We start from the raw sequence: 144,179 nt of genomic DNA, 5'->3' as shown, positions 1-144,179 counted from the left end.
AAGGATTTAGTTTGTTTTCGTGGAAATTACTGATGATTTTGTATTGGTGTTAACTGAGATGAGTAGGAGTTGAGTTAAGATTGGTTATAGCTAATTCTCCCTTGCCGGGACGTATATACTTTCACTGTTGAATTCCCTTGCCGGGATAGTGTAGTTTATTGTTGATCCCTTGCCGGGACTCGTGGTACGGTTGAGTTTAAGGTATATAAATATATTGGATCGGGTTGCACGCTGCAACAATGATATATATATATATATATATATTGGATCAGGTTGCACGCCGCAACAACGTTATATATTGGATCGGGTTGCACGCCGCAACAACGTTATATATATTGGATCAGGTTTCACTCCGCAACAATGTTATATATATTGGATCGGGTTACATGCCGCAACAATGTTATATATATTGGATCGGGTTGCACGCCACAATAATTTTATATATATTGGATCGGGTTGCGCGCCGCAATAGTGTTATTATTACTTGTTGTATATTTTGATTTGTTTCTCTCATGTTTCTCTTTATTTCTGCTAGATTTGATGTGTCCCCCCGAAGCATGTACCCCTCCCATTTAAACTGATTTTACCTGTTTATTTTCCGTTGTATATTATATAATTTTACAAGTTTTATCTAGAATCTGGTCCTAGCCTCGTCACTACCTCGCCGGGGTTAGGCCAGGCACTTACCAGCACATGGGGTCGGTTGTGCTGATTCTGCACTCTGCACTCTGTGCAGATATCGGAGCAGCACCGGGACAGTAGCACTTGGGGAGCCAACCTTCAATCCACAGAGATCCCGAGGTAGTCCTGCAGGCGTCTGCAGGCCCGACGTATCTTCTATCTACTAATATGTTCTGTTTTCATTGTATCCGAGATAGATTGTATTTCTTTTCTTCAGACATCTGTATGTAGTATTCATAGACAGTCTGTGAATATTGTGACACCGGTTTCTGGGTAGAGACGCATGTTGGCATTTCCATATTTATTTTGGGCATTATATTAGTCTAAGTCTTCCGCTTAATTTCATCTTCCGCTATTATTTCCTCATCCACCGCTCAGCAGCCCGAGCCCCCAGCAGCAGCTCCCATGAAGGGCAGAGGGTAAGGTCGTGCTAGAAGCCAAGGTAGGGGAAGAGCTTAGCCCCGAGCAGCAGCACCAGTGGCAGAGCCTCAAGTTGATTTTGACGAGGAGGTTCCGGGCCCAGCAGTTCCGGTGGGCCCAGCTCAGGTCCTAGAGGGATTTATTGCTACCCCGGTTCTTCAGGATGCTCTGGTCTAACTAGTGGGCCTCATGGAGAGTGTCACCCGGGCATGCTTGCTTCCCATAGCACCAACCGTCTCTCAGGCTGGAGGAGGATCCCAGACTCCTGCTACTCGCACTCTGGAGCAGGTAGCTCCTCAGATTCAGACTCCAGCGGTTCAGCCAGTCGGAGAAGTTCAGCCGGGTGTGGTAGCTCAGACCGGTGATGGAGCAACTATATCTGGTGATGCTTTGTGGAGGCTGGACAGGTTCACCAATCTCTTCACTACTACTTTTAGCGGTGCATCAACTAAGGATCCCCAGGATTATCTAGACAATTGTTATGAGGTTCTTAGGAACATGGGGATTGTTGAGACCAATGGGGTCGATTTTGCTACATTTCGCTTGTCTGGATCCGCCAAGACTTGGTGGAGAGATTATTGCTTGGCTAGACCAGCCGGAAGCTAGCCTTGACTTGGGAGCAGTTTGCACGGCTATTTCTGGAAAAGTTCTCCCCATTACTCAGAGAGAGGCCTATCAGAGACAGCTTAAGCGTCTTCAGCAGGGTTCCATAACTATTACCCAGTATGACACTAGATTCATTAACTTGGCTCGCCATGCTCTTATCATACTTCCTACCAAGAGAGAAAGAGGGTGAGGAGGTTTATTGACGGTCTTATTCAGCCGATTCGTTTTCAAATGGATAGGGAGGTTGGGAGTGAGATTACTTTTTAGGAGGCGACCAATGTGGCCCGTAGAGTTGAGATGGTCCTATCAGAGAGATGTGGTAATGGGTCAGACAAGAGGCTTTGTCATTCAGGTAGATTCAGTGGTGCCTCGTTTGGAGGCAGAGATTCGTATGGTAGAGGCCATCCTCCTAGGCCCTTTCAGTCAGCCCTTCAGGTTTCTCACGGTGCTTCAGGTAGCCGTGGTCCGTAGATGCAGTATTCTGATCAGCAGTCCTACAGTGCATCACCATCTCCTATCAGTGTACCACCGCTTTAGAGTTTTCAGGGTGGTCCTTCAGGTCACCAGGGTCAGTCCCAGTTTCCTCAGCCACAACACTCAGGTGAATGCTATGAGTGTGGTGAGTATGGTCATATCAGGAGGGATTGTCCGAGATTGGTGGGTACTCAGTCGCAGCAGCAGGGTCCCCATACTATAGTTCAGGCACCAGGTGTTCCACAGCCCGCCCAGCCAGCTAGAGGTTGGGGGTAGAGGTGCTAGAGGTGGAGGTAGAGGATTTAGAGGTGGAGCTTAGACCACTAGAGGTGGAGGCCAGCCAGCTGCAGGACATCCTAGAGATATAGTCCAGGGTGGTGGGCCCCAGCCCTAATGTTATGCTCTTCCAGCCAGGCCCGAGGCTGAGGCTTCAGATGCGGTTATCATAGGTATTGTTCTAGTTTGTGATAAAGATGCTTCAGTGTTATTTGATCCAGGGTCTGCATACTCGTATGTGTCATCTTATTTTGCACCGTACCTGGTCATGCCTAGTGATTCATTGAGTGTTCCCGTTTATGTGTCTACACCGGTGGGTGATTCTATTGTGGTAGATCGAGTCCATCACTCTTGTGTAGTTGAGATTTGGGGTCTTGAGACTCGAGTAGATTTGTTGCTTCTGGACATGGTCGATTTCGATGTTATATTGGGATGGACTGGTTATCACCTTACCATGCTATCTTGGACTGTCATGCCAAGACTGTGACCTTAGCTTTACCGGGTTTGCCTCGTCTAGAGTGGAGAGGGACTCCTGGTCATTCTACCCGTAGTATTATCTCTTATGTGAAGGCTCGGCGCATGGTCGAGAAGGGGTGTTTGGCCTATTTGGCATATGTACTTGATTTTTGTGCTGAGGTTCCTTCTATTGATTTTATGCCCGTTGTTCGTGAGTTTCCTGAAGTATTCCCTTTCAGACCTACCGGGTATGCCACCTGATAGGGATATTGACTTTTGTATTGATTTGGCTCCGGCCACTCAACCCATTTCTATCCTGCCGTATCGTATGGCCCCGCCTGAGTTGAAAGAGTTAAAGGAGCAGTTGCAAGACTTGCTTGAGAAGGGTTTCATTAGACCCAGTGTTTCGTCTTGGGGTGCGCCAGTGTTGTTCGTTAAGAAGAAGGATGGGTCGATGAGAATGTGTATTGATTACCGGCAGTTGAACAAAGTTACGATCAAGAATAAGTATCCATTGTCGAGGATTGATGATTTTTTCGATCAGCTTCAGGGTGCCAAGGTATTTTCAAAGATTTACTTAAGATCTGGCTACCATCAGTTGAAGATTAGGGCATCCGATGTCCCTAAGACAGCTTTCCGCACTCGGTACGGGCATTATGAGTTCTTGGTGATGTCATTCGGGTTGATAAATATCCCAGCAGCTTTTATGGATTTGATGAACCGAGTGTTCAGGCCTTATTTGGATTCGTTCGTGATAGTCTTCATTGATGATATTTTGATATATTCCCGCATCCGGGAGGAGCACCAACAACATCTCAGAGTGGTTCTTCAGACTCTGAGAGATAGTCAGTTATATGCTAAGTTCTCGAAGTGTGAGTTCTGGTTGGGTTCAGTTGCATTCCTGGGTCATGCTGTATCAGCAGAGGGTATTCAGGTTGATCCGAATAAGATTGAGGCAGTCAAGAACTGGCCTAAACCAATATCAGCTATAGAGATTCGGAGTTTCTTGGGATTGGCAGACTACTATCGTCGGTTCATGGAGGGGTTCTCATCTATCGCAGCCCTGATGACCAGGTTGACCCAGAAGGGTTCCCAGTTCAGATGGTCGGACGAGTATGAGGCGAGCTTTCAGAAGCTCAAGACAACTCTGACTACAGCACCGGTGTTGGTTTTGCCTATAGGTTCAGGGCCTTATACAGTTTATTGTGATGCATCTCGTATTGGTCTTGGTGCAGTGTCGATGCAGGATGGCAAGGTCATTGCCTATGCTTTGAGACAGTTGAAGATTCATGAGAAGAACTATCCGGTTCATGATTTAGAGTTGGCAGCCATTGTTCACGCATTGAAGATTTGGAGGCATTATCTATATGGTGTGGCATGTGAGGTATTCACGGATCACAAGAGCCTTCAGTATTTGTTCAAGCAAAAGGAGTTGAATTTGAGGTAGATGAAGTGGTTGGAGTTGCTGAAAGATTATAATATTGCTATCTTATATCATCCGGGAAAGGTCAATGTGGTGGCCAATGCTTTGAGTAGGAAGTCAGCCAGTATGGGCAGTCTAGCTTATATTCCGGTCGGCGAGAAACCACTTGCTTTGGATGTTCAGGCCTTGGCCAATCAGTTCATGAGGTTGGATGTTTCTGAGCCTAGTCGGGTGTTAGCTTGTACGGTCGCTCGTTCTTCATTATTGAAGCGTATCCGAGATCGACAGTATGATGATCCCCATTTGTGTGTCCTTAGAGACATGGTGCAGCGCGGAGGTGCCAAGCAGGTTACCTTAGATGATGATGGAGTCTTGAGATTGCAGGGTCGAGTTTGTGTGCCCAATGTGGATGGGCTTCGGGAGTTGATTTTAGAGGAGGCCCATAGCTCCCGGTACTCTATTCATCCGGGCGCCGCGAAGATGTATCAGGATTTGCGGCATCATTATTGGTGGCGGAGAATGAAGAAGGATATCGTTGCATATGTGGCTTGGTGTTTGAATTTTCAACTGGTTAAGTACGAGCATCAGAGGCCTGGTGGTTTATTTCAGAGGATTGAGCTTCCCGAGTGGAAGTGGGAGCAGATCACTATGGATTTCGTTGTTGGACTCCCACAGACTCGGAGGAAGTTTGATGCGATATGGGTCATTGTTGATAGGCTGACCAAGTCAGCGCATTTCATTCCTGTGGCGGTCCCAAATTCATCCGAGAGGTTAGCTGAGATCTACATCCGGGAGATTGTTCGTCTTCATGGTGTGCCCGTGTCTATCATTTCGGATCGAGGTACGCAGTTTACCTCCCGTTTTTGGAGAGCAATTCAGCGAGAGTAGGGCACACAAGTTGAATTGAGCATAACATTTCATCCTCAGACAGACGGGGAGTCCGAGCGGACTATTCAGATTTTGGAGGATATGCTCTGAGCTTGTGTCATTGACTTTGGAGGCTTGTGGGATCAGTTTTTGCCTTTAGTAGAGTTTGTCTACAACAACAGCTACCAGTCGAGTATCCAGATGACTCCTTATGAGGCTTTATATGGTAGGCAGTGTCGGTCTCCGGTTGGATGGTTTGAGCCGGGAGAGGCTCGGTTGTTGGGTACAGATCTGGTTCAAGAGGCCTTGGACAAGGTCAGGATTATTCAGGATAGGCTTCGTACTGCTTAGTCCAGGCAAAAGAGTTATGCCGACCGTAAGGTCCAAGATGTGGCTTTCATAGTCGGTGAGCGGTATTGCTTCGAGTGTCGCCTATGAAGGGTGTGATGAGATTTGGGAGGAAGGGCAAGCTTAGCTCTAGGTTCATTGGTCCGTTTGAGATTCTTGATTGAGTGGGAGAGGTGGCTTATATACTTGCATTGCCGCCGAGCTTATCAGTTGTGCATCCAGTGTTTCATGTGTCCATGCTCTGGAAATATCATGGCGATCCATCCCACGTGTTAGATTTCAGCACTGTCCAGTTGGACAAGGACTCGTCTTATGAGGAGAAGCCGGTAGCTATTCTAGACCAGCAGGTTTGTCAGTTGAGATCGAAGAGTTTTCCTTCTGTTCGTGTTCAGTGGAGAGGTCAACCTCCGGAGGCATCGGCCTGGGAGTTCGAGTCCGATATGCAGAGCCGTTATCCCCATCTTTTCCCCGACTCAGGTACTTCCTTCTTATGTCCGTTCGAGGACGAACGGTTGTTTTAGAGGTGGAGAATGTGATGACCCAAAAGGCCATCACTTGCTCTTAAATTGAATTCTGTGTTCTGAGGCCTTGAAAATCTCATTTAGCATCACCTCGATTTGCGTGCACAGTCCGGGCGCGTTGCCGGAAAGCCTAAGTATGAAAATCTGTGAAAAATGATAAGTTTTAATTATAAAATGAGCCACTTTGACTTCGGCCAACATTTTGGGTAAACGGACCCGGACCCGTGATTTGACGGTCCCGAAGGGTTCGTAGGAAAATATGGGACTTGGGCGTATGCCCGGAATCAAATTCCAAGGTCCCAAGCCCGAGAAATGAATTTTTAAAGAAAATTATTTTCTGAAATTGTTTAAAGGAATTTGAAATGAAATTGGATTAGAACATGATGGTATCGGGCCCGTATTTTGGTTTCGGCACCCGATACAGGTCTTATATATGATTTAAGATAATTCTGTGGAATTTGGTGAAAAACGGATGTCATTTGACGTGATTCGGACTTAAATTGCAAAAATTGATGTTGTAAGAGTTTGATAAAAATTCTTTGATTTTAGGATTAATTCATTTTTATTGAGGTTATTTTGGCGATTTGATCGCACAGATAAGTTCGTATGATGTCATTGAGTTAGTACGTATGTTTGGTTAGGAGCCCCAAGGGCTCGGGTGTGTTTCGGAAGGTTTTGGAATTAAGAAAAGTTGCAGGTTTTCAGCTGTTGGTTTTTTGATATGCCCTTCTTCGCGTTCACGGGAGGACCCTCGCGAACACGATGTATTAATTTTTGCTGAAGGAAATTCCTTCTACGCGAACGCGTAACCTAGGTCGCAAACGCAAAGCCTTGGTGGTCCTTCCCTTCGCGAACGCGGTCCTGGCCATGCAAACGCGAAGGCTAATTGAGCCTGGGCAGGGGTGGGACATTTGACCTATGCGAATGCGATCCTTTGCACGCGAACGTGAGGCTCGGGGAGTTTCTTCTCCGCGAAGGCCTAGCAGGCCTAACCCATCGCGAACGCGAGTGACCTGTTGCGAACGCGATGAATATTTTTGCCCAGTTATTTTAAAAGACCAGAAACAGTAGCATTACAGGATTTTCACAAAAACTCATAACTTCTTCATCTAAACACCAAATTGGGCAATTTCTGAAAGAGGATTTCACCACAAATTCATAAGTATGTAATCCTAGACTCGTTTTCTTCAATGTCCATTAACACCCATTAGATATCTAGGCTTAAATCATGTGATTAAGGGCAGAAAACTAGGGATTTGGGTAGAGTTAGGGCTTTTTGATTATTTGGGAATTTGACCTCGTTTTGGGGTAGGATTTCAAAACAAATTATATATTCGGGCTCATGGGTGAATGGGTGATCGGGTTTTGGTCTGAACCTCGTGTTTTGACCAAGCGAGCCCGGGGTCGATTTTTGAATTTTTGGAAAGAATGATTAGAAAGCTATAATTAAGTATTGGAATTGGATTGTTTAGCATTTATTGATGTTATTAAGTCGAGATGTATAGATACAATTGATTTGGAGCCGAATTCAAAAGGAAAGGCGGTGTTTGAGGCGTGAGTTGGCCGTGGAAGTTCGAGGTAAGTGTTTGGTCTAACCTAGCTTGAGGAATTAGGAGTTGTGTCTTATTTGCTATTTGCTTCTTGTTGAGTACGACGTATAGGCATGGTGATGAATATCTATACGTTGGTGTTGAGCAAGACCGTGAGTCTTAAATTGATATTTGTTGTGTTCTTAAAAGTTTCTACGGATGCTTAATTGGTGATTCCCGATATTGAGCAAGGATTTAGTTTGTTTTCATGGAAATTACTAATTATTTAGTATTGGTGTTGACTGAGATGGGTAGGAGTTGAGTTAAGATTGGTTATAGCTGATTCTCCCTTGCCGGGATGTATATACTTTCACTATTGAATTTCCTTGCGGGGATAGTATAGTTTATTGTTGATCCTTTACCGGGACTCGTGGTACGGTTGAGTTTAAGGTATATAAATATATTGGATCGGGTTGCACGCCGCAACAATGATATATATTGGATCGGGTTGCACGCCGCAATAACATTATATATATTGGATCGGGTTGCACGTCGCAACAACGTTATATATATTGGATCGGGTTGCACGCCGCAACAACGTTACATATATTGGATCGGGTTGCACGCCGCAACAATATTATATAAATTGGATCGGGTTGCACGCCGCATCAATATTATATATATTGGATATGGTTGCGCGCCACAACAATGTTATATATATTGGGTCGGGTTACACGCCGCAACAATGTTATATATATTGGATCGGGTTGCACGCCGCAACAATTTTATATATATTGGATCGGGTTGCGCGCCGCAACAATGTTATTATTACTTGTTGTAGATTTTGAGTTGTTTCTCTCATATTTCTCTTTATTTCTGCTGGATTTGATGTGTCCCCCCAGAAGCATGCACCCCTCCCATTTAAACTGCTTTTACCTGTTTATTTTCCGTTGTATATTATATTGCATAGGTTTTATCTGGAGTCTGGTCCTAGCCTCGTCACTACCTCGTCGGGGTTAGGCCAGACACTTACCAGCACATGGGGTCGGTTGTGCTGATGCTACACTCTGTACTCTGTGCAGATATCGGAGCAGCACCGAGACAGTAGCACTTGGGGAGCCAGCCTTCAGTCCGCAGAGATCCCGAGGTAGTCCTGCAGGCGTCCACAGGCTCGGCGTCTCTTCTATCTACTTATCTGTTCTGTTTCATTGTATCCGAGACAGACTGTATTTCTTTTCTTCAGACATCTGTATGTAGTATTCATAGACAGTCCGTGAATATTGTGACAACGGTTTTTGGGTAGAGACGCATGTTGACATTTCCATATTTATTTTGGGCATTATATTAATCTAAGTCTTCCTCTTAATTTCATCTTCCGCTATTATTTAAATATTGATCAACTGTTATTACAAGTTGTTAAAAAGGATTAAAACGAAAGAGTCAAAATTTTTAAATTTTATGGCTTGCCTAGCTTCTACGAGTAGGCGCCATTACGACTCTCGAAGGTGAAAAATTCGGGTCGTGACATTTTTGCTCTTTTTCATTTTCGGCGTATAATGTAAATACATAAAAACAACAAACAGTTGCAAGGGCAAATCAAGAGTTGCAACAGATGGCTTTACGATGGGTTCTTAAATAATTGAAGCCAATTAATGTCAGGTCCTAGAATGCGGTTGAAAGTGGACGATTAATTCTTCGGCTCATTTATATATTTTCGATCTCCATAAAGAAGCTTCGTCTCCTCTCTTTGCCTGCGTATTCAGAATACAGTATTCTGTCCATTATTTTTCATTTTTTTTTAAATTTTTTTTTGCAATGCAATTTCAACCTTTTTACTAAAATCAAAGTTATTTTTCAGTAATATAATAGGTTCATGACACGATGTTAAATCTGTGGCCAAAGGTCGAGCACCACCAAGTATTACTGTATCATCATCATCAAGTTATTGTTTGCATTAGTTTATTTTTAAAATTCATGTTTTTGTTTTAAATTGATATTTTTTTTCTGTTTTAAGCAATTTAAAATGTTTAGCGTATGCGTGCAGTCAATTCGTCATCTTTTTCTTTGTCTTCTGTTTATGAATTATGTTTATTCTCTTAATTATGTTTTTCCTTTCCAGGTTATCATTTTTGCCTTGCTTAAATGACAAAATATGCTTTGTGAACTTGAATTGCTTTTGAGAATAACAACGAGATTGAAGAACTCAGATTTTGGTAAAATAATGGTAAACCCACCTTCTCGTAATCATGTTATTTCTTATGTGTTCATTTGATCTTTGTGCTGTAAACCACAGCAACCCGTAGGTATTTATTCTTAATTTATTAATATATTAAACAATGAAAATTTGTACAAGGCACGAACACTATATGCATCACAGTGATTTAATTCACTTTTTTAATCCAAATTATTTATGAACTGAAATACTTTTTTCCTGCGACTTTTGATACTTTTAACATTAAAAAGACTCTCGAAACTGCTCTAATGTTTGATACAAGATTAGAAAAAAATCATAAAGATACATATTTGAAAATTTGAGTCTATCGCAGAATTAATATTGGTTGTCGAATACTGTACTGTGGCAATATTTAGTATTTGAGTTCTGTTTAATTTTTCCCTCTGTGAATACTTGCTCTCTTTTATTTGTTTGTTCTACTTTTCATTGTTTTTTTGCAAAAGCAGAACATACATATCGTTTTTAAAAGTACCTTGTACAAAATACATATCCTTTTTGAAACATACATATCGTTTTTAAAAGTACCTTGTACAAAATACATATCCTTTTTGAAACATACATATTCGTTGTAAAATTTTGCAAGATGATTTCAGTTTACATCCTTCATTTATATAACTACTGTACCAATTTTTCGTATTATTGTTTGAAAAGTATCAGTTGATCAGAACGTATAAAGGGCTTGCGGGGTGAACCACATTCTATTGTACTACTAACACTAGCTGTACTAAAGTAGTCAGAGGCGGATCCAGGATTTTGGCAGGATGGGTGCACTATTAAGAAGTGATGAATCCAGAATATAAATTTTACGGGTTCAACGACGTCTACTTCTTGAAAAAAAGGAAAAAACAACAAAATTGACGTAAGATTTGAACTCACAACCTCATTTAGAGAAGCACACTCAATAACCATCACATCATATAATACTTTGAGCATGGGTGCACACACATATATTTAAATATTTTTTGAAAAAATATAACATTACTATACACGATTTAGGGCGGAGAGCATAGGTTCACGTGCCCCGTAGAACCCCCTAGATACGCCCCTGAGAGTAGTTTAGTAGCGCCCTTTGAATCGTGATCTCATTGTTTAAAATAATCTAATTTGTTAATTTGAATTTTTGGGTTTAATCTTAAAGCTAGCTCGGTTGAGAAAAAAAAATTTAAACCTTGATTTTACGTTTGATTTTAGGAACTCGAGTATTAGAGCTAATGAAGATGAATGAATTGTATGCAAACAAATTTTAATCTGAATAAATTCATCTTGGTTACAAGTTGAATTCATAATTTGAAGGGGTAGTTTGAATTTATGTTCACTGTATAATTTAATAAAGAATATAAATTTAATTGATGTGATGGTGTTTGAATTCGAGAGTGAAACAAGTAGAATGAGTTTTCTTTTTCCGTGATTATTTCATATTTTTTTTAAAGATTTTGAATTGTGACTTATAATACCTTATATAATTTCCAAGTATGTAAATTTTATTCTAAAAAACTTAAAGATTTTATGCCTGAATTCTTGATTGAGTTAGGAAATTGACTCTCGAAAATTCTAACACAAAATTAATAAAGATGAAGTATAAAATATAACAAGATAGTTTGCCTTGAATATAGAACAATTACCTCCATTTATCAAAGACTAAATGGTCCAAAAACAATCTACGATTAAAGGGTTATAGTAATAATGTGTGTGTGTGTGTGTGTGTGTGTGTGTGTGTGTGTGTGTGTGTGTGTGTGTGTGTGTGTGTGTGTGTGTGTGTGTGTGTGTGTGTGTGTGTGTGTGTGTGTGTGTGTGTGTGTGTGTGTGTGTGTGTGTGTGTGTGTGTGTGTGTGTGTGTGTGTGTGTGTGTGTGTGTGTGTGTGTGTGTGTGTGTGTGTGTGTGTGTGTGTGTGTGTGTGTGTGTGTGTGTGTGTGTGTGTGTGTGTGTGTGTGTGTGTGTGTGTGTGTGTGTGTGTGTGTGTGTGTGTGTAGTAACATATAAAGAACAACAGCTAAAATAATAACAAACTCAGCTTAACACAACAGGAGGAAAACTACACATGCTTTTTAGATATAACAGTCAAGGCATCAACTTCGATAGAATTCACTTAGACAGGTAATTAACAAGATAAAACTATAATATCAAACTCTAAACATCAAGTGGAGATATCAAATATCAATTAACATGAGGAATAAAACAACTTTATGCTAGCATGCCAGTCATACATACCAAATCAACCAAGAATCACAGTTTAAATATCAAATATACAGAATCTCAGCACGTTAAAAGTAGCTAGCACACGATGCCCCTCGTTCGTAGTCTCAACACTCTCACGTTGCCTAGAAAGATGCCCATGGATCATCGCACACGAACATATACACACTCTTAGCACTATACGAGTGCCTGGCATAATTCCCTTACCCAACACGTAATGTGTGCATGCACTCTAGAGGTCTAGAGACCATGGTTTATCACCTGACTATGAAGGGGCGGATTTTAGCCTAAACGCTGATCATATCAAAGTCAACGATCATCATAACACAATCCAATCAATACCACTCAGCCCAATAGGGGGCCTGGCGCAGGAGTCGCCTCAATATCAATATCACTCAATCCAATAGGGGGCTTGACTGTCACGACCCGGAATTTCCATCCTCGGGAGTCGTGATGGCACCTAGTTATAGAAGCTAGGCAAGCCATGAACTTAGAAATCATTAACTCCTTTATTTTAAAACTTCTTACCAATTACATTAACAAGGAAATAAACAGTTAAACAACAGCGAAATACGAGATTTAAGCGGAAGTCTTAAATAAATATTATTTCGAAAGTCAATACATGCCTCTACCCAGAACCTGGTGTCACAACATCCACGGACTACTAAGAGTACTAAATACAACCGTTTGAAAGAAATATAATACTATTTGTCTTGAATGCTCGAGATAATAGAATATATACTAAGATAGAGGAGACGCCGGGCCTGCGGATGCCTGCAAGGCTACCTCGGTGTCTCGGTGGACTGAAGGCTGGCTCCCGAGCTACTGCTGCTGATCAAGAGCCGCTTCGGTATCTGCATAAAGTGCAGAGTGTAGTATCAGCACAACCGACCCATGTGCTGGTAAGTGTCTGGCCTAACCCCGACGAGGTAGTGGCGAGGCTAGGACCAGACTCCAGATAAACTTGTGCAGTTATATAATATACAGCAGAAATATAAACAGGTAATAACAGTTTTATAGGGAGGGGGGAACATGCTTCGGGGAAACATATCAATTCTATCAGAAATTTAATATAGTATGAAAGAACACTCGATGTCTACAATCAATACGATAACAATACTGTTGCATCGTGCAACCCGATCTAATATAATATCTGTTGCGGCGTGCAACCTGATCCACATATATAACTATTGCGGCGTGCAACCCGATCCAATATAATATCTGTTGCGGCGTGCAACCCGATCCACATATATAACTGTTGCGGCGTGCAACCCGATCCAATATAATATCTGTTGCGGCGTGCAACCCGATCCAATATAATATCTGTTGCGGCGTGCAACCCGATCCACATATATAACTGTTGCGGCATGCAACCCGATCCAATATAATATCTTTTGATGTTGCGGCACGCACCCCGTTCCAAATATATAGTCAACAATAAGTATAATTAACCGTCCCAGCAAGGGATTAATAATAGGCTACACTATCCTGGCAAGGGAACTCAATAGTACAAGTATATACGTCTCAGCAAGGGAGAAACATCCATAACTAAGCTATAACTCAACTAATTTCAACATCTAACTACCTCAACTATAACTAAACTTGTTACAACACCTAACTACCCAGCTATAACCAAATTTGTTACAACACCTAACACGAAGAATCATCAACCTAAACGTCCATAATATCAATTAAGAACACAATGCAAGGGAACCTCAACTCAACTATAGCCTGATAAGGGTAACATAATGGTCTCTTCTCTTTCTCACTTTTACTTCACAATTCACTTCACAACTCGAGCCAATGCTCTAGAGTTTCGATTATCACTTATACTTTCACAATTCATTACACAATTGGAGCCCTCGCTCCTCAATGTTCATAGGTCACAACTTTTTCCACAACTTTACACAACAAATAGAAATCATAACCAAGGCATGAATAATACAACGAGATCATGAAAATCACAAGATAAGAGTCACAGTCATGCTTGACACCAACGCATAGATACTCGTCACCATGACTATACGTCGTACTCAACAAGAAACAAATAGAAAATAGGACACAACTCCTAATCCCTCAAGCTAGGGTTAAACCAAACACTTACCTCGATGCCTCGAACACAACTCAAACTTCAATTATAGCTTTACTCCTTGATTCCACCGCCAATTCGCTCGTATCTAGTCACAAATTACTTAATTACATCAATAAACGCTAAATGAATCAACCATAATGCATGAAAATGAGTTTTCTAAAGTTTTACCCAAAAAGTGAAAATCTCCCCCGGGCCCACATGGTCAAAACCCGAGGTTCGAATCAAAAGCCGATTATCCATTCCCCCACGAATCCAAATATATAATTTGTTTTGAAATCAGACCTCAAATTGAGGTCCAAATCCCCAATTTTAGAAAAACCTAGGTTCTACCCAAAATACCCAATTTCCCCCATAAAAATCTTTGATTTGAAGTTGAAACCATGTTAAAAGATGTTAAGGAGTGAGGAAAGTGAGTTAGAAATCACTTACCAATATTTTGGAGAAGAACGGTTGTTTGAAAAATCGCCTCTTATGTTTTTGGGGTTTTGAAAAGTGAAAAATAACTTAAATTTCAGTTCATTTATACCCCTCTCAGACCCCCTATGTGGACCGCATCAAATGGATCGCGGCCGCACAGGCCTCCGTGAATACCTGTAGTTCAGCACCCTGTGCGAACCACACAAAGGCGACTGCGGCCACACCGCCTCCACCGTGTTCCACACAAAGGCGACCGCGGCCGCGCTGGCCCCTCCGCGGTCGCACGCAATTTCTCACGGACCGCATCAGAGGGTTCAGAGATCTGCAACTTCTTGAACCTGTAACATCTGACTTTCTAAGCCTAAGGCATCCCGGAACCTACTCGAAACTCACCCGAGCCCTCGGGGCTCCTAACCAAACATACGTACTAACTCAACAACATCATACGAACTTATCCGTGTGATCAAATCACCAAAATAACCTCAATAACAATGGATCGAACCGCAAAATCAAGAACTTTTTCTCAAACTTCATCAAGTATCAAATTTAGCAATTTAGGTACGAATCAAGTCAAACGACGTCCGTTTTCAACCAAGCTTTATAGAAATGACTTAAACCATATATAAGACCTATACCGGGCGCCAGAACTAAAATACGGCCCCGATACTATCATGTTCTAATGAACTTTCATTTCAAACTTCTTTAAACAATTTCAGAAAATAATTTTTCTTTAAAAATTCATTTCTCGGGCTTGGGACCTCGGAATTCGATTTCGGGAATACGCCCAAGTCCCATATTTTTCTACGGACCCTCTGAAACCGTCAAATCATGAGTTCGGGTCCGTTTACCCAAACATTGACCGAAGTAAATTTAGCTCATTCTATAATCAAAACTTATCGTTTTTAATAGTTAATCATATTTAAGCTTTCCGGCTACGCGATCGGACTGCACACGCAAATTGAGGTAACTCTAAATGAGGTTTTCAAGGCCTCGGAACACGGAGTTTCGTTTTAAAACAAGTAATGACCTTTTGGGTCATCACATTGACGCATGTGTCACCTCAATATCAATATCAATACGGTTCTATGGCCCTAACTCAGTCATTAATCTGTTCAAATCTCAATATGCCAATATCCCATAGTGTCAAAATCAGTATACCCCTTGGTATGACAACGTGCCACAAATCTACTCAAAATCATATCACACAAGTAAGGATGCTAATAACATGTGAGATAACATGTAAGAAGTATACAAAGATGGTGATATAACATGCAGATGTAATATCATGACCGAAAGGTATGACTACCACTAAGATAAATAGCTCTGCATAGTAAAAACAACTCTATCATACCTCAACAAATAAGCAAATAGCCTAGACATCATTCCTAGCACGAATAATAGCCCACATAGTCATACAAATGGAGAAAACAGATATCAAATAAGCATGATAGCAAAATAAGGTATAATAGTGGGCTAAGAACTACTCGGATCATGAATAACTACGGTGCACATATATACTGCGAACAACTAAGTTTTGACCACACCGAATTCCATACTATTTTAGTATAAATATTTTTTTAGGTCTAATCTTAATATTTTAAAATTTTATCTTACTCTTAATATATATATATATATATATATATATATGGGGTATCTTTTAGTTAGAATTGTAATAAGTAAACTATTATATCTTCTTTGTATAATTTAAACTATAGTGTAAATATTGGATTTTTTTATTTATATAGTTTCTTTATGTCTAAAAGTAAGTCGGTTAATATATTTATATATAAATGGGTTACAAAAAGTTTTTTTTTTTAAAAAAAAAACCTAACTAACGAAAACATAAAACTCAATGCACACACACGACGATACACATTCCCCCACTCCCAAATGGGGGGAACAAAACTGCCAATATGTTGGCTTATAAAAAAAGAAAAGAGAGGAAGTCTTGGATGGAGAAGGGAGAACGAACAAAAAGAAGAAAAAGGAAAAGAAGGGAAAGAGTAACAACGAAAAAAAGAAACAGACGGAGGTAGAGAACAAAAAAAAAACAAAAGAGAAAAATTGTGCAAGTAAAAAAGGAGAGTTTAAAGACGGAGTTCGAGATTTCATTCGCGGTTTCGAGTTCAAGATTTTAGAAAAGTTACCGTTGCTAGTTTTGGAAATCAGTAGATTGTGGTTGTGATTTTATTGTAAAAAGCTTCACAAAAAGGTAATATTCGAATTTTCATCATATACATGAAAGATAGTTTTGTTGGTTTGATTAATTTTGGTTTCATCATTTTATTTAATTTATGTATCTTTGAGTTGTTTGGAATTTTTTTTTCGAACTAGAGTGAACTGAATATTTGTTTGGGTGTCAGTTCAAGTTAAATTTGATTACCAAACTTTTACTCACGGCCTAAAATAATATTTCCATTGATAGTTAAGTTTAGATCTTTTAGGAATCCATGTTAAATTGACTTAAGATACAAATACTTTTGTTCAAAGGAAGATAGGATCATGAAATTTGTCTGATTTCTAAAAACTGAATATTCGGATTTTAGGAGTTCTTTGTCAAGATGTGTTAATTACATAAAAGATAATAAAAGAAAACGTCAAAGTAATACCAAATTTTAGTTTAATAGAGAAAGCATCTTATCAAAATTTGAATTTGATTGATTAAATGAATTTCAATTTCTGTAAGTACCGAAACTCATATCACTAATATTATTGGTAGTGTTGGCATCGATCTTGGGATGTCCACCTTTAGATAATTTAGTTTGATTCAATCAAAGGTTCCTGTTTAGTGGGTGTTCTATTAGAGCTCATATTTTTCTACTAATTCAAATGAAAATCTATTTTAGTGTGAGATGCTTCAAGTTAGTGTCTATTTCATATTGGATGACTTAAATTTTCGGGTCGACCAATTTAAGTATTGTGGCCTACGTAAAAATAAGTTTAAAGCTAGCTCGTCTTTCATAATAGATCAAAGATTCTCATATTTTAATACTCGGGTTACATGTTATTGTTCATCAAATTAATTTCAAGATGTAGAATATTGGTAATTTGTTAAGTTGTAAATAATTTTAAGGTTGATTAAGCTGTGAATAGTTATTTAAATGATACACTTCCACAATAATTCTATATCCATAAATCATGACCTCCACACAACCTCAACTACTTTAGGAAAATAACTCTAAATACAATGGAAAAACTTTAAATATGCTTTTAATATTAGCCCATGTGTTCATACCCGAACCTTGGATTGATACGCTTAAATAATAAAAGGATCATGTGCGCATTCCAGCGTCTCGATGCTTTTAAATTTAAAATAATTATGTTTTAACCATGTGTACATTCTCGTACCTTGGTTTAATATCCAACTTCAAAGAAGAGTACCTTGTGTGCGTACCACACCTAGGTGAACACATTAAAAAAAATATAATAATTAATTAAGCGGTCCATAATCAATAAAATATAAGAATAGCTAAAAAAATGATTTAATCCTTACATTAGTCAATAAAGCGATCGTGCTAGAACCACGGGACTCAAGGAGTGCCTTACACCTTCCCCTAGGTTAACAGAATTCCTTACTCAGTCTTCTGTTTTTGTAGACCATGAATAAGGAGTCAAATCTTCCTTTTGATAAGGGATTCAATAAAAGGTAACTTGGAACACCAAAACTCAATTCCAAGTGGCGACTCTAAATAATAAATAATCCCTTTTCAAAAATATCATTTCAATTGGAAAAACCCTTCTAACTCAACCTTGTAATAGGGTTGCGTGGCAAAAAAGAGGTGTGACAGCTCTGGCGACTCTACTGAGGAATAATTAATAAGAATTCGAGCTTTGTATATTGATTCTTGTTTGGCTTTTATCATATTTTGGATATTATGTGTTGGAAGCCTAATGTGCTATTTGTCGCTTATTTACTGCTTTAATACTTATTTGAACTGTGATATAAACTGTATTCTCTCTCGCACCTCTCTGAGTCTTCTGATAGGTAGTTATGTTGTGTTTGCCTACCAGCATCACAAAATTACTGTCTTAAGATAAAGCCAGTTAGCTTGCCAGCTTCTGGTGAAGGATTTAGTCACACATGTTTAAGCGGGAGAGCCGTTAGCTAGCCAGTGCTGTTCTACTACTATTGACGCTCCTCGGCTCGAGTTGTCCACCCGGGTAAGCCAGGTATAGATACCATCTCCTTTAGGATTTGAAAACTTAGAAGAACAAGCCACAAGCAATGAATATCCTTAGTAGGTACGCTTTATTTGCATCATGTGCATTGGACTTAGTGGGACTCGGCACAGGGGCAGGGCCCGTCTAGGACATGTACAAATTTTTCAGACCAACATGTTCATTTTTCTGTGCTAAATGTAACATTATTTGGTAGGCTTAACTGAAATGTTGACCGGCTTTAGGATAGAGTGATTGAACAGACAAGAGAGAAAGAGAAAATTTCCTCCAAGTTTTCATAAAATACCCTTTTTTTAAATAAAATTTTGAAGGGTTTTGGTGTGTAAAATTACAATTTTCAAAATAGTTTTTTTTAAAGTTATTTTAACCGAACTACGCGGGTTTGATTCTCACCGAATGTGAGATACGTAGGCAACCTTCATCGAGTCTGGCCCCCAATTTTTAAAAATCAAAAAATATTCTCCTTTAGTTCCTTTTTTAGAAGTCTTTCTTTAAGACGTCAAATTCAAAAATTCAAATAATATTTTTCACCTTTCTTTAGAAATCTTTCTCCCAAAAAATTAAAATTCAAAAAAATCAAAGTCCAAAAAATATTTCTTTCTTTCGAAAATTACCAAAATATGAAAATCCAAAAATATTTTCTTTCTTGTTTAGAAGTCTTTCTTTCAAAATTTAAATAAAAAAAATATAGAGAATTCAAAGTTCAAAAATATGTTCCTTGTTAGGAGCTTTTACGATTAGATTTTTTTTTTAAAAAAAAAAAAAAAAAAAGAGTTAGTTTATTCATTTTATTTTTGATCTTCCCGAACTATGGAAGATCTAATTCATGTCTCCACATGATACGTAAGAAACCTACATCAGGTTCGATGGAATCATTTTGAAAAAAAAAAGAAAAAAAAGAGAGAATAAAGTGGTAAAAAAAGAAAAGATAAAAAAAGAAGAAAGAGCGTTTATTCTAACATGCTTGTTGTTTTGAAATAAAAGCTAGTTAAAGGTGGTCGGTCTGTTGGTTTGCAATGGCGAGTCACGCAAACAATCCAAGATTCCTCGGAGTAAAAGCATCTTCTCAACAAATAAAACAAGCACCACTGTTGTTGATCCAAGGTTACGAAAAGGCAAGTAGGCAAGTTGACGGTGAAAAATAAAAAATGAAGGCAAATGTGGGGTTGACTTTACCAGATTTGAGCAATAGGACATGGCCTGCTCGAGATTATTGGATGATGGGGAATTTGATCCAGCATTGAAAACCATAGTAGCCATTGCCGCAGCAGAAGAGAAACAAAAACAATGGGCGCCAACCCAGAAACTTTCCCTATCAGATGGGAGTCTCGGTAGCCGATCTTGCTATCTTTTCTGCCTTTCGAGTTATTTCAGTGTGTTATCCGAATGTTTTTACTTTACTGTCTTACATTTTGATGTAAACCCTTCTATTTTTTTTTAAATTATTCAAATAAATGAAATCAATATTTCATCATCCATGAATGTCTCTTTTCTTAATCTTGTCACCTTCCTTATTCTCTTTTCAGTTCTGTAAATGTAGATTTTAATAACATGACACGCTTGCGGACTTCATGCCCAAATCCTAAAACACTGATAGATTTCGAAATAATGAACCAAGAAGCATAATGTGTTAAAGATAAAGCTTGTAATAAAATAAACAAAGAATTGAAACGAAAATGAGATTCCCTCTCTTCGGATCATTGTTGATGTTGAGATCGCTGATGAAGATTAAGTCAAGACCCGATTGAAACATTGTCTTTGATTGATGGAAAGCGATTGGCCGGAGGCTACCATGGGCAGTTGTACAACAAAGAATGGCCCATGCTTACAACAAAAAGTATATCCCAAGAAATTTGAAGTGGGGCAACTCGTCCTGAGACATATTCTCCGCACCATGAAGAAGCTAAGGAAAAATTTGCTCCAAATTGTAAAAGTCCATATATCAAGAGTATTGCCAAACGGAGCGTTGAATTTGGGAGACATCGAAGGAAATGTCCCCGAGACAACAGTGAACGCAGATGCAGTCAAAAGTTATAATAATTAACTCATTACTTGGTGTTAACATTCTCTGATTGGCATGACAGAGTCTTGCTACTCAAACACCATTAATCCTTTTGCAAACCCTTTGAGTCGGTTCCCTCTCTTTGATTACCCTCTTTGAAGTATGGAAGTTATTATTAAAAAATGACAAAGAAAAGAAAGAAAAAGAAAAAAAATAAAAAAAAAGCAAAAGAAAACAAAAAAAACAAAAGAAAATCAAAAACAGAGTTTCTTGAACTACGTTCGACTTGATTCCAAAAGGATACGTAGGCAGCCTCTCTCTGAGGTTCAGTCACACCAAAATAAAAATCCAAATTCACCAAAAAATGAAACTGGGGCAGATATTATAATGTTTCGGCAATGGTTTTGCCTAAAAGGTTCCAAATTGTAATTCAGTCCAAATTCTTTTTACCCAAATCTTTTTCTAGTCCTTCCGATTAATCAGCGAGAATTTTTAAAGAATTAGAGGATACAATCATTTGGATCTGATACAATCAAAATGAGCGAGCCTTATTGGTAAAAACCCTCCCGGGCAACGTAAGGCGATGGTAAGTAAAGAAATTGAAATGAGAGAGTCTTATTAGTGAAAACTCTCAAAGAACACTAAAAGGCGACGATGAGAAGAGAAACGAGAGAGGTTAGCTGGTGAAAACCCGCAAAGGGCTCCACTAATCGAAAAAAGGATCCTCACGACCATTCGACATCAATAGAACCCTGGCAAGTTTTCTTGGTTTGAAAGCATGAGTTGTGATGAATTTCTGAGAGTTGGACGGTTTACACAGATCAGGCATTCAGTCCAAGAGGCATTTCATGTTTATTGAAGTCTGCATGTACTCCAGATAAGTCCTTCTTTCCTTTCCCCGAAAGGGATACCTCTCGTCTAAGTTCATTTGTCCATTTCATTGTTTGTTTTTCTTTGAATCCCTTTGTAACGACCTGACCTGTCGTTTTGAGCTTTTGCACTTCGCTCGCCAGTTCTCGGGCATGACTTGCCCCGTGTGATGTATTATGACTTATGTAAATCTTTGGTTTTGATTTTCAGGGGAATCGAAACGAATTTGGAAGAACAGTTCTCAATTTGAAGCTTAAAATTTGAAAGGTTTGACCAAGTTTTGGCTTGTTAGTAGATGACCTCGGATTGGAATTTTTATGATTTGACGTTATGTGATTTTGAACTTAGGAGCGTGATCGAAATGCATTTTGGAACTTCGTGGAAGGTTTAGGCTTGAATTGGCGAAATTGAGATTTTGACATTTTCCAGTTGATAGGTGAGATTTTGATATAGGGGTCGGAATGGAATTCTGAAAGTTGCAGTAGCTCTGTTGTATCATTTTTGACATGTGTACAAAATTTCAGGTCATTCGGACGAGGTTTAGTAGACTTTTTGATCGAAAGCGGAATTTGGAAGTTCTTGGAATTCTTAGGCTTGAATCCGATGCGATTTTAGTGTTTTGATGTTGTTTTGAGTGTTCCGAAGGTTGGAACAAGTTAGAATGAGGTTATGAGTGTAGACACCTGATTTTTGACCCTCCCCGAGAATTTTCACATTTTTAGCGTGAATATGTGAAATTGGGTCTAATATAGCCATTTTAGCTATTTTACTTTATTTCATTGCAAAAAGAAAAAATCACAAAAATACATATATAAATTTTAGTTTATGTATTTCTCATAAACTTGAAAAAAATACAAAAATTGTACTTTATTTTGGTACTTTATATAAATTCGAAAATTACAAAAAATATAATTCTATTAATGTTTTGTAGTCATTTTAATTTTGGAAAAATACAAAAAATATTACTTTATATTTTGTCTTTATTAAAAAACGAAAATTACAAAAAAAAATAGTTTTATTAATATTTTGTAGCTATTTTAAATCTTGAAAAAATATTTAAAAAAAAGATATAGTTTTGTTTAAATACTAGTCTTATTTTTGGTAGTTATTTTGCTTGCATAGGACTAGTTAAGCAACGTCGTGTCCTTAATCGGGTCCGAGAAAAAGAATAATATTCGGGTTCAAACTTACCTGCTTTTAGGCCTAATTTTCGGACCTAGCCCATAATAAACCGAGTCCATGACACATGGGGAACCCCACCACGCGTGGGGGACACAAGTCTCGAACCCCACCACGCGTGGGGCTCATTTTTCTGGGCAAAACCATTACAAAAGACACGGACAAAATTTTTGAGGGGGGACTTTGAAAATTTTGAAACGGACAGGATTTTGGAAAAATTGAAAACAGGACTTTTGGGAAAAATTTGAAAATGGGTACTGTTCACGCTTCTTCTTCCTAAAGAAGAAGAAGCAAAAAACCCTAGCAACTGAAAACCACCACTCCCTCGGATCCAAACGACCCCTTCCTGCTTCATCTTCATCGCGGCGACCAACCAGCCCCTCTCTCCGTCGACCTACTGTCACAACCAAACAGGCCCGTCACCTTCCCCCAACACCACGACCAACAGCAACAACCTAACCTCCCGTCAAACCCCCTCCTCCTCACGCCCGAAACCGCCCAAACCACCACCAAAACCAACGAAAAACCCTAGCAAACAGGAAACCCACCATCGTTCCACCTTCAAACCGCCCCGGACTGCTCCCTCTCCGCCTCACGATCACCACCGTCAACAAACCACCATTGTTACCCATCCAACAACGCCCCAGCTGACCCAACTCCATCGTCGTCGCTGTCCGTCGACCCTACGTCCAAACGCCATAACCAGCACCAACTCCATCGTCTTCCTCACGACAAAAATATCACCACCACTGCTGCCCGCTACCCAGCCTACCACCTCCAATCTCCATCGCGACCACTCACAGAACCCAACCCCAGCCCGTCAGCTTCCCCGCCATTGCAGCCTCATCACCTTGCGTCAACAACCCACCACCAGTCGACCCTCCTCCTGTCTGAACTCCCGTCGTCACTGTACAAACGACCCTCCATAGCCGCGTCGACCACAACCCCAAGCAGCCCTGCGGCTATTTCCCCTATCCTCACGCCACTAGCTGAACCGGAGTTCATGGAGGTGAGCTGCTCGACCTTGTGTTGAAGTCGAGTTCCAATCCAAAGTCCAAAAGTTGAGTCGAGGTCCGGTACGTCGAGGTGTTTGTCCGAGGTTTCGTCGTTGTTCCTCGTCCAGTGAGGTCCGGCTTGAGTTCCGTCGGGGTCGTGTTTGTCGTCCTGAGTTTGCCGAGGTTCAAAGGTTAGTAAACCTCAAGTATTAGATAAGGAAATGTTACGTTAAATGTTCGAAGATGCAAAAATAGAAATTGGTATGATAATTTTCTGCTTACGTTTTCATCGTATGCATTTTTGCTCATTTTGCGTTATGTGATTCTTGGTTATTTGATGTCATTTAATTAAGTTTGACTAGTTGTTCTATGACACAAGTTTGACGTTAATTTGTTCGGGGTCCTTTGCTTAGTTCATTCGGACAAAATTAGCATTAGTACTTGTTGTTACTACTTCCGAAACACTCGCTCACTAAACTCATTTTATTAATTTTTTGACAAGTTGAGATTTTAGTTGTAAAGAAGCCGTAAGGTTTAGTATTGTTAAAGGTGTAAAAATGACATCCTTTTAAAATAAAAATAATAATAATAAAAAGAAAAACGAGACAAGCTTCGCCAAAAAATAAAAATGTACAGATTGCGGAGCCCTCACAAAAATATATGCATTAAATACTTACCCCAAAATAATAATGCGCTAGTTGCTTCAGGCGCGCCTTTAATAATTTAATTTTCCTAAACTCGGGTGCACATTTATGTGACCCAAATATAAATCTCAACGGAATCGAAATGTGTCTCTAATCACGGGTATATTGATTATGGCGTGGCCCGAGATGCATTTCCATGACGTTGTAAATTCCTTTTAATAATAAATGAGACGAGCCTCGACAAACAAAAATGTAGAAGCTGCGGGGCCCTCTAAATGTATATATATTAAAAATACTTAGAATCCGGGACATGCCGTTTAGCAAATTTTACGGCCTTTCCCAAAATAACAATACGTTAGTTGCTTTAGGCGCGTCTTAATAATTTATTTTTCTTAATTCGGGTGCACATTTATGTGACCCAAATCTAAATCTCAACGGAGTCGAGATATGTCAATAACCACGGGTGCATTGATGTAACCTGGTTCGAGATATATTTTCACGACGTTGCAATTCTCGTAAAAAATAATAATAAAAGCGGTCAAGAGTTTAAAACTTGCACATAGGTTTAACATGTACAAAATCAGATAATCAAGCCAAATATAACAGTTGAGCGACCGTGCTAGAACCACGGAACTCGGGAATGCCTAACACCTTCTCCCGGGTTAACAGAATTCCTTATCCGGATTTCTGGTACGCAGACTGTAATATAGAGTCATTCTTTTCCTCGATTCGGGATTAAAATTGGTGACTTGGGACACCCTAAATCTCCCAGGTGGCGACTCTGAAATAAATAAACAAATCCCGTTTCGATTGTCCTTTAATTGGAAAAACTCCCCTGCGCCCTCGCGGGTGCGGAAAAAGGAGGTGTGACAGCTCTGGTGACTCTGCTGGGGATTTTAGACCCAGAACCACTGGTTCAGGGTTAGAAATTCGAGCTTAGATAAATTGTTATATTTGGTTTTATCTGATTTTTACATGTTTGAGCCTATTGTGCTAAATGCTGCTTTTGCCGCTTTGATACTATTTGGACTGTATATATAAACTGTGCCGAAACCCCTCTCTTCTCTCTCTTGAGGAGTGCACGCTGGTCGTGGCTTCTTTCTGTTAGTGTCATATACAAAAATAGAACGAGGATTCGGAGGAGTTGCAAAATCGGATAGCCTTTTGGTTACCGGTACACAGCTCCCATCCTCGGCTCGAGTTGTCTGCTCGGGTAAGCCAGGTTTAGAACAAATACCCAGGTTATGAACTTAGTATAACAAAGCCACATGCCGGATCCCTAGTAGGAACGTTTATTTGCATCATGTGCATTTGACTTAGGGGACTCAACACAGGGGTTGAGTCCGTCTAGGACAAGCAGCCTGAAAATAATAGACCATCTTTGACATCCTATGTGCTACATGTTGTATTTATTCAAGGGTGAATGGGTCATTTGGCGGACCAATGATATTTGCAGACAAATGACACTCCTTATCATGCTGATCACGTTAAATAAGAAAGTTGCACGATTTTTTTAGATAAGCATGCTATTATATTAAAAAGCATATGGGGAACATTTGTGGAATCCAAGAAGCCTTGGTATTCCACATGTCCCCCACGCTTCATTTTTTTGGGAAAAACCACATGGGGAACATTTGTGGAATCCAAGAAGTCTTGGAATTCCCTATGTCCCCCATGCTTCACATGTTGGGAAAAGCGCATGGGGAACAGTTGCAGAATCCAAGATGTCTTGGAAATCCTTACGTTTCCCATGCCACATTTTTGAACAATAATAATACAAAAAAATACATATATATAAAACAAAATCGTGAAAAAGAGGAGAAAATAACAGTGTAGAGATATAACTACTTATTTTTAGAAAAAAAATCAATGTCCGAGTAGTATCGAAACTCTGCCGAAATTTTGAGAAAATGAAAAAAAATGTCTTATTAGTTTATTATATTAAAAGCAAAGGAAAAATAGATAAAGTCATCATTATTCTGTCTTGTTTTTTTTTTCCAAAAAATATAGAAAAGAAAATAGTTTGTTGTGCCATTAAATGAAAATGAAAAAGAGTCTGTTTTTTTTAAAAAATGTTTTTTTATCTTATTTTGTTTGTCTATGAAAATGCCAAATAAAAATAAAAAGAGTCGGGCGTTGAACGTGATTTTATTATCTGTTCCAAAATAAATATATATATAATCCAAAAAAAATTCAAAATTAAAAAAAAAAATCCGAAAATATTTTGATTCTTCTTTAAAAAATTCAAATTTCAAAAAAAAATTATTTTTTTAAGCATTTCTTTGATTAAAGGTAAAAATTCCAAAAAAAAAAACATTTTCTTTCTCAAAAAGAAGGAATGTTTTAGGTTTTACGTTAGTTAGTTTGTTTGTTATGAATGAAAAATAATACTTTGTTTGTTTGCTATATAAAAAAAAGGGAAAAAGAATAGAAAATGGAGAAGGGTCTTCTCAAAAATAGTTTATTGGCCCGAACTACGCGGGTTTGATTCTCACCGGGTGTGAGATACGTAGGCAACCCTCATCGGGTCCAACCCCCCATTTTGCTAAAAGCCAAAGACAAATAAATAAATAAATAAAAACATGTCATAAATAAGTCGGGTGATGTCCAACCCCACCTTTTGCTAAAAAAGCCAAAAAAAAATAATAAAAAAAAATGTCAAGATTTTTAATTTTGTCATAAATAAGTCGGGTTCCTTTTTTTTTTTTTTTAAAAAAAGCAAAATATATATGTCAAATTTCTAAGAAGTCGGGTGACGCTGTTTTATCAAGACATAGCCGAATGTTCCCGAAGGGACGCCGGAAGGCTGACTTTGCATAAATAGCCACTTTTGGGTCATATTTAAGATTTGGTCCAGTTGACCCACACAGCCTTAAAAATCTTCGTCCCCGAGACGTTGAAAGGCCGTGTTTGCAATATTGAGTTTTTTAAATTTGAAAAACGATAAAAAGAGTCATAAATAAGTCAGGTGATGTTGTTATGTCATAAATAGCCGAATGTTCCCGAAAGGGACGCCGGAAGGCTGACTTTGCATAAATAGCCACCTTTGGATCATTTTGAGATATTGACCCACACAGCCTTAAAAATCTTCGTCCCCAAGGCGCTGAAGGGCCATGTTTGCAATACCAGGTTTTTATTATAATTTGAAAAGAAAAAAAAACAAAGAGTCGGCGGTCAGGTGAACACCGTTTGAATATTTGTCATAATAAGCCGAGCCAGCTTCGGCCGCGTCTTAAACCGTTCTTGCCGAAATAGCCTTAGAGTATCTTTCAATTGTCAAAAGGTTATTTTCGTAAAAGAATGGACGAGTTTGTAAAGTGTCATAAAATAATCCTCCCCGGCCTCAAAATTCATGTGAGAATTGGAAGGGGCCACATTTGCAAAAATAACCATTTGGTTAAAATTAGCAAACGGAGGAAGAAAGTTGGCCATTTGTTTTGAAGTTTATAAATCTTTTGAAAATTGTGAAAAATGGAAATTGTGAAAAAATGTTTATTATTGTTTATCTTTTATTGGTCCGAACTACGCAAGGTCTGATTCATGCGGGGTCATGATACGTAGGAAATCTCCATAAGATTCGACCGCCAGTAATAAAAAAAAAAGAAAATACAAAATAGAATAAAATACAGGGGTTCCCAAAGTACTTCAAAGGGGCAAATAAGCAAGCCGGGATGACGCATGTTGTTTGAAGCAAAGCATGTTAGAAACGGTTAACTGCCTAGGGGCATTGCATCCTCAATGTGTTGTTATCAAATCTGTTAAACTCTAAACGCTAACAAGTTTGTTGTTTTCCGAATCTCAAACAGTTAGTTGTTAAAGAATTCTGGCAACACACCCTTACCAAACTAGATCCAAAGGACCGATAACAACAAGCATGACTACTTCAGAGAATAGTACCGAGGAAGAAAGGCCGATGAGCCAGTTGTTAAAGGAAGCGATGGGAAAGATAGAAAGGATGGGACTAGAGATGAATGCAATGCAGCTAGCTCTAGCCAAAGCACAAAAGAGCCCTGAGCCATTGGGGCACATGCCGGAATACCCTCACTCCGGCCCTTCAACAAGCCTCCCAAATCCCCGTTACCATCAAGAAAGAAGCCCTCATGATTCCCAGGCTCCACCACCCCATCAACCTCTCCCCACACCCGATATTCCCACTTTTGTGGGACCCACATCAGCCCCCTTGCACAGAACGACCAGTGAGCCATTGTTTCAGGCTCACGATATGCAATACTATCCCCCTGAGCCTACATTCCATGCCCCCGAACCACATGCTTACAATCCACACTTGGAGGTACCGGCAGAGATCGAAAAGCCGGTTAAAGCCCCTGAACAGGATGAGGTGTTGAGAAAGTTCAAAAGCCTGGAGCAGTCCTTCAGGAACCTGCACGGTTTGGGCAACCAGGTCAGCGTAGCATACAAAGATCTATGCCCTTTCCCAGACATCCAACTCCCGGCTAAGTTTGATTTATATGAAGGGCACGGTGATCCCATGGCACATTTGCGGGGATTCTGTAGCAAAATGAGAGGGGCAGGCGGCAAGGATGAGCTGCTAATAGCTTATTTCGGCCAGAGTCTGAGCGGATCTGCACTAGAATAGTATACCAGGCAGGATTCCAGTAGGTGGTATACTTGGGATGATCTGGCGCAGGCTTTCGCAGGTCATTTCCAGTACAATCTCGAGATAGTCCCTGACCGTCTCACATTGCTGAGGACTGGAAAGAAGCCTGGGGAAAGTTTTCGTGAGTTTGGTTTCCGCTGGAGAGAACAAGCGGCCAGAGTTGATCCTCCCATGAAAGAGGGAGAAATGGTGGACTACTTCTTGCAAACACTTGATCCAACTTACTTTGGTCACTTGGTGACAACGGTTGGGAAATCCTTCAATGAAGTGGTATAGATAGGGGTCATGATAGAGGAGGGCCTAAGGTCTGACAAAATCCTAAATTACTCAGCGCTCAAGGCAACGACCCAAGCTATTCAGAGCGGCGCGGGAGGTGTGCTCGAGGTCGCATCAGTCGAAGCAGGTACTGGGTCCAAATTCAGAGGTCCTTCCCCTCACTACCAGCCCAGGCCCAGTCATACAAATTATCCACACACTCCATACAACCTTCCACAACCCTACTACCCACCATCAGAGCCACTCTTTTCAGACCATCATGCCCAAGCCTGCCCCCGAGCTCCACATAATCCGTCTCAGTATTATCCTTCGAACAAGGTCCGGTCGCAGGGTCAACCATCAGGTCATCCCCGCTGGCGAGAGCCAGCACCACGTAATGCATTCTTGCCTTCACAACGTTTTCAAGCACCCAACGACCCTAGAAAACAGGGGCATGGGGGAAAACAAAGGCAAGGAAATAATTTCACGCCAATTGGGGAGTCCTACGCAAGTTTGTTTGAAAAGCTAAAGCTTTCAGGACTGATTGAGCCGCTCCTTGGCTATACTCCAGATCCATATGCAAAAGGGTTCAATCCTGCTGTACGATGCATGTACCACTCTAATGTCCAAGGACATAGCATTGAAGACTGTCGTTCTTTGAAAAGGGAAATCGAAAGAATGATTCAGGAAGGGGCAATTGTGATCAACGACAGTGACAGGGAGCAGGCGAATCATCTTGAGAACTTGTTGATTGATGTTGATAATACTGAAGTTGGGGATGGTCTTGGCAATGTTGATATAGAGCTCAATGGCTAAAATGTCATGCTTTGCAGTTGGAAGATACTCCATTTTGGGTCAGCCGGAGATGCCGTGCTTGGATAGTTGGAAAGACACTCCATTTTGGGTCAACCGGAGAGGATCTTTGATGGTCTATTTTGTTGTTATTTCCATTGTTCGGATTATTAGGATTGTAATTCGGATTTGTTTTGTGTCAATATCTTTCCGCTTATCTTTCCGTTTTGTCATAGCGATTTGTTTAAGTTTTGTCCAAGTTGTTTAGGATTTTATTCCGGTTTGCTTTGTTTTTAAAAACCATTTGTTCAGTCCAATGCAAAAAAATTCAGTCTTTGATTATTCCCAGTCATCTTTCTGTTTAGTCATTGTATCATTTTTATTCAACGCCGATTCTAGTGGCATGACATGCGCGCATAGTTTGGGACTAGCATTTAAAGTTAATCACAAAACCCCGAAAAGGTGATCAGACCATTTAAAGGAAATAAGAACGGTTTGAGATTATTCAGAGCCCGAGTCATGTGGAACTGGGGCAAGTGAAACACAAAGAAAAACCGTTAAAAGCAAGATTCGCCAAATTGGCACGAGGGCCGTTCAAGATAATGAGAATGAGAGTGTCGACCAACGGTGCTTTAGAAGTGACAAATGAACAAATAGATGTTGGATATAATTGTCAAGTCTAGCACCATCAGAAGAGGCTACAAATTTAAATTGTGTTGTTTGCACTTGGCATGTTTTGAAGACTGGAATGACGAAGGCATTTTTTTCAGCTACCTAAATACTTTATCCTTCGTTACCCCTTTTGAGCCTTATTTATTTTCTTTCATACCCCTCGTTCGGAATTAGTAGCAATGAATAGAATACGCAAGCATGGCAGGTAAGAGAAAAGAAAGAAAAGAAAACAACAAAACGGCAAAAAAAAAGAATAAAAGAAAAAAGAGAGAAAGAAAAGAAAAATGACAAAAAGAAAGGAGAAATGAGAAAAGAAAAAGGGAAAGAAAAATGATAATGAAAAAAAAAAGTCAGAAGAAAATAGAGGAATTGGGAACTACGTTTGACCTGATTCCTCAAAGAGGATACGTAGGCGCTTCACGGCTCGGTCATAGTTTTGAAAAATGAAAAGGAATCAATTAAAATATCCCCAAGCAAGAAACTGGGGCAAATGTTGCGTTTGTTGTAAATAAATCTAATTCCGAAGGTTGTAACTAATAACCCAAAATTAATGTATTTTTTGAGCCTTTTATACCCTTTCTTTCTAGCCTATCCAAAACCCACATTACGGTCCAAAGAAAGACCTTCTGATCAGTCTTCAAAAAGATGCCAAGTCAGACAAATGAAGAGTCTTACCGGCGAACATAACATTCTGTTCCGCAGCAGAAAGGACTCTAATCTCCCACAGAAAGAGTCATACCGGCAACACTCCAAATCCCCCAGCTGGAGAGAGATATAAAACGAGAGAGTCTTATTGGTGAAAACCTTCACAGGCACCATATGGCGATGAAAGCTGAGAGAAGAACCAAAAATGAGAGAGACTTGATAGTGAAAACCCTTCGGGCACTACAAGTCGAATAAGATTAAGATGGGGAATCGCCAATTGAAGATCTTGAAAGATGATTGACGGTAAAGGATAGGCCACATACGCATGTCATGACCATTAGAGTCGGTATCTGCATTGGATAGGTTTTTATTTATAGTTTCTTTTGTTAAAGAGTCATTTTTCCTTTGTCTTTTCATTCTGTTCCCTTTTATCTTTTCCTTCCATAGAAAAATTCCCCAATAGAGTCTGTCTGGTCAGAACAAGTATGAAATGACTTCGAATATGCCATCAACTTTTCAAGATGAGATCTGAATAGTACATCCAAATGGTATAGTCAGCAAGGAACAAGCGCGAGGCCAGTGTCAATAAAGATATCCCCAGCAAAAGGGAATTGACAAAAGGATTGACGAGCGTCAAGAGGGATATCCTTGCCAAAACCAAGGTTATAAACCTCAAAGACAAGGCCCGTGAACAAAGCAAGGAGAGCAGTGAGCATGATTTGGCGAAATCCATACTAGACTAAAAGGTCGGGGAAATGCCAGTTTCCAAGCTATGCCACAAAAGAAGAGGGATATCCCCCAGCAGGAAGGGATTATCCCCAGCACATAATATCATCCCCAACACGTCGTGGAATACAGCGCAATGAAGGAGAAAGGGAAAGTCATCCCAATAGGAGTATCACAACCAACCACCATGTTTTAAACTAACAATTTTGTTTGATTTGAAACAGGTAAAGGAAATGGCATTGATGCAGAAACGCATGCCACAAGGGATATTATCAAACTGGGGCAGAAAATTTTCCTTCCATTTAGAAAATTTTATGGAAGTCAAGTACCCCCAGCTGATAACATTTTACCCCCCAACAGGTAAGTAAATAATCCCCACCAAGTTTTCCAGGTAAGACATTTTCAAGTCTTAAGGATATTTTGGGTTCATCCGCCCTCGAATAGGATATTTTGGGTTCATCCGCCCTCGAATAGGATATTTTGGGTTCATCCACCCTCGAATAGGATATTTTGGGTTCATCCGCCCTCGAATAGGATATTTTGGGTTCATCCGCCCTCGAATAGGATATTTTGGGTTCATCCGCCCTCGAATAGGATATTTTGGGTTCATCCGCCCTCGAATAGGATATTTTGGGTTCATCCGCCCTCGAATAGGATATTTCGGGTTCATCCGCCCTCAAACAGGATATGTCAGGTTCATCCGCCCTCAAATAGGATAGTTTGGGTTCATCCGCCCTCAAATAGGATGTTATTTTCAAAATTATTGATGAAGACAAGCGCCCACCTGAATAACGAGAGGAATACATTTCTGTCTTTTCATTTCTGTTCTAGGTCACCCACCAGTATAATGCGGGAATACACTTGTGTCTGTTCATTTCATATTCTAGGTCACCCACCAGTATAATGCGGGAATACACTTGTGTCTGTTCATTTCATATTCTAGGTCACCCACCAGTATAATGCGGGCATATCATTTTTCATATCTTTACCACCAGGCGCCCACCTGAATAACGAGAGGAATACTTTTATGTCTTTACCAGGCGCCCACCTGTATAACAAGGGAATACATCCCACGTCTTTACCCATAGGAGATGCATTTCCTCCTAAGTTTGTTTTAGTTTTACCCATAGGAGATGCATTTCCTCCTAAGTTTGTTTTAGTTTTACCCATAGGAGATGCATTTCCTCCTAAGTTTGTTTGTTTTACCCATAGGAGATGTATTTCCTCCTAAAGTTCATTTTACCCAATAGGAGACGCACTTCCTAAGCTTATTTCACCCAATAGGAGACGCACTTCCTAAGTTCAGTTGTACCAACAGGAGACGCACATCCTAAGTTCAGTTTTACCAATAGGAGACGCACTTCCTAAATCCATTGTACCAATAGGAGACGCACTTCCTAAAAATTTCACCAATAGGAGACGCACTTCCTAAGTCCAGTTTTACCATAGGAGACGCACATCCTAAGAATAGTTCACCAATAGGAGACGCACTTCCTAAGTTCAGTTTTTACCATAGGAGACGCACTTCCTAAGTTCAGTTTTACCAAGAGGAGACGCACATCCTAAGTAAGATTCACCAGTAGGAGACGCACTTCCTAAGAAGTTTCACCAATAGGAGACGCACTTCCTAAGAATAGTTGTACCAATAGGAGACGCACGTCCTAAGCAAGTTTTACCAGTAGGAGACGCACTTCCTAAGCAAGTTTTACCAGTAGGAGACACACTTCCTAAGATAAGCTTCACCAAGAGGAGACGCACTTCCTAAGATAAGTTTCACCCAGAGGAGACGCACTTCCTAAGCAAGTTTCACCAAGAGGAGACGCACTTCCTAAGTAAGTTTCACCAAGAGGAGGCGCACTTCCTAAGATAGGTTTCACCAGTAGGAGACACACTTCCTAAGTTAATTTCACCAGTAGGAGACACACTTCCTAAGTTAATTTCACCAATAGGAGACGCACATCCTAAATTAAATTTCACCAGTAGGAGACGCACTTCCTAAGTTAATTTCACCAATAGGAGACGCACATCCTAAATTAAGTTTCACCAATAGGAGACGCACTTCCTAAGTCAATTTCACCAATAGGAGACGCACATCCTAAGAATAGTTTCACCAATAGGAGACGCACTTCCTAAGGAGACGCACTTCCTAAGTTTATTTCACCAATAGGAGACGCACTTCCTAAGATAGGTTTCACCAGTAGGAGACGCACTTCCTAAGTTAATTTCACCAGTAAGAGACGCACATCCTAAATTAAGTTTCACCAATAGGAGACGCACATCCTAAGTTCAGTTTTACCATAGGAGACGCACTTCCTAAGAATAGTTCACCAATAGGAGACGCACTTCCTAAAAGTTCAGTTTTATCATAGGAGACGCACTTCCTAAAGTTCAGTTTTACCATAGGAGACGCACATCCTAAGAATAGTTCACCAATAGGAGACGCACTTCCTAAAGTTCAGTTTTACCATATGAGACGCACTTCCTAAAGTTTAGTTTTGCCCATAGGAGACGCACTTCCTAAGTTTACTTTTACCCCATAGGAGACGCACTTCCTAAATTAAGATTTCACGCATAGGAGACGCACTTCCTAAATTATTTTCATTCATAGGAGACGCACTTCCTAGTTCAAAATCATTAAGGTTTCACCCATAGGAGACGCACTTCCTAAGACTATTCTACCCCATAGGAGACGCACTTCCTAAATTAAGATTTCACGCATAGGAGACGCACTTCCTAAATTATTCATAGGAGACGCACTTCCTAGTTCAAAATCATTAAGGTTTTACCCATAAGAGACGCACTTCCTAAGACTATTTTACCCCTAGGAGACGTACTTCCTAAGTTTAATTTCATGCACAAGAAACGCACTTCATGAGTTAAGTTTTCATCATTATGAGACACACTTCCTAGTCTGGTTCGCTCAGGTTATAATTTTGCTTTAGGAGACGCACTTCCTAGTTTGGCTTTTTCAGGTTATACTTTATTTCAGGAGACGCACTTCTGGAATTGATATTTCACCCTTAGGAGATGCACTTCCTAGTTTGATTCATTTTAAGTTCAACTATAGGAGACACAATTCCTAGTCCAGTTTTTGAAGTTTACTCGTAGGAGACGCACTTCCTAATCAAGGTCTTTCAAGTTCATAGGAGACGCACTTCCTAGTTCTAGTCACTGAAGTTTTCACCCTTAGGAGATGCACTTCCTAATTTTAGCTCATTCCGACTCAACCATATAAGAAACACTTTCTAGTTTGAGTCATTGAGGTTTTAGCAGACACATTTGCTAGCAAGAGTTTTGGTTTTGGTTTTACTCGTAGGAGATGCACATCCTAGCCTAGTCTTTAGTTCACTCTCATCATTGCATCAGTAGGGTAAGTGAGTTACAGTTTTGCTAACGGCTCACAAATCTTCCCAGTACAAACTGGGTTAGGAAATTTTGTTTGTTTTGTTTGTTTTGGTTGTCAAGGACCCGCTTGTAGAACGGAGTTGGTGGTATGTCGAAGATCGAAGAAGTCCGGAGTCCGCCTGTAGAACAGCGGAACATTTTTCAAGATCAAGCAGTGACCCACTGGAAAGCAGAAGGTTACAACAGAAATCCCCAGCATTCAATCCAAGTTAGAAATAGTAGAAGCTCGCCCCAAGAATGCAAGTCAACAGTCTGGGATGATCAACAGAAGCTGGTCACAGAAACAAAAACAAGAAGAAAAAAAGAGAAAAAAGAAAAAGAAAAGAACCCAAATTACGGAAGTGGAGAACAAATGTGGTCTGCTCAAGAACTAGCACCTACAACTAGCAAGTCAGGGTTCAAATCCAAAGTCTGTATGAAGCACCATTCAAGACTCAAGACCAAGTTTCAGAAGACTTAAAGATAGGAATCCTTGTAACTAGTAGCTGATAGGCTTAGTTAGTCTTTTCAGTTTTCATTTTTGTTGTAATGACAGGACCGCGGACCGGAACCTCAACGGAACGGCACCTCGATCGGCTCTTCACCTCGGTACACTTCACCATCTCTCTCATTCCCGAACTACACGTGGCCTGATTCCTGTATAACCAAGGATATGTAGGCAGCTCAGATACCAGGGCTCAGTCACATTCCCTCCCTTTCCTTAGTGTAGTCCGTCCAAGTAATGGTCGGGTCAAAAACATGTCTAGTCGTTCTTTGTTAGAAAACTCTTCGTGTTTCCAGTCAAAGAGGGGCAGCTGTAGACACCTGATTTTTGACCCTCCCCGAGAATTTTCACATTTTTAGCGTGAATATGTGAAATTGGGTCTAATATAGCCATTTTAGTTATTTTACTTTATTTCGTTGCAAAAAGAAAAAATCACAAAAATACATATATAAATTTTAGTTTATGTATTTCTCATAAACTTGAAAAAAATACAAAAATTGTACTTTATTTTGGTACTTTATATAAATTCGAAAATTACAAAAAATATAATTCTATTAATGTTTTGTAGTCATTTTAATTTTGGAAAAATACAAAAAATATTACTTTATATTTTGTCTTTATTAAAAAACGAAAATTACAAAAAAAAATAGTTTTATTAATATTTTGTAGCTATTTTAAATCTTGAAAAAATATTTAAAAAAAAGATATAGTTTTGTTTAAATACTAGTCTTATTTTTGGTAGTTATTTTGCTTGCATAGGACTAGTTAAGCAATGTCGTGTCCTTAATCGGGTCCGAGAAAAAGAATAATATTCGGGTTCAAACTTACCCGCTTTTAGGCCTAATTTTCGGACCTAGACCATAATAAACCGAGTCAATGACACATGGGGAACCCCACCACGCGTGGGGGACACAAGTCTCGAACCCCACCACGCGTGGGGCTCATTTTTCTGGGCAAAACCATTACAAAAGACACGGACAAAATTTTTGAGGGGGGACTTTGAAAATTTTGAAACGGACAGGATTTTGGAAAAATTGAAAACAGGACTTTTGGGAAAAATTTGAAAACGGGTACTGTTCACGCTTCTTCTTCCTAAAGAAGAAGAAGCAAAAAACCCTAGCAACTGAAAACCACCACTCCCTCGGATCCAAACGATGGATTCCGGGTCGGGCCGTTTAGCGAATTTCACGGCCCTACCCCAAAATAATAATGCGCTAGTTGCTTCAGGCGCGCCTTTAATAATTTAATTTTCCTAAACTCGGGTGCACATTTATGTGACCCAAATCTAAATCTCAACGGAATCGAAATGTGTCTCTAATCACGGGTATATTGATTATGGCGTGGCCCGAGATGCATTTCCATAACGTTGTAAATTCCTTTTAATAATAAATGAGACGAGCCTCGACAAACAAAAATGTAGAAGCTGCGGGGCCCTCTAAATGTATATATATTAAAAATACTTAGAATCCGGGACATGCCGTTTAGCAAATTTTACGGCCTTTCCCAAAATAACAATACGTTAGTTGCTTTAGGCGCGTCTTAATAATTTATTTTTCTTAATTCGGGTGCACATTTATGTGACCCAAATCTAAATCTCAACGGAGTCGAGATATGTCAATAACCACGGGTGCATTGATGTAACCTGGTTCGAGATATATTTTCACGACGTTGCAATTCTCGTAAAAAATAATAATAAAAGCGGTCAAGAGTTTAAAACTTGCACATAGGTTTAACATGTACAAAATCAGATAATCAAGCCAAATAAAAGAAAAAAGAAAAGAAAAGAAAAGAAAAGAAAATAATAGGTAAATGGAAAAGAGGAATTGGGAACTACGTTTGACCTGATTCCTCAAAGAGGATACGTAGGCGCTTCACGGCTCGGTCATAGGGCACATAATGTGCATAATGTGCATAGTGTAACATAGTATAACAAAAATAAAAAAATCCCCAAGCAAGAAACTGGGGTAAGAGTTGCGCTTGTTGTAAGCAAATATGGTTCTGAAGGTTGTAATTTTGAACCCCAAATTTATTTTTGAGCCTTTAAATACCCTTTCTTTCTAGCCTATCCAAAACTCACATTACGGTCCAAAAAAAGACCTTCTGATCAGTCTTCAAAAGATGCCAAGTCAGACAAATGAGAGTCTTACCGGTGAATATAACATTCTGTTCCACAGCAGAAAGGACTCTAATTCCCAGCAGAAAGAGTCATATCGGCAACACTCCAAATCCCCAGCTGTAAAGTGATACAATTGAGAGAGTCTTATCGGTGAAAATCTTCACGGACACCATAAGACGATGAAATCAGAGAGAGAGAGAGAGAGAAGGAGGGGATTTTAAGAACAAAGAAAGAACAAAAAAAAGAGAGAACAAAGAATACACAAGAAAAAGAGAGAGAATACAGAAGAAAATTTTAAGAGAGAGGAAATTCCGAAAAATACTAAGACTTCAGAAAATAAAAAGAAAAACATTCTGGAAATTCAAAAGAAGAATAGTATCGGTATATTAGCATAGTGACCGATGTGAAGAAAGTGAAGAAAGACTGCCGCTGGGGAAAGGCAGTGCTAGTTGAGATACCTCGTTCCAACAAGTGCATAACGGGTCATAAAGCTGGTTTCCTTTATGTATATACTTACCCATACACCCTGAGTCCGATCGATTCTTCTAACCCTTCTCCCTTAGAGATAGATCCAGTTATTCTTGATTTCTGTGACAAGTTCCAAGTGATGCTTAGTCAAATCTATATGTCTTTCTAGAGGATAGTTTAAATGCTCCACCACTTCTCTGATGGGGTCGAAGGTGAGACCTTTACCCTCGACCATCTGATCAGATTGTATAGCCCTCGATTTTATCGAGGTTTGATTAAGCTTCATCACCGATCCAAAAAATCATTTTTCTCGAGCACTGATGAGGACAAGGATCGAGGATGGATCACTAGGTTCGTCCGAGTGAGGACCTCAGACATCATCCCGGCCGGAAGGATGCCATTCCCGGAGAAGTGGAATACATAATGTAAGTACTTTTCCTTCGAACATGCTCTGTGGCCTTCTTACCTCTCTTCCAAAAAATGATTTCCTCTTGGTTTTTACAGCTACCACTTGGTACCCGAAAGCGGTTCAGGATCTGCCAGGATGGATCAAGCGGATGGATACTTCGTTCCCGTATCTTATTCGGTCTTGGTCCGACCTAACCAAAACATGGTGGGTTGCCAAGAACCATGGTAGGATTCCTCTTGCTGCTTTCACTATGTTTTTGCATTTCTTTCCCATATCCTTTATGCTGAGAGACTTCGGTCATTATGCTTGCATAGGCCTTCGCGACAGAGTGCGGATGAGACCACCCCTTGATGGTGATGATGGGGCCCCGAAGCCTGATAAAGGCAAGAAGGGGAAGAAAAGTTCGGCCACTGAATCCCCCCGGGCGAAGAAAGCTAAACCCAGTAGATCTCGATCCGAAGCTGAGGTCTCGTCTTAAGCCTCTAGAATGGGCTCCGATGACGAGGACGATGATGGAGATGACTCCCCTTTGATACAAAGGAGAAAGTCGGGCTGAATTGGCTCGAGCCCGTGCCTTGTAAGGCCTCGATGAGGGTGCGGGCACGGCCCTCAAGCCTTCATCTGATTGCGGTGTAACCTCCGCAAGGGAGGCTATTGCTGAAGGTTTCAGAGGGTCTGGGCCTGAAGCTTTTCGGGGGCAGGAGTTTCCCCTTGGCAACATCGATTCCCTGGGTGGCCTTAATTTGGGCCCTCAATTCTCCTCCGGGGAGTTAAGGGATTCTTAGGATCTGAATGTTGTTGACGCGGGGGTTCCTTTCAAGGGGGGAGGAGCGCTTGGCAATAATCTAGATGATATTGACGATGTTAGTGAGGACATCGATCTTGATGCCTCCAGTGCCATCAATGCATCGGAGAGATTCCAGCGGCAGGTGATAGCTATTTATGTTTATTTCCTTAGTCTTCAAGCATTGCTCCTTGTTTGTCTAACACTTCTATTTTGCCGTAGTCTAAGGAGATGTATGACCATGCCCTCTCTAGGGTCCGAGAGGATCTTTTATGCAGTGAAAAGGAGCTCGAGAAGCTTACCTCGGGACTGCGGGAGTCGGAGGCCTCTTCTGCACGAAAAGAGAAGGAGTTGGGCGAACTTCGGATGAATTTGGAGGGGTTGCTCAGAGAAAAGGCTGGCCTTGTGGAGCAGGTAATTCGTTATTTGTAAACCCGTTGATTATTCCCATAATTCAAGGTTTGCAGACTTAATTTTTCTTTTGTAGATCGGGTAGAAGAATGAGGAGGTCCTCGAGCTGAGGAAGCAAAACGAGGCAGTGACCAAGTCCGAGGTCGAAGGGAAAGTTGCAACTTATCTGAAGGATGCCGCTATAGCAAATTAGATAGCCCGAAATATATCGGAGAAAGCCAACCAAAAACTGATTTAGGTTGTCTCTCATGCTAGTGCAAAGGCGAAGAGGCAAGCCTTAGAGGAAGCTAGTGCCAAAGGTGTCGATCTCTCTACTGAGGTTGAGAAGGCCCGAGAATCGGAGGAAAACTGGGAGTTCTTAGTTGCATTGGATAAAGGTCCCGGAGATGGTTCAGAGGGTAGTGGCGATGAAGAATAAGCATGTGTCGTCTTTGCTTTTCTTCTTTCTTTTTGTGTATGTACTCCCGAGGAAACGAGTCTTGTAAAGACGCCCTATGTAAACATATTTTTTGGCAATGCAAGAGAATCCTTCTGCTTCAAGTTTTTTCATTTTTTTATACTCCGTCGTTCTTGTAGAGTTAGCCTTCAAATTTCGATGTTAGATATTTGGAGCTCGTGTTTGGAGTAGTCGGGGCTTCCGAGATCGGATTCTTTCTCGAAATTAGGTCGACAGCTCCTTTAGGGTCGATGCTTATAATAGCAAAAAAAACCTTTGAGGTCTCGATACCTCCCGAACTTCGCTCGACAACAACATTCATGTGACCTAATAGTGGGTCCCCCGGGGTGGTCCTGCTGGCACATTTCCCAAAAAAGGCGATGCTATCATGGCCAAAATTAATTGGTCTTCTAGGTAGGTGAGAAGTTGTTGCCTGCCTTTATATATTCACTCATTTATTTCTCAAATGGAGATCCTGCTACTCAGAGTAACTATTTCTTCCATAGAACTTTGTTCATTGTGCTAGTTCTCGCGCCGTCTCGACTCAAAGCCTTGGCCCAAACCTTCATCCTCCTCTTCCTGTTTTACCGTAGCCATAGATGCTACATCGACATTCGCCCATCAAAGAGAGGGGAGTTCTGCCTCTATTCCTCGTTCGGTCAGTGGTACACCGCCGATACCCAGTGAACGAGCCTCAAGGTGCTTTGTTTCGAGGAGAGACTTTATGTTGGAGAGACCTCCCAACGTTCAAGGGCATCGGGAGCATGTATCGAGGTTCATCTCCTCAATAAGGGTGGAACACCTCGAGATTATTAGAAAAGATTGTGGATGGGGAGAAGGAATGGTACTAGAGGTACCTTCCCCAGAGGAGAATATCATGACCCATGTCGAGGGGTTTTTGAGCATATATACATATCCTTTTACTTTGGGTCCTCCTAACAAGGTTGTGCTTGAGTTCTGTAAGAGATATCAGGTTACCCTAGCTTAGGCTCACCCATCCCTCTAGAAGATAGTGCTGATGATAAGGTACTTTGTACATAAGGATGGGCTTGAATTCACCCACATCCATCTCGTTAGGTTATATCAGCCGCTGCATTATCAGGGTTTGATTACCCTGCAGCATCGATCCACTTGGCCCCTTGCCATTAACGACAAAAAGGATGAGGACCAGGGTGGATGAGCTGGTTCGTTCAAGCACGGACAGTCGACATTATCCCTGGAGAGTTCTTGCCATTTCCTGAGAAATGGAACTTCACACGTAAGTGGCGTACATGTATTTTTATCGCTTTATCCATAGCGGGGGCGGACTCCATAAAGGCATCTGTCTATTTTATTCTTTATAGAGATTCCTTGGTTGCCGAATTAGATCCTTGATCTGGCTGAATGGTCCCCCAAGCTGGAGGCTTGTTCGACCTTTGATAAGCACAGGTGGCGAGACCTGTCTAAAGGGAGATGGGAGGCAAAACATCATGGTAGGCGTTTAGTGGCTTGTTTCCTCAGAAAGGTACCTTTTTTAGCGCACTAACTCTGTCACCGCAGGTGTTGGAGCTTTTTCCGAAATGAGATTATGCCCCCTGGAGGAGGAGGAGAGACTGCCGACCACGGGGTCGAGGGTTGACAATAAACGGAAAGAGTCTCCAAAGTGCGAGGATGCTCACGGTGGGGCGAGTCCATTTCTGAGGTTTATAAGAGGCGATTTGGCCGATCTTCTGACTTCGGAGGCTTTTATTTCTAAAAGTTCATTTGTCATTCCTATTAAAGGTATTTCGAGGAGCGAGAGTCATGCGGCGCCTTCCTCTTTTTCTACCAAGGGTGCTTCGGGGGATGCTGGGCCATCGGACATTGGCTCGGCCTTTGGTGAGGCTCAGTGCCTTGGCTTTATGGTAAGTTTCGATAGCCGATATATGCCTATCTCGGTTTTGCGCCCTTCCTTTCTTATTGAATTTCTCTTTGCAGGCCTTTGACAAGCTTAAGTCTGAGCTGCTTCACCATGAGGCCAGGCTACGAAAAGCTTTGGATATGGAGATATACCTTAAGCTCCTTTGTGAGAGAAAGGAAGATGAGCCGGTATACCTGCAGTGTGAGGCGGATAGAAGTCAGAACTATGAAAGCCGTCTCGAAAGATAGGTAACTTGTATTTCAAGTTGATGTATGGCCCCATTTCATTTTCGGAGATTAATACTTCGATATTTCAGTTGGAGAGCAAAACGGAGGAGCTGGAACGTATTTGGGGCAAAGTCAACCGGGCTAAACGTGAGCTTAACGAGTTGAAGGCTCAAGTAGATGTCCAAGTTGCAGCCAAGGAGGATGCTTTGGCTAAGGCTTCTGCCCTCAAGGTGCAAATCCGGAACGCTCATGCAAATGATTCTGTCTGAGCGAATATGATCACAAGGCTCGAGTCCGAGATTTTGAAGGAGAAGGCTGAGGTGGTGAATACCCAAGCTGAGGCCGTAATAAGTCACACTAGGGCAGACCAGAAAGTGGCGGCCTATTTTAAGGGCGCTGCCTACTCTAGAGCTGAGCTGAGGGAAGCTCTCAATCGTGAGAACAATAGTAAAGATTACGTGAAGTGTAAATCTTGGAGGGAGACCCTCGAGGAAATTCATGCTAGAGGCTTCCTCTCGAAAGAGATCGAGCAAGACAAGGCGGATGAACACGATGCTAAATTCCTTCTATCCGATGCCGAGGATAGCGAGGATGAGGCCGACGAGCCATAGTCCCCAAGGGGGATGTAGATTTCCTTTTCTGATTCTGTACATAGTACTTTCGAAGTATGTTGTAAATGGAGCTTGTATTTTTTCTCGTGTATGTATAATGAGGGAAACCTCGCGGTTTTGTTTCTCCTACATTTCTTTTCACCTTGACTTTAGCCAGGCGAACTGGTCTTTGAGCTGAGTGGAATCCTTAGATTTACGGTATGGCCTTGAGGCTCATTGGGCTGGCCCGTAGGCTCTTACGCGCTTTTGCTCTTAGGCATATTTAGTCAACTGTTTTGGGTTCAGTCTCCAAATCAGGTTACGACTTGAGCTCATTCGACCCTCAAGTTTTTGAATTTAAAGCTGGCGAGAGTGGATCTTGCGCTTTTGGTCGATGCGACCTTTTAGTGTATGCGGGTTGGAGACAATGGCTCTTACGCTTTTGGTCGATACCTTTTAGTGTATGTGGGCTAGTGACAATGGCTCTTACGCCTTTGCCCTTAGGCATATTTAATTAACTATTTTGGGTTCAGTCTCCGAATCGGGTTATGACTCAAGCTCATTCGACCCTCAAGTTTTTAAATTGCAAGCTGGCCCTTTGGCTCTTATGCGTTGGATGGGTACGACCTTTTATATATGTGGGCTAGCGACAGTGACTCTTACGCCTTGGGTCGACGTGACCTTTTATGTAGGCTTTATTTTTCCCTCGATAAGGATTTTTTGAAATAATATTTGTCTGACTCTGCGACAGCTTAATAAAAAACCTCGATTATGAGTCGTTATATGGCGAGGATCGAGCACCTCGGGAGGTTTGGCTCGGAGGCTGAGTATCTCAAAGCTGGTGTTTAGGAGCTGACATGGCCGAAGCTCTTTTGCCTATATCTAGGGTAGCCTGTTTAACCAGTTCTTTCCGAAGTATATTCGGAGTAATTGAAGGCATGTGATTTATAGCGATAGTCGGGGGTCCCCAAGTCGCGTTAGTTTGGCTGGTAGAACCTTGTGACCAGAGTCATTTGTGTTTGGCTGGAGCCTTTAAGTCCCGAGTGAAGTAGGTTTGGCATCTATATTGAGGGTATGCCTTTTTAAGGGTCTTACAATTTCGATATATAGCCGAAACTTTGAGATCGGGTTTATGCCTTTAGTAAGGTCTTACAAGTTTTTCATGCCTTTGAGGTCTTATAGTTTTGGATACTTGGTATAAGTATTGTTCCTGCCTTGCTTGAGGTCTTACAGATGTTGTTGTTGCCTTACGTAAGTCTTACGAGATCGAGGCTACCCGCATATGGTCTTATGGCCTCGAATTTTGATAAGTCGATGGCAGTCCCTAAGTCGTCTAGGGTTTCGTGACTTGGGACCATTACTTGTAAACTTGGTATTGCCTCATTGAGGGCTTACAATTTCGGAATTTCCGACTCGGAGGTCATTTGAGTCTCTGACGCCAATCCCTGAGTGTTCGGGCCGTCTTTTTGCTCTAGAGCTGTTATGTGATCTTGTTGTTACCTCACTGAGGGCTTACGAGCTCGAGGCTCTGACCCTGGGGACGCATTATTGTGAGTTGTTGATGCCAATCCCCGAGTGTTCGGGTCGTTTTTTTGGCTCTGGAGCCGTTTTTTGCAAAAGATGTCGAGCTTTCTTGATACGGAAATGCTTTTGTGAAGTATTATTTGATTACTTGGTGTAAGTATACATATCTTTGCTATTTAAGGGATTAGTTGTTCTACACGGACACGGTTCTTTCGACCGTTTGGCCCGGTACATTATCTTCCTATCGAGACCCCACTCGATGTGTCTTGGCTTTCTTCGAGTAGGTGACCTTCCGGGGTGATGTCCCCCAGTATTCAAGGTTGATTGCAAAGGAATCCTTGAATACTTGTTGAGTCTCCCTTTGGTAGCATATAGATGTTGCCTCGTTAAAAACCTTGCTGGTAAAACCCTTTTCGGGATAAAAACTCGATCTAAGGAAAAGGGTGCAACGGATGCTTTAAAACCTTAAGGTCTTCGAGTTGGGTCACCATTTCTGTTGTCTCATTCGAGCACCTACACAAAGGTGGGTACAAGATGTAATATATAAAGGGAGATGGTTGTACCTTAGTGGTGATGATGCTTTGAACCTCGGTAGGCCTTTAGCTATCTGCTCGAAGGGCGCTGTACGGCCCTTTATTTGTTCATTCGGGAACAGCCGAGAATATGCCTTGTGAATTCCGTGTTGATTTCGTTGAGGGTTCGAGGGGTGGGCATAGTTTGGGCGAGCAGTCCCAGCTGCTTTGTTGCCTTTAACCTGATAATATTGGCTGAGCTACCTGTACCCACAAGCATAGGTTTAATTTGAAATGTATCCATAAGAAAAGAAGTTACCAGTGCGTCGTTACGGGGCTGAGATAGAGCATCGAGTTTGCCTCTTCCTAGTGAGGGATGTTTTCGTTCTCCTGACCATGGGTTCCTACAGGGCATTGATACCTTAAAAGATAGTGTGGGTGACATATTGTGGCTCATTTGCTCCGTTCTTTTTGGTCGCCTATCTTTCCCCGAAACTGTCTTCTGGCTCGATCGCTGAGGAATTCTCGGAGGTGACCTTTGTTAAGTAGTCGGGTTACCTCTTCCCGGAGTTGTCGGCAATCTTCGGTCCTGTGACCGTACATGTTGTAAAATTCACACACTAAGTTATGGTTCCTTTGTGAAGGATCTGATTGTACGAGCCTTGGCCATCTGGCGTCTCTGATTTTACTGATGGCGAACACGATGTCCGATACATCGACGTTGAAGTTGTATTCTGACAAGCGAGATGCCTTCGTCGGCCCTGTGTACCTATCGAAGCTAGCTCTATTGATGAGTCCCCGAGAATTCTGGCCTCAGTCCATACTTCGATCGTTGCAGGGTATGTTGCACCTTGGGGCGTTCCTCTTGTTGTCGGTGTACGGCTGGTACCTTTCTTTGTTTGGCTTTGGCTCATTCGCCAAATGCTTGTTGGGTATACCGAGCCTGAGGGAGCTCCTAGTTGGTCGTCCTCGGCCTTGATTTTCAATTGATATTAATTGTGAAAGTTTGACCAAGTCACGACGGGATATTCGACCAGGTTCTGCTTCATTTGCTTCGAAGCCACTGAGCTTCGCTCATTCAGATCTTGAGTGAAGGCCTGTACAGCCCAGTCGTCGGAGACTGGTGGTAGCTCCATCCATTCCATTTGAAAGCGAGATACGAACTCTCGCAACATTTCATTCTCCCTCTTCTTGATCTTGAAGACGTCAGATTTCCTTGTTGCTACTTTGATGGCACCGGCATGTGCCTTTATGAAAGAATCTACCAGCATGGCAAATGAGTCTACGGAGTTAGGAGCTAGGTTGTGATACCACATCATGGCCCGCTTCGAGAGTGTTTCCCCGAACTTTTTAGTAAGACAGACTCGATCTCGTCATCCTTTATGTTGTTGCCCTTCATTGTGTAAGTGTAACAAGTAACGTGCCCATTGGGGTCTGAGGTCCCGTTGTATTTTGGGAGGTCTGGCATTCTGAACTTCTTTGGAATGGGTTTCGGAGCCGCTTACTTTGGGAACGGCCTTTGTATGAACTTCCTCGAATCTACACTTTCCAAGATTAGAGGTGCGCCCAGAATTTGGTTGACCTTGGAGTTGTAGGTCTCGACCTTCTTGTCGTTGACTTCTATCTTCTTCTCACCCGATTCGAACCTCTTTGTGAGGTCCTCGAGTATCTTTACGATGGCGGGGTCAACTACCGACCCATTATTGCTTGACCTGTCCGGTACCTGCTCGATCAGGGGAGCCGTCCCCGGAGCAACCGCTGGGAGTTTTCTGATGACTTTATAGCTGAGCAATTGCTAGTTGTTGTTCTTGCAACATTTCAAAAATAACGTGAAGGCTAACCTCCCATTCTTCCCTAGCCGGGGTTTCCTGAGCTTCTTGTCGGTCTCCTTGGTGCACGCTCCTATTAGTATGGGAGCTTACATCGACGTGTTAAGCATTGCGTGAGACCGCGTCCACGGAGATCGTTTCTGGCGCGTTCTCAGGGTTTCGTGGTGGTACGCCAGCACCTGGAACATCTACGCCATTTTCTCTGTGGTTCTCCAGATTGTTGTTTACTGAGTCGGACATTTTGACCTGAACCAAAGGTCTTGGGCAAGAAGAAGTGTGAAATACAACTTGTGTTATGTAGTTAAACCAGCAAGAAAATAATCACTATTATTTTTAGCCCCGCGGTGGGCGCCAAACTGTTTACCGTGAAAATTGTAATAACAATTAAATTTGATTTAGTGGTTTTAAAAATATGTGATCTATTTTTATGCTAGTTATTAGGCAGTAGATGTTGTGTGAGAGACTAAGAAACGAAATAAGAACTTAAGAACGAGGTGTTGATCAAGCCGAATCGTTGTCTATCGGGGCCTCGAGCTCGCCTATTCGAGGGCCTCGGGATTGAGTATGAAGCTTGGTTGGGAGCTATCGAAGGCAGTCGATGGTGGATAACTATTATAAATAAATCAAAGGAGGCATTTTATGGCCAATAATAAGCAATAAATGAAGAACAATAGATAAAACACAATAAATATGAGCAATAAATGAAGTAATAAGATCAAGAGAATATGTTAGAGAGTAGAGAGAATGTTCTTGTATATTTAGTATGGAGTAACATAACCTTACAAAATGGCAAGGATCCCCTTTATATAGGAGGGGAAATCTCAACATAGTACAAATACATTAATTACAAAGATATGGGCTGGTACAGCCATTTAATGCCTTGATTCGCTTTTCCGACTAGTCCACTAGACATGGCCAGCTAGATGTATGTACCTTGGGTACTTCACCTTGATCTGCCAAGACCGTTAACTCCATTGCTTCGAGGCCGGTCATTACTCATATTGTCTCGAGGTGGAGCCATCGAGAATTTTCGGAGTCGATTACTGGAAACCCTCGAGATGCCATGAAATCGAGCCGTCGATTTCCACCGTATACATTATCTATATTCCAATTATTTATTTATCAAATTACTAGATTCTAAGTCCGAGAAAAGCTAACACAATAATCATGTACCGAAATAAGTGATTAATCAAGTATGTATTACTCAAAGAAGGTTGATCAGTTTAATATGTGAACTATTAATAAGGAAGTTACTAGGCTTTGAAAGTGACTAATCGTATTTTGAATACATTACAATTTATAATACGCCAATTTTGGTTATTTAATTAAGGGTAAAAATATACTAGCTAGAATGAGGACTTGATAACATAATTTGTTAGCAAATCAATCTTAAAGATCCTCAAGTCTAAGTGATGACCTAACCTCTTACTTAGTTATAGATTAAAGGAATTCGTCGATAGGCATGCAAGGTTATATTTTAAGCTAAGCATGAAACACTAAAATAAATACTCATAACGGATAATGACAAGGCTAATCATAGAGGAATGAAGAAGATATACAATATATGAAGTAAAATCAAACCACCCTTTGAAATTCCAAATTTGTACCGATATATCAATGTTTATAGAAAACAAGGAAATACAGCGAGCCCAATCTGAATGGCCTGTATCGAATCTCCCTAATGGAGTCTCTCCAGCGAAGCTTCCAATATATAGAGATTGTGATGACCCGGCCGGTCATCTTTTATATTGCAGCCTTATTCCCCTATTTATTACTTATTCTATATTCATTAATGATTAAGTGACTTGCCGTGGTGGTTGATTTGGTTCCAGGGATGTATTGGAATGAACTGGGACACTTATCCCCAAGATTGAAAGCTTACGTTGAAAGAGCTAATTGTATGTTGACTTATGAGTAAACGGTTCCAAAATGGAGTTTTGATAGTTCCGATAGCTCTGTATGGTGATTTTATATTAGGAGTATGTCCGGTTATTTATTTGGAGGCATGTAGGTCATTTTGGCTTAAATGGGCAAAAGTTAGAAAGTTGAAGCTTTAGAAGGTTGAGAAGTTTGATAGAGAGTTGACTTTGTTGATACCGAGCTCGGATTTTGATTCTAAGAACTAGAGTAGGTCCGCTATGTCATTTATAACTTGTGTGCAAAAATGAGGTCAATTAAAGTTGGTTTGATAGGTTTTGGCAAAAATGGGGTCAAAAATGAGGTCAATTAAAAGTTGGGAATCTATTAGTTTCAATAGGTTTGAATTAGGGTGCGATTCATGTTAGTTATTATTGTTGTTTGATGTGATTTGAAGCTTCGAATAAGTTTTTATGATATTTTAGGATGTGTTGGTATGTTTAGACGGGGGTCTTGGGGGCCTCGGGTGAATTACGGAAGGCTAACAGATCAAAAGTTGGACTTAATGCATTGCAGAAGAAATTGAGGTTCTGGTGCAACCGCTCCTGCAGTGGGATTGACCGCAGATGCGGCGCCGTAGGTACTGATGGAGTGTCGCATGTGTAGAAGGTCCTGGCTTGGGGATTATCGCAGAAGCAATCTGGTTTCCATAGAAGCGGAGCCGCTTCTAAGGTGGTTATTCCGCAAAAGCGGAGGTTGGTGTGATTGGCAGGAACTGCAGATGCAGATTATTCCTGCAGGTGCGGGCACGTAGAAGCGCTTGGTCGACCATAGAAGCGGGATTTTTTCCGCAAAAGCGGCAGGTTGTTGCTTTAAGTTGTCTCCGCATAAGTGAGACATTTTTCGCAAAAATGGAACTATAGGTGTAGTAATTTAGCCGTAGAAGCGAAAGTGCTGGACAGAGATTAAGATCGAAGGTTTGAGTTCTTTTCTCATTTTGGGGATTTTGGAGTGCGGACTAGGGAGATTTTCGGAGAGGTTTTCGCCTAGATTGAAGAGGCAAGTAATTTTTAATCACTTTTGTCCATGAATTTTGAATACCCATTGATTATCTCACCAATTTCTCATGAATCTAAGTTAGAATTTGGGGATTTTGGCCCATGTATTGGAGAGTAAGATTTGGGGATTCGAGGGTCAATTTGTGGTCAGAATTGGATAGTTTTGGTATGGTTAGACCCGTTATTGAATGGGTGTTCGGAATTTGTGAATTTTGTCGGGTTCTAAGGCATGGGCCTGGGGGTTGACTTTTTTATTTTGGTTAAAGATATTAGCTTTATCATTTAGAATAATTTCCTATAGCTTTAATCGATAGTATTACGTTATTTTGGATAGATTTGAGCCCCCCGGAGATTGATACACCCATGAAGGGCTTGCTAGCGGAGTGATTTGATTTGCTTGAGGTAAATATCTTATCTAAACTTGGTTGAGGCACTAGTTTCTTGAATTATTGTGATAGCTACATGTTATTGGGTGCACACATGTTTGGGGTTTGAGCCCATGTGTTGACACCAAGGGTATTTATCCATGTGCGGTTTGTTCTTAGGCTATGAAAGCTTAGAATTGACTAAACGTTAAGCTATGATGCTTCGCACTTTCACAACATTGTTGTGAATTATTTGAGCCATGTTTGAGGCTACAAAGAGTTTTAATCCCTGAATGAACTTGATAAATGCTATTCTGTGACAAAATTGCCAATTTGAGCTAAGATATCATACTTTGCACATGCCTACACTTCAGCTTGTCATTTATACCAGCTAGGAGCATGGGATTTGTCATTCATTCACTACATATGTGTATACATATTTATTTGTATTTTGCATTTCATCTTTACTTGCAATTTTCGTGATTATTAGTCTGATTTAATTGCATATCATCTCTACATGCCGAATATTGACTAAGCAGAGTATTTGAGAAATAATACACACACACACACAGATATTTCTTCCTATGCTTCATGACTTGGTTTCATTATTGTTCTGTACTTGTTAAAAGATGAACTTCTCAGGTGATAGCTAGAATCACTTATTAATTAGTTCTTCTTTTACCTCGTCGAGGTTAATTAAGATACTTATTGAGTACATTGGGTCAGTTGTACTCACACTACACTCTTGCACTTAATTGTGCAAATCCAGGTATGGGGACCAGTTACCAGCAGTTGGCTTGCTTATTGGACTATCTTTGAGAGGCGAGGTAGAGCTACGTCCTTGGTCGCAGTTTAACTTGTCTTTTCCTTACATACTGTTGTTACGGTTCAGATAGTATTAATATTATTCAGTTTCAAACTTGTATTCACTTGTAGAGATCATGACTCTGTATTTACCGATTTCTGGGATTTACTTGTATTAGTTGTATTAGATTTTATTGAAATTTTAGACTTATGCTAATTTTTATAAGTTCTGTTGCTTTGTTTCCTTTATTATTATATTTTGGCTTGGCTAGCTAGTGTGTTAGGTGCCATCACGACGGGTTGGGATTTTGGGTCATGAAAAGTTGGTATTAGAGCCCTAGGTTCATAGGTGTTGCGAGTCATGAGCAGGTTTAGTAGAGTCTTGTGGATCAGTACGGAGACGTCTGTACTTATCTTTGAAAGGCTCATTAGGAAACTTCAGTTTCTTATACCTATGTTGTGCGGATTTGTTAATTTCGGAAACTAAACTTCTATTATTCTATTCTCCCACGGACGGTAAGGACACATGCAACTGGATCAAGCGGAAAGCCACTAGTACGACCAACTAGGGCCGCGAGAGGCCAGTGTTGCGGTAGAGGTCGAGGTGCAGCTCGTACTGTAGCTAGAGCAACACTTGTGCAGCCACCAGTTTCCCCGTTCAGGAGCAGATAGTAGATATAATTGAGCCGGTGTGACCAGCTTAGGCACCAGTTGTAACCATTGTGATTCCAGACCTTCAAGAAACTTTGGCCCAGATATTGACTGTATGTACGAGTCTGGCTTAGGCAATCTCAGTTCCGGTTGCACCAGCCACTTCTCAGGCCGAGGGAGGTGCATAGACTCCCAAAGCTTGTACTCTAGAGCAGATGGCTCAGGGATTTCAAACACTGGGGGTACTACTTGCCTAGCCGGTTGAAACTTCTCGGGCCCAGGTTGGTCCACCTATGAGTGCCGAGGAGTAGAAGAGTCTAGAGCGGTTTGGGAGGCCCAGGCCTCCAGAGTTCAGTGGGGCTGAGTCACTGGATGCTTAGGATTTCTTAGATAGGTGCCAGCGGATCCTTCGCATGGCGCGTATTTTGGAGACCAATGGAGTCTAATTTACTACTTTTCAGCTGTTGGGGTAGCCTTCTGATGGTGGGAGGCCTGTGAGTTGAGCAGGCCAGCCGGCACTGCACCACTTACATGGCATGAGTTCTCAGTTCTCTTCTTAGAGATGTTTTTTCCATAGACTCGCAGGGAGGAGTTACGTAGGCAGTTTGAACAGCTACACTAGGAGGGCATATCAGTCACCCAGTATGAGATGAGGTTTTCAGAGTTGGCCCAACATGCGATATGGTTGGTTCCCACTGAGAGGGAAAGGATTAGGAGGTTCATTGATTGCCTCAACTATGGACTACGTTTCATCATGACTCGAGATATTGCATCGGGTGCGAGGTTTGACGAGGTGGTTGATATTGCTAGACGCCTAGAGTAGGTTTATAGTCAGGAGCTTGAGAAAAAGGACGCCAAGAGGTCTCATGGTTCAGGTGGTTTCAACGGTGCTTCATCTGGAGGACAGTCCCATCACTGCGGGGGTCGTCCTTATAGGCCCCCTCAAATGACTCGTCCGATTCATCATGGTGCAGCAGTTAGCTATGGTTCCTACAGTGCTTGTCCGGGTCAGGAATCATTCAGTGTGTTTCAAGCACAGAGTTCTTACCATGCTTCATCTTCCCAGGTTTCTACAAGTAGTTCTTCAAGTAATCAGGCTCAATAGCCCGTCATGATGGGTTGCTATAACTGCAGAGACTTGAGTCATCTCAAGATAGATTTCCCCAGGCTATTGGGTAGGGTTCCACAAGAAAGATCTCAGCTTACAATTCCGGCACCAACAACTACACCACCCGCATAGCCAACTCGAGGTAGGACCCGGTCAACTCAAGGATCCCTTGAGGGGGAGGTCGATCAAGTAGTGGTCAGGCTCGGTGCTATGCGTTTCCTGCCAAGCCAGAGGAAATTGCTTCAAATGCAATGATCACAAGTATTGTTTTAATGTTCCATCGAGATGCTTCCATATTATTTGATCCTAGTTCCATTTATTCATATGTGTCATCATACTTTGCTCTTTATTGGGTATGCCTCGTGATTCCTTAGTTACGCCAGTTCATGTATATATTCCAATAGGTGATTTATTATTGTGGATCATGTATATCGGTTGTGTGTGGTGACTATTGGAGGATTGGATATGAGACTTGATTTCTTGCGTCTTAGTATGGTTGATTTTGACCTGATTCTAGGCATGGATTGGTTGTCATCGTGTCATGCTATTCTAGATTGTCATGCTAAGACTGTGACATTGGCAATGCCGAGTTTGCCTAGGATAAAGTGGAGAGGTTCTTTGGACTATGCTCCTAATAGAGTGATTTCATATCTGAAGGCCCAATGGATGGTTGGGAAGGGTATTTTGGCATATTTGGCTTTCCTGGGGGATGTTGGTGCTGATACTCCTCCTACTAAGTTTGTTTCAGTAGTGAAGGACTTCCCAGTTGTGTTTCGTGCAGACCTTCCGGGCATGCCACCCAATAGGGACATTGACTTTGGTATTGACTTGGTGCCGAGCACTCGAACCATCTCTATTCCATCTTATTGTATGGCACCAGCAGAGTACAAAGAATTGAAAGAACAACTTTATAAGCTACTTGATAAGGGATTTATCAGTCCTAGTGTATCACCTTGGGGTGCACCAGTTCTTTTTTGAAGAAGAAGGATGGTACCAAATGGATATGCATTGATTACTAGCAGTTGAACAAAGTTACAATCAAATATCCCTTACCTCGCATTGGTGGCTTATTTGACTAGCTTCAGGGAGCTAGAGTGTTTTCAAAGATTGATCTGACATCCGCGTATCACCAATTGAAGATTCGGGATTTTGATGTCTAGAAGACGACATTCAGGACCTGTTATGGTCACTAAGAGTTTTGTGTGATATAATCTAGGATGACTAATGCCCCCATCATCATTTATGCACCTGATGAACAGTGTATTCCAGCCTTATCTTGTTATAATATTCATTGATTATATACTGATGTACTCACGCAGCCAGGAGGAGCATGCGTAATATCTGAGGTTTGCACTACATACGTTGAAGGAGAAGAAGCTTTATGCCAAATTCTCTAAGTGTGAGTTTTGGATTGATTCATTGGCGTTCTTGGGGAACGTGGTGTCTAGTGAGGGGATAAAGGTAGATCCAAAAAAGATTGAGGTAGTTCAGAGTTGGCCCAGACCATCTTCAGCTACTAAGATTCGGAACTTCCCTGGCTTGGCTGGATATTATCGTCGATTTGTGGAGGGTTTCTAAAATATTGCTGCACCTTTGTCTAGATTGACCTAGAAAAGTGCCCCATTTAAGTGTTCTGATGAGTGTGAGTAGAGCTTTCTGAAGCTCAAGACTGCCTTGACCACGTCTCAAGTTCTAGTTTTACCTTCAATATCGTGTTCATATACGGTGTATTTTGATGCTTCTCGAATTAGTATTGCATGTGTCTTGATGCAGGAGGGTAGATTGATTTCTATACTTCATGCCAGTTGAAGCCCCATGAGAAGAACTACCCCGTTCATGATTTAGAGTTGGCAGCCATTGTTCATGCATTGAAGATCTGGAGGCATTATCTCTATGATGTGTCTTGTGAGGTATTTATAGATCATTGGAGTCTGTAGCACTTGTTTAAGAAAAATGATCTAAATTTGAGGTTGTGGAGATAGTTAGAGCTATAAAAGGACTATGATATCACTATTATCATCCCAAGAAGGCCAATATGGTGGCCGATGCCTTGAGTAGAAAGGCCATGAGCATGGGTAGCCTTGCATATATTCCAGTTGATGAGAGACATATATCATTAGATGTTCAAGCTTTAGCCAATAGGTTCATGAGTTTTACACCCCATATTTTCCTACGTAAAAGTGTGTCGTAAGCAAACTAATGTAAGACCAAAAATAAGATCATCTTTTTTTTGAGTTAAGGTTATATTCTATTGATACTCAAAAAACATGTACAGTTGAGTCCAAGGAGCAGCTTTGACAGGCTACTCCCAATATACATCACAATCTGCTACTATCAATTTTGTATCTATCCATCCTACACTATATTTTCAATACAGACACTTATTTAAAACCAACTATAGCAAGGATTCCTACTTTTAATTCTACTTATCTATGGGATCAAATTCAACTGCTGCAATGCTTCTTTCCACTTGACTATGTTCTTCCCTCTGATGTGTATGTCCAGTACTATCTCTTTGTAGATTTGGAGATCATCAAATTTAGCTTGTTCAAATCTGATTCTGTTTCTCTCCCTCCAAATCAATACAACAGTCGTGGCAAACACACAGCTAGTAATTGCATTTCTTCCTCTTCTGCTCTTGGCTTTCTTGTATGCCCATTCCAACTATGTTTCCAATCTCCAATACTCCTATTATATCCCAACCATGAACATAGTCTGGACCACAGTTGCTTTGTGACGGTGCACTCAAAGAACAAGTGACTAAAGGATTCTAGGCTATGTCCACAAAATGCACAGGCTGCAGGAATTTGGATACCAATCTTCAACAGTCTTTCCACTGTAGCTAGTTGTCACGACCCGAATTCCCCACCATCGGGAGTCGTGATGGCGCCTACTGTCGGAGCTAGGCAAGCCAACCTTATCATACCTTTTCAACTAATTTTCAACAAGATAATAATAAAAACAATAAATTCAAGCGGAAGCCTTAATTTAATATTAAATGAACGAAAATGCAGAAAAATTAACATCATCCTCTACCCAAGATTTAGTGTCACAATACTCATGGACTATTATAAGATACTACAAATAAGAGTTTGAAAGAAAATACATAAGGAGTCTGCTTCGATACAATGAAGACAAACAGAAATGAAATAGATGAGACTCAGGGCTCACGCACACCAGCGAACTACCTGGGAGTCTCTAGACTGAAGGCACGCTCCCAATCTACTGCTACTGCGGTCCGTAAGCTACTCCCGAATTTGTGCACAAAAAGGGCACAGAAGTGTAGCATCAGCATAACCGACCCCATGTGCTGGTAAGTGCCTGGCCTAACCCCGGCGAGGTATTGACGAGGCTAGACCGGACCTACCTCAATTAACCTGTACAGATATATGTGCAACGACGGAAAGATATACAGAATTTAAACAGATAATAGGGAGGTGGCATATTGTGGGGTGTAACAATTTAGATATAAGACCAACGAACAGAGAGATGGAAAATGAATAATTAACATCTATGAAAGAGAGCAAGTGAATCAACAACTGCATGGCACCAACCTTCGTGCTTTTACTCTCAATTCCTACCAAAACTGTCAAATATAGTGCATGCCATCAGCCTTCATGCTCTTCCTCACATAACTCTCACATCAAGGCACGGAATGACCCTTCATGCTCAAATAATTAGAGACATGGCACGGAAAGACCCTTCGTGCATAATTATCAAAACATGGCACGGAAAGACCCTTCGTGCATAATTATCAAAACATAGCACGGAAAGACCCTTCGTGCATAATAGCTCTTCCTCACCCAATCATTAGTCACAACCAATCGGGGAAGGGAATATACAACTAGATTAAACATCCTGGCAAGGGAATAATACCACACTTCCTTCTTCAACTCATCTGTTTCTCAACTATCACCTCATAATTATTTTAGCAAGTAATTAGCTCAACTGTTTCACGTCTTTCGAATTTAAAAGCAACTACGACTCACAGTCATGCTAGACTCCGGTGCATAGATAACCGTCACCATGCCTATACACCGTACTCCACAGTTAACACGTAGCAAATAACATCCAAATCCTAATCCCTCAAGCCAAAGTTAGAACAAACACTTACCTCGAATGCTCCAAACTCAACTCACGCTTCTAGTATAGCTTTACCTCTTGATTCCACCACCAATCCGCTCGAATCTAGTCATAAGTTACTTAATCACATTACTAATTACTAAATAAATCACTCCCCATGCATGAAAATAAATTTTACAAGGTTATTCCCAAAATGGTCAAAAACACACCCGGACCCACGTGGTCGAAACTCGAGGTTCAGACCAAAACCCGGTTACCCATTCTCCCACGAGTCCAAATATATGATTTGTTTTGAAATCGGACCTCAAATTGAGGTCCAACTCCTCAATTTGTAGAAAACCTAGGTTCTACCCAAAACAGCCAATTTCACCCCTGAAAATCTTTGATTTGAAGTTGAAATTATGTTAAAAGATGTTATGGAATAAAGAAATTAAGTTAGAAATCACTTACCAATAGTTTTGGAGAAGAAAAGTTGTTTGGAAAATCGCCTCTTAGGTTTTGGGTTTTTGAAAAGTGAAAAATGACTGAGATTTTCCGAACTTGTATACCTTTCTGAGGACCTGGCGCGGACCGCACAAAAATGTGTTGCGGCTGCGCCGAGTGGGAGAAAAATTAGGGCTTCTCTGAACCCTTCCAGCGCGGACCGCACTGTTTTGGTGCGCGGCCGCGCTGGTTAACCTGAAACCCTAGCCCTCAGACTCAGCCACGCGGACCGCACAGAAAGGCATCGCGGCCGCGCGGCTCCAGCGCGGACCGCGCGGAAATGACCGCGGCCGCGCTGGTGTCTGCAACACCTGAACCTGCATTTTCTTAAGTCCAAGACCTCCCGTGCCCCATTCAAAACTCACCCGAGCCCTCGGGGCTCCAAACCAAACATGCACACAACCTTAAAAACATCTTACGGACTTACTCGTGCGATCAATTCGCCAAAATAACATCATATACATAGGATCAAGCCTCACACACATGATTTTCTTTCAACTTTAATAAAAACTCAAATTCCCCATTTTAAGTCCGAAACACGTCATATGACGTCCGTTTTTAGCCAAACTTTATAGATAGTGCTCAATACATATTTAAGACTCGTACCGGGCGTCGGAACAAAAATATGAGCCCGATACCACAGTTTTCTGATCAATTTTCTTCTTCATTTTCTTTAATTAATTTCAGAAAACAATTCCACACAAAAATTCATTTCTCGGGCTTGGGACCTCGGAATTTAATTCCGGGCACACGCCCAAGTGCCATATTTTTCTACGGACCCTCCGGGACCGTCGAATTATAGGTCCGGGTCCATTTACCCAAAATGTTGACCAAAGTCAATTTTATGCGTATTAAATATCAAAATTCATCAAATTTCTCGCAAAATTCGCATATTTTAACATAAAAGCTTTCCGGCTTCGCGCCCGGACTGCGCACGCAATATCGAGGCAACTAAAAGCGAGGTTTTCAAGGCCTCGGAAGCACAGAACAAGGAAGAATTACGGTGATGACCTTTTGGGTCGCACACTAGTCTCTGATGTGCTGCAAGCCATAGGGTGAATCTGTATCTTGGATGTATATTTGTTTGTAGCATCAAACTTTTCCATTCAGCTCAGGGGTATGGTTGTATCAGTTTCAAGTACATCTGCTTAATTTGGAACTTTGTATCAGTGCTCATTGTCTTTAGTCTACTATGAATGTTTCCCTAAAGTTACTGGTGCTCCATAATCAAACTTCTACCTTCTAGTATCTTTCTCACCACCGAAGATGCAGACTTAGGTATGGCCATTGTTTCCAGATTCATGTTCTTTATATAAAAACTATGCACCCATATTATCCATAAGCAGTTCTTCTTTCTTTTTATATCCCACAAATGTTTAATTATTGCTGCTTTGTTCCGCAGTTTTATGTCTAGTATATTGAGTCCTCTAGTAGCTATTGGCCTGCACACCTTTTCCCATGCCACTAGTGCTTTCTTAGAGATAGTAGTACTACCAGTCCATAGGAAAGTTCTGCATTATGCCTCAATTACTTTCATAACCTTCTTTGGAAGAACAAAAATCTGTGCCCAATAGGTTTGAATGCCTTGATCAATTGACATAAAATGAGATCATCTTTGAAAGTATATAAAATAAGTTAATCATGCTACCTTATAGATTACAAATATTTAAGATCATGAACAAAAACTACAAAGAGGGTTGAAAGGTTCAGAAGCTAAAGGAATTGAAGAAAATAATGCTTCATCGAAAGTCAACAAGTTGGGAATGTTATAACCCGTACATTTGGGGTGAGACTAGGGTTATTAACATGATAATATGTTTATATTATAATTTATTTTAGTCTTATGATAGTCATGTGTTATTTTTGGAGGTTAAACGAGTTGTGGAACAAAAGTCGGTGAAAGTCATCACAAGTTGGGTTCAAAAGTTTTACTAAAATTTGGGTCAAATATCACTGCGATTCTCTCCCAATATCTTTAGAGTTACGGGGTGATCCACCCATCAAATTAAAGATCTATGAGTCAAAGTTCTAAATCATTAAAGTATTTGTAGATAAGATATAGTGGTAGAGAGGTATATACCTTTTTGCGAGACTGCGCAGACTGCTAGGTGACAAGTAGGTGTGTCACCTACTTGCTTAAATGAGAGGACTAAATATGTCCAAAAGGGGGCTATTTTAGGTAGGCCAAAGAGCCCTTTTAAGGGATTATCTCCTGCAAATATAACACTCATTATATAGCAAAATAAACAAATATAAGCCCATGCAAACGTTCTCCCAAAAATTGAACACAAACCCTAATTGATTTTCTCTTTTTTTTCAAGTTCTAGTTGGAGGAAAACCTAGGGTTTGAAGAACCAAGATAGGAGTTGAGATATTTAACAAATATGGTAAGTTTACTGCTTTATTTCATCCATTTTTTCTACTAGAAATGTATAGAAAGTTGTTCAATATTTGTAAGAACTCACGGGACGGTGATCGAAAGTCGTGAGTTTGAGTTATTCAACTTGTACTGGACTATTTTGTGTAGCTTTTGCATTATGTATTTTGCTACTGTTTTAGGGAGTTTTGGAGGATAAAGGGTGTGGAGAGATACCACATAAATGCACAGTGGTGGGATGGTCGTTCATTGTCACATTTTCGGGCCGTTTGACACTACTACGGTAGTCATTTTGTGTATGAAAAGATTGGGGTGTGTTGGGCTGTTTTGTAGTATTTTGTGGTGTATATAAGGTTGGAAAATAATGCATATATGTTATTATTGTTGTATTTTTGTGTTGCTGGTATAATCTCGAATTAGGAGGAAGTAAGGATTATAGGGGAGATGCTGCCCGTTTTATTATAAAATAAGCTTGTCATTCGTTATGCGATAGTTTTACCTTTCGTAGCTTAATGATAGTATTATTATCGTTGTTGTAAATTAAGGTGCAAATAAACGAGTTCAACGTGGTTATTGGAAAGATTGTGATAAGGTATATTAAGGCTAAACTTTTCCTTCATTTTGGCATGATCACGTAACTACATGCATTTGATAACGAGACATAAAGAGAAGTTCGTATTCCTGAACATATGTACATTATCCTAGTCTCATAAGTTATAGTATTCTCCCTTAGTGGGACTTTATACTTAGTTTAGTATTGTCTTCTCTCAGCTAAGAGAGTATAGAGTCTATATATATACAATATTACAGTATTTCGCCACCATCGAGCTTTAATCGGGGGGCAGTCCCCTATTAGGTAATCTTTGATTAGATCGTAAGTTATATATTGAGCCTACTGTGGTTGAGCACCTATGAGCAAGCCTACTACGGTTGAGGAGTTACACATACTGAGTCATATAAGGTCGGACATCTATTTTACTTACTATATTGAGAGAGTTGAGTTAGTATCAGTAGGTAAGTATATCTCTCCATAATCTTTGACTCCTAGTTACTTTTAGTTATTATATTATCAGTTCAGTTTCTGCTTTCAGTTATTTTATTGCCTTACATAATCGATACATTATTTCGTACTAACGTCCCTTTCCTATGGATACTACATTTCATGCATGTAGGTTCGAATAGACAGACTGGTAAACCTCCTCCATAGGTGTTGTCCGTGTTCAGCTTGATCGGTAAGCTCCACGTCCATCAAAGTTGCAGGGTCTAGGGTTTTGAGTACATGTTATGCATATATTTATATATATTATGGGTAGGTCGGGACCCTGTTTCGACCATAGTATATCCATCAGTAGAGGCTTGTAGACATATCCTGTCAGTCAGTGCAGTATGTTGGGCTTGTAGGCCTTGTATGTATATTTTTGTTGGTTTGTCAGTTGTAGTAGTACGCTCGGTCAAGTAAGGCTCCCTGTGCCGATCTCGCCTCCCCCAAGGTTTGAAGCATGACAAACATGGTATCGGAGTAGTTATGTCCTAGGGAGTCTACAAGTCGTGTCTAGTAGATTCATTTTTATAAATGTGTTGTGCACCACATTATTTAAGTAGGGAACTACAGGATGTTTAGGAGTTAGTTACACTTCTTTAAAATCTAAATCGTGTTGTAGAACTGAGTTATAGGAAATTTGAGTTAAACTTACGCACTGTTGTTTGTATACAGAGATGATGGTGACTAGGAAGACTATGGCTAGTCAGAGGAGAGATATACTAGCGGGTGAGGGGACCAGTAGGGTACCCTCAGTAGATGGGGCCCAGTTTGAGGCCCAGGGCGAAACCCCTACTCGGCCATTACCGGCTCCTCCACCACCTGAGGAGATTCCTAGGGATACCGCACATACATTTCCCTCTCCACTTCCAAAAGATCGGTATTTGGGGAGTGTTATACATTTGTTGACACGGTTGGTAGCTACCCAGCAACAGGCTAGGGCATCGGCTAGTGCAGGATCTTATGAGGGGTCTGGGATTTCAAGGGTCCGAGAGTTTATTGCTTTGAGTCCCCTAGAGTTCATGGGGACAGATCAGAGGGAGGACCCGTAGGATTTCATAGATTAGCTTCATAGGATATTTCAAGTTATGCATACGACAGAGAAAGAGGCAGTTGAGCTAGTAGATTTTCGACTCTGAGATATAGTCATCCTTTTGTATGAGGGATGGGAGGTCCAGGGGACGTGATGCAGCTCCAGCTATTTGGGAGAATTTTTCAGATGCCTTTCTTGACTTGTACTTATCGCGAGATATCTGACAAGCTCGAGTCGATCAGTTTCTAGCCTTGAAGCAGGGCAATATGAGCGTTCGATAGTATAGTCTCTATTTTGACTCATTGGCCAGATATGCTCCATCCATAGTTGCTACTATGCGGGACAGAATCCACATGTTTTATAGAAGGGATGGCCCCAAAGTTGACCGAGGCATATGACACCGTTGCATTGTAGGATAGAGGGATATCTCCCGGATTCAGGCATTTAGCTAGAATATATAAGGGGGCAGGCGTCAACAGCAGGGTACAGAGAAGAATAAGCAAGTGCAGTGTAAGAGGATGAGATTTGCCAGGTCTTAGGAGCAGTCTCAGGGTAGTTATAGGCCCCAGTACTTAGTACGGCCACTTAGGCCTCCACCACATCAGTTAAAAGGTTACAGGCATGACTGTTATACTCAGTGAGGACCAGATGAGAGCTCACGTGCATCTAGTTTACAGCGATAGCGAGGTTCAGGGAAGACTTGGTCATTTCTGCCATGGTGTGACATCTAAGGTAGAGGACATTTGGACCAATGTTGAGCAGGTTCCAGCGCTTGTTATACATGTGGGCATCCGGGACATATGATGCAAGATTTCCCAAATAGAGATTTTAAGGGTATGGCACAACCAACGCATATGTGTTTCTAGATGAGCTTCCAGCTATTCCTCCAGAGCGAAAGATTGATTTTAGCATCTATTTGCTTCCGAGAACTTAACCAATATCCATCCATCTGTATAGAATGGCACCTTTCGAATTGAAGGAGTTGAAGGAACATTTATAAAATTTGTTGAAGAAAGGTTTCATCTGACCTCACCTTGGGGTGCAACAGTACTATTTGTGTGGAAGAAAGACATCTCACTGAGGATGTGTATCGATTATAGGCAACTGAACAAAGTAACTAATACGAATAAGTATCCACTTCCAAGGATCAATGACTTGTTTGATTAGATGTAGGGGGCTAGATGCTTTTCAAAAATAGATTTGAGGTCGGAGTACCACTAGGTCAAAGATTGGGAGAAAGATATTATAAAAATAGCCTTCAAGACCAGATATGGCCACTTCAAGTTACTTGTCATGTCCTTCGGGTTGACAAATGCACCTGCCGTATTTATGGACTTGATGAATAGCGTATTCCGGCCTTTTTTAGATTTGTTCGTGATAGTATTTATTGATGATATTCTAGTTTATTCACGTTCAGAGGAGGGGCATGCAGACCACCTGCGAGTGATACTTCAAACCCTCCGTGATCGTAAGTTGTATGCTAAGTTTTCTAGCCGTGAGTTCTGGTTAAAGTTTGTAGTATTCTTAGGGAATATTGCATCCGATGAAGATATAAAGGTAGACACTCAGAAGATTGAGGTCGTGAAATCCTGGCCTAGACCTACCACTCCGACAGAGGTTCGTAGGTTTCTAGGCTTAGCAGGCTACTACCAGAGGTTCATAGAGGGTTTTTCTTCCCTTTCAGCACTATTGATGACGCTGACTCAGAAAGCAGCTAAGTTTTAGTGGACAGAGGCTTGCGAGCAGAGTTTCCAAGAGCTTAAGAACAGGTTAACCTCAGCGCCAGTTCTAACACTTCCGGAGGGTCCAAAGGGTTATGTTGTGTATTGTGATGCCTCAGGTGTCAGCTTAGGATGTGTCCTGATGCATTATGGTAAGGTAATTGTGTATGCTTCAAGGCAGTTGAGGAAGCACAATAGGAATTATCCGACCCACGACCTCGAGTTAGGAGCGGTTGTCCATGCACTTAAGATATAACAACATTATTTATATGGGGTTCATGTGGATGTATTTATAGATCATAAAATCTTGCAATATATCTTCAAGCAAAACGAATTGAATTTGCGACAGAGGCGATGGCTAGAGTTATTGAAAGATTACGATGCTAACATTCTCTACCATCCAGGGAAAGATAATGTTGTAGCTGATGCCTAAAGTCGTCCATCTATGTGTAGCTTAGCACATGTAGAGGCTGAGAAAAGAGAATTAGCTAGAGACCTTCATCAATTGGCTTGTTTGGGGGTTCGGTTAGTAGATTCTGACAATGGTGGAGTTGTACTCCAAAACACAACAAATTCATCTCTCATAGCTGAAGTAAAGGAAAGGCAGTACGAGGACCCAGAGTTGGTCGAGTTGAGAGAGCGAGTTCCAAAGAAAAAGCAGTCGTTGTTAGGGCTCAAGAAAGATTGGGTTCTCAGATACATAGGTCGTCTGTGAATCCCGAATGTAGTAGCACTGCGAGACGGGATTATGTCAGAGGCACATTATTCGTGGTACTCCATTCATCCTGGTTCGATGAAAATGTATCATGACATTAAGGATGTGTATTAGTGGAATGATATGAAGAAGAACATTGTTGAGTTTGTCGCCCAGTGTCCTAGTTGTCAGCAGGTGAAGGTAGAGCACCAGAAGCCCGGAGGGCTAAGCAAACTATAAAGGTCCCGACGTGGAAATGGAAGGCGATAAACATGGACTTTGTCACGGGTTTGTCTCGTTCTCATCGTAAGTTCGATTCTATATGGGTGATAATAGATGGGCTCACGAAATCAGCCCATTTCCTACCGGTTAGATCTACATATACAGCCGAAGATTAAGAGAATTTATATATTAAGGAGATAGTATGGCTACACGGAGTACCAATATCTATTATATCTGACCGTAGGGCCCAGTTTACAGCACATTTTTGGAGGTCATTTCAAATAGGTCTAGGGATTCAAGTGAATCTCAGTACAAATTTTCATCCACAAGCTGATGGACAAGTCAATCGCACAATTCGGACACTCAAGGATATGTTACAAGCATGTGTGTTGGATTTTAAAAGAAATTGGGATAAGCATCTACCTCTTATCGAGTTTGCATATAATAACAGTTACCACTCTAGTATCCAGATGGATCTGTATGAGGCTTTATATGGGCGTAAGTGTAGATCTCCTATAGGGTGGTTTGATGTTGGAGAATCTAGGTTACATGGGCCAGACTTGGTTCAGCAGGCCATAGAGAAAGTAAAGCTTATCCAGAAGTGACTTTTGACAGCTCGAAGTCGTCAGAAGTCATATTCTGACGTGCGGCAATGAGACTTAGAGTTCAGAGTTGATGACTGAGTATTCTTAAAGGTGTTGCCTATGAAGGGCATGATGAGGTTTGTCAAGAAAGGCAAGCTTAGCCCACGGTATATTGGGCCTTATAGGATTATTCGAAGAGTGGGCCGAAGATATTGTGAGATTGATTTTCCCTCGGAATTGGAGTCTATCCATCCGGTTTTTCACATATCTATGCTACGAAAGTGTATTGGGAATCCTACCCGAGTGGTGCCCACTGATGATGTACAGATCATGGAGGACTTATCGTACGAGAAAGTTCCAGTTTCCATCCTAGACCAGAAAATCCGCAAGCAACGAAATAAGGAGGTAGCCTCCGTGAAAGTTTTATGGAGAAGCATGAACCTAGAAGAGATGACGCGGGAAACAGAGAAAGAAATGAAGTTTAATACCCCCACCTATGTCTCGAGATTGGATACTTCAGCACAACTCTATTCAGGCCAATAGGTTATAAAGTAATCTCTAATTTTTGTCATTCAGTATTTATGATTGATGGTCGTGTGAGGCCAAGTGTTACTATTTATAGACAATGGCCATTTGTGGCATGTATGGTATGTTTTCTGGCTGTGTGCAGGTTGGTTTTAGTCTAGTGTACGGAGGAGACACTGGAAAATATTTTCTAAGACTCTAAGAGTAAATATTCGAGGATGAATGTTCCTAAGGGGGGTTACACCCCACATTTTCATACGTAAAACTGCGTCGTAAGAAAACTAATGTAAGACAAAAAATGAGATCATCTTTGAAAGTATATAAATTAAGTTAATCATGTTACCTCGGAGGTTACAAATATTGAAGATCATGAACAACAAGTACAAAGAGGATTGAAAAGTTCAAAAGCTAAAGGAATTGAAGAAAATAATGTTTCATCAAAAGTTGAAAGGTTAGGAATTTTATAACCCGTACCTTTGGGGACAGAATAGGGTTCTTAACATGATAATAGGTTTATGTTATAATTTATTTTAGTCTTATGATCGTCATGTGTTATTTTTTTATGTCAAGCGAGTTGTGGAATAAAAGTCGATGAAAGTCATCACAAGTTACATTCATAAGTTTTACAGAAATTTGGGTCAAATGTCACTGCGATTTTCTCCAAATATACTTAGAGTTATCGATGATCCACCCAGCAAATTGAAGATCTATAAGTCTATTTTCTAACAAATTAAACCGTTTGTCGATATAACATCGTAGTAGATAGATATATGCCCTTTTTAACTGCGTAGACTGCTATGATGTTTTATACTTTAATACCACACAAGAGGGGCGTGATTTGTGTGGCATCCAATTTTCGCTTAACTTGATTATAGAAGAACCTGGTTCTTCTATGTGTTCCAACTCCTACTATTTGCAGAATAATAAGTAAAGAAAATAAAGAACACAGAGATTTTTACGTGGAAAACACCTGGCTCAAAAGGTAGAAAAACCACGACCTACTACTCAGTAGGATTTTCCCAAACTTCCACTAAAATCACTGAGCCAAAACAGCATTTACAAAACTCTTTGTAAACCTAAGAATTAACTCTAATCCCATTGTGAAACACAGCCTCAACTGCTGCGACAACTTCAAGTTGACTCTAATTTGAATACTCTAAGTACATAGTACAATTGCTTCTATAAAAGCTGAAAGGTACAATGTAAAATCACCTACTACAATTGAACTAGAATAAAAGATAGACACTTGAAACTGGTTCTTCTATCTAGTTCAAGTAGCTTCAGCATTGCACGCTTGAATCATACATAAATTGCTTGCAAAATTGTCTTGCTATTTTGCTCTCAATTCACGTTTAACTTCTGCTTAAGGGCATTACCTGTAAAAGATAACAACACTGATATTTAATGGGTTAGTAATTAGAGATTAACTGGGATACAGATGCTACCCTTCTATGGTAGAAGAGTTCTAGTTGATCTCATACTCTAACACTATCCTCTTCATAAACTGTATTCTCTTCATGTAAGGAGTCTTTTTCTGTTATCCAATATGCAACCTTTTCGATCAGATCAGGAGATATTACTTCTAATAAGTTAGATTTATCTCATTCACGTGCATCTCACGTGTTTAGGTTCATCACGACTGTGCTTCACCCGATGAACCTGGTCCATGTCTGAGTTCCTTTTGTCAGTCTTCAAAATTTCACATTAACTTGGGCCAACAAATTCCCTCTTTTTGATGATGACAAACTCTGAGCTTTTTACTCACTTAGACCCTATAAGAACTCAGCTTAACCATCAATACAAAGTTTAGAAAATTCACTTATCATCAAGGACCAAATTAATTAGGTTATAAATATAACTTATTCAGAATATGTAAAGCACAATGTCTCTTTCCCCTTTTGGCATCATTGAAAAGTTGCATAAATAAAGTGTGAGTCCCAAATTTTAATAAGTACTCATGGCCACTGGGGCAACTGCAAGTGCAATCATGGATTAATCATCAGTAATCAAGAAAACATATTTAAACTATCAAGGAAATAGTAACATTCAACAAGAGTAAAAAATAGTAGATATCATTGATAGAAGATATGTTGCTATCACAATTCACAACCAGAAAGCAAAAATATTCAAACTATGAGCAAAAAGAAAGAAAATTCCCTAATCCGGGTCACTGAAGGTACTAGACAGGTTCAGGATATAAAGGCTAGAATTCCTAAGGCTTGGGGGAGCTAGAGGGTTAGTTTTGGGCTTGGAGAAGATTCAGCATATTGTGAAGAATCCCATCATTCTTCTCCTTTTTCTTGGTAAGCTCAGTGCTGAGAGCATCCCTCTCAGATTCAACCTCTGCCAAACGAGCCTTTAGCCTAGCTATCATAGCATTCTTGGCCTCACTTTCCTGAACAAGAGCCCTGACTTTACTGTTGATAGGTGTCTTCTTGGACATTTGGAATGGCATTGACCAAATAGTCACAAGCAAGCAGAGTATTAATGCCAAAGTAATCCTTGCTTGTGGCCATTTCCCATTTCTTTAGAGGCACATTGCACCTATCCATAACCATAATCAGAATAAAGCCATAGGGGGTGGCATGAGCCTTGGAGCCATTGATAACCCTGTCCAGTAGCTTGATGATAAATGCAGGCTAGTTAATTTGCCTTCCACTTTCAAGGCACTCCATCAGAACTAAGTCCATATAATTTGCAATATGCCTTCTTTCCTGCCTAGGCAGTAGGCACTTGTTGACAAACTCAAAAATGACTTTATGATGTGGCTTAATTTCACTCTTGTGCACAAACTTGGCCTCATTCACTTCTGCAACATGACAAAATCTCCTAGTGATTGTAAGGGCATATGGAAGGGAATCCAGACTTGGTCATCTCTGTCTGGTGTAATCATCATATCCCTCAGCAGGGATGTCTAGAATCTCTCCCAGCTTCTCCACATCAAATGTCACTTAAACTCATTTGATTTGCTTGTAACTTTGCCATCTTTTACCTCAGCATTCGCCATGAATTCAATGATTTCATTTCTGACCAATCTCCCATCCATCTGAAGGACCATGTCCTTCCGGCCCTGAGCAGCTAGGGTGTCAACCAAACAAACCATTCCTAGTTCCATCAAATCTTTCAGCAATCTTCCCTTCAAAATTTCCTTTTGCCAAACTTGGCCAGCTTGTCTTGTTCACTTTCTTCTTCACCACTTCATTCCTCATCTTCAGAAATTCTAACTTGTTTGCTTTTCGCTACAGACCTTGTCCTCTTGGCCAGTGAGGGTTCAGCAGCCTTAGTCACAGAGGAAGACTTCTTGGAAGAAGTCTTGGTCTTTTTGGGCTTGAAGGTCTAAACCTTCATTGTTGTATGGTTCTCCTGATGGACCTGTTCCATCTGCTCAACCTCAACCGCTTCAGAGGACTCTACAACCTTACCTTTTCCTTTATCCATCCTCTTCTTCTTACTTTCAGCCAAAGCCTTCTGTAGGTCACTCTCACTCTGTTTCATCCTACTTCTTGAGGCTCTTCCCTTTGGCAGAGGAGTTTCAGTAGTTGTTGGAGAGGAAGCCTTTCATTTCTTGGAAGACTTAGCAGCACTGAGAGCTTTTGGTTTTGGAGTTTTCCTTTTCTTTGGATCATAACTAGAACCTACCTTTTTCAGAAGGTCTGCTAGGGTCTCTTCAGTTGATGAACTAGGTTCATCTCTCTATGAGCTTAGATTAACTAGCCCCTCAACAGCTTCCCCTGAACCGCTTTACCCTGACTTCTTGCCACTTTCTTCAATAGTTTCTTGTGCAACCCGACAAATAGCAGGTATAGGAAATTCAGTAGTGGGTGAGTAATCAGCCATTCTTTTTCCTTTTCCCCTCACATCACCATGTTCACCCTCTCTCTCCTTTTCTTTTCCAAATTTATTTTTACCTCCACTCCTTCCTAACTCAGATAATTCCACATCACTAATAGGCCCAACCAAAACAAACCTATTTTCTAAATTTTCAGCCAAAGAGGAACTTACCTTAGAAGGGGATTTTTGAGCATTCTCAGAGTCAGAAGACCCAGGTCCTTCCCCCTCACTAGCATATTTGAACGAATCAGAATCAGAGTCAGAATCAAAATCTTGGGCCTGACTTTCCTTTAATTTCTCATTCAATTTCTTTGAACGAGCACCAGATGCCACCATTTTGCGAGCAAGCATTTTTACTCTCCTTCACCTGGGTTGGGGAGTCGTGCTAGGTGGAGGAGGGGTAGATGAATCTGAGGGAGTAGGCTGTGGAGGGGTTTCAGGGTTGTCTTGTGGGTTCGTCATTATAGCTGATTTCTTGAGAGAATTGGTGAGTTAAACCTTTGGAGAAGAAAGCAATTGAGAGTGAAGAAGGTTTTTTTACGGTTTTGAATTATGAGGGTGGCAAGAAGTAATAATGAGTATTTAAAGGGAAAGACTCATTTAATGGATAACGGTAGCTTTAGCAGTCAACTAGAGGTCTAATCAACCTGAAATTGCAGGTTTAGATTTTAGGCAATTTTTGTGGTTAGAATTCTTATAAGGACGGAATTGGTTAAAAAAACAAACGGATAGGATTTTCTAAGGAGTTGAACAATTGCAGGACTCTACTCATGATTTAAATATTTATATTTCTAATTGTGCAGAGTATAGAAAATATACCTTGGCATTCAGATGAACCAATACTGATGAACCAGGTTCTTCATTTAAAATTCTCTTGATTATGCCTCAATTTACCACAGTGGAGAAAATTTTGTTAGAGATCAGTGAGTCATATTAACACATGTTTCATTGTGCATTCTGAGCTGGTCCCATTAGGTGATCTTAATCATCCCTAATTCTAACATGTTACTTTAAAAGCTTTCTCTACTCTGTGCTTTAGTAAAGATGTCAGCAATTTGTTTATCAGTAGCACAGAATTCTATGGTAATCAATCATTTCTCATAGTTGTCCCTTAAGAAGTGATGTCTAACATCTATGTGCTTAGTCCTCTTATGATGAACTAGGTTCTTTGTCATACTTATAGCACTAGTGTTATCACAAAAGATAGGAATGCAACCAACTTCAATGCCAAAATCTATCAGCTACTGTTTGATCCACAACAATTGAGCACAACAAGAGGCAACAGTAACATATTCAGACTCAGCAGTGGATAAGGCCACTGAATTCTCTGCTTTTTAGTGACCCATGATACAAGACATGAACCAAGAAAATGAGCCATACCCGAGGTGTTTTTCCTATCCACAAGGAAATATGCATAGTCAGCATCAGCATACCCCACTAGATTAAAATTACTACCTTTAGGGTACCAAAGACAAAGATCTATAGCGCCTTTCAAATATCCCAGTATCCTCTTGACAGCAGTCAAGTGAAATTCCTTAGGATTTTCCTAAAAACGAGTACAAAGCCCTAAACTGAAAACTATGTCAGGTCTACTAGCAGTAAGATACAAAGTGAACCAATCATACCCCTATACAACTTCTGATCAACAGATGAACTAGGTTCATATATGTCTAATTTAGTAGCTATTGCAATGGGTGTGCCTATTTCCTTTGATTCATCCATTTTAAACTTCTTAATCAACTCTTTTGTATATTTCTATTGATGGATCATGGTTCCATTTGGGTTTTTTTTATCTGTAAGCCTAAGAAAAATTTAAGATCACCCATCATACTTATTTCAAACTCACTCCCTATTAATTTGGCAAAATCCTTACTCAATTTGTCAGTGGTTGCCCCAAAAATTATGTCATCAACATATATTTGTACTACAAGAAGATCCTTACCTTTTTCCCTCAGGAATAGAGTACTGTCAATTTTACCTCTCTTGTAGCCATGTTCAAGTAGGAAGTTGGATAGTCATTCATACCATGCTCTAGGAGCCTTCTTGAGTCCATAGAGAGCCTTGTCTAATTTGTACACATGTTTCGGACACTCCTTGCTCTCAAACCCTGGAGGTTGTTTGACAAACACTTCTTCTTTTAGGTAGCCATTCAGGAAGGTACTTTTGACATTCATCTGATAAAGAGTGAATTCTATGTGTGTTGCAAAGGCTATGAGGAGTCTTATTGCCTCCAGTCTTGCAATTGGAGCAACGGTCTCATCATAATTTATGCCCTCCTCTTGGCTATAACCTTGGACCACCAGTCTTACCTTGTTCCTTGTAACTGTTCCATCTCCATCAAGCTTGTTTCTGAAGACCCATTTAGTGCCAATTACTGATCTATCCTTGGGTCTTGGAACTAGATGCCAAACTTGACTTCTCTCAAACTGATTGAGTTCATCTTGCATAGCATTTACCGAATCTGCATCATGCAATGCCTCAGCAACAGTTTTAGGTTCATTAAGAGATAAGAAAGCATCAAAACCACACATATTCTTTAATTGTGATCTAGTTTTGACTCCAGATATTGGATCAGTAATTATATTCTCAATGGGATGAGAACTTTGATACTTGTAAGGTTTCACAACAAACTAGTTTCTGCTTGATGTTTCTTCCATGTTCTGTTGCTGAGGAACTGGGTCATGGATAGGTTCCATTAGGGGATTGGTTTCAGTTCTTCTTTGTTCAGTTCCCCCGGTCAGGTTGCCATGGATGGAAGAACCTGTTCCATCACATGTTCCTTCTTTTAGTGTATCTTTAGCTTGAGCTGCGACTTCACTCAATTTTTTTACCAGCCCAATAGCTTCATCTTCATGTTCCTGTCTCTCAGAAAGAATGTTAGTTTCATCAAAAACTACATGTAATCTTTCTTCTACATATAAAGTTCTTTTGTTGTACACTTTATAAGCTTTGATATGTGAAAAATATCCCAAGAATACTCCCTCGTCACTTCTGGGATCAAACTTACTAGAGAGTCCTTTCCATTATTATGCACAAAGCACTTGCATCCAAATGCCCTAAGATGGGATATATTTGGTTTCCTCCCTTTAAGTAACTCATAAGGAGTCTTCTCTACAAGAGGTCTAGTAATGCATCTATTAATGATGTAAGATGCAGTATTTACAGCCTCTGCCCAGAAGCTATGGGGCAGTTTACTAGAAAGAAGCATAGTCCTAACCATATCTTCAAGAATCCTATTCTTTCTTTCAACTACTCCATTTTGTTGAGGAGTCCTAGGGGCAGAGAAATTATGATCTATACCATGTTCATTATAAAATTCAGCAAACTTAGCATTTTCAAATTCAGTTCCATGATCAGACCTGATTGATGCAAGTTGATTACCTAGTTGTTTCTGAGTTTTTCTAACAAAGGCAGTAAACATGTCAAATGTTTCATCCTTAGATGTTAAAAACAATACCCAAGTAAACCTAGAATAATCATCAACAAGTACCATCACATATTTCTTACCACCTCTGCTCAATGTTCTTATTGGACCACAGAGATCCATATGAACCAATTCCATCATCCTGGTTATGCTTACCATTTCTTGCTTTTAAAAGATGATCTTACTTGCTTCCCCCTTGCACAGGCCTCACAAACGTTGTCTTCTTTGAACTTGATGTTAGGTAACCCTATCACCAGGTCCTTGGAGACTAATTTGTTGAGTTGATTCAGACTTGCATGACCAAGTCTTCTGTGCCATAGGAGGGGATCATTGTCTAACACACTCAAGCAAGTGAGTTCATTTTCTGAATGAGTGGACAAATCTACAATGTAAATATTGTTAACTTTTTTTCTCTACAAAACAATCTTGTCAATGGTAAGATTAATCACAAAGCATTTGGTAGAGGTAAATGCTACAAAGTTACCTCTGTCACATAGTTGTGATACACTTATTAGGCTATATTTCAAGTCATCTATCAAGTAGACATTCTCAATAGAATGTGAGTATGTCTTACCTACCTTTCAGACCCCAATGATCTCACCTTTCTTCCCATATTCAAAGGAGACATTACCTCCTTTTAGATCCTCAAGTGAAAGGAACTAGTTCTTGCTTCCAGTCATATGCTTTGAGCAGCCACTATCCATGTACCATGTTTGGCTACTTCCCTTCACTTGGACCTGCAAAACAAAATCAGGGGCTAATCATAGGAACCTAAACTAGTTTGGGTCCCTTTCTATAGGCAAAGGGGTGAATTAAATTCCTTTTGGCCCATCCAGGCAGCCTATTTTTCTCTTGAACAAAGGTTTTATTCTTTTGACTTGCCTTTTCTTGTGCATTACATTCACTTTTGTAATGACCAGTCTTGCCACAGTGTGTGCAGATTTTGTTTTCAGAAAGTGTGATGTATTTTCTTTTGGGATCCCACTTAGGTGCTGGGGCCCCATAGCCAAGTCATCTCTTGTTGCTACTGTGGTGCTCTTGTAGCCAGGATAGTGCATCAGAGGACTTATTCCATTTGCAAGTTCTATCCAGTTCATGCTTCACCTTGCCTAGATCTTCTTTTAGGACTCTTATTTGCTCATCTTTCTTCTACAACTCATCATTCATATTTCCTAGATTTTCTTCTAAGGTGAGATATATGTGATCAGCTTTCTTCTTACCTATTCCTAATTTCAATTTGAAATTTTCAGACCTAAGTTCTAAGACACTGGTGTCAAGTTCAAGAACTTGGTTCTTCAACTCAGCATTTTTACTATCACTCTCACTAGCCCTAGATTCTAGATTTTTGCACTTGGCTTTTAAGATCACACACTCCCTAGACAGTTGTTCCTTCTCATTGTTTATTACCTCAGACTCATCGATGAAGTCTAGCAATAATTCAGATAACCTTTCTTTAGACAAAAATTTAATCTTGTTTTTTAGATGAATAATACTTACCTCTTGTTCATCATCTGATTCTCTAATGGCCATAAGTGCTTGTTGATCTCCAGCTTCATCTTCTGAATCCTCATCTGATGTTTCTCCCCAAGCAGCAACCATAGCCTTTGTTGATCCTTTGTTCCTTTTGGGTTGAACCTGTTCCTTCTTCATGTTCCTTTGTTCAGTCCTTTTCTTCTTCCATTCTATTTCCCACTGAGGACAATTCTTGATCATCTGGTCAATCTTGCCACATTTGTAGCATCCCTCGTTGGTCTGCTTCTCAGGAGGCCTTGGTTTGTTAAAGGTTGTACCTCTTGAAGAACCCTTTCCTCTCATCAGGTACTTCTTGAAATCCTTTATGAACATGGTCATTTCATCATCCTCTAGATCTGCACCTTCAGCTATTCTGAGCCCCTGTAAAAATCCTCCCAAAAATTGAACATAGCCCCTACTTGATTTTCTCCTCTTTTTTTTCAAGTTCTAGTTAGATGAAAACCTAGGGTTTGAAGAACCAAGATAGGAGCTAAGATATTCAACAAATAATGTAAGTTTACTTCTCTCTTTCATCTATTTTTTCTGCTGGATATGTATGGAAAGTCGTTCTTTATAGAATATAAGGGTCCACCAAACACTATAGAGAACTAGGTTCTATATCAGGTCCAACAGTACACGCACACACACAACAGTAATTAAATGGCAAGAGGAATTTTACGTGAAAAATTTCCAGCTCAATAAGAACCACGACCTACCCTTGTAGGATTTCAACTTCACTAATGAGTAACTTTTAGATTACAATCTATGCAATCTAGAAATTAACCTCTTAATCCCTCACTAAATTGTAATACTCTTATTACAAGCCACTTTGTTATAACTCTATTACAAAGACTTTACAACATGACTAACTCTAGCTAAGACTCAAACATACTGGTTTGATGTTTACAAATGGGTTCCAATAGAATGCTTATAAACAAGCTAGATAGTAATTACAATTAAAGAACTATTACAAAGTTACAACTCAACTAACGACATATAATAACTCTATATGGGAACTGGTCCGTAGTTGCTTTGTTCTTTGTTCTTGAAGCACTTGAAACTTGCTGGCTCAATGGTCACGTGAGTGAGTTTGTCAAATGTTCAAGTATTTTGTTTTACCTCCCTTGAATGCATATATACATGTGTGATATCACTTATAATGATGTAAGAAAGGTAGGTAAAAAGTCTTCCCTAGAAAGTTGACTGCAACACTGTTTCTGCACTGTAACGTGTGTAGGCAGCAACTTTCCAACAGGAAAGTTGACTTTGTATAGTCTCCTCAGGTACTGGTAGGGACCTGTTCCCTCAGTTATTCCTTCCACTCTGAAGATTTGAATCATAACGCAAGCTGGATCCCAAATTGGAACCTTATGATCTTAAGGTCTTGTAAATGTGTAACAGGTTCCTTATCTGGTTCTGGATAGTAAGTTTGTTAGATCATCAATACATAAGGTAAAGTACTTATGACCAAAGTACTTGTAACCTATGAGTTCTATAATTGTAAGAACTCATGGGATGATGATCGTAAGCCGTGAGTTCGAGTTATTCAACTTGTACTGGACTATTATGTGGGAAATTTTGTGTTGTTGTTGGATTGCATGTTTTTCTACTATTTTAGGGAGTTTTGAAGGAGGAAGGGTGTGGAGAAATACCACATAAATTCAAGGTGGGGGCTGGTAATCCGTCATAATATTTTTGGGATATTTGATACTACTACGGTGGTCGTTTTGTATATGAAGAGATTAGGGTGTTTTTGGCTGTTTTGTAGTATTTTGTGGTATATATAAGGTGAGAAAATAATGCGATAGTTGTACATTTTGTAACTTAATGATAGTATTATTATCGTTATTGTAGATTAAGATGCGAAGAAACGAGGTCAACGTGGTTATTAGAGTAAGATACATTAAGGCTAAACCTTTCCTTCATTTTGGCAAGATCCTGTAACTACATGTGTTTGATAACGAGAAATAAAGAGAAGTTCATATTCCTGAACTTGTGTACATTATCCTAGTCTCATAAGTTAAAGTTGTCACACCTCCTTTTTCCACCCTGAAAGGGGTATAAGAGAGTTTTTTCAATTAAAGTGACAATAACCGAAACGGGATTATTTATTTAAGTTCAAAGTCACCACTTGGGATAATTTATGGTGTCCCAAGTCACCAGTTTAAAATCCCGAATCGAGGAAGTTTGACTATGTTTTACAGTTCGCGAAACACAGAAATTCGGGTAAGGAATTCTATTAACCCAGGAGAAGGTGTTAGGCATTCCCGGGTTCTGTGGTTTTAGCACGGTTGCTCAACTATTATTATTTGGCCTAAATATCTAATTAATTACATTTTTATACCTATTGTGCATTTTTACCTTTTCAATTGCTTTTAATTATTTATGGAATTATTCTGGAACAAGTTGCGATTATTGTACATTTGTTTGTTTGGTACACATTGCGAATCGTATCACGGGACCGTACCCATGATCTACAACATGTTTAATTTAATAATATTATTAGAAGTTTTGGTCGGGTCACATAAAATGTGCACCCGAATTTGAAAATTATGTATTACAACTACGTCACGGGAACCGTACCCGTAGCTATGATGATTTATATTGTGCGCCTAAAGCAAACTATATATGTTTATGAATATTAACGGCCTAAAACATGCTACTAACAAATATAGGAAAGTAACAAAGCGATAGACAATTAAAATCTCAATTTCACAAACTTTCACACCCGAGCTCCTTTAATCTAATTTGATGTAGTTCAGTTGATGAATAGCAACCCAATTTCTATACTGTGATAAAATCATGTTCAGCTATAACCAATTCGAGTGGCATGCGAGTAGATAACTACACGAACAAACTCAAAACCGGAGATAATAACCAAACAAATCACAGAATCAAATCGCCAAACAAGCAATTAACATTCAGCTATAATAAAATGAGTAGAGGATTTAAGAGTTGAACCTCAGTGAGAGCGAGGACCTTTTTTACTTTAATTAGATATAAGCTGAATGTAATCTTTGAACTCGAACCGGAACTACCACGAGCCGACAAACCCAAGCACACTCCGATTCAAAATTCCAACACAAACTTAACGGCATAGCTCAAACCAGCAAATTTAATTGGTAAAAACTCAAGTAGACATAAATAACCAAATCTGAAGATGAAGTTTCAATCAATTGATATGCGAAAAAAACAAAACACAACTGATGAAGCACAAAAAGCAGCCGCGAAATTCGGTAACAAGCATCAACAGAAATCTGAACTTCGAAGGCACTTGGTAGACAACAATAATTCGAACCAAAGAAAACTTGGAAACAAAAGCTCTGTTAAGAAGTTCTTCAATATAAAAGTGGAAAGGAATCAGTAAATACACAACCCTTGATTCCGAAATCCAATGAGAAAGAACAACAAGGTATAAGAACAAAATTTTTCAATCGGAACTCGACCTAGAACCTCGAATTTTTGCCGTGTTCCTCCTCCTCTCGTTCTCCACTCTTTCTCGTTTCTGTGTGTGTGTGGTTGTGCGACTGTCTATGTGTTTTTTGGTTTTTTGGTGTTCTGTCTGTTTCCTCTATTGTGTGTATGCGTCTGTGACTACGATTGAGCTTCCATTTATGTTGCCGAGTTTGAAGAAGTGAGAACGAGAAGGGTGAAGTTCAGGGGTTAAGGGTGATTGTTTGGCTATGCGGCGTGGTGAGGGCTGACGGCGGTGAGGTGAAGAGAGGAGGAGAGTGGCGTTGGATTAGGGTCTAAGGTTCTCTCATGGCTGCTTCTTTTTTTTTGTGAAGAAGATGATATCCCAGGTCTCTTCTTTTGATCAGAAACTGTTGTTGGGTTCAAGACTAGGGTCTTTTTTGGTCGTTCATGGAGCTTGGGATTTTTTGGGGTTGAAGATGGATGCTCCTCCATTTGTATCTAATGGCTCTAGGACTATTTATATCAAATTCAGAGTCGCAACTTGGAATAATTTATGGTATCCCAAGTCACCGGTTTAAAATCCCGAATCGAGAAAAGTTGACTCTTATTTATGATTTGCGAACACAAAAATCCGGGTAAGGAATTCTGTTAACCCAGGAGAAGGTGTTAGGCATTCCTGGGTTCCGTGTTTTTAACACGGTCACTCAACTATTAAAATTGGCCTAATTATTTGATTAATTACATATTTTAAACCTACGTGCATTTTTAACTTTCTAACCACTTTTAGTGTTTATGGAATTATTCACGATCGTCATACACTTGCGAACCGTGTCACATGAAATGCACCCGCGATTCACAAGATGTTTCATTCTATTATTATTATTTAAAATTATGGTAGGGTCACATGAAATGCACCCTCGAATTGAGATTTACGCATCGTGACCATGCCACGGGAACCGTACTCATAGCCACGATAATTCATTTACACGCCAAAAAGTTGGCCTACCCATATGGTGACGGCCTAAGCATACACCTAACGATGGACAAATGATAAAGTAATAAATATTCTAATTCCAATTTACCTCATTTCGTATGTCCCACGGCCCTTTGTATCTATAATTCCATAATTACCTAAGCATCTAGGTAGACAAAAATCGGCACAAATAATCATTCAAGTAAATCAAATGAGAGCATTTCATGAGGAAACCATTCAAGCTAAGAACCAGTCACGAGAATTTAAGGCACAAAGTACGTAATTCCAAATATTGACTTATCATTTTCAAAAATAGACTAATCTTGTAGACCGAGCAAGAACAAATTAATACACAACACATATAATAGTAATTAACACTGTCACATTTAACCCAAACGCAATCACGATTTAATAGAAAATCATTAATAAAATAAAGATCTAGAGTTTAAGAGAAGAGAAGTGGACCTTTAATTAGCTTTCCCAATAAAATGTTCCTTCGGCAAAACTTTACAGCATTGGCTATTTGACATGAGAAAAGACAGAAATCGACGCCGGAAAAACTCGTACACAAATCCAACTGAACCGCGAAGTTGTCCGGAAACCTCAGACTACGACCTTCGACGAACTCGGAACTCCACGGAAAACTCGAATTAAAGACAAACAATGAAACCAAATGATTCTCTAACGGTGACTAACTGGAGACCATTTTCAAAATCGAATGGAACCTCCTTGCCTCCGACTAGAAATAATAGAAAAAATCCAGCTATGACATGATGGTAAGCGCAACAGAGTTGCTGATTTTGAGTGTGCGACAAAGATACTCGGTGGTGGAATTTGAGCGACACTCACGGAGGTCAAAATAGTTCCATTGAAGCTATTAATCTAAAAGGGGAACGATGGGTTCCATTCCCCTTTTTTACACTTGAGGATGTAGGATTTATACGAGGGAGTAGCTTAGAGAGAAAGGTCGACCGGTGAGAGAATCATTGTGTGTGTGTGTGTGGCCACTGATTTTGGTAGTGGAGGCCGTTCTCCTCTCTTGGGGGTGGTCTGTCGCCTTTTGCTCATGTGGGTTTGGGTGGAGATGAAGAAAGGGGGGTGACGGGCATGAGTTAGGGTGCTGCTGGAGAAAGTAATGTGGTAGGTGTTGTGTGGAGTAGTGTGAGGTCTATTGTTTTAATGGAGAAGAAGAAGTTCAGGGGGAGGGGGGTCTCTTGTTGAAAAAACGGCTGAAGCTTCAAGACTAGGTCAGGTCTGTTGGGTTTTGTTTGGAGAAGAAGGGTCCGTTGGCCTGGTCGTTTGAAGGTGGCTGACTGAAGATGGGGTCTTCGCCGGTGGCTGGGTTACATGTTTCTCTAGGGTTTGTTTGTGAAGAAGATGATGCTTCTCTTCTCGAAAAACGGTTGTTGTCCCTAGGGTTAAGTCTTAAGGAATAAGAAGAAGGGATCTTTTTTTTAAGTATCTTTCTAGGGTTTTAGGGGTATTGGGCTTAGGACTTATGGACTAGGTCCGAAAATTAGGCCTAAAAATGGGTTGTTTGAGCCCAAATAGTATTCTTTTTCCTTGAACAAGACTAAAAAAATACTACCTCATTTACTAATTAATCCTACTTAAGTAAATAACTATGAAAATTAAACTAACCGTTAAAACAAACCCATTTTTTGGTATTTTCAAATATCGCACTAAAAGACAAAATGGAATTAGATTAAAATCATCACAAAAATTAAAATAATATTCCTAAAAACAAAGTGGAACTATTTTTGTATTTTTTGAATTTTATGTAAGGTAGATAAATTAAAAGTAACTAGATAAAATATTAATTAACTAAATAAAAGAAAAACTATTTTTGTAATTTTTATTTTTGTGACAAATAAAGTAAAAGAGTCAAAACTATTTAGAATAGCGATACTAAACCTAAACTAAATATTTACGCTAAAAATATGTAAAATCTTGGGAAGGGTCAAAAATTACATGTCTACAAAAGTATTGTCCCTTATCGGGACTTTATATTTAGTATAGTATTGTCTTCTTTCAGCGAAGAGAGTAGAGAGTCTATATATATATAGTATTACAGTATTTTCACCACCATCAAGCTATAATCGGTGGGCAGGCCCCTATTGGGCAACCTCTAATTCAGATGGTAAGTTATATACTGAGCCTACTGTGGCCGAGTGCCTATGAGCGAGCCCAGAATGGACGAGATATCGAGCCAAGTATGGCCGAGCGCCTATGAGCGAGCCTGCTACTGCCAAGCAGTTACACGTGCCGAGGCTTATAAGGTCGGGCAGCTATTTTACTTACTATATGGAGAGAGTTGAGTCAGTATTAGCAGGTAAGTATATCTTCGGATCATCTTTGACTCCCAGTTACTTTCAGTTATTATATTATCAGTTCAGCTTCAACTTTTGGTTATTTTATTACCCTACATACTCGGTACATTATTTCGTACTGACGTCCCTTTCTTGGGGATGCTGCATTTTATGCGTGCAGGTTTGGATAGATAGACTGGTAGACTTCCTCCGTAGGTGTTGTCCGTGTTCAGCTTGATCGGGAAGCTCCAGGTCTATCGGAGTTGTCGGGTCTAGGTTTTTGAGTACATATTGTGTATATATATTATAGGTAGGTCGAGGCCCTATTCCAACCACAGTACATTTTTCAGTAGAGGCTTGTAGACATACCCTGTTAGTCAGTGCAGTATGTTGGGCTTGTAGGCCTTATATGTATATTTTTGTTGGTTTGTCAACTGTAGTAGTTATGACAGCCTTGTCAGCCCAGCTTTATATTGATGTTCAAGCACAACAAGTTTTCATTCAGTTTTATATTTTGTTTCACAAATTATCTTGCAATGTAGCCCTATGGTCAAAGTATGACATTATATGTTCAAAGTCCCTCCGTCTCAAGTTGGTACGCTTGGTTAAGTGAGGCACCGGGTTCCAATCTCGCCCCCTCCCCCCTAGGTTCGAGGAATGACAATGAGGTTAGATATTTCAAAGCATAGTCAGGTTCTAGCTTGCATGGCTTTTCGGGCTTCTTTATTCGAGCGCATCAAAGAGCGTCAGTATGACGACCCCCATTTTCTTGTCCTTAAGGACATAGTACGACACGATGATGCCAAGGAGGTTTCTATTGGAGATGATGGGGTGTTGTGGATACAGGCTCGGAATTGTGTGCCCACTGTGTATGGGTTACGTGAGTTGATTCTTGAGGAGGCCCACAGTTCATCGTATTCCGTTCATCCGGGTGTCGCGAAGGATATGCCACATGCTTGTGTGCCCACTCCATTCAGATATTGGAGGATATGCCACATGCTTGTGTTATGGATTTCGGGGGTTCTTGGGGTCAGTTTCTACCGCTTGCTGAGTTTTTCTACAGCAATAGCTACCAATAGAGTATTCATATGTCTCCTTATGAGGCCTTATATGGGAGGCAGTTTCATTCTCCAGTTGATTGGTTCATGTGAGGCTAGGTTGTTGGGTACTGATTTGGTTCAAGATGCCTTGGAGAGGGTCAAGTTGATTGAGTATCGGCTTCTCACAACATAGTCTAGACAGAAGAGCTACACGGATCGGAAGGTTCGCAGCGTTGCATATATGGTGGGTGAGAAGGCATTGCTCATAGTATCACCCATGAAGGGTATGATGCGGTTCGAGAAGAAGGGCAAGTTGAGCCCTCGGTATATTGGTTCTTTTGAGGTGCTTGAGAGGATTGGAGAGGTGTCCTACAAGCTTGCATTGTCACCTAATATGTTGAGTGTTTACCCGGTGTTTCATGTTTCTATGCTCCGAAAGTATTATGGTGATCCGTCTCATGTTTTGGACTTTAACATGGTTCAGTTAGATAGATATTTGACTTATGATGTGGAGCTGGTGGCTATTTTGAATTGGCATGTTTGAAAGTTAAGATCAAAGGATATAGCTTCAGTGAAAGTTTAGTGGACGGGTTGATGACCAATTATGAGTCATTTTTTAGTTCTATTCATTCAGCGCCAAGTCCCCGAGCTAGCTCGAGTCCTGCAAAAATAGCTTCATACTTGGCTTCGTTGTAAGTCAGTGAAGGGCATTTGATCGACTGTTGGACTGTCACACTAATCATGATAAGTAAACTCCGAGCCCAGACCCTTTCATATTAGATGAACCAACTGTATACGGGGTCAGGGTTTTTGAGCTGGTCTCAGAAGCTATTAATGCCTTCTTCTCTGCCTCGGAGAGTATATTAGTGCTAAAACGATGTTCGCTAGGACTTGAGATTTTATAGTTGTTCGGAGCAAATACGTGATAACATATGCGCTTAATTCGATTGCCCATTTGGTCACTCATTTCGAGAGTTTTGGCTTATGGAGAATACTCCACATTGGGAAAGTAGAGACCACCGAAATAGGACGACATTGAAAGAATGGTCTTAAATTTTTGCGCAACCATTACGATTGCTAGTGCAAGTTTTTCTAAATGAGGATACCTTGTTTAGCATCTATTAATGCTCTCCTTATATAATAAATAGGATATTGCGTACCTTCATTTTCTCAGACAAACAAAACACTTGCAGCAGTTTCTGCCATGGTCGGGTAAACCAAGAGTCGCTCTCCCAATTTGGGTTTCAACAAAAGAAGTGGGTTGGATTAGTACCTTTTCAAGTCTCACAGGGCCTATTGGAATTTAGTAGTCCATTCAAAGTTCTTGTTCTTCTTTAGTGCCACAAATATTTTGTGGTACTTCTCAGAGGAGCGGGATATGAATCGCCCGAGTGCCGCTATCTTTTCGATCAGTCGCATCACCTCCCTCTAGGTCATTAGCACTTCAGGTATATTCTTAATTTCTTTGATCTACATAGGGTTAGCTTCTACACCTCTATTCAAAGCTAGAAAGCCAAGGATTTTACCTGAACCGACCCCGAAGGCACACGTTTCTGGGTTGAGTTTTATGTTGTATTTTTTCGAAGGCTTCCTTCAAGTGTGATAGATGATCATCGCTCAAACTTATTTTACTAATATATCATCAATGTATATTTCCATATATCTGTCGATGTAGTCCCGAAATATTCAAGTGACTAATCTCTAGTACGTTGCTCTGGCATTTTTTAATCTGAATGGCATGATGTTGTAGCAATAGGTTCATTTATTGGTAATAAGTGAAGTTTTTTCTTGGTCCTCTGGGTCCATTTTGATCTGGTTATATCCCAAGTATGCATCCAAAAAGCTTAATAATGGTAGGGGAAAGCAATTCTTTGGGCAAGCTTTGTTCAAGTCTTTGTAGTTGATGCATGCTCTCCATTTTCCATTCCTTTTGGGCACCACCACAATGTTTGCTAGCTATTCTGGGTATTTTACCTCGCGGATAAAGTCGTGGTTGAGCAACTCGGTGACTTCTTCATCCATCGCTTGGGCTCGTTCGAGCCCAATGTTTCTTTTTTTTTTGCTTCACGGGTTGGTAGTTTAGATATTCGTTTAATTTATGCACCATGATATCCATCAGATGCCTTTCATATCTACAGGAGACCAAGCGAAACAATCTGAATTATCTTGAATAAATTTAATTAACTTATGATTCTACTTAGGAGTAAATCCCGGCCAAAAAATAAAGAGAATTAATTCTTCTAGTCGCTCCGCCGTCAGTGAGGAAACGTCATCTTCCTCGTGCTCGACGATTCTGTCCAGAGGGGGCCTATTCTAGGGGTATTAGTTGCACTCTCTCCCTCTTATCGCTATAGCTGTTATTTGGCAGTTTCCTTTTTGGAGATGTCATTTGTGGCGCCAGTTGAATTAACTACCCGGGATGCCCTTTGTTCTCCACAAATTTGTTGTATCCCCCATTTGGACGGGAATTTTATCACCTGGTGTAAAGTTGAAGGCACCGGGTCTATCTCATGAATCCATGGCCTCCCTAGGATGACATTATAAGCCATATCTCCTGCCACAACCTAGAATGGGGTATCCTTGGTTCCCCCTTAAGCATTGGTCACCAGTGCCAGTTCCCCACGAGTCATCTCACTATAGTTGTTAAACTCCAAGAGCAATCGTACTTTCGGAATGATCCGACCGGTGATCTCCATTTCTTCAACCATCTGGGACTTGATGATGTTGGCTAAACTTCCTGGGTCAATTAAAACTCCTCTCACGTCAGTATAAAAAATTCATAAAGTAATTACCAGGGCGTCGTTCTGTGGCATTGTCAATTCGTCCACATTTTCGCTGTCGATTGTTATGCTCTCCCAGTTAGTGTTGGCCGAATATGCTTCTTTTTAGGAGCCGTGAAGCTGACTCCGTTTTCTTCTCCTCCAAAGATAACGTGACGATCTGATTAGGAGCCAGAACCTTCCATGGCTACTTCTTGTTCCGATTTTTCATGTATGATAACTTCGCCTTTTTATTGAAGAGTTTCATTAAGTATCCCTCCTTGAGAAAATGATAGACTTTGCATCAATGGAGTCTATAGTCCAAAGTCTTGTGTACGTAATCATTATGGAATTTGCACTAGAATTCCTAGATTCGCTTGCTCGGATCAGACTTAATCTCTTTCGACCATCTTACTTTGTCTCTCATATCCTTGAGTGCTGATTCTAACTCCGTCACGTTCATGTTGGAGCTATAATCTACGAGATTTGGCCTATAATGAAAATCACTAACTCCGGGCGTCTCTGGTTCTTTCCCAGGCCGGTGCATGGGTGGCTCATTTCTTCGGCCAAAATCCTGTTATCACGCGTATTCCTTTGTCGCTGACCAATCTCACGTCGTATGGATATAGGGCACGGTTCGTGTCGTATTCTGGAATCCTGATGCCTAAGTTCATCTTGTTTGTGAATTCCTCCCAGTCGGTGATCACATCTGTGTGTATATCTCACTCTGAATTAGGGAAGTACTGAGATGTCTTCTTCTATCTGAGCTATGTATTGTATTGATGGTATACATCGGTACATGTCTTGGCAAGGAATTCTTATAGGCTTTCCTTTAGTTTTCGAAAGGTCTCTGAACTGTCCAGGTTCAGATTCCTAGTGAATGCCATAGCGCCCAATTGTTTTCAACCTCCGGAAGCGACATATTTTCTCTCTGGAGCCGATCAATGAAGTCCTAGTGTGACTCTGTCCTCCGTTGTATAATCTAGAAGATATCTTTCACTTATTTTTCCACCTTTTGCGCTCCCAAATAGGCTTTGATGAAAGGATCTGCAAGTTCAGGAAGACTATTAGAATATTTGGGTAAATGTTAATACCAGGTTAGAGCTCCTTTTGTAATCATCTCCCCATATCTTTTTATGAGCATCGATCTGACCTCTTCCATCGTAACGTCGTTCCCTTTGATTCCACTTGTATACTCCATGATAATCATGAGATTCCCATGTACTGCCACATTTCGGAATATCGAGCATTTTGAATTTCTTCGGGATCAGCACCGGGGAGTTGCATTGGGCTTCCACGACTGCGGTGAATACTTGTTCACATCGATCCTTTTGACGATCGATGGCACTCTCGGAATTTGTTCAATCTTTTTGTTTTATTCCTTGAGTTGCCTCTGCAAGGTTAGAATAATATCTTGACATTTAGTAGTTAAATCCATACCTGAGCATCCGACTCTATCTTCTCCTAGAAGCTCCCGAGTTGTTGTGTGAGCCGTTTTGGATTTGGGGGTTCCATCAGCACCATCCGTTCTCTGAGGTGGGGTTGGCGTCATTACCGTTGCTCTACTCGTCCATACATTCAAGGCTTCTCCAACTTCGGCTGTTCTGACATGAAATTGTGCACTTTCTTCTCCAACCCTCGAATATTAGGATAGTCGCTACTAGATATAGCTGCCAACTCATTTCGGTCGTGAGGGGGCGTAGATCCGGTAGACTATTCGTCCGGAGTTCGGGTTCCTTCAGATCGTTCGATCGTTCATCCAATTACGGAAATATTGAGTTGCTCATTGGTTCCTCACATGGTGTTCTCCTTCAACAAACACATAAAAAGTAAAGTTAGAAGAGACCGTAGGCATAATAGCGGATGTGAATCAAACTTTTAATTTCCAAGGGCACACAGTGGGTGCTAAACTATTTGTCCCAAAAATTGATTTTGAGATTAAACAATAAAATTTGTATTTTTCAAGGTCCATTAACAATTTGTTTGATTCAAAATGGTTGCAGATAATGAATAAAGACAAACAAGAAATAACAAAACAGGTTAAAAAATGATGCAACAGAGAAATTCTTCTTTATTTCAAATTCCGACCGGTCTCCAATCGCGAGTATGATTGACTTACCAGGCTTAGTCAGGAAAAGGCTTGCACAAGATGATGTTTGAGAGAGAGTTTTCCTTTTGATTTTCGATGCCCTTTCTTTGGAGCCTTGGGGCGGCTTTTATAGCGGTTGGAAGAGAACTACCATTCCTAATTTCGAGCCAACACACCACTAGATTAGGTAGTGGGAAGAGGGATCCTTGATAATGGCTTTCGTTTCGGCATAACGTAGATATCCACGATTTGTGGATAAGGTTGGTTGAGTCGTCGAATTCATTCTTTCACCTTCCAAATACTTGACCCTTCGATGACCACAAGCTCAGAACCTTCCGAACTCGGCAACGGTCCCATCACTTGATTTTTAGATCTTTATTGCCACGCGGGACTTTTTTATCACGCTGCTTGGAGAAGATAATTTTTACCCATACCACAAGCACAGGTGAATACTGGTGGTTGTAATTTGGTTGTCTTATTTGATAACTGATTACCAAATCTCAGTCCCAATTCGCAATATTATCGAATAGGCACGTGATGATCATGAACGTACAAAAGTTGTGTTAGCCACCCTAACTACTGTAGTATGGAAGTTTCAATTAAACTTGTAAGAGGAAAAAAGGTTAATATTAATTAGTTTCATTGATTAAGCTGAAGCAGCACGTCAGTGTATATGTGTCTCTTCCTCAGCACCTCTCGTGATTCCTCCTCTTTCTCAGCCACCGAAAACCCTTGAAATCCTCCAACTCATCGATCCTCAACATTTCGTCGTTTCTATGTACTATATTTCATAGTAATGTTTTTCTTTTCTTGGATATTTATATAACAGACTTTCTCTAACTGGACTTATGATTCTTGTTGTTTTCTGATTGATTCTTTGATTGGTTAGTTTTATTTTGCGAGTTGCAAATAATAATGGCGCGGAACAAAGACGGGGAAAACGAGGAAGATGAGTTTTTCTGGGAAGAATCAGATGATAATGTTGAAGCTGGTCATATTAATACAGAGGAAGAGATGACAGAAGATGATGAACATGAAGAAGGAGAAGGTAGGCCTTCTCGTTCCTCTTCATTTGTTTCTCAACAATGGCCAAAGAGTGTCAGGTAAGTAAGACTCTACTCTTGCTTATACATGTTCCTGAACTAAATCAATTTCTGTATATGTACTCTGTGTCTCTCCCAGTTTCAATGAAACAACACGATCCTTTCAATTATGGCTGCCAGTGAATGCTAGTATCTAGAATAGACAAACCTTGATGTGGTTGAGATGCATTGCCATAACCTCACTGTTGAAGACATAATTAATTAAATAAAATGTACTCTATCTAATGGGTTATGGTTTTAGAATGTCATACAATTCAACATGATATTAGAGCATGAAAAAGTACAGAGTTCAAGTCTCGGCACCATCTAGTATAAGAAAGAATTTCTTCGTGCTTGGCTTATAAAAGTAATCAGGTGAAGGGACGTGGTAAATATATTATTAAGTAAATAAATGTATACGAGGTTGTCACGCAATTCAACACTCGCAAGGACAATATTACCTTTCCCCTCTATGTGACGTGCTATCAGTAGTCATTTGTGCTCTGAATGACAAACTATTTGTAGTTCGGTACAATCATGGAGCTTTCACTTATACAGGAATAGGAATTTTATACATCCTTGGTGATGTAACCACGAGGCGAGATCTGTAAGTTATGGTTACTAGCACATTTAACCTTCAGAAATTAGCCAAATTTAGGGGTTTCAGTGGGACAGGTGGCAATATTCAAGGGAAAATTCAAAAGGACTATGATTTTACTCTTCTCAGAGCTTTTAGCCAACCTATTCTCTCTCTCTCTGGAATATTCTTCTTCTCTGTTACTCTGAAATCCTCAATTGATGGACCTTATTAGCTCATTCGCTGTTATTTCATCACCGTTCCATGAACGCTTGCAAGGGGATAATAAGTTTTTGATGGTCGTTTGGGGGGACAAACCGAGGTAGTAAATGGAGGGCACAAGTAGTATTTTGGCTCCCTGTAAGCTGCCCGGAGGGCTAACCCAACTCCTCTTGGGAAATAGAAGGTTAAATATGTTGATACAGAGCTATTAACATCAATATCTACTTAAAATTTATTTAATATAAGTAGATCTAAACCTGAAGTGTTCAATGTTGTGGTGATTTTTACAAATGATGTAATTGTAGTAGCTTAGGTATACATTGAACTGTTCTCTATGAATTTCCAACTAATTAGAAGATATGTGCTATGTTTCATTTTTCTTCCATGCGAAGGTAGAAGATCAAGTATTCATATTTACAAAATGTTGTATTGCTTACAAAAGTTAGTTTTCCAATTGTATATGCCTCCTTATTGTCACTATTTTTATGTATGAGCTATTTCATATTTGTATTGTTGGAACTGAGAAATTGCTGATGCCGTGGACTGTTGTGAAGTACTTCAGTGCAACCATAGTGAATTGCAGAAGGGCTACTGAGTAGGGCTTGTCCCATGAGTTGGAGTTAACACTCCAAGGTGTTTCCTAGTGGTTGTGACATTCTTAAGTTTGGCTTAGACTAAGGTTTTATTACAGTGGGAAATTTGAAGATAAATTGATTCTGATCTTTGTATTGCTCTGGGATGTTGCCAGGTATAAATGAAATTTGGAAAAAGTAGAGAGAACAGACTAAAACCTCGATCAAAATATTTAGATTATTGTGTTAAGCTATCGCTGGATGCACCTTGTTTCCACTCATATGGCTACTGCTTGTACTAGAATTAGAATTCATATGGTAACTTCAGGTGACATCAATTACAGGCATAATTTATGATTGATGGATTACAGGCAAATGTTTAGCTATGTTCAACTCATTTGAAACTATTCGGGCCTTAATTCTCTTTTGTTTCCCAATTCCGATTCTTCTTTCAGGGAGTCTATGGATATTTACACAATTGCTGCATCACCAAACTTTGGATCCTTTCAGCCTGTAGCCAGCTTTAAGTATTCGACTTCTGATATCTCTAGTCAAAATAACTTGGTTTGGAGTGTAAAGACCCCTTTGCTGTCTATTGATGGGAAGAGTCACCAGAAAAGCGACCTTGATGTGCCCTGGAGATCACAAGCTTCATGGCCAGAAAAGGTTTCATCACATATAATCACGGGAGAACTTCCAATTAGCCACGGATGTAGCCTTGTTCAAACTATATTCAATGGTTAGAATCCTCACTGTAATCTTCTGGGAATGCAAAATCCTTTGTTTCTGGATGGTATTCTATCTGCAATTTCTGATCAAGATTTGGGCTCAGAGAAGCACTCTAGAGAGGATATATAGTTAACAATAGAACAAGGTTAAAAGATGAAGAGAAATGGAAAAAGAAAAATATCAATGAAATAAAAAGTTTACACTTAGTGGGAACGGTCTATTCCTTTGCGTCATTTGCAGCACCTGTTATCAATATAGTGGTTTTCTTCTTTAATTTTTTGGTCATGATTACATTCCAGTGATTCTTTGCTTAATTGAATTGTTTTTATTTTATGGAATTTCAAGGGCTTCTCATGCTATGTAACAGGAACAAATGTCATGGCTGGAGTTGGACTTCTTTCTACACCTTATACAGTGAAACAAGCAGGTTGGGCAAGCATGGCAGTGCTTGTTCTTTTTGCAGTAGTCTGTTGTTATACTGCTTGTCTTATGCGATATTGCTTTGAAAGCAAAGAGGGAATTACATCATTTCCGGACATGGGAGAAGCTGCATTTGGAAAATATGGACGTATTCTAGTATCTGTAAGTTCATATATTCAGCTTTGCACCTAATTATAGGCTAGTGGGCTAAGGAGATATTTGGTTATTATGTCAAAGACCATGAGGTTTGTATTATTTCATTTGATATATACAGTTAATTACCTAGTTATATGGCAGTGGGCTAGGGGGATATTTAGCTACTATGTAAAAGACCATGATGTCTCTTTTCTTTCATTTAATGTAAACATGGTGGCTTACTAGCCCGACAAATTGTTTGCTACTCTCAGCAATTATAGCCTGTATAATATGCCTTTTCTTTGCTTTTTAAGAAAATCACCTGACAAGTCCTCAGAAGTCGCAACTATAAGATTGCTTCGACTAATGATCTGAGGGCATAAAGAATCTTGGTCATTTCAGGTGACTGAAATAAGAGGGAAGGGAAAGAACAAAAACAAAGAAAAATAAAAGGCAAAATACCTTAAACCACTCCTAAACTTGGCTCAGATTATTAGTATCCTCCCCGAACTATGTCCGGTCTTAATTACCCCCCTCAACTTGGCCTTTTGAGGGCCATTACCCCCTAGACGTTGATGTGGCAAAAAGTGTGGGTGCACTCGTCTGCCACGTGAATTTTTCTGTCTATGTGGCATTTTTTGGAAAAATAAAATATTTTTTTTTACCTTTTTAAGATCTACTTTTTTAGATAATTTTTTTCGAATAAAATTTATAATAAAACTTGGATATAACTACATTATTTAGGCTAAATATTTTTATTTGGCCAATTTTAGTTAATCTTTTTTTGAATTTGACCTGAAAATAAAGATTTATACAACTGAAATAAATAGTCAAGATATCTAAAAAGCTATAAAAAATACATAGTTTGAAATTAATTATTTTGACTATAATTTTTTATATATCTCTAAATTACGATGCTCTAATTTTGTTTTTTACATATTTACCTAAAAAAGTAAAAATACACAGTTAAAATAAATAGTCATTGCATCAAAAGAAGAAATAAAAAGAGTGTACAATTGCAGCAATAAAGATTGTACACTCTTTTTATTTCTTCTTTTGATGCAATGACTATTTATTTTAACTGTGTATTTTTACTTTTTTAGGTAAATATGTAAAAAACAAAATTAGAGCATCGTAATTTAGAGATATATAAAAAATTATAGTCAAAATAATTAATTTCAAACTATGTATTTTTTATAGCTTTTTAGATATCTTGACTATTTATTTCAGTTGTATAAATCTTTATTTTTAGATCAAATTCAAAAAAAGATTAACTAAAACTTTATTATTTTTGGCCAAATCAAAATATTTAGCCTAAATAATGTCGTTCTATCCAAGTTTTATTATAAATTATATTCGGAAAAAAATATCTAAAAAGTAATATTCTTAAAAAGGTAAAAAAATATTTTATTTTTCAAAAAAATGCCACATAGAAAAATCCACGTGGCAGGTGAGTGCACCCACACTTTTTGCCACATCAGCGTCTCAGCGTCCAGGGTGTAATGACTCTCAAAAGGCCAAGTTGAGGGGGTAATTAAAACCACGAATAGTTCGGGGATGATACTCATAATCTCCGCCAAGTTTAGGGGTGGTTTAATGTATTTTGCCAAAATAAAACAAGTCAATGAAGTGGAAAGGATTAAATATGTGGAGTAAGACTTATATATAAGCCAATAATGAAAAGGTGGTTTCTAAACTACTGAATGTTAACCCTGTGGTTTTCTTGGTTTGGTGCAGATTATTTTGTACATGGAGCTATATGTAAGAGATGCACTCCTCAGCTGGATTTGCAGATTGTTTGGTCTCGTTTGACATTGCTCAATTCCTAATAAGTCTTTCTTGACTTGCAGTCCTCTTGTGTAGAATTTATCATACTTGATGGAGATAATCTCAAGCAGCTATACCCTGGAGCACACATTTACTTGTTTGGTTCTCGATTGGACTCCATGCACTTGTTTGCAATCATTAGTGTTCTTATCATTCTGCCCACAGTTTGGTTGAAAGATTTACGATTGATCTCTTACCTTTCAGGTTTCCAAATAGTTCTACAGCTGCGACCCATTTTTAGTTCTTTATCAGATCATAATACTACATTGCCCTTTTTTGCAGTCGGAGGTCTCATTTCGACAGCTCTAGTGGTCGTATGTCTTCTCTTACTTGGGACAGTAGATCAAATTGGATTTCGTCAGACGGCTCCAGTGGTAAATTGGAGTGGTATTCCATTTGCAATAGGTGTCTATGGGTATTGCTATTCAGGGCACTCTGTTTTCCCAAATATCTATCAATCTATGGCTGACAAAACCAAATTTACAACAGCAGTCATTGTGTGGTATAGAGGGCTTTATGATTTTTATTGATCACTTTCTTTTTACAGCCACTATAATGTTTGGTTTTGGGTATTTTGCAGCTTTACTTTGTGTATTCTCTTATATGGTGGTGCTGCAATCATGGGATTTCTTATGTTTGGTCAATCTACGCAATCACAGATTACTCTGAATTTGCCAAAACATGCTTTTGTTTCTAATGTTGCATTATGGACGACAGTGAGTTTTGTTTGCTCTCGTCCCTTAGAGCTGTCATTATCATTTTATATTTAATTTATTTCATTTCATTTGCAGGTAGTAACTCCAATTACCAAATATCCTTTTATGAGATTAAATTTTCTTTTAAGAAGCTTTTTCAATGTTGTCAATGTTCTTATCAATTTCTAGTTAAGTTCCTTAACTTTTCACAAATATTCCTTGTTACTGAACCCGTTAGCTAGAAGTATTGAGGAGTTGCTTCCTGCAGCTTTGGCTACTAGTTACTGGTTTTTCATTGTCCTAAGGACAGCATTGGTTATATCTACACTTTGTGTTGCATTTCTTCTTCCCTTTTTTGGTAAGTTATTTTAAACCGTTTAATCTTCCTTCTTGTTCATTGATTCACACTGCACTATTCGTAATCAATTTTGTAATTGTTATGTTTCTTTTAGCTGCCTGTTGACACATATGTGCACATGGCTGCTTATGTGCTGCTTGTGGTAGTTGACCTGTTTATCTCTGCTTATTATATCAAAAAGTATAGCGTACTCTGATTTTCTTTGAACCCAAATATCACTCAATTTACAATCAATGAATCAAAACGGGAGTCTTGGAGCAGCGGTAAAGTTGTCTCCATGTGGCCTATAGGTCAATGGTTCGAATCATGGAATCAACCATTAACGCTTGTGTTATGGTAGGCAATCTACATCACACCCCTGGGGTGCGGCCCTTCCCCAGACACTGCGTGAACACGAGAGACTTTGTGTACTAGGATGCCCTTTATACAATCAATGAACAGAATATTGTGTGCATATTCTATTACTCCTAGGAATCATAAAATGATTCTCTAATGCAGAATACTTAAAGGAGAAATCCTAAAAGTAAAGATCAACTTTGGTTTCTTGAATGGCCTAGGGTTGTTTGAAGGTCAATTTGATCTTTTATTTCCATCTTCTATGCTTTACTATGGTAGATTGCTTCTTATGAAGATTCTTTTCCTGCTTACATGCCTACTGTTTTCCATATCATATTCTTATGCAGCAGCTAATATGAATCCTTTAGATTATACTCAGATTGGTCTCCCTGGCCTATTATTAAAGTTATTGCTGCAAATGTACCCCTCAACACATTCTGGTTTCCTTTTCTTTGAATTCTATCGACATTAGTTTATGTATCCTGATACAATGGAGAATTAATTTATTGAGATTTTGAAATTTGACTATTTATTTAGTACGGGGCTATTTCTGAAGTAATAATTGATAAAATTTTGATGATGGTGGTTTTTCTAAAAATGGAGCAGTTAGGAGTTTTCGAATTCCCTCCGTGAAGTTGGCCTATTGCAGCTAAATTAGATCTGTCCTATGAAATGTATCTGTTATACCACTAGAGTATGCTTTATGAGTGACATTTGGTGTGGAAGATGTATAGAACTTTTGAATTCATTTTTCACCCGTTCTACTATATCTTTTTATGGCTAGATTATACTGAAATGTCCTTCTCAAAATGCACATATTCTTTGTTGTTATCTCCGATTTAGTTTTCTAGATATTTGTCTTGCTATCACTTGCTATCAGGTCTTCCTTCACCTTCTTTAGCCGAGGATCATTTGGAAATAGTCTCCCTACCCTGGAAGGGTAGGGGTAAGGCTGCGTACATCCTACCCTCCCTAGACCCCACTTGGTGAGATTATACTGGGTAGTTGTTGTTGTTGTTGTTGAGGTAAGTAATGATTGTAAATCTTCTCCTGAATTGAATATTTGTTAAGATGTAACTTCCCTTTGGATAAGTTGTATTTCAAATGGCCTTCCTTTCTGAACTTGCCCATTGAGGATGGGAGTTGTTCTGTTGACTAAGGATAAAACTACTCTGTTCTCCATTAGCTACATTTGTTGACTCCAACGAAAGATTGACATTCAATAGGAAAGTGTTTCTCTAGAGTTGCTTGTTATTTGTTGTATTTAAAAGGCAAAATGGCTTCCGGGCCACTTAACTTGCACCAGTTTGTCATTCCGGTATATAAACTTAGAATTTTCCCATTTTAGCACTCTTACTTGATGAAAGAATATTATAAACTACTTTGACGGTCGCCCATACTTATGTGGAGGAGGTGTAGCTGACATGGAAATAATGCGTGCACATCACTGCTATAAGGCGCCTAAATATAATTTATTTTGATCTTTTAGTTGATAAAAGAACAAAAGGACAAAAAAAAGGAGGGGGAGGGGGGTCCAAACCCCTCGTTTCTTCCGTAACCCTTCCCTCTTCTCTTTCTTCCTTCCTTCTGTGCCTTCGATCCCCTAACTCCATCTTCTCCAATCCCTCACTCCGCTGCTCCCTTCTCCTCCTCTCCTCCAAATCCTCTTCCCCCACTGATTCACATATTTCCATGAGAAAATGCAAAACCCTTGAAATAAACCTCAACCGCACATCAAATTCAAAGCCAAAAGTTGTAGTAATAGTGGGAGCAACAGGTTCTGGAATTCTTTACTTTATTCCAAAAGGTGTAATTTTTGTACTCAAAAGCAGAGATTAGTGGAAACCCATCTCCAACATTCTTAAATCCAATGACCCACTTATAACTTTACAAGAAATTCAAGAGTTCAAAGCCATTAGAGCCATGGGCGAGAGTTATTCTTCTCTGCTTCTTTTTATTCTTTGCTTATTCTTGTCTCTTCTTGCTCTATTATAGATAACTGAAGAACTTTAGTTCTCACCTGTGATGGAGTTTGGAAAGCTATGGTGAGAAGAAAGAGAAAGAAATAAAAAGTAGGACTTAGAAAATTAAGGGGGGAGTTGGTGCCCCCTTATGTGTAGTAGCAATTTTAGTGGTCTTTTGCTGATTAGATGCCCGCGTCTGCATTTTTGTAATACACGCGCTATGGTCGGATGGACGGAAGGGTTTGATATTGTGCAAATGTATGCGTTGAAGTGTTTAAATTGAAAAGTTTTAAATTTATATACCGGTATGACAACAGCTACAAGCTTAGGTGGTCCGATGCCATTTTGCCTACTTAAAATGAGAAGCTAAGTTGGTGATGAATATTTTTCAAGGAAAAGACATAAGTTGCACCTTACGGTTGTTCGGAAAAGTCAGTTACACACTTAACCTTTACGAGCGACCTAATACCTCCTTATTCTTGTCCGAAGTGAATTAATACCTCTTTGAGATATATACAACCAGTCGCATGGTGGATGGTGTTGCACACTCTCCCTATGTCTTTGCCATGTATTCCCACATCAGATTCAATTTGAATTTTCCTTTTTTTTTCTTTTTCTTATTTTTACTCTTTTTCCTTATTCTCTCTTTTTTAATTTTCGTCTCCTTCATTATATTTGTGTCAAAATCTCTTCCCAAAGACTCCCTTCGTTCAGTACCATCCTTCACCCCAATATTTCAACTTGATAAATTAGTTTGCAAGTTAATTGTAATGATTTTTGGCACTGTAATACCACGAGAAAGGAGGTTGAGATGAGAGATATGAATCTGGTTAGAGGTTGACGGAGAAAACAGAAGCTTGTCGGAGAAACCTTTCTGGCGAACATCTGATGGGATAATATAGTTTAATTTGAGTTTTCCCTTAGTTAATGCACTTTCGTGGGTTTTCCGTAGTCAACAACAACAACATCAAACTCAGTGTAATCCCACAAAGTGGGCTCTGGGGAGAGTAGTGCGTACACATACCTTACCCCTACTTTGTGAAGGTAGAGAAATTATTTTCGATAGATCCTCGGCTCAAGGAATGATGAAAAAGAAGTACCACTAATATGATAATGGAATAAGCAAAGCGAAAAAAATATCAGGAAGTAAAAGCAAACTACAAATAAGGAAGTACAAGAATAATGCTAATATAACTGGTATGGAAAAGCAATACGCTCAATTACCTACTAACTTTCTACCCTAATCCTTGACCTTCACACCCTCCTATTAAGAGTCATGTTCTCGGTAAGCTGAAGTTGTATCATTTTTTGCCTAATCACATTTCCCCAATACTTCTTCAGCCTGCCTCTATCTCTCCTCATGGTTACCAAGGCCAACCTCACCTCCTTACCGGGGTATCTGTGCCCCTCCTCTTCACATGCCTGAACTATCTCAACCTAACTTCCTACATTTTGTCCTCCACGGATGCACTCTCACCTTGTCCAGAATATCTTTATTTCTAATCTTTTCTTATGGTATGCCCACATATCCATCTCAGCATTTTCATTTTTGCCACTTTCATCTCGTTGACATGTGATTTCTTGACTGGCCACCATTCTGCCGCATACAACAAGTTAGGTTTAACCATCACTCTATAGAACTTACCTTTTAAGTTCTAGTGGTACATTCTTATCACATAGAACACAGGAATTGAGCCTCTATTTCATCCATCTCGCTCTAATATGGTGCGTGACATCATCGTCAATCTCCTCGTTATCTTGGATTACTGACACAAGGTACTTGAAATTTGCTCTTGGGGATGACTTGTGAATCATGCCTCACGTCTTTATCCGCCTCATACGCCACATCGCTGAACTTGCAATCCTAATATTCTGTTTTGGTCCTGCTCAACTTGAAATCTTTTGACTCCAAGGTCTGTCTCCAAACCTCCAACGTTGCGTTAACACCACCTCGTGTCTCGTCAATCAATACTATATTGTCAGCAAATAACATGCACCACGACATTTTCCCTTTGAATGTGACATGTTAGGACATCTATCGCCAAGGCAAATAAAAATGGGTTAAGGGTTGATCCCTGGTGCAACCCCATCATCATTGGAAAGTGTTCCGAGTCTCCTCCACTGTCTTCACGCGGGTCTTAGCTCCATCATACATGTTCTTAATCACCTTAGTATACGCTACCAGAATATTTCTAGCCTCCAAACATCTCTATAGAACCTCCTTATGGGCTTTGTCGTAAGCTTTTTCTAAGTCAATGAACACTAGATGCAAGTCCCTCTTCCCCTCTCTCTAATGCTCCACCAATCTCCTTACAAGGTGAATACCTTCCATAATCGATCGCCCCAGCATAAATCCGAATTGGTTCTAAGAAACAGACAAACTCCTCCTTATCCTCATTTCCACCACCCTCTCCCAAACTTGATACCCCTATTGTTGTTGTAATATTGGATATCACCCTCATTTTTGTACACCAAAATCATCGTGATCCGCCTCATTCCTCGGGCATCTTCTTCGCCTAAAAATAACATTAAACAACCCAGTAAGCCACTCCAAGTCTGTCCCGCCTGCGTTCTTCCAAAACTTCATTGGGATTTTGTCTGGCCCAGCCACTCTTCCCTTGTTCATCTTACGTATAGACCGCTCAACCTTCGCAATATTAATACGCCTACAACATCCAAAATCTAGATGACTCTCAGAGTGCTCCAAATCATCCAACACAATATTCCTATCCTCTTCTTCGTTCAAGAGTTTGTGAAAGTATGCCTGCCATCGTCTTTTAATAAGTGTCTCTTCCACTTAGGGCTGTTCATTTGGATCGGATATTCGAAATCCGAACTGATCCGTTCAATTTCGGATTTCTGATTGTGTTTATAAAAATTTCGGATTTCGGATCAGATTCGGATTAGTATAATTTTAATACGATCCGATTCAATCCGATCCGAAATTATTAGGGCATGTATAAATACTAAACTTTTATTTCGGATAATTAGTACTTTCTTTATATTTTCCTCAAAGTAATTACCTTTACAATTGATGGATTTAGCTATATTGGCACCATAGTACTCTCATAATTGCAGAAACATGAATTTTTCTTACTGTATTGCCTCTTTTACAAAGAAAATATACATATGAGTTTGCAACTTTGAGGCATAATAATCCGATCCGAAATCTGAAAATCTGATCCGATCCAAACTATATAATCCGATCCGATCCGATATTAATTCGGATTACATTTTCTAGAATCCGAAATCTGATCCGAAATGTGCTAAATCCGATCCGATCCATGCACATCCCTACTTCCACCAATACTTTGTCTTCCTCATATTTGATGCACCTCATTTGATTCAGGTCGCAAGCCTTCTTCTCTCTCACCTTGTATAGCATGTACAACTTCTTGTCCCCGCTTTCGTCCCCAGTTCGTCTTACATGCGTCCAAACGCTGCAGACATCATGAATCCTATTACAATATAAACTGAGACATCGATATTTTCTGCTACATTGATACTTTTGAGGTGCTTCAATAATTGATCTCACTTACTAAACAGCAAATTACACCCCTCCCCCCTCACACTCTATTCTCTCTCACACACACTGCAGCCACCTGCACGACAAGCTGTCAAACACACACATATACACACACAGACAAACACTTGTAAATGTTTGAATTCTTTTGTTAGAGAGAGATAATTTTGTATCACATGTTTGATTGATGATGCAGGCGGTAATTATACCAGCTTTGTGCTTTCTGAAAATTTTGGGGAATAAGGCTACAAATAATCAGGTAATCATAGCTCAGGTGTGGTCGTGCTTTTTCATGATTTCAAGCCTTACAATTTTGTCCCACTGCTAATTAAGAGAAGTGGATTCTTCGGGTTACTTCTTTTCTTTTTAAATCCTTTTTCATATTTGATTGTAAGTTGGTTCATTTTTCCCTTTTTTTTTCTTGGTTTGGGTAGTGGAGTGGGCCAGTCTTTGGTTTTGCACATTGGATTTCTTCCGGGCACACAAAATTGTACTGTACTATTACAGTACTTTAAAAAGAAAAGAATAATAGAAAATAATCCCAAGCTCAGCTTTTATGGATAGAAATTCTTGTTCTTTGAGTTCCAATAGTGGCATGCCCCAACCAAGTGAAACTAAGGGTCTGAAAGAGTTCACGATCTGATCTATGGGATGCTAACCCTCAGAGGTTAGAATTGTAGGAAGCACAACTTAGTGGCAAGTTCATTGGGGTCAACTGCTGTTGTAAACTCCTAGTATCCTATTTCTAGTAAATTCTTGGAGAGACTTGGCACATAATTTCTTTTGTGTGATTGTTGATAATGCTGAAGCGGATTTAACTTCAACGGATACCGGTAGATCTTCACGAACACAGAGGCAATTGTGTCTTAAAGGATTCCTTTGCAGGCCCCAATCCATTTCAATCCATTCAGCTCAAAAATGTTTTTTCCATTTGCTAATAGGTGCTGAAACGGCCAAGATTGCATGATTAGAGCCTCTTATATCACTTCCTTCTTTACAGATCCCACAAACCATGAGACATAGCAGGTCTTATTGACTTGGTTATTTCCATGACTACCCCATGATACTAGCTGGCTTCTCTTCTTGGACAGTTGAGTCTATGTTATAATATTTTGATGATTCTAAATGGAGTTAAGATTATCTAATAATAGGTGGTTCACCATTGCAAATTCAACTAGCTAGAGTTTACTTCCGATTACCTATAAAGTTGATTAGTAACATTAAATGTCTTTTGGTCAATTGCTATTTCTTCATTAATTGATGGTTTTAACAAATGCAGATCATACTCAGTGTAGCCATTGTCTTATTGGGGATAGTCAGCGCGTTCATGGGAACATACACCTCTCTGTCACGACTTGCTGAGGAATACTGAAATATTTGCAACATGTCCATATAAAGCATTATGTGGGGAACCTGAGTTGTTGTGTTACTAATTTGTTAGTACGGAGCAAGAAAAATTATAATGATTCATAGAGCTCACGTTCTTTAATCAGTTGCTAAATTGTTTCTGCCATCTCGGCATCGTTTTTCCTGGATATTTGCATAGAATTTGGAGTTCCATAAAATTTGTTACTCTTGGCATTAACTACAGGTTTTTGCTTTTTAGTTGGATTGGTTATCTTACACGTGTCATGCCAACCAAGATGTTATCTATAAAATCCAAACATAACTACACCAAAAAATATCCCAATGACTGATAGTACAAGTCACAGGCCACAAAGACTAAATATACAAAACTGGTATGAAACAAATATAGCATCTGTTTGAAATGTACATAAGCAGAATTCAAATCTAAAACTACCAAGGACAAGTGGTAGTTATGTCCAGAAGGCAGGTGCCTTTTCAGTGCTAGCTCCCTGGGGCGGATTTATGCTTACTGAAGCGGGGTCACGCGACATCGCTTCGTCGGAAAATTTTACTAAATATATGTATTAATACTGTACGGAAACAGATAACTAGGAAAAAATGACACCACTTGACATAAATTGTGTCTTGGTGTGTTGGTAATGTGCTTGATTTTTCTCTAAGAGGTCAAAAGGTTCAAACCTCAACTAGAACATTTTTCTTTTGCAAATACTCAGGACCTTTTGTAACTTAAGACTCAACAAAATCAATAGACTAAGGTTATTTCTATGATAATCAAAGTTATATTTTAATTCTTTTATAAATTTCGACACCGCTTACAAAAATTTGTGCGTACACCCCTGCCAGCTCCCGTCATCCACAACATCTCAGCCCCAAAATCTGCACACAAGGTGCATAAATGTAGTATGAATACAGCCGACCCCATGTACTCAGCAAGTATCAAACTAACCTCGGCAAGGTAATAGAAGCAAGAATTATAAATGATGCTCGCTACTATACAGTTTATAACTCCAACAAGTACAGAAATAGTATGATCAAGTTATGAATCATAGAATAAGCCATCTTGGTGCATAAAACAACTTAACGTACTCTGCTCACTCAACAATCCAGCATATAAAGGAGATATGCAAATAAATCAGGAAACAACCAAGGGAATTGTAAGTGAAGATGAATGCAATAGCAAAATCAAATAAATCTGTTGTGGCGTGCAACCCGATCCAAATATAAATTACATTACGGCTCTCAAGACCACATCAGAGTCTCAGTAACCGACCAAGCCAATAATCAGCCTTTCCAAGGCCCACATCAATCAGAAACCTATAGGTTTCACAATCCATGTGTACACCATCAAGAAGACACATGAGAGGGTGACCCTAGGGGAATGGATCTATATCCACACACTACACGGCGTAGTCACGTGGAATCATAATCTGCCCGGCATGGTCACAAACTCAATATCATAATCCGCCGAGCGTGGTTATAGGCTTAATATCACGGATCCTCTCGGCGTGGTCACAAGCCCAATATCATAATCCGCCCACGTGGTCACAGGCACAATATCATAATCCATCCGACATGGCCACATGCACAATATCACAATCCACTATGCATGGTCACAAACATAATATCATAATCCGCCCGACGTGATCACATGCTATCAATCCAATCTATTTGCAAAAATACATGTGTATGATCAATGAATATCAAATTTCATACTCTTGGACTGGTATAAGTGACATGCTAAGATGTATGCATGTGTATGTGTGATATCACAACTCAAATAAAGTAAATACATCACTAAATAGCAACTATCAGGTCCAATAAGGAGATTAACCTTTATGTAACCTGAAACATGGCTCAACTAGCTCACAACAGGGGTACAAATAAGAGAGGCATCACAACAAGAAGCTTAGCAATCAATTCAAGGCATATCATAGCCTGCAGTATCCGAGCATGGATAATACCCGGTGTACGCACATGGTCTTATCCCCACACTTGTGCGCCACCTATAGCACGTTGCTATCACAAATAACTCAGGAAACTAGCGCCTCAACCATGTTTAGGCAAGATACTTACTTCAAATAAGCTAAATCAACACTCTAAGAAGCCCTTCCCGCGCAAATCAACCTTCGGACGGCTCGAATCCAGCCAAATTAACTTAATATCATGTATAAAATCCATAGGAAATGATTTCAAATAATAAAGCTTCGATCTTTAACTAAAATCGAAAAGTCAACCCGGGACCGCACCCGGGAACCCGACAAAACTCATAAATTCTGAACACCCATTCTAATATGAGTCCAAATACATATTTTTCATCCAAATCCGACCTCAAATCGGCCCTCAAATCATCAATTTATGTTTTAGAAAAGTTTTTACTAAAAGTCTCAATTTCATCAATTTGATTCATCAAACAATCGCTAAATTCAAGGTTGGAGTCATGAAATATAAATAAATCCGAGTCAAAAATACTTACCCCAATTTAAATTGTGAAAATTTCCTCCAAAATCTCCCAAATCCGAGCTTCAAAACCTTGTGAGAAAAAGTCTAAATTCTAGAACAAGTAAAAATATGCGACAGCTGTTCCAGCTCAAATCAAATCCTAGATGATCCCAAAACACACATTTGATAAGCTCAACATAATTCTTGCAAGATTAAACCCAAGATAGCCTTTTGAATCACCCATTTTTGGCCTTAAAATGAGGGATATATGATATTTTGAAGTTTTAAAGGAAGTCTGAAAATTTCAAGGACATAATCAGTATTTTCGGAATTGTTTACACCAGAAAAAAATAACCAACGACAAAAACATTGTTTTAGCACCCAAAACCCATTCAAAACCTTCTGGACACAAAGTATATACGTATTTCAGTTATAAAACACGTTACGAACCTACTCACGCACTCAAAATACTGTAAAGATGTCGTCTTGACCCGATATTGACCGTAGTCAAACTCCAAATCCTTAACTTAACGAGTTTATCAACTAACGATCCAAAACACAACCGAGCCCCTCGGGACCCCATCCAATCATACCAAAAAGTAAAATAACATTATCTAAACTTATCCAAAGGCTCAAAATACCTACGAGAACATTACAACAAAGAATCGGGATTCAAACCGAATAGAATTCCTCTTACGTTGTTACATCTTCATTCCTTCAAAAAGAGTGTCCTAATCACACTTACACACTTTGGATTACTTCCAAACTTTACACACAAGTTCAATTCAACTCTATGAACCTATGCAAAGTTTCGGAACACCAATTGGAATCCAATAACATCAAAGTCAATTATTGGTCAAACTTATGAACTCTTAAGTTCTTCAAATAGCCAACTTTCGATAAATAGTGTCGAATCCTTCTAGGAACCTCCAAAACTGAATTCGAACATACTTACAAGTCCAAGATCACCATACTAACCTATCAGGACCATTAAACCTCGATTCCATGTTCGTTTACCCAAAAGTTCAACTTTAGTCAACTCTTCCAACTTAAAGCTTCCAAATCGAGCGTCAGTATTCCAAGTCAATCCTAAACCATTCGAAAACTAAAATTGACCATACACGCAAGTCATAATACATTATATGAAGCTACTCAAAATCTCAAACCGCCGAATAGAATGCTAAAGTTCAAAGCGACCAATCCAGTTTTTACTTCATCGCCACTTAAACATACGTTCGTCCTGAAACGTGCCAAGAGTCGTTTCAAAGCCATCAAATCACGGTATAAACCCGCCATACACATATAATGGGTGATCCCATATCACCTCAATCCATAAAAGCCCATCGACACAATCTCGACTGAAGATTCTTCCTTTAACCTTAACCAATAAGCCTTAGAACAAACTTTCAATATCCAGGACTCATCTTAAGATCTGATTCTCGTATACACACACTGTATCGATCTCAACCCGCTGCAACAAATCATAAATATATTCAAAAGATATAACCACATAATGTAGCCCATCGCTCATATGCCCATAACACTATCTCTGACCGTAATAGTGTCACGACCCAAATCGATGGGCCGCGACGGACACCCGGTACCTTACTCAACCGAGTACCAACATAATGTATATTTCTTATTGTATTATCATTGGTAACTGGGCCAAAAGGGCCGTCATGGGATAACTAGATTAAACATAAGGGAATACTTAATATAGGACGACCCAACATGTAGTACAAACTTATACATATGATGTACGGGCCTGTAAGGCCAAAATGATCACTCGTATATTGAACATAGGTCGACAAGGCCATACAACCTTTTATATACATGACATATGTCTACAAGCCTCTAAGAGTACATAAATGTCATAAGGCCGGGACAGGTCCCCGACATACCAATCAATACATGTCCAAAGAAAACTGACCAAACAAGCAACTCCGGAGTAAATGGAGCGCACCAACACCTTCTGCTGAGCTGATAACCTACTTGGAGGACTCTCAACCTGTCTATCGGGACCTGCGGACATGAAATAGAGTGTCCCCAAGCAAAAGGGACGTCAGTACGAATAATGTACCGAGTATGTAAGGCACATAAATAAGTATATAAAAGACATGGAAGAAATATGAAGTAAATGGCACTGGCTGTAGGTCTGGATAACTCTGTAAATCATGAAATACTTATAGTGTCATACATATGCGTATGAATGTCATGCCGTGCATAGGTACATGTGTTCATAACATCATCAAGCCTCTAAGGACATCCCATCATATCATCTCAACCATTGTGGGCAAAATTATCAATGTATACCAGCTGATCTGGTGGTGGTGCATATATAACGCCGTAACCTTTTCCTATATCCCATATACATATAATATACATAAATACGTATATATAACGTCATCTGGTCATGGGTCAATGTATATATATAAATGAATACAATGCATGAGAAGTACGTCAATAAAATCTCTCGGAATGTCATAAGACCAGTATACCTTTGAGTAATATCATGAAGTAAACTTTTTTTCAACTTACGTATTTTTCTAAGACCCATGAACAGAAGATGTAATAATAAGACACATGGGAATTCAAGAACATATGCATATCTAATACTTCTATGAATAGAGTCATTTATGGAAGTTGTGCATTTTGCTCGTTTTATTTGTATCGTATAGATCATGCCAAAAGGAAAAGAGGGATAGCCTTAACATACTTGAGCCGATTTTCTTGACAATCCCTCTAACACACGTCAATTCTGACAACACATAACGGCAGATCGAAGTAGGAAAAAATCCGTATGATGTTCATGAGAAAGCTAGTACCGTGCTCTCTTAGAATTGCAAATCCAGTTGCTATTATGCAGTGTAACTTTGTATGAAATTTTTGCTCAAAATTCGTTACTTTGCCAAATTCTAATTCACGTTCCTTTGTGAATTAGAAGTCGTATAGTGAATAAAGAGATTCTTGAAATTTTTGAGCTTCAACCTGTGAGCTTTAGCAAGCATATGAATTTTTCCTCTTAACTTATGTGTAATAATCCCTTACTTTGAGGTTTGTGTGCCACCAATTCTATTAAATATGCCACATAGCACCTAATTGAAGAGTCATTCTTTGGGGCTTTTTATTGGCTGCTACATTGGTTTCAAGACTTTATCCAAAAGACAATCCAAAATGTCTTAAATAAATTACCAATTTCCTAATTAACTTGGAAATTTCCCACTAATCCAACAATTAATCAATTACCCACATAATTAAGAATCATTTCAAATTACTTAAAGTACTACTTATTTTTAGCACACCTTATATACCTTACTATCATGGTCATGTGGTACCTTGTAGGGCATAAGTCCATAAATACCGGGTATTATAGTTCAGACCGTATTTTGTCCCAAAATGTCAAATTTTGACGAATTTCATTTTCTTCGATTCGCTTACCCTCTTACCTTCACGAATTTACTTATTACTTGTTTGAAATCGCATAATGCGTATAGCCTCAAAATAATCTCATTCCCAAGCTTACGTCGATTAACTTACGACGAAACTTTAACGTACGAAAATACGGGATGTAACATCTCATTTCCGAGCTTATATTAATTTAATTATGACATACTTTCACGTGCAAATACGGGGTGTAACAAATAGCAACCCAATATCAAACCTGATACCGGTAACAAAGCTCATATCAAATAAAACCTTGTTCCAAACCTTCGTACTCTGCGAATGATGAAAGAAACATGTAGAAACTCATAACCACTCACCTAATCAACAAGTCGTGGAGTTCTCTCTCCCAACAAGAACCATTGCCAAACTCTAAGCTGATTAATGATATTATTATCCAAACATACCTTATCCAAGTCCGATTTCACTAATTGCAGGTCTAATGATTTTATCTCAGCCAATACAAGCTATTCGACTGACAAGCCATGCCGAATTCCACCTAGTCACACACGACTCAATTCGTTCCTCCAACAAGTAACAACTCGAATATAATCAGAGATAGAAAGAGAGCCAAATAAGAGATTTAGGGCCTTGCCGATGCTCGAGTATGGAGCCTTGCTTGCTCAGTGAACGAGCTTGATTAACCCCCCTCGAAAGATTTGGGGGCTATATAGATGAAGCAGATGGTCAAGGGTGAGCCGAGGTACTTCAGTGTTGTTCACGAAGTGTCGGAGGAGGATTAAGGTCCTCCAAAAGGAAGGGTGAATTTGCCTAAAGCACACCTCCCTTTTGCAGAAGTCGAGGACTATGGGGTCTACCGGGGCGAGCGTGAAGGGGTATGTATAAACAATCAAATACCCTTCCACGTGAATAGTAATGTTGTCATTTGGCCCGGGGATGACCTCCCCCTTGCCCTCCCAGTTAAAGTCTACCCGGACTGTGGGTACTGTTTCCTCGATAATGGAGCATATGTACCTCCATGTTTCCTTACCTCGGTCATGTTAACTAGAGGCCTTCTCGACGTTGAAGTCGTTCCTGATGGAGTAGCCCCCGAGTACGAAGCTCTTCAAGGGAGGCTCCTCGGCCACCTAAAAAATGATCACTTCGGTGTTTGTGGACGGGTTGGAAGATGAAGGAGCAGTTTGCTGAGGCATTGATTTGGAAGTTTTTTCCATTGGAATCGGGGAAATATAAAGGTTTGAAGAAAAAAATGAAGATTTGAAGATGGATGAAGATATGAAGATCTGGGTTGAAGATTCAAAGAGAATGTATGAAGATTGGGGATGAAGATATGAAGGTCTAAGGAGCAATGTATGAAGATTTGAGGAGTAAAAGGTAAGTAGATAATTCGAGGGTAAGTCGAGGAATTCTAGAATCGGAAATTGAAGAAGTGAAACAGGGTCGGAGTTTTTATAGGGGAAAACAATCAATGCGCGACGTTTCGCATTCGAGGACAGTCAATCGACGGCTGACACGTGTCCGAAGTCAAAATGACGCGACTGATGGGACGTTTCGTTGACCCAACAACTCAGTCATAACATACGAATGAAAGAACCGAGGTTAACTTTTCGCTTCCCGTCGCTTCGATAAATTTACCCTCCGGAAATGAGGAGACTATTTGTGCACGGGTAAAATTGGGGGGCAACGTCTACCCCGATTCCCCGATGAGAGAATGGAGGGAGAGCAAAGATTCGCGAGATTGTAGTCGAGGTCAAAGACCCTTCATATCGATACCCTGAAAGAATGAACGGTATATCCGACATCGGACATGGTAAAGCGGCACGTCCCTGGCCGAGTGTAAGTTTTAGACCTCGGGAGACACGGTGAACGGTTATGCATGACGAATAAACGGCCGTAATACCCGTCCTCAATCGGATATCACGGCGTGAATCTCGCTCGATGTCGATTATGGATCAACAATTACCGGGAAAAGAAGATTTTTACCTTTTTTAGACTTATACTAGGATTGAAACTCTTCTATTATATAAAGGAAAAGTTTTTTCTTTTGTAATACATGTTGTAACATGCAATTCATGGCAATAAAAGTATATTTTTACCTTTTGGCTACTGTTAAGAACTTGCTTACTTATTCTGTTCTCAATTCACGTCTGGGCTCGAACCGAGGGTTCAATCGAGGACGAGGCCACTGTTCAATCTAATATCAAGCTTGGTCATAACACTGCGATTGGTTTGATCGTTTATTTCGTCTTTAATTCAGTTATTGCTATTCTTAACTTTTGTGTTGAATTATACCATGTATCCTTTAAACCGCGTACAACTTTAATTTTTGCCTAATTTAGGGGTAAACACTGTACTATGTTCTCTGCACTTCTACTTTATCAACAATCTATTAATCACATGCATATTTTACTGACACCACAAAACAAAGAATGAAGACCAATTAACCGGAAATACAATCTCAAGTACAAAGAATGAAACCTAATTGGCAAAAACAGCAACCGTATTCACATGAGGGGTAATTTAGTCAATAGGGTGCATATCCACGCATATGCCAAAAATGTTTGAATGGTTAATTTCCTTGAATAAAGTCTGTCTTCACTTGTCTTTCCATCCCAGCTCAATGGCTCTTATCTCCCACAATGCCGAGAGCTTGCGCTCTTGAATCAATGCAGCTTCCGCCATTTCCCGAGCACCCTCGCATGCTTCCATCCCCATGTTGCATTTCTCCGTCTCTTTTTGGTAATGTGAAGATGCTCTCTTGGCACTCATAATTAGAGCATTGGTGTGTTCCAGATTGTCATCAGTGACATTTTTGTGCAAGTTAATTTCCCCTGACAATAGACTAATAATGTCCTTCTTCATCTCGTCATTCATATCACGATCATCTTTACCACAGTCTGCATCCACAAAAAAAAAACATGATGCAAGGGATTTTAAGACCAGCTGAAACAAGAGTAACAGAAATAAAGAGCGACTCCACTGCATGCAGCCATTCTGCATTAAATCCCTACTCGGGAACGGGTCACTTCCTCTCCTTCAATTCAAAGTCCTATACAAGTTGCAGTGATATACTCAGCTTGTCTACAATCTCAAACTATCATCTAACGGAATTACTGCTTTCTTTCTCCTTTTTTATAACCGAGAAATTCCCCAGGGCCAATAGCAACAGAGGCAACAGAATTACTGAATTCTTAGGTTCCTAACTTGATAGAAAAGGCAAAAATGGGTTAAAGGCTCCTACATAGTGTGGCATTATTAATCCCCCGCCAAAGCTAATCATCATACAACTGTGTGGGCAGTTCCGAAATTTCTGGAAGTTCGGCACATAAATTCTTAAACTTGTCTGAACAACTTTTTTTTCCCCCTTTTTTCCCAGTCCACTACAACTTAAGAGAAACATATTTAAGCAGAAAACAAAAAACTTCAACCAGAAAACTAAAGATGCAACATTTCACTTTATATCTTGAGATTGTATAATTTTACGTAAGACAATTTTCAGGCTTTGAAACAAGAGCAGTGAGCTAACCTTCCAATGAATTGTTGATGACATCTGCAAAATAACACATAAACCGAAGATAAGTCATAACAGCCAATACTAATATGCATCTGGAACCAAAAATATCACAGTTGCTAATTTTGCATCGCGACACATAAGCATTTGCACAATTCCTACAAGTTTTCCACCATAAAAAGGCCGGAAAAAGAAAGAGGAACTATGAAGAAAAGGTATAATTTGTCATTTTTCCTATAAGCCATAAGAGTTTGGATGGTGCCAGCATGATTAAAACCTTATTTATGTTGCTTTGAAAAACTCTAAAGGACTAGCACTGCAGTATACTGAATAATAAGAAAGTCATTATGGGAGAATCAACATTTATATGTAAAGAAATCAATCTAACTCTCCTATTGACTTGAAAGGCTAGACGGTCACTTCTTATAAGCCAAAAATAATTTGGCAATACATTTCACTGCCTTGACTTACTTCCTTTTGGACATTCTATTACCATTAAGAACCTTCAGTTGAAATATGTGGTTCCTTCCTATTGTTAAGAAAGGACAAAGGATTCTACTTCATTTTCACTATAACAAATACAAAAAGATAAACCCCGTGGAGGGATAATGTGGGGTTCTGCAGTATACTGCAGTATACTGAATAATAAGAAAGTCATTATGGGAGAATCAACATTTATATGTAAAGAAATCAATCTAACTCTCCTATTGACTTGAAAGGCTAGACGGTCACTTCTTATAAGCCAAAAATAATTTGGCAATACTTCTTTCCTGAATACTTCTGCTGCATTTGCTGATACAAAATTATTGAAACCGAAGTTAGTTAGGTATAGAGAACTTTTCCCATATGCCAGCAACATTTGTTTCAAGATACATCAAACTTAGTTCCTGCCTTTTTCCATAGCCAAACAAATATCAAACTTTAAGGTACATTTCACTGCCTTGACTTACTTCCTTTTGGACATTCTATTACCATTAAGAACCTTCAGTTGAAATATGTGGTTCCTTCCTATTGTTAAGAAAGGACAAAGGATTCTACTTCATTTTTCACTATAACAAATACAAAAAGATAAACCCCGTGGAGGGATAATGTGGGGTTCTGCTAAGTAGGCAGCTACAATTTTCTAAATTCTCACCGATTCCACATCTTGATGACAAGCACTGCAATGAATGTAAATCATAGCTTTCCTTTTAAACTGTTGGTTTATTAGTACATTAAACCAAAATCAATCGGTGTATATCTAAAGAATAGCGCGTGCTCGCTGCAGATAATGGCATATTGCCTCTAAATGTATTAAACGCTTTGCTGGTTAGAAGCAAGAATTTCAGCAATTACTACTTTCTCAGCAGTTGAGCACTTCAAATTTAAAGCATCATCTTCCTTCATCAAATAAATGTGTAAGTGAATGTAACATGCTTCAGAATGTAATGACCCATAAATTTTATCTCTAGTAAAGAAGCATAGAAATACAGGAAAACTAGATACAGGTAGATTTTGTAAATGGAAGGTTATATAAGAAAATGAACAGACCTAAAGGCAGAGAGAGGATAGAATCCCGAGAGCAATCACAAGAACAAGGAGGACATGAAGCCAAAAGAGTAGAGTTGTGCCACAGCCTTGGTGGTCTCACAATGTAAAGAACCAAACACAAACCCAACACAACCAAAATAAATCTCACACTACACAGCCTCTGCTCTGATGATGAGTGACCCATAAATGTATTTGCTCTCCTATAACAGGAGAAAAAACAAAAGATTGAACCAATGTCAGATTTCACAGCAAACACATAGGATCAACCACCCAAAAACGCACACACACACCCACATTTTACCTAGGTGAAAACAATCAAGATTTAACTTTAGCCTTCAACTCCAAACATTTGACAAGTCTTAATAGAAACCCACTTTGAAAAAATGGGTGTATTCGTGACCTCCAAAATGTGTAGAAACAAACCTTCGCCAGAGCGAGAGGGGGGAAGGGGGGGGGGGAGGATTGGTGTTATCAAATCTAATTAGGACTTTGGTCTTCTTGAATCTTTTTAGGAAGATAAAGGGTGACCCAGATCCCAAAAAGAAGAGAATAAAATGCTTATAACAATTTTGAGAGAGAAAATCGCCAAAAGGAGGAGGACTCCGAGTATGGGGTGAAGAAGAAGTCTCTGCTTTTAATGCAAGAAAAGGGAGTTTTCATCATGACTTTGGACTGTTGGACACAAATTTAAATTTATGGATTTGTTAGACTTCATCTGAAGTAGTATTAGTAGTAGAAATCCAATTTAAAGAGAAAAAAAATCAGATTCAACTGCATCGGCATATTTGGATGCGAGCACTTTATGTGGGTCTAAATATCACAATGGAACTTTACATTCAAATTAGATATTTTTGTTATAAATAATCATATTGTGGAGGTCTGGAGGATGTTCATTCCTCATATATAGCTAGGTCTAGCAAAGCAAGCTTTCTAGAAGGAAAAAGTTAACTTCTCTATCTAAAACTTTTCTGTTGAAGATGCTCAGCAATGGCGGTTAACAGAAGAGAGAAAAGAGACGAAAGGAGGAAGCAATGAGAGACTTCATTGTTTAACCAAACATAAGAACTTAGTGATAATTATACGCAACTGCCTACTACATCTATTGTGCTAACCGCTAACTAACATATGCTAACTACATTTTAATTTAACTGACATTTGTACACAGCTATTGCTCCACTAATACTATAACTAACTCATTATCTCAACACTTCCCCTCAGGCCGAGGGAGAAACAGGTTCTACATTCCTAACTTGTCTATCAGATAGTTAGTTGTGGCTTACACAAATTCTTTGTAAGTAGATCAGCTAGCTGCTCTTTGGTTTCAATGTGTTGTGTTTGTATTTGCCCATCCTAAATCTTTTCTCTAACAAAATGATGGTCACTATCAAAATATTTTGTTCGTTCATGGAATATTGGTTGAGCTGCGATTTGTATTGCAGCTTTGCTGTTACAGAACAACTGCACAAGTAGATGTACTTCAGTCCAATCTCTTTAAACAATCCAATTAGCCAGGTAAACAATCCAACTCTGCTTCATCAGAACTTCTAGAAATAGTGCTCTATCAATGCATCACCAAATTTTAACATGTATCCAGTGACTGATTTTCTTGTTTCTACACATGCTCCTTAATCGGAATCATAGCATCCTATCAATTGATTGGTTCTTTTTGTTGTTATAAACAATCCTAGATCTAATGTTCCTTTAATATATTTGACAACCCTCATAGCTGCATCCATGTGTGACTGTTTGAGAGCATGCATATGTTGATTGAGCACTTGACAACAAAAGCTATATCAGGCCTTGCCAATGTTAGATACAATAACCTGCCAATCAATCTCTAATAGTTACTCGAATCCTCAAGATGTGTGTCTGTTCATATTGCACCTATGTTATCATTGTTCATAAACTTGTCAAAGTCCTCAGAGGTAAGCTTATAGTTGAACTCAAGGGGTGTTCCCACTGGTTTCCTACCTGCCAACCATATTCCTGACACTAGTTAAAGGGCATACTTTCTTTGGTTCATTAGAATACCCTTCTTGGATCTAGAGAACTCAATGCCTAGGAAATATTTTAATTCTCCCAAATCTATCATCTTGAACCTAGACTGCTAGTCTTTCCTTACCTTCTGAATAAGCTTCAGACTGCTCCCACTAAACAAAAGATCATCCACATACACTAGTAAAATTACTAGATCATAGCCTACCTTTTGTTTAAAGAGGGAATAGTCATAGTGAGATTGAAGTGCATTGGTCAGCTTCAAATTCAATTGCCTAGGGGCTTGTTTAAGTCCATATAATGACTCATGATGTCTACACATCTTTTGTTGAAACTCCCTCTGGCTGGCAAAGCCATATGGAATACGTATGAACACTTACTCAAGTAAATCACCTTGAAGAAATGCATTATGGACAATAATCTGAAAAATATACCAACCAGATGCTGCATCCGAAGCCACTACAGACCTTACAGTTATCATATTTGCTACAAGTGAAAAAGTCTCCTTGTAATCTAGCCCTTCCAGTTGGCTTTACCCCTTAGCAACAAGTCGAGCTTTATACCTTTCCACCTCCCCCGTAGACTTGTACTTCACTTTGATGACCCACTTACACCCAATAGGAACTTTACCCTGGAAGATCAACAATTGTCCAGGTGTGATTATCTTCAAGAGCTTCAATCTCAGCTTTCATAAAATCTATCCAGTTGGGATCAGTGTTAGCTTCTGTATATGATCTAGGCTTAAGCACATCTACGTAGGCAGCAATGGATACTCTATAGCCATGAGGACAACTTGTTATAGCTGACATACTAAGAAATAGGATATGTGCAAGAGGATCCTCTGGACTCTACAATATAATCTTTAAGCCATATGGGGGGCTTAAAAGTTCTAGAAGACTTCCTCAGATCAGGAGGAGCCATAGGAGGAGTAGGATTTAATGAAGTGGAATGTTCACAATAATCAGGCAAGGGAGGCACATCAACTGAAGAAGACCCTACATCAGAAGGAGACTCTCTACCAGAAGAGTCAGAAAGATGTCAGTCAGACTTAGGAAGAGTGATGTCATCTTCTCTGAATTTCATAACATGAAATAATGGAGAATCATCAGAAACCATATGTTTAAAAGGAAATATCTCTTCCTTAAATATGGTGTCTCTACTAACAAAGAAAACCTTACTGTGGAGATCATACAAAATATATCCCTTTTGTACAGAGGAATATCCTAGATGGACAGTTGGAACTAATCTAGGACTAAATCGTTTTCCTTAGATTGGTTGCACAGCGTAACTTCTAAAGATTCTCAGGTGCTGCAAGGCTGGATTACTCTGGAACAACATCTTAAAGGGCAAGACCCCTTCCAACAAAAACATCAGGTAATCTATTTAGCAAGTAGACAGCATTGGTGACACATTTACCCTAGAACTTTAGCGGAAGAAAGACCTAAAATCTCAAGGCTCTTACCGTATCAAGGATAGACATATGTCTTCTTTCAACCCTGCTATTCTATTAAGGATTATACATATACGAGCTTTGATGAATGACACCGTGACCCTGTAACAAACTAGTCATTTACTCATTAAATAATTTAGTGACACTGTCTGACCTTAAACATTTAACTTTGCAAGTCAACTAATCCTGTTCAAATATCAAATAATGCTTCAAAATCACTACATATTCAGCCTTGATATCCATTAAAAATTTCCAAGTGTACCTGAAGAAATCATTCACCAGAGTCATAAAGTATCTCTTACGATCATGAGTTGGGACTCTATATGGCCCCTATATGTCAGCGTGTATAATAGCAAAAGGATAAGTAAAGCAAGAAGTACTAACAGGAAAAGACACTCTAGTTTGTTTAGCAATAAGACAAACAATACAACAATAGTCTTTAGTTGAGCATTAGGCAAACTACTTGTTCACTTCAGAACCTTAAGAGGTGCATGCCCTAACCTCTTATAACACATGGAGGTAATAGTAGAACTCTTATCAACATTCAAATTGACCACAATAGTATTATTCTTACTAAAATCACTAGAAGTAGTATTTACAAATGTGATAGAAGTAAGGGTGTTAAACGGGCCGGGTCAACCCGTTTTTGGACCTGCCCGGACCGATTGAAACCCGGACTGGCCCGGACCGGTACATAGGGGGCCGGGTGGGCTGGATTACTGGGGTTAGGGGGTTGGTCCGTTCACTTTCATTCATCCGGTTAACTGGACCGGTCAAACCTAGTCAACCAAAATCCTTTTAGAACCGGTTAACCAGCCCGGCCTGGACCAGTTTAATGGCTAGATTTCAATTTTTTTAAGGTTGAAGAACGTTGGCAACGGTCAGCTGCCTTATGGCCGTTGCCCAACGTTATTATTGCACAAATAGCCTTTTTGGGCAATTTTTTTATAAAATAACACTTTTTGTAATTACTAATTTATCCCTTTGAAAAAATATAAATGCACCCCCTTCTTCATTTCTTCACTCATCTCTCATTTCTCAAACTCATATTCTCAATTCAAGTTAAATCATGCCCCGTACTTTTAGAGTGCACTCATATGTTTGGGAACACTTTGAGGTGGTAGAAGAAAATGAAAAAGTTTACAAAGTAAAGTGTAAGAACTGTGGTCTAGTTTTAAATCTTCGTCTAAGGTGGGTAGGCACGGGTTGTTTAAGGAGGCATATGAAGAGTTGTCTTGAGCGTCCTCTAGAAATTCGTATTTAAGTTGATTTGAGATAATTTGTGTTATTTTAAAATTATTAGACATATTTATGCTTAATGTTTTAGTTTGTTAGATTAATTTAAAGTATTATTATGAAATGAAAATTTAGTTTTACTCTTTTTTTTGTTAATTTACTTATTGTTAAATGCAAACTTCAATTTGAAAGTTTGAAATAAAAAAAGCTCTTGCAAATTATAAGTGCAATTTTTTTCATCTTCACTGTATTCTTTATATGTTTACTTTATATTAATATAAATTACAATAGTTATACAAAATACAAAAAAAAAACACTAATCCGGCCCGGCCCCTTGAACATGTAACCCTTACGGTTCATTTTTTATCCGGATGGATCCAGACCCGTTAAGCCCGGTAAGCCCTAACCCATAAGCGGTCCAGATTGAAACCTGGCCGGTTTTATTTTTTCCCAACCCGGCCCGGCCCGGCCCACCTGTTTAACACCCTTAGATAGAAGACACAAGCTCATGTCTAAGAACTTCACCGAACCTTCCTGTCTTGCTGGCTTGAGAACGTAGATACCACATTCTTCTTTACCAATCCCCACTGCCTTCCTAGTAAAGAGCTCCTGAGAGATACAAAATTCAGTAAAGAAGGCAACAAAGCAATCAAGTTCCTTTGTAATCTTTGAAACTCAGAGCAAATTGTATTTGAACTCTAGAATATATAAAATATTCTTTTGTAACGACCCGATCATTTTTTGTAATTGCACCCTCTTTTCCCTTTTTATACCTCACACATGTGTATTTATGGTTTTATGACTTGTGAAGCCAGTTATTTTCATTTCGGGAGAATTTCGGATTATTTTGGACCCTTTGATTCCTGGTGTAGAAGTCGAAGTTAGAAATGTTGAACAAACTTTTACTTTTGTGAAAACGACCCTGGAATGGTATTTTGATGGCTCTAATAGTTTCGTATCATGATTTCGGACTTGGGAATATACACGGAATTGAATTTGAAAGTCCATATATTGATTTGTGTTGTTTTTCCGAAATTTGGCAATTTGAAGTTGAAAAGTTTGACCGTAGATTGACTTTTAGCTATCGAGTTTGAAATTTTATTTTGGGACTTAGAATAGGTCTGTTATGGTATTTAGAACTTGGCTACAAAATTTAGTATCATTTGGAGTTGAATTGATAGGGTTCAGACTAGTTGCAGTTCTAGAAGTTCTTGAAGTTTACTTTGAAACTTATGCGTTATAGGGTTCGACTCGTAGTTTTAGATGTTATTTTTGTGTTTTAATCATACGAGCAAGTTTGTATGATATTTTTAGACTTGTATGGATGTTTAGTTTGGAGCCCCGAGGACTCGGATGAGTTTCAGACATATTTTAGAATGGATTGAACTGAAAATGAATTGTTGGTGCTTAGTATATTGCAATTGTGGGAACCAACCTCGCAAATGTGAAGCTGACAGTGGGTGCTCAGATGTCGCAATTGTTATTGCCCCTTCTCATTTGCGAAATCAGCATGCTTTTGACTTGGTTCGCATTTGCGAACATTTTTTTTGCTTTTGGGAGATTTTCACTTTTGTCGCAATTGTGATAATGATTGAGGTTGTTAGGGTTCGCAAATGCGAAGCCTGTGTCGCAAATGTGACCCCTGCAGCTGGACAAAAGGGCTGGAAGATAGATTTTTCAATATATTCTCTCATTATTGAATCCTAGACTCGGTAGAAGGCAATTTAGAGAGGGAATTTTCATCTACAAACTTTGGGTAAATGATTCTAATCTATTTCCAACTATATTCAATCAATATATCTTAGATTTTAACATCAAATTCATATGAATCAAAGTGAAAATTTGTGAAACCTTGTCAAGTTTTTGAAAAATAAGAATTTAAGTTTTGAGAGTAGATTTGGACTCGAATTTTGAAACTAATCATATATATGGACTCGTGGGGTTATAGATAGTCGGAATCTACCCTTGAACCCGGGTTTTGACTGGGGGGCCCCGGAATGACTTATGTTGACTTTTTAGGAAAAGTATAAAAATCATAGCTTTATATATTGTAATTAATTTTCTTGCATTGTTTGATGATATTAAGTCAATTTTGGTCAGATTTAAGCTGTGTGGAGGCAAATTTTTGGGGAAAATCTATTTTCGAGAGTCGAATTAGCCTAGTTGAGGTAAGTATCTTGCCTAACTTCATGTGGAGGAACTACCTCTTAGAATTGGGATTGATTGATTCACTTGTGCTATGTGAAAGCCTTGTACGTAAGGTGACGAGTGGGTACACGGGTAGTACGTGTTATTTGACCGGTTTAGGCTACTTAGACTCTTTCCATGCTTTAATTGAAATGTTATATCATGTTCTAAATTGTCATAATCAATCTATTCTTGTGTTAGTCTACCCTTACATGTCTTAACTGAGTTGTTTAATAACTGTTCTACGTCCTACTTGATAAATTATCCTCATGCTTTAGTTGAATTTGTTGCCTCTTTTATTGTCACATGTTATCTCTTTCATTGTTGACTATCATCATTTGAAGTCATTGTACATGTTATCTCTTTCATTGTTGAGTATTATTATTTGAAGTCATTGTACATGTTATCTTTTTCATCGTTGATTACCATCAATTGAAATCATTGTTACACGTTATCTCTTCCTTTGTGGGTTATTCTTCTTTAATATCGTGGTTACACATTATCTTTCTCATTGTTTAGTTATTGGTATTGAAGTTGTGAAAACCGTTATCACGTGGAGGCGAAGTTGTTATTTGTTAAGATATCCTTCTTGTTGAGAAATTTACATTCATTGCGTTTGTTGATATTCTTGTACACACCCGCTTCCCCAATTTCACTAACACCCCAAGTTGTTTGTTATTACAAATTATTACAGGCCCAAAGAATGTAAATATAAATATTACACAAGAAATAATAATAGGCCTACAGTAAGCCCAAAAGGAGATACCCAGTATTGCCTGGGCCTTCAACAAACTCTTTCTTCACAAATAGCATACCCAGATCCCAACATGGGACTATACTCATTAGTAGAGCCCAAAAACCATAGAGGAACTAAAGCCAAACCAAATAGTCACAGGTTGACCATATGACCCAAATATTGAATTATACAGAAGTCAGTTAAACAAACCAGTTTGCAGATTATACAAATAATTTGAAGAAGAGAAGCTAAATGTCAGAAACATCTCAAGTTCCAGTAGCAAAGAGAGTGACCAAAGAAACCCAAATCGTAGTGTGTCAGAGTTCACAAGGGTCTCAAATGGACCCCGAGTAGTGCTCACACTAGGGAGGTCAATAGAGAGAGTTTTGGTAGCCTTGTTTTCAGCTGGCCAAGAGGGATAAATTCAGAATAGTGTAGGTAACAAATGAGGATGAGAGAATAGTGATCAAATGATACAATTTGAATAGGTGCACTTATAGTTTAGAAGCAAATATAACATGGGTGATTAAACAAAGAACATACAAGCAAAGAGAATCAACAAAACTCAAAAAACAGGTTGATATCACAAGTTCAAACACCAAGCATATTAGGCAGAAAACATTTCGTAAGAGACAAGGGCATCAATATTTCAGAGATTACAAGATTAACATACGAAGGTACATAATACCAAACGAGTCTAAAGTAGAGCTGAAAGGATTTAAAACTAAGGGTCCAAATTATGCTGAATATCCATCACAACACCAGAAAGCAGACATACCAACTTATCAGTAAGACCAAAACAATATCAAACATTGTAAGAAAACACAAATTAAGATAGCTACTCTAAAGGTCCCAACTAATCACTTAATGATACAAGATTAAGTGGATCAAAGGCATAGTGAGTGACAAAATAGCATGGGAGCAGGTCATAGCTAGAGTGAAGGTCTCAATATAGATTAGAGTACATTCTAAGTACGAGCTAGTCATTACAAGAATTCAAAACAAAGTAGGGAAACCACTCATGGTAGGCAGTAAAGGTAGACGTTCAGGTACCAACACATCAGGCCAAACAAACTTAAGAGAGCCTAATTTATTCAAGTTAAGCATGTACAAATGACATATCTCAGGACTGAAAATTTTAGGCAAAATTAAATTCTAAGGAAGTTCAAATCACAAAATAAGTTCAACGTTAACAAGGTTGCATACAGAGATAGCCCAGAAAATTAGGTCACGAATTTCAGAGGTATAAATATGCAAATCATGAACACAGAAGAACAAAATTGTAAAAGCCAAGAGACCTAACAATTATCAGTTGAATAAACAGACAACAAGAAAGAACAAACTCCACAATACTCTGAATATTAACAAAGAGCAGTAGAACCCAGAATCATAGTGCGTTAGAGTTTCCAAGGGCTTCAAATGCACCCTGGGCAGTGCTTGCACCAAGAAAAGTTGAAAACTAAATTCTGGTAGTCTTGGCGTTCAGCCGGCCAAGAACCAAAGTATAGAACAAGAGAATGATAGAACAACTAGCTTTGATTTTTTAGTGAATCTAGTGATTAAAGATCTGTTTCAAAGGGGAAAGGGGAGGGATTTATATAGTAGTTAAATCAGACGAGTAAATAAGGAAAGAAGCAATCAAACATAAACAAAGAAAAAAAAAATATACATGCAATCATAAAGCAACCAGTAAAGGAAAGAAATCGAAAATCAATCCCTAATTAGGGTTAAACATTTTAAAATCCGTCTACTAGTATGAGAAATCAACTATTCTTCCGTATATATGGATGAGATATTGTCCAAATCTTAGAGATTGATGTTGAACGGGCCCGAATCTTAGAGATGGTACTTGCCAAGTTTAGGCAAGTACTAAGTAACACCATAGTCTTGCAAGTAATACTGAGGTAACATATAAAAGGTAAGAAAATCACAGAAGGAATCCATGATTGAGATAGATTCGGAGAAGATTGAGATGACGGCTAGGGTTTCTGAAGGATGGAGGAGTGCTTAGAGGCAGCTGATGAAGGGAAATGGGGATTAGGGTTTGGGTAAGGGGATATAAGGAGAGTGGGGTTTTTAATTCGGTCCATTGATCATTTTAGATCAACGACCAAGATTCAGAGGAAGGTGGGGCGGGTCATTATAAACGGGTTATGCCCGGGTTTAAAGGGCCATTTGGGCTATTGAGGTCACTACCAGAAAATGGGTCTATGGCAACGTAGATAACACCGTTGCAACATCCACCTAAACCGTTACCATAGCTCTGTTGCAACGGTTTCTAGACCATTCCATAGATCGCGTGCTAGTAGCTTTACGGCAACGGTTCCTGTAACAGTTAGTTTTGACTGTTTCTTTAGTCATATCTACCGCAACGGTTATTTATTTCCCATGAGGCAGCGAGTTTTTTTTGCTATTGCAACAGTTTAAAACTGTTACCATAGTTTTAATGCAAGGATCATATAAGCTATTGCAACGGCTAATTAAAGATATTGCTACGGTTTTGTAATGCTATTGTAATGGTTTTACTCTATTGCTACGGTTTCTTATTGTCGAGCAATAGCTATTGCATCGGTTTGAATAACCTAGTGCAATGGTTTACATATCCTATTAGAATAGTTTTCATGACCTATTGCAACGACTTACATTGTCTTCTAAAACATATTTTATGGCCTATTGCAACGGTTTTGGTGGCCTACTGCAATGGCTTAATTGCAACAATGATATACACCTATTTATATATAAATATTTACATATACAATAAATTACAATGCACTAAAATTTATATAAATAACAAAATAAAACTATAAATCAACAAATCATAATCTAAAAATCAAAGAATATTCTCCATATGTAAAATAGACAAATAATGTTTGACAATTCAAAAGTTAGCATACATAAGTTAAAAAAAATTGAAATTAAAAAAACTCCCTAGAACATAGGTCTTTATAGACCAACAGGCAACAACAATAATAACTATGCCTCAATCCCAAACCAATACTTTTCAATAAAGTCTTCACTGCTTTCATCTTTCCATTGCTTGTTTGCTTCACCAACATATTCAACTGGCACAAAAGTATTCTGAGGGAAGAAAAAAGAAAAAGAAAACATTTTAAGATACATCAATAATTAACAAAGGGTAAAGAGTAAGATACACCCAGTAAGAGTCCATTTTAATAAGACAGAAGAAATAAGCACTAAGATAGAAGAAGCAAAAAATACAAATGTCGACAATCCATAAATACTAGTTTGCATAAATTTTGCTTCCAAACATAACGTAAAACATTAACAATAAAATGATTTTATAGCATCTTAGAGTAAATAAAAAGAGGTAGTTGAATTCTGAATTCTTATAGAAATTGTATAGACAGGGAAAGAACCTGTAACAAAGTGTTCCTCATTACAATTAGTTTGAGATCAAAGCCACCTGATAGAGTTGCTAAATCTAAAGGCAACTCTAGTTTCTAATCATTAACAGCAGCCAAAATGCACTCCTGCTTGGGAATTGCTCAAGTTTTCTCTTTTAGGAATATGCGTGACTTACACTTCTAAAAAATAAAGCAAGGATCTCAAGTGGCATTATTACCGTTAAAAGAGAGTTATCCACAAAACAACAACCACATACCTAGTATATTACCATATGTGGGGTCTAGGGAAAGTAGTGTGTCCGCAAACCTTACCTCTACCTTATGCAAGTAGACAGACTGTTTCCAAAAGACCCTCGGCTAAGGCAAGCACTGTCGCAACAATAAAGAAAACTGAACTATAAAAATAGTATAGCTGCAAACTATCATATATTAATAATTGATTGATAAACAATATACTGTAAAAAAGGAGAAAAGAACACAACCATTTATATTGCATTTTTATATTACCACCTTGTCTTTTCAACAATTTGTTGCTCATGTGGGCTTCAACTTATATGGATGCACTACCAAATACAACTAAATATAGTAAAAAAATCCGAGCATTAAGACATATGATATGCTTGAATCTACAATGTAAGAGAATCTTCTACCAGCAGAAACCTTTGCAAGCTCAATAAATCTTGAAAATCAGCTTCAAATTAATTATTTCTTGAAAAAAAAAAGGATTTTACTTATTAAGAAAATTCCCATCGTAGTAAACAACTAGAGAGAAAAATACTACTACTATTTTTCCGTCAAGCATAAACTCAAACTTAATTACAACCTTACGATTACAACAACTATACATACACTAAGCAGAATAATTTAAATAAGTTTTAGGCTTAAATTTATGATCAAAAAAGAAGAAAAAAATAAAAGAAAGAGAGAAGTCAATACCTTGAGTCATGCTGATTAGCAAATGTTTTCACTCTTCAAAGAAACCAAATATTTCGCTACAAACTTAGCATCAGAAAACTCTTAAGTATAAGGATCTCAGTGGTATTAGAGAAGAATCCCAGTCATGTTAAACTTTTTACCTGACAATACACTTGATTTCAGGAAGACATTCATTGGTGAAGTCTTTGTAGGTTTCTCAATAGCATAGTACCAACTGAGGCAAGTTAAAATTATTCATTGAAGTCGCGTAGAGATATATGGACCAAAGCAGTCTTTTATGCCCTTCCACCTTGAAATTTGAAGAAGCGACTTCTCTGGAAGAACTGTAGATTTTTACCAACAAATCCTATGTCCATTAAGTGCTTCATAAAAACCTAAAACAACTGAAATTTTTTAGAGAGTTGTCTGCATGATCGAAAAGCTTGAATAAAGTAATTGTATTGTAAATACTAAATAGAATCAGGTGAAGCCATATTTTAAGATAGTAATATTCTTTTGATGCAGAGCCTTTTCTACAACATCTCCTCGGATGTGTAAAAAAATAGTTGTTGGTAGGTTCTAAATATTCATGTAATCCTCATTATATATATTCCTTTTGCTTATTACAATAAAAACTACTATCACAATCCTAAATAAGTTGGGGTCAGCTATATAAAACTTCACTAACTATAATATACAAATTACAGACAAAGCATAAAAGTAGTTTACAACGCTTTTCACCACTCAAAACGAGACATTCATATGTCTCTTCACAGTTTGAATTAATTTATTTCATGTTTGCATAAAAGGAGTGTACTTACGTTTAAATTAAGCTCTTTCATGATTGTGTGCTAAATGCATCCCCAATGATAGTTACAACAACAAGTTTTATCTAACATAAGAGAACCACAGAAGGTAACCGATTTTGAGAGAACTACCCTATGTGGAGGAGTTAACACATTTAGAACAAAAGGCGAATGGAAGAAAGTACAAAAATTAAAAAAACATTGTAACCAAATCTCAGAAGAAGACATGAGAGAAAAGTAAAAGCTTTAAGGTTAAACTCGTGAATCAATAAAAATAGCTATAGTGACATCAAAATCCATTGCACCGCCACAAAATAAATCATAAGTAGAAAAGAAAAAATAAAGTGAATCATACAATAATGTATGTACTTTCCTCGCTCTCTTCCTTTATCAAAGTGAGTGTACATTCTCGAATATCACCGCTCACCGGGGTAGCATCCGCATAGACGTAAACAAAAGTTAGTATAAAATGTTCAGTTTTATTGAAAAAATCAAGAAGAAAAAAGAAGGAATTATAGTATAAGGAAAACCCTAACAAATCCCAATTTTTTTTACCTAAACCAATTCATTAAGCCAAGCTAAACCAAATAGAACATATATTCCACTATTAGGATTGCATAAAATTATTGACCAAAAAAATCAGTCGCAATACATATATCAGCCAAAATTTTCCAATCAGCTCAAAATAATAATACACTTAAACATTGCGATCTATAATTTAAAAATAAATTATAGCATATTGTTCAATCGGGCAGTAACAGCTCGAAGCTTAGAATAAATCTTACCAGCAGGAGAGCCCAATATAACGCTACAAAGTGAACCCCTAGCGATCTTAATACTCGAAAACGATCTCAATATATGTATCTTTGTATCCGCAATCACAATACTCGTCTTTGTCGCATTCTCTATAGCAAATCTCATTTTCCCTCCTTTCCCAATAGCCCTAAATAAACTAATACCCAATTTAGATTCTATGCTTAAATCAAAAGCAAAATAATAAACTCAACAAGAAATTAATAAGCCAAAAAAGAAATGAATTAAAGAATAAACCCCCAAAGTCCTCATGGAGGAGAAACCTAGATCTGAGCTCTTTCATGACCTACCTCTTCTTGATGTTCGGTAACCTCCACAAGACTGAGAGTGTTTTAGCCTACTTTGATGTGATTGAAGCTATATACATTTTGAGATGTGTTCTTCAAATACTTTCTTCATCTGTGATTGAAGCTACAAAGAAGTGTTTGAAGCTATGCGTTATTTAGTTCTGAGAGAGTTAAAACTTTATTTTGATATGTTTCGAAGCTACCTGGGTTTAAGAAAAAAAGTGGGCCTAAAGATATTAATATTATTATTAAGAATAAAAATAGAAATTTTTCGGGCGGGACCATCAAAATTAGAAGGAAAAATAAGGAGGCAACTAATAACCGTTCCAATTGGCATTTTTACCAAAAACCCGTTGCCACAGTTTACTCTATTGCAACGGTTACCAAAATCGTTGCACAAGTACCCATATTGCAACGATGCTTAAACTAATGCAACAGTTTGACGGCAAAAATGTTTCAATAGCACCAAACCCCTTATGCAACGGTTATAACCGTGGCAATAGAACTCTATTGCTACGGTTATGTAACCGTTGCGAACATATCCGTTCCCATAGGTCCAATTTCTAGTAGTGGGTTATTGGGTCAGGGGTTCAATTGGACCTTAATTGGTCCGAAATTAGTCTCAATTTTGGGCCAGATTTTAAAATAGGAAATTAATTTAATAAAAATAGTTAAATAAATTATAAAAATGCTATTTATGCAAATTAATACTTTAAAATAATAGTAAAATATTATAAAAATATAAGATATTATTTTGACCTTGAATAATATGACAAATGAAATAAAATTGTAAAATATAGACTATTATTGCAAGATTGTGCAAATGGATTAAAAATACTAATGTAATTAAATAAAATAAAGTAAAAATATTTGAAACGTGTATTATAGATGAAAAATAATAATTTTAGGTAATTAAGTCATCACAAAATAATTTGAAGGAGTAATTAATAAGTATTCAAGTAATTTAAATGCAAGAAAATCAATTTTAAAGCTTTAAAAATTATGAAAAATTATAGAAAATGCTTGTATAGATTTTGTAAACTAAATAATGATGAATTATGATGTTTTGAAAGGTATATATACTATTTGAGAAAATATGAGGGAAAAATTGGGTATCAACAGCTCCCCCTCTTTACCCGGGAATAATGAAAGAGTTGTCGGATAAAGAAAATGATGACAAATTTTGGTCGAATTGAATGAGGAATGATGTGATTTAAAAAAATGGGGGCCGAACCCTGGTTCATGAGTTGCCTACATATCCCTGATGTTACGGGAATCAGGCCGTGTGTAGTTCTGGTGCCAAAGATGAACGAAATCAATGGAGTTGTTATAAGAATGGTCGTATGTCTTGGAAAGGGTTCTTTTGGATAGAATAGTATCAGATGAATTTATGCGGAGTTAGAATGTGAATTTGAAACATTATGGATGTATCACAGAGCAAATACCCGAACGGTCATAGAGTAAATGGTGGGTGATTGCTGGTAGTCGATTACGTTTGAAACAACTGAAGGATGCGAACGTTATGAACTGAAATCGGAGCGAAGATTTCTCCTGTTTGTAGAATAGTTTTCCTCCTGGAGTACCTACAAAATTTAAATCAGACTGCATGTAAATATATATGGGTTATTGCAAAATTTTTAAATGTGATGCAAATTCCCTTTGGACCAAATGTTGTCTTTGGACAGTGAGGATGATGTCCTTAGACCATGACGTCCTGGGCGATAAAGCGTATGATAAGGGATTCACAGGCCATGAAATGGTGTCCTCGAGCCATGAGGATGGTGCCTCGTGACTATGACGCCTTTGAATAATGATATGCAATTTTGAAAGATCCTCAGGCCATAGAATGGTGTCTTCCGGCTATGAGGATGATACCATTGGACTATGACACCTTCGGACAAAATGGCAATATTTCAGCCTATGAAATGCAATGATACGATGCTTGGTCATATGCGAACACGAGACAAGACAAGGCTTAGTCTTGTGTGAGATAAAGGCAGTGCTTATCCCTAGGTGAACAAAAAGATAGTGCTAGGTCTTAGGTAGCGTAGTGGAGATAGTATTTAGTCTCATGCAAGGAAAAGTAGTTCTAAGCCTTATGCAATTAAGGAGGCAATGCTTATCCTCATGCGAGAAGAGGAGACAATGCTTAGTCTCATGTAGGGAAAGACAATGCTTAGCCTTATGCAATTAGGGAGGCCATGCTTGGCTTCATGAAAAAAGAGGAGACAATGCTTAGCCTCATGCGAGAAAAGGCAGTGCTTAGCCTTATTCAATTAGGGAGGCAACACTTAGCCTCATGCAAGAGATGGAGACAATGCTTAATATCATGCAAGGAAAAGCAGTTCTTAGCCTTATGAAATTATGGAGGCAATGCTTAGCCTCATGCAAGAAGAAGAGACAATGTTTAGTCTTATGCAGGGAAAGGCAGTGCTTAGCCTTATGCAATTAGGGAGGCAATGCTTGGCCTCATGCAAGAAGAGGAGAAAATGATTAGTCTCATGCAGGGAAATGCAGTGCTTAGCCTTATGCAATTAGGGAGGCAATGCTTGGCCTCATGCAAGAGATGGAGACAATGCTTAGTCTCATGCAAGGAAAGGCAGTGCTTAGCCTTATGCAATTACGGAGGCAATGCTTAGCCTCATGCAAGAATAGGAGATAATGCTTAGTCTCATGTAGGAAAAGGCATCGCTTAGCCTTATGAAATTAGGGAGGCAATGCTTGGCCTCATGCAAGAGATAGAGACAATGCTTAGTCTCATGCAAGGAAAGACAATGCTTAGCCTTATGTAATTACGGAGGTAATGCTTAGCCTCATACAATAAAATGATGAGTGACAGTGAGAAAGTAAATTATTTCTTAGCTAGAGGTATTTGCGTTCGATAACTTGTCATCATGAAGGTAGTGACTTGATGTATTTGCGGATATTATTGTCTTATCATGCCTGCATCCAAAGAAAATTTGTCAGTTTGGGGGGGGGGGGAGGTGAAGGTCGATTCGTGCTTTTGTTTTCTTGCTCTGTCTTTACTCCTATCTTGAGATACTGTTTGAGTTACCCTGGGCAACATCTGGCTGTCATAGAAATAAAGTTTTCAAAAAATATGCATGCATTTGATAAATTGTTTGCAAAATATAGTTGTTTGAAATGTATTGCAGTGATATCAAATAATTTAGATGAACCGATGACTGTGACATATTTTAGAGATATTGCGACCTCCTTGCCTTAGAATTTTGAGGGCCCCCCAAAAATTCTACCCTAGTTTAAATGCATACTTCTGGTTGTTCCACATTTAACAAAGTTGGATGAACTTGCAATCTTGCCCCAATTTCTGATCATGAGGAAAATGAATATTTTATTAAGATGTGATCGAACCCAAAGGTTTGCCTACGTATCCCCTCTTAAACGTGAATAAGGTCAAACGTAGTTCAGTTATATCAAGTGAAGAAATGTAAATAATCCTAAACATATCTCTTGACTGCGTCTAAGTTGATAAGTTTTGGCCAAATCTCTCCATCCATTTCTGCAAGTATAAGTGCTCCTTCTGTTAGTACTCGATGAACCATGTAGGGACCTTGCCAGTTAGGTGAGAACTTCCCCTTGGCTTCATCTTGATGTGGGAAGATCCACTTGAGCATCAATTGCCCCGGTGTGGATTGCCTTGGTCTGACCTTTTTGTTGAAATCTCTTGCCATTCTGTTCTGGTAGAGTTGACCATGACATACCGCATTCATTTTCTTTCCATCAATAAGAGCTAGTTGCTCGTATCGGCTCTGTACCCATTTTGCATCGCTGAGCTCAGCTTGTTGTATAATTCTTAAAGTAGGGATTTCTACTTCGGTAGGGATAACCGCTTCAGTACCATAAACCAATAGATAGGGAGTTGCCCCAGTCGATATACGAGCTATGGTACGATACCCAAGTAAAGAAAATGAAAACTTCTCATGCCATTGTTTGTAATTGTCTCCCATCTTCCTCAGTATCTTCTTGATGTTCTTGTTGGCATCTTATACATCTCTGTTCATTTGCTGCCTATATGCTGTGGAATTCTTATGCTTGATCTTGAAAGTTTCACACATGTTCTTCATTAGATCACTGTTAAGATTGGTGGCATTGTCGGTGATGATTGACTCTGGTACTCTGAATCGACAAACAATACAATCCCGAACAAAGTCTACGACGACCTTCTTAGTCACAACTTTGTAAGATGGGGCTTCAACCCATTTTGTGAAATAGTCTATATCCATTAGAATGAACCTATGCCCATTTGAAGCAGTGGGTTCAATTGGACCGATGACATCCATGCCCCAAGAGGAGAAAGGCCAGGGTGCACTTGTTGTATTGAGTTCATTGGGTAGTACTAGTATCATATCAGCATGTATCTGGAATTGGTGACACTTTTGAACATACTTGATGCAGTCTGTTTCCATAGTCATCCAGAAATATCCCCTCTTAGTATTTTCTTGTCTAAGATGAAGCCATTCATGTGTGATCCGTAAGTTCCGGCACGTATTTCCTCAAGCATTTTGGATGCTTCCTTGGCGTCGACACACCGTAATAATCCCAGGTCTAAAGTCCTTTTGTACATAATTCCTCTACTTTGAAAGAAATGGTTGGCTAACCTTCGGAGTGTGCGCTTCTGAGTATGAGTTGCATGCTCCAGATACTCTTCTTTTGCCAAGTATTCTTTGATGTCGTGGAACCATAGATTTCCATCACTTTCTTCTTCAACATGAGCACAATAAGTCAATAATTCCTATTGGGATAGGATCGATGGATTTCTTGTCTGGATGTTGTATCATGGAAGATAAAGTGGCCAATGCATCTGCAAAGTCATTCTGAATCCTCGGAACATGTTTGAATTCTATCTTTATGAATCTCTTGATCAGCTCTTGTACACAATGCAAATATGGAAATATTTTGGTGTTCTTTAGCCCATTCTCCTAGCACCTTATACACCAAAAGATTGGAATCTCAAATCACCATCAGCTCCTGAACATTCATGTCAATGGCCAACCTGAGTCCCAGGATGCAAGCCTCATATTCTGCCATAGTGTTGGTGCACGAAAACTTGAGTTTTATGGGATACCGGATAATGTTGGCCGGTCTCTGATACCAAGATAGCTCCGATACCGACTCCTTTGAAGTTTGCTACTTCGTCGAAGAACATTCTCCAACCATCATATGCTTCGGTGATATATTCTCCTACAAACGATATTTCCTCATCGAGAAAATACGTCTTCAATGGTTCATACTCCCCGTCTATGGGATTTTCTACCAGATGATCTGCCAATGCTTGCCGTTTGACTGCCTTCTGAGTTATATCGATGATGTCGAACTCACTCAAATATATCTGCCACTTTGCTAACTTACCTGTGGGCATGGGTTTTTGGAAGATGTATTTTACCGGGTCCATCCTTGATATGTGATATATGGTGTATGCATAGAAATAATGCCTCAACTTTTGAGCTATCCATGTCAAAGCGCAGCAGGTGCACTCCAGGAAAGAGTATCGGACTTCGTAAGGCGTGAATTTCTTGCTCAGATAATATATCACCTGCTCCTTTCTTCCAGTCTCATCAGGCTGTCCCATAACACAACTAAAAGCTTCGTCCAATACAGACAAATAAAGCAGCAGAGGCCTCCCTGGTTCTGGTGGGACCAGAACGGGTGGTTTAGATAAATACTCCTTGATTTTGTTGAAGGCTTTATGGCATTCTTCAGTCCAGCTTGTTGCAGCATCTTTCTTCAGCATCTTGAAGATCGACTCACAAATCATAGTTGATTGTGCTATGAAATGACTGATGTAGGTGAGACGCCCTAAAAAGCTCATCACATCTTTCTTATTCTTCAGAGGTGGCAAGTCTTGGATAGCTTTGACTTTTGATGGGTCTAACTCAATCCCTTGGTGACTGATGATGAACCCTAGCAATTTCCCAGTAGGGACTCCAAAGGCACACTTTGCAAGATTCAATTTCAGATTGTACCTTCGTAGCTGATCAAAGAATTTCCTCAAGTCTGCTATGTGATATGTACTCCTTTTAGATTTGATGATGACGTCATCCACATACACCTCTATTTGCTTGTGTATCATGTCGTGAAATATAGTTGTCATGGCCCTCATGTAGGTAACTCTAGCATTCTTCAAACCAAACAACATCATTTTATAGCAGTGCATTCCCCATAGTATGATAAAGGTTGTCTTTTCAGCATCCTCTTTATCCATCCAGATCTGATGATACCCCGCGAAGCAATCCTGAGCAATAGGTTCTATGGGAGGCAGATCCTCCATTTCTTCATGCATCGGGGGAGGGGGGAAATGTCTGGGTCTGAAGGAAACTGGGGGGTAGCAGTGGAGGCCCTGGTTGGTCGTCCTCCGGTGTAGGCCTATTTGCGGATAATAGTAGTTATTCAACTGACAACCTCTAGCAGATGGTTTGAAATTGATTCTAAAAGAACCTATTTTACCAAGTAGTGCTTATTTCCCCCTTTTTAGAATAGCTTCAGAAAGATCTATTAGATAATGAACTATTGGTTATAAGCCATCTCTGACGATTAATCAACAATTCGAAGTGCTTTTCTTGCGTATTCTTGATAAACCTGAGCCATAGAATTTCTCAATTCAAGCACAAGGTACTTATTAGGTCAAATGTACTTCTTAGATCTAATAGAATGATTTTGCCGTATCCAGACTAATACCAATCCAAGCCATTTCATGAATAAAATATGACCAATTAACCAACCAACAAAACCAGTTGTTACAAATAAGATCTTGTTGTTGCATCGAAAGTTGGGTTGTACCTTTCTTAGGTATCAAATGTGATGTTGTACCTGGTCGTTTAAATCAGATCTCTATTTCGGTACAACGAGAAGGAGCTCATGCGTCCCCTTTCTCCCATTCTTTTAAAGCTTTCAATAAAGCCTTCTTAGATGAGCTTCAAGAGAATGATTCGGAGTTCTTGCAGAGTGGAACCATGTAGTACTAGACACGAGATAGATCTTTCAAAGAATAAGGCCTTTTTCGAATAAGCCAATTCATTTGGGACCCTGTTTTGGGGTGGGGGTCTACCATGTGATACTAAAGTATGACCGGGGGATATACATGCTAACTCTAGTTAGGAAGTAGGAACCATTGTGTAAAAAATTTTGAGGGGTTACAGAGAGCCATACCTCATAGGCTAAAGCAGGAACAAAATCCACAAAGGATTAGAGTTCATGCTTGGCACAATTGCCGATCAGTATGTGTATGTTGGGCAACGGGAAATCATCTTTGGGACTTGCCCTGTTTAAATCTCGGTAATCAACACACACTTTGACTTTACCATCTTTCTTCGAAACCAGCACGATATTGGCCAACCAAGTCAGATACTCAACTACTCTAAGAACCTTGGCTTTGATTTTCTTGGTGACCTCCTTTTTTATCTTTAAACTCATATCCAGCTTGAACTTTCTGAGCTTTTGCTTTATCGGTGGACCCGTGGGATTGGTAGGTAGCTTGTGAGCCACTATGGATGTGCTCAACCCAGTCATATCATCGTATGACCATGCAAATATATCTTCATACTCTTTTAGGAATCTAACATACTCTTCCTTCTTTGACGGTGACAGGTGAATGCTTATGCGTGTTTCCTTGATCATTTTGGAATCCCCTAAGTTGACTGTCTCAGTTTCATCCAAATTAGACATATGTTTGTTTTCAAAGTTCTTCACTTCTCTAACAATTTCCTCAGGTATTATATCATCTTCCAAAACCTCCGAATCACTATCCTTTTGTTGTGTTGTCTCATTACATGTCACAATCGTAGGTTCATCAAGATAGGTAATAATAATTTTGTAGAGAGAAAATGTAAAGAATAATAATAAATACGCAAAATAGCAATGCATTAATAAAATCTTGAGAACGTTAACAAGTACGACTCAATGACTCATGCAATTATTTCAAAACAAAATACGTTCAAAACAAAATAATGAAAATGTCTTAAAGGCTCAAAGCTATTTTAAAATAATTGATGCTATTTGGCCAGGCTACCCAGGAACTTGACGGGCTCGTGATGGTGCAACGGTCCAATTCTTGAGAATAGCTCCTTTCTCCACGATTTTAATGGTAAGGTCTTCCTCCTCCTCCTCCTCAACTATCGCACTGCAATCCATTTCTTCATCATCCAGAAATAACTTCCTCATGCCAGCTGAGATTTCGTCTTTCTCAGACCCCTACATCATGTCAGCTTAATGAAATGTCTGGTGCAAATGTGGTACTACTTGTTCCAACGGATAATAAGGACCACACCATGGCAGTGACTAATTCTAGTATTCGTGCCAAGTATATTCATACTCAAGCCCGAAAGTTGTACCATGACGTTTCGGCTGTACTGGTTTGGTGATCCTTTGGAGGTTTTTGCCAAGACCTTTACCAGGTTTATATGTTGTCCATAGCAGTATGCTTTCTATCTTGTTGCTCCACCATTTGTATTTTTCAATTACGTTAACGCGCTCAATGTGATGGTATGTTTCACTACCTAACTTCTTCCTATTCTCGATGAATGGAATAGTCTGATTGGTATAGATGTGATTACTTCTATCTCCATGGATGATCACCTCTTGATGGTTTCATTTAAACTTCACAGCCTGATGCCGAGTAGAAGCCACTGCCCCAACGGCATGTATCCAGGGTCATCCCAACAATAGATTATAGGTAGCAGATATATCCAGTACTTGAAGCTCAACATCAAACCAGGCTGGGCCCATCTGTGGGCTGAGGTTGATTTCTTCGATTGTTGCTTTTTAAGATCCATCAAACACATATACATTCATGCTTCCCGCTCATATCTCGTGTAGGCCATTACCCAACCACTTCAGAGTAGTCAGTGGACATATATTGAGACTTGAACCCCCATCTATCAGGACCCCGACGATGAACTTGTCCTCAAATTGCACGGTGATATGTAGTGCCCTGTTGTGACTTAGTCCTTCTGGTGGCAACTCATCTTCATGAAAGGTGATTTTGTGGCTTTCCAGTACCTGCGCGACCATGTTGGCCATCTCCCCATTAGAGATGTTGGTGGGTATATAAGCTTCACTAAACACTTTCATCAAGGCATTCCTATGCATGTCAGAGTTTTACAGCAGTGACAAGATGGATATCTGAGCGGGAGTTTTGTTCAAATGGCCATTCACAGATTATTCTCTTGCTTGCACTTTTCTCTAAAGATCATCAGGGCCAGTCTCAACGACAAGCGGCTTAGATGCAACTTCTTTGCTTGTTCCTCCCAAGTGCTCAGGTGTATAAACTCTGCCAGTTCTAGTCATGCCTTGTGCTGCACATGTTTCCTCCATTTTTGCTTTTCTTTTCCTCCTTGCTTCCGCAACATAATCCTATTGGATAACATTAGACTTGTAAGACGGCGTGAGAGCTACCATCACACTGAATGGTGTAGTTACCTCGACTTCAAACGGTGCTTGGGTTTGCACCACAATAGGTATAAGGGTAATTGGAGATGTTTTAGGATCATCTCCCTCTTGGATGAGTCCGATTGACCTCTCCGGATCCCATTCCTCGTCGATCTCTATCACGTTTACCCCCTCACCTTTGTGGTCTGGGAGAGGACTATTACAAATATTTGGTGCAACTTCCTTTGCCTGTATGACCTTGGTGTTGATCAATGCTTGAATCTTGTCTTTTAGTGTGTGACACTCATCAATGGTATGACCCTTCATGCCTGAATGATAGGCACATGTCTTGTTTGGGTGGATCCACTGAGAAAAATTTTCTATAGCAACGGCAGGAATGAGAGTGACATAACTAGCAGCCTTCAGTCTCTCTTATAGTTGGTCTATGGGTTTAGCAATTTGGGTGTATTGTCTAGGTGGTCTGCGATCAAAGTCCGGTCTTGGTTTTTGGTAATTTTGGCGGGCGGGTAGTGGTGAGTGATAATATATGGGTTGAGTGTTATAGGCATGGTAGGTGGTAGCAGATAGTTGATATCTGGGGGTGAAGGCTGGTATGTGGGTGGAGGTGTTTGGTATGTAGGTGGAGGTATTTGGTATGTGAGGGGAGACTTAGGACCTTGGGCCACCATTACAACACCCACTTCTTTATTCTTTGAGATACCTCCCGATTTCAAGTCTTTATTGGTGGCCTGCAGTGCTTCAAAATTCGTCACCATTCCACTCTTAATCCCTTCTTCTATTCTTTCTCCCAGCTTGATGATGTTAGAGAATTTATGGTTTTCAATAACCATCAGCCTTTCGTAGAACTACGGGTCTTGAGATTTGACGAAGAACTTGTTCATTTGTTCTTCTTCAAGCGTTGGTCTTACTTTCGCAACTTTAGACCTCCACTGAGTAGCATACTCACGGAAGGTTTCTGTTGGTTTCTTCTTGAGATTTTGAATGTAGAAAATGTTTGGTGCATTTTTTGTATTCAATCTGAATATGTCCATGAAATTTGACGCCATGCTCACCCAATATACCCACTTCTTTGGGTTTTGACTGATGTACCAAGACAAAGAATATCCTTTGAGGCTTCTCATGAAAAGCTTCATACGGATTCGTTCATCTTTGCCTACTCCTACAAATTTGTCACAATATGTCCTTAGATGTACCTTCTGATCTCCAGTTCCATCGAACATTTCGAACTTGGGAGATTTGTAACCCTCTGGCAGTTCCACATCTAGTTGAATGCATAAGTATTCATAGTTCAAACCATCAATGCCTTTACTGCCTTCGACACTCTAAACTCTGCCAGTGAGCTTCTTGAGTTTGTTTGCCATGTTCTTAATGAGCATGTCTTTCTCAATTGATTCAGGTATGTATAGGGTTTGTTGCAGGGCATGGGGTAAAGTTTCCACATATATGGGATTGCTTTGGTGAACTCCAGGAATCTGGCATAAGGATGGTCATTGGTTGAGTTTCAAGGATCAGGAGTAGGTTGTGGTGCATTCTGGAGAGTGTGATAAGTGGTAGTTTTTGGGTATTGAGTTTGGTAATGGTGTTGTTGTTGAGGAGTAGGTACTGGTGGAGGGTTAAGGTTTTGAGGAGGTATGGGGTACTGGTGTGGTGCAGGAGGATTTGGTAGTGGGTTTTGTTTTTGTGTGTTTTGTGGTGGCGTTTGGTTCTGGGTATTTGGATTTGTTGGTTAATATTAGGGACGTTTAAGGTGAGAGAGAGATTTTCCAAGTTTTGGACCTACTCGAGTTCTCCTTGTAACTCCAAGATCTTCTGTTTCAGACGTAAGACTAGTTCATTATCGGTCGGAGTGCTTCGGCCATCTGAGGTTTTGACATTCTCTGCTATAGTAGCGTTGTCCTTCCTAATACCACTCAAATCATCCATTTTTCCTCTCCCTTTCTTCTGCCTTTAGGATCACTTGGTGGAGGGACTCTCGATCTAGTATGATATGTGGATGATGCCTGTATGCACGAACCAACCTTGGGGAATAGGAATAATTAAAAGAAAGAAAATAAAAACAAAAGGTAACCAAGTCAGTAAGGGATATTGAAAGAATGCTTGCAATATTAAATATGGTTTTTTTCAAAATAATGTAATAATTTCTGTCCTAGTTTGGGGGACCTCGTTGTGCCCGAGGTAGGCCTAAGCAACTCATAGACTTGGAGAAAATTGATGTCAATAATTGTGTCATTTCATTAATGCGAAAATGAATCAAATCCTTACTAAATCGACACTAATGATAAAGTTACTAATGGAACTTGGTCTTATTACAATCAAAATCTATAACTAAGCTAGAAAACAGTAAAGAACATCATTTCCTAATCTACTTGGTCCCAGAAGGACCTTCCCCGTGCTTGGCTCTCTTGACTCCATCAATTAGGTTCCCAGGTCGCGCATATCCAACAATAGGTATGCCTTTGCTAGATGCCCCCCTTCACTACCATCTGTGTCTTGACAATCTGAAAGCCTCTTTCTCATCTTCTCCTCAAGATCCATCAATCCTTGCTCCAAATATTCCAATCTCTCTGTTGCTTTAGTGGCAGTTTCCCTCCATTCGTTGATTGCTTCCATATCCACTTTGTGTTGTTCCAGATGCCTAGCTTCCGACTCAAAAACCCTTTTGCGTAACCTCCTATACTTGACCTGTGCTTCAGCATCATCATCATCTATGATCCTACTTTTTAGATTGATTCCCGGCTTGACATCTCATACTATGTCGTCTACCAGCCATGATGGGTAGAAGTACACATGACTGGTATGGTACCTATCTAGATCAATAGTTTCCTTTTCCACAATGACCTTCTGGTTCCACATATGTTGTGCCTCGAACTTGAACGGAATGACGTCCCCTTTTAAATCTACTTTGCACTAGACCATGATGGAAACCCGAGGTATAACCTGTTTTCTTCCCGCTTGTCTCATTACCTTTATAGGAACATAAGGATAGATACCCCTCAACCCGATCAATAACAAATGAGTAGTCTCTCTTGACCTGATGATGAACTCACTGCTAGGAAACCATTCAAACATCCAATGTACCCGCTCGTCTATCAGATTGCTGAAGAAATGCACCCAACTTATAGCATTTCCAGGTTGTGCAAACCTGTCTGGGATAAATGTCATTTTCTTTGGGTGATGATAAGCTATATAGTCTGTAGACACTAAAATTTTAGCAGATCAAGATTAATCCTAAATTCAAGAGAACTCTTGAAATATTATGAGTCTATTAGGGTTACTTGGTGGCTACTTCACCCAAACCCTAATTCATGCCTATAAATAAGGCTACATATGTTATTTAAGTCTCAACAATTCCATAAATTCCATAAAAATCTTGTAATATTCGTTAAGAGATCAAAGACATGTCAAATATGTCTTGCTCAAACTTCTAGCAACACTCAAGATCCAAATGGAGTGCTGCTACATGATTCTTGATCATCAAATATATCAAGGTGATGCATATTATCCTATGTTCAAGAAATACACCGCTATGGACATCAAATTATAGATAATAAATCGGAGGGAAAAATCAAGGGATAAACAGAGTTGTAACCTGCAATGTTTATCAATAAAATTCTTTTTTATTTATAGTTGTTTGTGATTGCAGTTTTATTTTTCTGCACAATTCATTGAAAACAAATTAGCACGCCCAATGGGACCATTTTGGCCTTCATCTCTTCCTCCTGCCAATCAAAAACTTCAAGTTTCAAGTTTATCTGTTGTGATGGTTGGGTACTTCAAGTCTCATCTTCAAGTTTCAGCAAGCCTGCACCTCAACAAACCTTGAAGTAGGGGGCATTTTTAGACACTGAAATTTTAATAGATCAAGAAAAATCCTAAATTCAAGATAAGTCTTGAAATATTAGGAGTCTATTAGGGTTACTTGGTGGCTACTCCACCCAAACCCTAATTTATGCCTATAAATAAGGCTACATATATTCTTCAAAGACAGTCTCAGCAATTCCATAAACTCCCGGAATATGCACAAAGAGATCAAATATACGATCTCCGAAATTCCATAAAACTCTTGAAATATTCGTTAAGAGATCAAAGACATGTCAAATATGTCTTGCTCAAACTTCTAGCAACAATCAAGAACCAAATGGAGTGCTGCTACATGATTCTTGATCATCAAATACATCAAGGAGATGCATATCATCCTACATTCGAGAAATATGCCACTATGACCCTCGAATTATGGATAAAAAATTGGAGGAAAGAATCAAGGGATAAACAGAGTTGTAACCTGTAATGTTTATCAATAAAATCCTTTTTTATTTATAGTTGTTTGTGATTGCGAACATAGTCATCCAACGGTCGTCGCAGAAGCTCTCGATGATATTCCCCTCGCTGAAAGTGTTCCAACAACCAAACTTGCAGTAACAGATTACAACCTTCGAAGTGCTTGAATCCTTGCTTGCACCGATCTAAAGCGCAGTACATTTCAGCTAAGATCATGGGGATGATGGAATAAGTTTGTCCTTCGATGCCTTCCATTAAAGTCCCGGCGACCATGGCTAGAGGGGTATGGATCCTTCCCCCTTTCATTGGAAATATCAACAACCCCAAAAAGCAGATAATGAACACATAAACTCGACGGTGCGTCCAACCCAAGGAAGTAATGGCAAGTTCGTCATGATGAAGGTGATATGACTTACTATGCCCATAACGCTCATAAAGGAATTCAAATGGGATGTATGATTTCTTCAAACACAGCAGCTCATCATTTTTTTTAAACCTAGCATTTTCAGAAAACCACGAGAGGTGCAATTTTCCGGCACTAATAACCCTGGGCTATCCCACGGAAACTTAGCTAAGCCTCCTATTTCTTCTAGGAGAGGAGTCATTTCTATGTCACCAAAGTGGAAGACGACCCTTTTCTCATCCCAAAACATGGTACTGGCTTCGATCAATGCGCTATTTGGTCGGATGTCAAGCAAATATGGCAAGTCAGGAAAGACTCTTCTCACATGATTCTTGTCACAAGGTGCGAGGTTTTTCCACCAATCTAGTAGCAGAGGTGGGATGTTTTGGACCATGCCAAACCTGGGGACTTCATGCTTCATTTTTTTTCAAACAAATATAGTTAGCCCTTTCCCCCTCTAGATTCGATCACTTACACAATAATTATCAACATATTGACATATTTTCTCCAAGTAATGCACACAACATGATAGTATCCACTAGGATTGTGGAAATCCCGTCGGACTTTGGACAAGGCTTATCTTAACGGGCTTTTACGTTAACAACGTTCACACCCGTACTAGGTGTAACATGATACATGTACATTTGATATTGGAGTAAGGTTTCTAAAATAGCCTATACTGGTACTCTCAAGTGGACATGGTACCTTCGACTGCACTGCTGATCGGCTAGTTTTCCGCAAATAAACCTTTTCGATTTAAAAGAGTAAGTTTAGAAGAGCGCGAACACTCATCAACCATCGCTATGTTGATAACTGACACAAGTGGAGTATGATGTGGAGCTTGTTTTATACATAGATGATAACATGTTGTCAAGTATTTGCATGATAAATATGTAGAAGCAGTACAGTAGTAAGGTAAACATAGAAAAGAAAGACAAAAGAAAGAAGTCAGTTTAATTCGTGGAATATATGCAAGAATGTAATAAAGCAGGTAGGGGAGTAGGGATGAGAGGCATGATATAGCAGTGTTAAACAAAATGAAGAGCAACAAAGAGCAGTCATAGCAAATAGAGGTGAATAGGGAAGGGGTGTGGATGTCATGACAGATTTAAACAAATAAAGGTGAGGGGGAAAGGGATGTGCATGTTAAAACAAATTTAAACAAATAAAGGTGGAGAAGGGAAGGGATGTGCATGTTATAACAAAGAAAATAATCCACATAAGTCAAGTTCATTATGGTAAGAGCCTAAGTATATCCCCAGCAGAGTCGCCATGCTATCGCGCCCCTTTTTCTTTCGAATCCGGGTTTTGACATTGTGACAACTCTTTTAGATGGGAGATAGAGTGTTAATAGAAGAAGAGTTGCCACCTAACAATTTTTAAGGTGCGTTAGGGCACCTATTTACGGATAACTCTGTTTGACTAGTCAACGTCACCAAAGATCGGGTAAGGGCTCAAATTACCTCAAAGAGAAGGTGTTAGGCACTCTTCGAGGTCCAAAACTGTGGGTCCAAGCTGAACTTAAGACTATGTGGATTATAATTAGGCAAGATAAACAAAGAGAATAAGGGTCAAAGAGTTTTATTATAACATAATGAGAAATAACGATTACAAGAATATAACTATAACGGTCTATATTAGATGACTAAATGTATGAGGTCCGAAGTTTTTTAGCCTAAAGGATCACCCCGTGTAACATAAATAATATTTCGCAACTCCCTTGAGGTATGGAGTTACTTATATTATTCAGCGGGCACAGACTATCATCTCCTGCTACTCGATTACTATGTTAAAGTTATTTATCTAAATGCGCTCTAATTCAATTCTAAGTCGTACCCTATGCGTGCACTACCCGTCCATTCCTATGATCCAGGAGGCATTGGACCTCTATTTGGATGGTTCAAGACTTTATTTAGGCTGCTCAAAATGATAAAACTAAGCGACATACAAAATAATTAGGACTTCATATAAAGGCAGTTAAAGGCTCAAGTTAACCGCCACACTTAGACAATAAATGCACATAAACAGATTCAATATTATGAATAAGTAGTTTCAGAATTGAGGCAAATTGAATTCATTAAACCCTATAGATATGGTTTCTATATGACTATGATATCATATATAAAATATTATTGCTCTTAGTGGCTTAGGCGAGGAGGCAGTAAACTGTTTGTAGCCTAGCTATTAGTGCTGATTTTATAGATATGCATCTTAGGAAGGTGACATTGTCCTATAGGCATGATTTCTAATAGTGGCATGGTTAAGCAATGAAACAGTGTTTTGAGAGTCCACCATTAACATTATTGATCTCATAAACCAATTTAAGCGAGTGATAATACCCTATAGGCAGGTTTTCTAATGATTGACAATTGAAACTGATTTCTAATACTTAGCCCCTATAGGCATGTTTTCTAAGCGAGCAGTATATACCAATAGAAATAGTAAATTAGCTAATTAAAGTCCTATAGGCATAATTTCTAGATGGGCATTAGTGATCCTATAGGCATGCTATCACATAGTAGTAGATACGAGGAACATATAAAGTACTTAAGCTCATGCTTTGATAGTGAACAAGTTGTGCGAGTGTGTGATTCCCCTAATGATATGATTTCTACTTGTGTGCAGGGAGATTGAATAGCATATATACATGTTGGATAAAATAATGAGTAAATCATGTAAATCCTATAGGCATATTTTTCTACCCTTTCAAGCAAATATTAGAATATACCCGCTTCTCCAATTTCACAAACACCCCAAGTTGTTTGTTATTACAAATTATTACAGGCCCAAAGAAAGTAAATATAAATATTACACAAGAAATAATAATGGGCCTATAGTAAGCCCAAAAGGAGATACCCAGTATTGCCTAGGCCTTCAACAAACTCTTTCTCCACAAATACCATACCCAGATCCCAACAGGGGACTATACTCATCAGCAAAGCCCAAAAACCATAGAGGAACTAAAGCCAAACCAAACAGTCACAGATTGACCATATGACCCAGATATTGAATTATACAAAATTCACTTAAACAAACCAGTTTGCAGATTATACAAATAATGTGAGGAAGAGAAGCTGAATGTCAGAAAAAGCTCAAGTTTCAGCAACAAAAAGAGTGACCAAGGAAACCCAAATCCTTGTGTGTCAGAGTTCACAAGGGTCTCAAATGGACCCCGAGTAGTGCTCACACTAGGGAGGTCAATAGAGAGCGTTTTTGGTGGCCTTGTTTTCAACCGACCAAGAGGGATAGATTCAGAATAGTGTAGGTAACAAATGAGGATGAGAGAATAGTGATCAAATGATACAATTTGAAGAGGTGCACTTATATTTTAGAAGCAGACATAACAGGGTGATTAAACAAAGAACATATAAGCAAAGAGAATCAACAAAACTCAAAAAATAGGTTGATATCACAAGTTCAAACACTTAGCATATTAGGCAGAAAACATTTTGTAAGAGACAGGGGAATCAAGATTTCTGAGATTACAAGATTAACATACGAATATGCATAATACCAAACGAGTCTAAAGTAGAGCACTAACTGAAAGGATTTAAAGCTTAATGGTCCAAATTATGCTGAATATCCATCACAACACCAGAAAGCAGACATACCAACTTATCAATAAGACCAAAACAATATCAAACATTGTAAGGAAACACAAATTAAGATAGCTACTCTAAAGGTCCCAACTAATCACTTAATGATACAGGATTAAGCGGATCAAAGGCATAGTGAGTGACAAAATAGCATGGGAGCAGGTCATAGCTAGAGTGAAGGTCTCAATATAGATTAGAGTACATTCTAAGTACGAGCTAGTCATTACAAGAATTCAAAACAAAGTAGGGAAACCACTCATGGTAGGCAGTAAAGGTAGACGTTCAGGTACCAACACATCAGGCCAAACAAACTTAAGAGAGTCTAATCTATTCAAGTTAGGTATGTACAAATGACATATCTCCGGACTAGAAATTTTAGGTAAAATCAAATGCTAAAGAGGTTCAGATCATAAAACAAGTTCAATGCTAATAAGGTTGCATACAGAGATAGCCCAGAAACACATTAAGTCATGAATTTCAGAGGTATGAATATGCAAATTATGAACACAGATGAACGAAATTGTAAAAGCCTAGAGACTTAACAGTTATCAGTTGAATAAACAGACAACAAGAAAGAACAAACTGCACAATACTCTAATTATCAACAAAGAGCAGTAGAACCCAGAATCTTAGTGCGTCAGAGTTCCCAAGGGCTTCAAATGAACCACGGGCAGTGCTTGCACCAAGAAAAGTTGAAAATCGAATTCCAGTAGCCTTGGATTTTAGCCAGCCAAGAACAAAAGTATAGAACAAGAGAATGAGAGAATCATAGAACAAATAGCTTCGATTTTTTAGTGAATCTAGTGATTAAAGTTCTGTTTCAAAGGGAAATGGGGAGTATTTATATAGTAGTTAAATTAGATGAGTAAAT

General features: G+C 39.3%; 3 protein-coding genes and 1 long non-coding RNA gene across 10 annotated transcripts; 1 reads left to right on the top strand and 3 right to left on the bottom strand.

The window, feature by feature from the left end:
• Positions 1-66,775: 66,775 nt before the first annotated feature.
• Positions 66,776-87,442, bottom strand: LOC107791232 (uncharacterized). Of its 4 annotated transcripts, none has more exons than XM_075253578.1 (5): positions 87,177-87,442; positions 86,211-86,866; positions 79,415-86,104; positions 74,545-74,940; positions 66,776-73,784 (listed from the first exon to the last, which is right to left on the bottom strand). In XM_075253578.1, exons 4-5 carry the CDS (start codon positions 74,896-74,898, stop codon positions 73,707-73,709), a joined length of 432 nt encoding a protein of 143 aa, XP_075109679.1. In that variant the 5' UTR covers positions 74,899-74,940; positions 79,415-86,104; positions 86,211-86,866; positions 87,177-87,442; the 3' UTR covers positions 66,776-73,706. The 4 variants fall into 4 exon arrangements, 2 of the variants coding, with proteins under 2 accessions (XP_075109679.1, XP_075109680.1); XM_075253579.1 differs by having other exon boundaries at positions 66,776-67,168; XR_001649205.2 differs by lacking the exon at positions 74,545-74,940 and having other exon boundaries at positions 66,776-67,168.
• A 358-nt stretch (positions 87,443-87,800) lies between these two features.
• On the top strand, positions 87,801-99,840 carry LOC107792016 (amino acid transporter AVT1A). Of its 3 annotated transcripts, none has more exons than XM_075253575.1 (10): positions 87,801-87,939; positions 88,036-88,249; positions 90,055-90,338; positions 90,696-90,910; positions 92,621-92,644; positions 92,734-92,914; positions 92,993-93,212; positions 93,291-93,426; positions 93,595-93,763; positions 99,742-99,840. In XM_075253575.1, the coding sequence occupies exons 2-10, from the start codon at positions 88,062-88,064 to the stop codon at positions 99,768-99,770; spliced, it is 1,446 nt and encodes a 481-aa protein (XP_075109676.1). In that variant the 5' UTR covers positions 87,801-87,939; positions 88,036-88,061; the 3' UTR covers positions 99,771-99,840. The 3 variants fall into 3 exon arrangements, with proteins under 3 accessions (XP_075109676.1, XP_075109677.1, XP_075109678.1); XM_075253576.1 differs by lacking the exon at positions 99,742-99,840 and adding an exon at positions 93,502-93,525 and having other exon boundaries at positions 93,622-93,800; XM_075253577.1 differs by lacking the exon at positions 99,742-99,840 and adding an exon at positions 93,502-93,522 and having other exon boundaries at positions 93,617-93,762.
• A 9,357-nt stretch (positions 99,841-109,197) lies between these two features.
• Positions 109,198-114,890, bottom strand: LOC107792015 (uncharacterized). The gene is made up of 4 exons (XM_016614185.2): positions 112,138-114,890; positions 111,837-112,036; positions 110,322-110,345; positions 109,198-109,692 (listed from the first exon to the last, which is right to left on the bottom strand). Exons 2-4 carry the CDS (start codon positions 112,018-112,020, stop codon positions 109,391-109,393), a joined length of 510 nt encoding a protein of 169 aa, XP_016469671.1. The 5' UTR covers positions 112,021-112,036; positions 112,138-114,890; the 3' UTR covers positions 109,198-109,390.
• A 7,374-nt stretch (positions 114,891-122,264) lies between these two features.
• On the bottom strand, positions 122,265-125,852 carry LOC107792013 (uncharacterized). Of its 2 annotated transcripts, none has more exons than XR_001649382.2 (5): positions 125,630-125,852; positions 125,312-125,469; positions 123,742-124,115; positions 123,118-123,174; positions 122,265-122,518 (listed from the first exon to the last, which is right to left on the bottom strand). It is a non-coding gene; the product is annotated as an uncharacterized LOC107792013 (long non-coding RNA). The 2 variants fall into 2 exon arrangements; XR_012709536.1 differs by having other exon boundaries at positions 123,742-124,064.
• Between the last annotated feature and the right edge of the window lie 18,327 nt (positions 125,853-144,179).

Source organism: Nicotiana tabacum, chromosome 5 (genome assembly GCF_000715075.1).
Source record: "Nicotiana tabacum cultivar K326 chromosome 5, ASM71507v2, whole genome shotgun sequence".
Classification (NCBI taxonomy): Eukaryota; Viridiplantae; Streptophyta; class Magnoliopsida; order Solanales; family Solanaceae; genus Nicotiana; species Nicotiana tabacum.
This window is presented reverse-complemented; position numbering and strand designations above follow the sequence as displayed.

What these genes read in the sequence shown, in the direction of transcription:
- LOC107792015 (XM_016614185.2), bottom strand. Translation starts at nt 112,020, where the DNA reads ATGGGTCACTCATCATCAGAGCAGAGGCTGTGTAGTGTGAGATTTATT. An exon ending in TATCCTCTCTCTGCCTTTAG is followed by an intron (nt 110,346 to 111,836) that starts GTCTGTTCATTT and finishes GTTATTTTGCAG; the next exon opens with ATGTCATCAACAATTCATTG. An exon ending in CATCAACAATTCATTGGAAG is followed by an intron (nt 109,693 to 110,321) that starts GTTAGCTCACTG and finishes TTGTGGATGCAG; the next exon opens with ACTGTGGTAAAGATGATCGT.
- LOC107791232 (XM_075253578.1), bottom strand. Translation starts at nt 74,898, where the DNA reads ATGACCATGTTCATAAAGGATTTCAAGAAGTACCTGATGAGAGGAAAG. An exon ending in AATCAGATGATGAACAAGAG is followed by an intron (nt 73,785 to 74,544) that starts GTAAGTATTATT and finishes TTTGTTTTGCAG; the next exon opens with GTCCAAGTGAAGGGAAGTAG.
- LOC107792016 (XM_075253575.1), top strand. Translation starts at nt 88,062, where the DNA reads ATGGCGCGGAACAAAGACGGGGAAAACGAGGAAGATGAGTTTTTCTGG. An exon ending in TGTTCAAACTATATTCAATG is followed by an intron (nt 90,339 to 90,695) that starts GTTAGAATCCTC and finishes GCTATGTAACAG; the next exon opens with GAACAAATGTCATGGCTGGA. An exon ending in ATGTTGCATTATGGACGACA is followed by an intron (nt 93,427 to 93,594) that starts GTGAGTTTTGTT and finishes ATCAATTTCTAG; the next exon opens with TTAAGTTCCTTAACTTTTCA.